The 144179-nt window shown below is 38.0% G+C and overlaps 12 protein-coding genes and 1 long non-coding RNA gene across 23 annotated transcripts in view; 6 read left to right on the top strand and 7 right to left on the bottom strand.

The window, feature by feature from the left end:
- Positions 1-10096, bottom strand: part of LOC131947296 (acyloxyacyl hydrolase) — a 36986-nt gene extending 26890 nt beyond the window's left edge. Inside the window, exons 1-3 of one of the 2 annotated variants that reach the window (XM_059308472.1) lie at positions 9546-10096; positions 8737-8853; positions 341-497 (exon numbers count right to left, since the gene is read on the bottom strand). In XM_059308472.1, the coding sequence (XP_059164455.1) occupies positions 341-497; positions 8737-8833 (254 nt within the window). In that variant the 5' untranslated portion in view covers positions 8834-8853; positions 9546-10096. The remainder of the gene's footprint in view (positions 1-340; positions 498-8736; positions 8854-9545) is intronic. The other variant, XM_059308471.1, reaches the window with a different exon arrangement.
- A 6785-nt stretch (positions 10097-16881) lies between these two features.
- Positions 16882-17820, bottom strand: LOC131947284 (zinc finger protein 441-like). Its single transcript, XM_059308439.1, has one exon. It carries the CDS (start codon positions 17818-17820, stop codon positions 16882-16884), a length of 939 nt encoding a protein of 312 aa, XP_059164422.1.
- Positions 17821-18423: 603 nt separating this feature from the next.
- LOC131947292 (acyloxyacyl hydrolase) lies at positions 18424-39290 on the bottom strand. Its single transcript, XM_059308463.1, has 19 exons — positions 39161-39290; positions 37248-37404; positions 36949-37063; positions 36796-36858; positions 35587-35657; positions 35198-35258; positions 34947-35017; positions 32084-32132; positions 30404-30547; positions 28754-28823; positions 27259-27375; positions 26693-26729; positions 25879-25953; positions 25555-25630; positions 23431-23586; positions 22996-23055; positions 20237-20339; positions 19823-19899; positions 18424-18650 (listed from the first exon to the last, which is right to left on the bottom strand). The coding sequence occupies exons 1-19, from the start codon at positions 39255-39257 to the stop codon at positions 18522-18524; spliced, it is 1728 nt and encodes a 575-aa protein (XP_059164446.1). The 5' UTR covers positions 39258-39290; the 3' UTR covers positions 18424-18521.
- Positions 39291-45397: 6107 nt separating this feature from the next.
- LOC131947283 (ranBP-type and C3HC4-type zinc finger-containing protein 1) lies at positions 45398-62469 on the bottom strand. Its single transcript, XM_059308438.1, has 14 exons — positions 62456-62469; positions 57898-58134; positions 57469-57562; positions 57045-57240; positions 55966-56201; positions 55508-55693; positions 54764-54946; positions 53504-53914; positions 50320-50480; positions 48030-48141; positions 47235-47414; positions 46887-46985; positions 46062-46205; positions 45398-45818 (listed from the first exon to the last, which is right to left on the bottom strand). Coding segments are annotated over exons 1-14 (2322 nt in total). The 5' UTR covers positions 62458-62469; the 3' UTR covers positions 45398-45737.
- Positions 62470-63253: 784 nt separating this feature from the next.
- On the top strand, positions 63254-72251 carry LOC131947264 (lon protease homolog 2, peroxisomal). The gene is made up of 18 exons (XM_059308414.1): positions 63254-63416; positions 65219-65312; positions 65476-65674; positions 66113-66225; positions 66340-66492; positions 66659-66834; positions 66988-67086; positions 67240-67314; positions 67753-67938; positions 68066-68213; positions 68654-68733; positions 68988-69093; positions 69332-69458; positions 69875-70107; positions 70432-70644; positions 70755-70952; positions 71333-71443; positions 71621-72251. Exons 1-18 carry the CDS (start codon positions 63310-63312, stop codon positions 71726-71728), a joined length of 2526 nt encoding a protein of 841 aa, XP_059164397.1. The 5' UTR covers positions 63254-63309; the 3' UTR covers positions 71729-72251.
- Positions 72252-72623: 372 nt separating this feature from the next.
- Positions 72624-76153, bottom strand: LOC131947263 (NF-kappa-B inhibitor-interacting Ras-like protein 1). Of its 5 annotated transcripts, none has more exons than XM_059308410.1 (8): positions 75945-76153; positions 75236-75444; positions 74483-74578; positions 74322-74369; positions 73853-73948; positions 73622-73715; positions 73407-73493; positions 72624-72983 (listed from the first exon to the last, which is right to left on the bottom strand). In XM_059308410.1, exons 2-8 carry the CDS (start codon positions 75332-75334, stop codon positions 72916-72918), a joined length of 588 nt encoding a protein of 195 aa, XP_059164393.1. In that variant the 5' UTR covers positions 75335-75444; positions 75945-76153; the 3' UTR covers positions 72624-72915. The 5 variants fall into 5 exon arrangements, with proteins under 5 accessions (XP_059164393.1, XP_059164394.1, XP_059164391.1 ...); XM_059308411.1 differs by having other exon boundaries at positions 75236-75368; XM_059308408.1 differs by having other exon boundaries at positions 75236-75418; positions 75945-76152.
- Positions 76154-77191: 1038 nt separating this feature from the next.
- On the top strand, positions 77192-86637 carry LOC131947295 (uncharacterized). 4 transcript variants are annotated; one of them, XM_059308467.1, is made up of 8 exons: positions 77192-77404; positions 81559-81642; positions 83699-83771; positions 84048-84188; positions 84446-84644; positions 85315-85445; positions 85680-85803; positions 86014-86637. In XM_059308467.1, the coding sequence occupies exons 2-8, from the start codon at positions 81578-81580 to the stop codon at positions 86097-86099; spliced, it is 819 nt and encodes a 272-aa protein (XP_059164450.1). In that variant the 5' UTR covers positions 77192-77404; positions 81559-81577; the 3' UTR covers positions 86100-86637. The 4 variants fall into 4 exon arrangements, with proteins under 4 accessions (XP_059164450.1, XP_059164449.1, XP_059164452.1 ...); XM_059308466.1 differs by having other exon boundaries at positions 81550-81642; XM_059308469.1 differs by lacking the exon at positions 81559-81642 and having other exon boundaries at positions 77196-77404.
- Positions 86638-86811: 174 nt separating this feature from the next.
- LOC131947279 (AT-rich interactive domain-containing protein 1A) lies at positions 86812-94015 on the bottom strand. 2 transcript variants are annotated; one of them, XM_059308434.1, is made up of 7 exons: positions 93907-94015; positions 91416-91493; positions 91090-91166; positions 90861-90942; positions 90648-90732; positions 89134-89697; positions 86812-88943 (listed from the first exon to the last, which is right to left on the bottom strand). In XM_059308434.1, exons 2-7 carry the CDS (start codon positions 91485-91487, stop codon positions 88141-88143), a joined length of 1683 nt encoding a protein of 560 aa, XP_059164417.1. In that variant the 5' UTR covers positions 91488-91493; positions 93907-94015; the 3' UTR covers positions 86812-88140. The 2 variants fall into 2 exon arrangements, with proteins under 2 accessions (XP_059164417.1, XP_059164418.1); XM_059308435.1 differs by lacking the exon at positions 93907-94015 and adding an exon at positions 93730-93894.
- An 18-nt stretch (positions 94016-94033) lies between these two features.
- LOC131947280 (proteasome subunit alpha type-7) lies at positions 94034-98514 on the top strand. Its single transcript, XM_059308436.1, has 6 exons — positions 94034-94190; positions 96828-96954; positions 97130-97254; positions 97365-97487; positions 97703-97885; positions 98320-98514. Exons 1-6 carry the CDS (start codon positions 94089-94091, stop codon positions 98407-98409), a joined length of 750 nt encoding a protein of 249 aa, XP_059164419.1. The 5' UTR covers positions 94034-94088; the 3' UTR covers positions 98410-98514.
- Positions 98515-102485: 3971 nt separating this feature from the next.
- LOC131947290 (nuclear transport factor 2) lies at positions 102486-106058 on the bottom strand. The gene is made up of 4 exons (XM_059308461.1): positions 105784-106058; positions 103979-104050; positions 103670-103768; positions 102486-103529 (listed from the first exon to the last, which is right to left on the bottom strand). The coding sequence occupies exons 1-4, from the start codon at positions 105883-105885 to the stop codon at positions 103413-103415; spliced, it is 390 nt and encodes a 129-aa protein (XP_059164444.1). The 5' UTR covers positions 105886-106058; the 3' UTR covers positions 102486-103412.
- Positions 106059-106657: 599 nt separating this feature from the next.
- Positions 106658-116120, top strand: LOC131947274 (phosphatidylinositol glycan anchor biosynthesis class U protein). The gene is made up of 12 exons (XM_059308428.1): positions 106658-106807; positions 109114-109178; positions 109315-109383; positions 109889-109951; positions 110693-110796; positions 110916-111016; positions 111161-111258; positions 111403-111560; positions 111660-111803; positions 115062-115186; positions 115566-115708; positions 115928-116120. The coding sequence occupies exons 1-12, from the start codon at positions 106675-106677 to the stop codon at positions 116039-116041; spliced, it is 1317 nt and encodes a 438-aa protein (XP_059164411.1). The 5' UTR covers positions 106658-106674; the 3' UTR covers positions 116042-116120.
- LOC131947275 (uncharacterized) lies at positions 112106-114768 on the top strand. 2 transcript variants are annotated; one of them, XR_009387856.1, is made up of 3 exons: positions 112106-112678; positions 113022-113246; positions 113338-114768. It is a non-coding gene; the product is annotated as an uncharacterized LOC131947275 (long non-coding RNA). The 2 variants fall into 2 exon arrangements; XR_009387857.1 differs by lacking the exon at positions 112106-112678 and adding an exon at positions 112697-112922.
- A 12377-nt stretch (positions 116121-128497) lies between the features above and the next one.
- Positions 128498-133838, top strand: LOC131947278 (uncharacterized). Its single transcript, XM_059308433.1, has 2 exons — positions 128498-128603; positions 131292-133838. Exon 2 carries the CDS (start codon positions 131363-131365, stop codon positions 133331-133333), a length of 1971 nt encoding a protein of 656 aa, XP_059164416.1. The 5' UTR covers positions 128498-128603; positions 131292-131362; the 3' UTR covers positions 133334-133838.
- The last annotated feature ends 10341 nt before the right edge of the window (positions 133839-144179 follow it).

The raw sequence follows: 144179 nt of genomic DNA, 5'->3' as shown, positions 1-144179 counted from the left end.
ACACCCCTCCCCTCACCCCGGCAGTCCTACACCCCTCAACCCTGCAGTCCTCCACCCCTCCCCTCACCACTGTAGTCCTACACCCCCTCGCCTCACCCCTACAGTTCTACACCCCTCCCCTGCAGTCCTACACTCCTCCCCCTGCAGTCCTACACCCCTCCCCTCCCCCTACAGTCCTACACCCCTCCCCCTGCAGCCCTACACTCCTCCCCCTGCAGTCCTACACCCCTCCCCTCCCCCTGCAGCCCTACACTCCTCCCCCTGCAGTCCTACACCCCTCCCCTCACCCCTACAGTCCTACACCCCTCCCCCTGCAGTCCTAGACACCCGCAGTACTTACAGCTGAATCAATGCAGGGCCGAAGGTCTGGAGGGCCGCGTCACATGCAGGTTTGAACTGGACAGGCAGGTAGGAACACAGCTGCTCTAAGGTGTCAATGACCGTCTGGTTCTTGAACTCGGTCAGCTGCTCCACCAGTGCAACGATTACACTGCAGGCTGGGGGAGACAATTACATGACAGGTAGACAGGTGCTACAATCACACAACAGGTAGACAGGTGCTACAATCACATGACAGGTGCTACAATCACATGACAGGTAGACAGGTGCTACAATCACACGACAGGTAGACAGGTGCTACAATCACATGACAGGTAGACAGGTGCTACAATCACACGACAGGTAGACAGGTGCTACAATCACATGACAGGTAGAAAGGTGCTACAATCACACGACAGGTAGACAGGTGCTACAATCACATGATAAGTGATACAATCACATGACAGGTGATACAATAACACGACAGGTAGACAGGTGTACAATCACATGACAGGTGCTACAACCAAATGACAGGTGATACAATCACATGACAGGTAGACAGGTGCTACAATCACATGACAGGTAGACAGGTGCTACAATCACATGACAGGTGCTACAATCACATGACAGGTGCTACAATCACACGACTGGTAGACATGTGCTACAATCACATGACAGGTGCTACAATCACATGACAGGTGCTACAATCACATGACAGGTGCTACAATCACATGACAGGTAGACAGGTGCTACAATCACATGACAGGTGATACAATCACATGACAGGTAGACAGGTGCTACAATCACATGACAGGTGATACAATCACATGACAGGTAGACAGGTGCTACAATCACATGACAGGTAGACAGGTACTACAACCACATGACAGGTAGACAGGTGCTACAATCACATGACAGGTAGACAGGTACTACAATCACATGACATGTAGACAGGTGCTACAATCACATGACAGGTAGACAGGTGCTACAATCACACGTCAGGTAGACAGGTGCTACAATCACATGACAGGTAGACAGGTGCTACAATCACACGACAGGTAGACAGGTGCTACAATCACATGATAAGTTATACAATCACATGACAGGTGATACAATCACACGACAGGTAGACAGGTGCTACAATCACATGACAGGTGCTACAATCACACGACAGGTAGACAGGTGCTACAATCACATGACAGGTGCTACAATCACATGACAGGTGCTACAATCACACGACTGGTAGACAGGTGCTACAATCACATGACAGGTGCTACAATCACATGACAGGTGCTACAATCACACGACTGGTAGACATGTGCTACAATCACATGACAGGTGCTACAATCACATGACAGGTGCTACAATCACATGACAGGTAGACATGTGCTACAATCACATTACAGGTAGACAGGTGCTACAATCACACGACAGGTAGACAGGTGCTACAATCACATGACAGGTAGACAGGTGCTACAATCACATGACAGGTAGACATGTGCTACAATCACACGACAGGTAGACAGGTGCTACAATCACATGACAGGTAGACAGGTGCTACAATCACACGACAGGTAGACAGGTGCTACAATCACATGATAAGTGATACAATCACATGACAGGTGATACAATAACACGACAGGTAGACAGGTGCTACAATCACACGACAGGTAGACAGGTGCTACAATCACATGACAGGTGCTACAATCACATGACAGGTGATACAATAACACGACAGGTAGACAGGTGCTACAATCACACGACAGGTAGACAGGTGCTACAATCACACGACAGGTAGACAGGTGCTGCAATCACACGACAGGTAGACATGTGCTACAATCACATGTCAGGTGCTACAATCACATGACAGGTGATACAATAACACGACAGGTAGACAGGTGCTACAATCACACGACAGATAGACAGGTGCTGCAATCACATGACAGGTAGACAGGTGCTACAATCACACGACAGGTAGACAGGTGCTACAATCACATGACAGGTGATACAATCACATGACAGGTAGACAGGTACTACAATCACATGACATGTAGACAGGTGCTACAATCACATGACAGGTACTACAATCACACGACAGGTAGACAGGTGCTACAATCACATGACAGGTAGACAGGTACTAAAATCACATGACATGTAGACAGGTGCTACAATCACATGACAGGTAGACAGGTGCTACAATCACACGACAGGTAGACAGGTGCTACAATCACATGACAGGTAGACAGGTGCTACAATCACACGACAGGTAGACAGGTGCTACAATCACATGATAAGGGATACAACCACATGACAGGTGATACAATAACACGACAGGTAGACAGGTGCTACAATCACATGACAGGTGCTACAATCACATGAAAGGTGCTACCATCGCACGACAGGTAGACAGGTGCTACAATAACATGACAGGTAGACAGGTGCTACAATCATATGATAAGTGATACAATCACATGACAGGTGATACAATAACACGACAGGTAGACAGGTGCTACAATCACACGACAGGTAGACAGGTGCTAAAATCACATGATAAGTGATACAATCATATGACAGGTGATACAATAACACGACAGGTAGACAGGTGCTACAATAACACGACAGGTAGACAGGTGCTACAATCACACGACAGGTAGACAGGTGTACAATCACATGACAGGTGCTACAATCACATGACAGGTGCTACAATCAAATGACAGGTAGACAGGTGTACAATCACATGACAGGTGCTACAATCACATGACAGGTGCTACAATCACATGACAGGTAGACAGGTGCTACAATCACATGACAGGTGATACAATCACATGACAGGTAGACAGGTACTACAATCACATGACAGGTGATACAATCACATGACAGGTAGACAGGTACTACAATCACATGACAGGTAGACAGGTGCTACAATCACATGACAGGTGATACAATCACATGACATGTAGACAGGTACTACAATCACATGACAGGTGCTACAATCACATGACAGGTAGACAGGTGCTACAATCACATGACAGGTGATACAATCACATGACAGGTAGACAGGTACTACAATCACATGACAGGTAGACAGGTGCTACAATCACATGACAGGTGATACAATCACATAACAGGTAGACAGGTGCTACAATCACATGACAGGTAGACAGGTACTACAATCACATGACAGGTAGACAGGTGCTACAATCACATGACAGGTAGACAGGTACTACAATCACATGACATGTAGACAGGTGCTACAATCACATGACAGGTAGACAGGTGCTACAATCACACGTCAGGTAGACAGGTGCTACAATCACATGACAGGTAGACAGGTGCTACAATCACACGACAGGTAGACAGGTGCTACAATCACATGATAAGTGATACAATCACATGACAGGTGATACAATAACACGACAGGTAGACAGGTGCTACAATCACACGACAGGTAGACAGGTGCTACAATCACATGATAAGTGATACAATCACATGACAGGTGATACAATCACACGACAGGTAGACAGGTGCTACAATCACACGACAGGTAGACAGGTGCTACAATCACATGACAGGTGATACAATAACACGACAGGTAGACAGGTGATACAATAACACGACAGGTAGACAGGTGCTACAATCACACGACAGGTAGACAGGTGTACAATCACATGACAGGTGCTACAATCACATGACAGGTGCTACAATCAAATGACAGGTGATACAATCACATGACAGGTAGACAGGTGCTACAATCACATGACAGGTAGACAGGTGCTACAATCACATGACAGGTGCTACAATCACATGACATATAGACAGGTACTACAATCACATGACAGGTGCTACAATCACATGACAGGTAGACAGGTGCTACAATCACATGACAGGTGATACAATCACATGACAGGTAGACAGGTACTACAATCACATGACAGGTAGACAGGTGCTACAATCACATGACAGGTGATACAATCACATGACATGTAGACAGGTACTACAATCACATGACAGGTGCTACAATCACATGACAGGTAGACAGGTGCTACAATCACATGACAGGTGATACAATCACATGACAGGTAGACAGGTACTACAATCACATGACAGGTAGACAGGTGCTACAATCACATGACAGGTGATACAATCACATGACAGGTAGACAGGTGCTACAATCACATGACAGGTAGACAGGTACTACAATCACATGACAGGTAGACAGGTGCTACAATCACATGACAGGTAGACAGGTACTACAATCACATGACATGTAGACAGGTGCTACAATCACATGACAGGTAGACAGGTGCTACAATCACACGTCAGGTAGACAGGTGCTACAATCACATGACAGGTAGACAGGTGCTACAATCACACGACAGGTAGACAGGTGCTACAATCACATGATAAGTTATACAATCACATGACAGATGATACAATCACACGACAGGTAGACAGGTGCTACAATCACATGACAGATGCTACAATCACATGACAGGTGCTACAATCACATGACAGGTACTACAATCACACGACTGGTAGACAGGTGCTACAATCACATGACAGGTGCTACAATCACATGACAGGTGCTACAATCACACGACTGGTATACAGGTGCTACAATCACATGACAGGTGCTACAATCACATGACAGGTGCTACAATCTCATGACAGGTAGACAGGTGCTACAATCACATGACAGGTAGACAGGTGCTACAATCACACGACAGGTAGACAGGTGCTACAATCACATGACAGGTAGACAGGTGCTACAATCACACGACAGGTAGACAGGTGCTACAATCACATGATAAGTGATACAATCACATGACAGGTGATACAATAGCACGACAGGTAGACAGGTGCTACAATCACACGACAGGTAGACAGGTGCTACAATCACATGACAGGTGCTACAATCACATGACAGGTGATACAATAACACGACAGGTAGACAGGTGCTACAATCACACGACAGGTAGACAGGTGCTACAATCACACGACAGGTAGACAGGTGCTGCAATCACACGACAGGTAGACAGGTGCTACAATCACATGTCAGGTGCTACAATCACATGACATGTAGACAGGTACTACAATCACATGACAGGTGATACAATAACACGACAGGTAGACAGGTGCTACAATCACACGACAGGTAGACAGGTGCTACAATCACATGACAGGTAGACAGGTGCTGCAATCACATGACAGGTAGACAGGTGCTACAATCACACGACAGGTAGACAGGTGCTACAATCACATGACAGGTGCTACAATCACATGACAGGTAGACAGGTGCTACAATCACACGACAGGTAGACAGGTGCTACAATCACATGACAGGTGATACAATCACATGACAGGTGATACAATCACATGACAGGTAGACAGGTGCTACAATCACACGACAGGTAGACAGGTGCTACAATCACATGACAGGTGCTACAATCACATGACAGGTAGACAGGTGCTACAATCACATGACAGGTAGACAGGTGCTACAATCACACGACAGGTAGACAGGTGCTACAATCACACGACAGGTAGACAGGTGCTACAATCACATGACAGGTGATACAATAACACGACAGGTAGACAAGTGCTACAATCACACCACAGTTAGACAGGTGCTACAATCACATAACAGGTAGACAGGTGCTACAATCACACGACAGGTAGACAGGTGCTGCAATCACATGACAGGTAGACAGGTGCTACACTCACATGACAGTTAGACAGGTGCTACAATCACATGACAGGTAGACAGGTGCTACAATCACATGACAGGTGCTACAATCACACGACAGGTAGACAGGTGCTACAATCACACGACAGGTAGACAGGTGCTACAATCACATGACAGGTGCTACAATCACATGACAGGTAGACAGGTGCTACAATCACATGACAGGTGCTACAATCACATGACAGGTGATACAATAACACGACAGGTAGACAGGTGCTACAATCACATGACAGGTAGACAGGTGCTACAATCACACGACAGGTAGACAGGTGTACAATCACACGACAGGTGCTACAATCACATGACAGGTGCTACAATCAAATGACAGGTGATACAATCACATGACAGGTGCTACAATCACACAACAGGTAGACATGTGCTACAATCACACGACAGGTAGACAGGTGTTACAAATACAAAACGGGTGGTAAAATCACACTACAAGCTGTGTTAGAGAGGTGTTATAAACAAAAACTACAGGTAGAAAGGGTGCTACAATAACACTATAAGTAAACAGGCGCTACAATAACACTACAAGTAAACAAGTGCTAAGAAAGATGTTTAAATAAATCGGGAGTAATCTCCACTAAACATTCCTCCCGCCCCCTCTCTCGCTCTCCAGGCATGCGCAACAGCGTGTACCCCCCCCCCCCTTTGGACAAATGTGTCTTTCAAGAAGTCTTCACCCGTCACTAACAGCGGAGTATGGTGCGCCGTTGGTCGTCTCGTACTCTTATATTACAGGGGTCGGCAACCTTTTGACACGAAAGAGCCAAAAGTTACAACTTACAAAATTTCCCAGTTTTTAAAGAGCCACTAACATTATTTTTTTCAATGTTTTGGTATTTGATATATGGATTAGATAAATAAATTTGATTTTTGATTTGAGATAAATAGCGTTAAATATGAACTTATTGTTTCATATAAAAACAAACAAATGTCTCGCACAAAAACTGTTTTAGTTAGATCTGCTATGCTAAAATTAGTAATCACATAATATAATATAACTATAGGACTATCCCAATCCACTTTAGAAGCCAGTAACTTTTTTTTTCTTTCTTTACGGACACCCCTGGTTCAGTAGGTATCTTTCATAGCCAGGCAGGCCTCGGTACGGCAAACTCTAACAGGCTTGGGTATCGGTTTGATTACTGTATCGGTCGCTTCTGTCTTTGGTTCTCACAAGGCTTATCTTTCACCCTACTCGAACCCAGAATCCAGTACCTGGCTCAACTGTATGAAACTAATAACTAAAATACTTAGTCACTCGGGTCAAATTAATGCATACTGACAGGTAGAGGAATGCATTCTCTATAAAATAACATTCCCCATTTAACGATATTCGAAAAAGTCGGCACTTCGACAGTGGCAAAAATGAAATAGTCGCCACGGTGCTATCTAGAGCACAGCTGTGGGGCTGGGCCTGGTGCCCAAGCGGCTGTCCGTATACTTTCTACCTTACCTATTCTCACTAGTCTCTGATGAGTGTTTTAATCCTGTTTGAAGTTGTTTTTCTTTAAGGTATAATATTTTTTTATGAGATTTGAACATGAAATAATATAACTATTAATATGTGTGCATTGAACTTAAGAACCGCACCTTGACATCAAAAGAGCCGCCTGCGGCTCGCGAGCCTCAGGTTGCCGACCCCTGTTATATTACAGCATATACGATGTATAGAGAAAGTCTTGTAATCGTGCAAAAAAAAAATCGAGATTTTTGCAATCTTGTCCGTATGTCTGTGTGTCTGTCTGTCTGTGTGTCTGTGTGTCTGTGTAAACACGATAACTTGAGTACCGTTACAGCTAGGTTGATGAAATTTCATATATATGTATTTTATCAAAATCGTAGATCCGTATAAACTTTTGAGCGATTTCCGATAACCGGAAATGGTACTTTTCCTACTTTGAAATTTTCAAAAGCCTATAACTTGAGTACTATTTCAGATATTTCAGATAGATAAACGAAATTTCACATGTAAGTAAAAGATATAATTCTCTACCTTCTGTTAAATTTTGAGTAATTTCCGTTGACCGGAAGTAGTAATTTACGCTACTTCCGATTTCTCAAAAAACTAATGTAAATTTTTAAAGTACTAATAATATTGCGCACTATTATGCACTTTTTTTATTTAGCGTTCACTTGGTGTGCAATTCTTTTGTCTACGAGATTTTATTCTATTTTTAAAACTTTAAGTATTTAAAATGGATTAAAAATCATATTTATAGCCCGAGTTCCCATCCCCTGTTATTTTATTTCACAAATTATGAATTACTGAAAAGTAGAAAATAAAACAACTAAATAGCGGCGTATGATACGCCACGGGTCGGCTCGTTTAATTAATTTTAATGACTAATTATGCATCCAATTGAAATAAAAAAAAATAGATAGACTTGTATTGTATCGAAGTGGAATGTATCTGGATAGTTTGAACGAAAACGCTGCGTTAGAAGTGGGTCAAATTAAGTTACAAGATTTGCCACAAACCCACAGAGGTTGCGAACTAAATAAAAGCTTGTCAAAAATAAGTTGTAGATTGAAATTAATTAGAGTTAATACAGCACCTCCTTATCAGCAGCAAACGCCTAATATATGAAACAGCACCCAATTATCAACAGCAAACGATTTTAATATCTGCTGATAGATCCCCCCTCTCTCCCTCTAGAACTTACTAGCGCAGTCAGATCCGCCATTTACAGCCTGATGTGTGGCAGGCACGGTTACCAGCAGACACAGGGCAAGTAGAGTTGACCTGAGGATATACGCCATTTTCTAGGGGCACGCTTCAACTGTGGAGATTTAATTAATGGATACAATTAGTGTCCAGTGGATACAATTAGTGTCCAGTGGATACAATTAGTGTCCAGTGGATACAATTAGTGTCCAGTGAATACAATTAGTGTCCAGTGGATACATTAGTGTCCAGTGAATACAATTAGTGTCCAGTGGATACAATTAGTGTCCAGTGGATACAATTAGTGTCCAGTGGATACAATTAGTGTCCAGTGGATACATTAGTGTCCAGTGGATACAATTAGTGTCCAGTGGATACAATTAGTGTCCAGTGGATACATTAGTGTCCAGTGGATACAATTAGTGTCCAGTGAATACAATTAGTGTCCAGTGGATACAATTAGTGTCCAGTGGATACAATTAGTGTCCAGTGAATACAATTAGTGTCCAGTGGATACAATTAGTGTCCAGTGGATACAATTAGTGTCCAGTGGATACATTAGTGTCCAGTGGATACAATTAGTGTCCAGTGAATACAATTAGTGTCCAGTGGATACAATTAGTGTCCAGTGGATACATTAGTGTCCAGTGGATACAATTAGTGTCCAGTGAATACAATTAGTGTCCAGTGGATACAATTAGTGTCCAGTGGATACAATTAGTGTCCAGTGAATACAATTAGTGTCCAGTGGATACATTAGTGTCCAGTGGATACAATCAGTGTCCAGTGGATATGTCATGTCCATACCTTGGTGAGAGCGCCGTGCCTTGACCACTAGCGCCTCCAGTGAGAGAAGTATCAACACTAACCCAACTAACAGAGCTTGTGGTCACACCTCACTGTACCAGCTCTCTACGTTGTGGTCACACCTCACTGTACTAGCACTCTACGTTGTGGTCACACCTCACTGTACCAGCTCTCTACGTTGTGGTCACACCTCACTGTACCAGCTCTCTACGTTGTGGTCACACCTCACTGTACCAGCTCTCTACGTTGTGGTCACACCTCACTGTACCAGCTCTCTACGTTGTGGTCACACCTCACTGTACTAGCTCTCTACGTTGTGGTCACACCTCACTGTACCAGCTCTCTACGTTGTGGTCACACCTCACTGTACCAGCTCTCTACGTTGTGGTCACACCTCACTGTACCAGCTCTCTACGTTGTGGTCACACCTCACTGTACCAGCTCTCTACGTTGTGGTCACACCTCACTGTACCAGCACTATACAATACTGATGTGTAAGACACTGGTTAGATGTGATACAGTTAGCTCAAGGTGTAATTAGATAATTAGTCTGATTCGGATCATGTTCTCTATTAGAAGATAGCAAGTACAGGCGAGATAATGGGATCACAAGGTGGCCTTATATCTCAGATTATACAAATATTTGGATCAAGGCTTTATCTCTTTCAAAACATATATATATATATATATATATATATATATATATATATATATATATATATATATATATATATATATATATATATATATATATATATATATTACTGTCAAAGCCCGAAGTCGGCCAATGTGTCCATTGGCCATTATCACCTTCCGCTGATCAGCCAAAGTGTTCAAAGGATTCTTGACTTCGGCCATTGGCCGGTCAGTCCTCGGACTGGCTAGGGGTGACCAGCCAAAGTCCGAAATAGAAGATCATAAACAGATTTTCGGCGTTTGTATGTCGTTATGATCATGACATTTGGTCTTTATGGATTATTAACTTATTCAATCATACACATACACTTATAAGCATACTCTCACACACTCATGCACACATTTACACACACTCATACACACACACTTAAACACTCAAACACACAGACTCATATCTCACACTCACACCCACACACATATTCATACACATAATCTCATACACATAAACTTATACACACTCTCCCAAACACACACACACTCTCACACAGACTTATAAATAATACTCACACACAATAATTCACACACAGACTAATACACATAAACTTATATGCACACACTCTCAAACACACTCACAAACTCACTCATACACACATACACTTATAATGCACACGCTCATACATACACCCACTGTCACACACACACTTTCACACACACATCCAGACACAAACGCACACACTCATACACACGCTGATTTACACATGCACACATACACATTTGGACCCTATTGTTCATCTTACAAAAGTATCATCAACCATAGCAATGTCTTTGTTTATCTTACAAAAGTATCATCAGCCACAGCAATGTCTTTGTTTATCTTACAAAAGTATCATCAACCATAGCAATGTCTTTGTTTATCTTACAAAAGTATCATCAACCATAGCAATGTCTTTGTTCATCTTACAAAAGTATCATCAGCCACAGCAATGTCTTTGTTCGTCTTACAAAAGTATCATCCACCACAGCAATGTCTTTTGAAGGTTTCATCGTGTTGATCGGCTTCTACCCCAAAATTGTGTTCTTTGATGATTGTCTCCCCTCGGTGTTCTTTAATGATTGTCTCCCCTCGGTGTTCTTTAATGATTGTCTCCCCTCGGTGTTCTTTGATGATTGTCTCCCCTCGGTGTTCTTTGATGATTGTCTCCCCTCGGTGTTCTTTGATGATTGTCTCCTCTTGTCTTCACTGAATCGATCCTCTACAGTAGTAACCCATGTTTTGCTATTTTTGGAAACTAACAAGATTTTTTTTGTCTTTGACGGTGAGTTTAATCCATCAGATGAGTTGTACATTACTCACAATCAAACCGTAGCCAGAATTATTAAAATGCCATTATACTATATCGGATATTGGCCAGGACATCTAGGCCACTGCTCGCATTGGCCGGCATTTGTAATAAATGCGCTACCAATTTTAAAGCGTTTCGGATATTGGCCAGGTCATCCTGGCCAGTGCACGCAATTGCTGGCCAATGTACAAAAATAGCTGTCAGTGTTAAGCTGTTAAACTTTGGCCTAGACAGCCGGACAAAGTGGGCATTGGCCGGACAAAGTGGGCATTGGCCGGACAAAGTGGGCATTGGCCGGACAAAGTGGGCATTGGCCGGCAAATGCGTGCTTTGGCCGCACTTCGGGCTTTAACCATATATATACATATAAATATATACACACAAAGACATATAGGCCTATATATACATATACATGCCTATATATACATATACATGCCTATATATATATATATATATATATATATATATATATATATATATATATATATATATATATATATATATATATATATATGACTGAATAGGCATACGTATATCGATTTTCAGACAACATAACTCAACTAGCTAGTTATAATGTTAATATCAAAATATGTGATGATTTTAACTGACGGGTTGTATTATTTGTAATTGATTTTGTTTTGTTTTTGGGGGTTTAAGTTGCATTTTATTTTAAGTTATTTTGATACTAGAATTTAATTTACTTTTATATTTAAGAACAAATTAAATCTATAATATTAAATAGCCTTAACTTTTTTCTTTTTAAACTAGCGAACCTGTCGCACGTTGATGCGATCTAGACCTTAACAGCCAGTAGACCTTAACAGCCAGTAGACCTTAACAGCCAGTAGACCTTAACAGCCAGTAGACCTTAACAGCCAGTAGACCTTAACAGCCAGTAGACCTTAACAGCCAGTAGACCTTAACAGCCAGTAGACCTTAACAGCCAGTAGACCTTAACAGCCAGTAGACCTTAACAGCCAGTAGACCTTAACAGCCAGTAGACCTTAACAGCCAGTAGACCTTAACAGCCAGTAGACCTTAACAGCCAGTAGACCTTAACAGCCAGTAGACCTTAACAGCCAGTAGACCTTAACAGCCAGTAGACCTTAACAGCCAGTAGACCTTAACAGCCAGTAGACCTTAACAGCCAGTAGACCTTAACAGCCAGTAGACCTTAACAGCCAGTAGACCTTAACAGCCAGTAGACCTTTACAGCCAGTAGACCTTAACAGACAGTAGACCTTTACGGCCAGTCTCCTCTAGCACCAGAGCGAAAGGTTTGTAACAGCCTTTACGCCTTAGACTCCGTGTTTCTCTATTACCGACTATTAATAATACATCGGTCCAGTGCATAAAAAGAAGAAAAATTGTCAACACAAAACAAAAGATAAAAAACAGAATAGCTCACAAAGAATACAGTACAAACACCACAAACACAAACATACAGTACAAACACCACAAACACAAACATACAGTAAAAACACCACAAACACAAAGATACAGTAAAAACACCACAAACACAAACATACAGTAAAAACACCACAAACACAAACATACAGTAAATACAAGACAAACAAAAGCTTCAATTTTATTTCTTTATTGGCTTGTCATCGTCTGCACATAGACAGGAAACAAAAGATGAGCAGGGCCAACTTGGAGCCATCGGAGGGCCTAACAGGGCCATCACGAGCAGATAGACGGGTGTCTGCAGCAGGCGATTACCCTGTCATCACCTGTCAGACTTGCTGCAGCGACAACATCCAACTTGAGGATGGCAGTGCAACTCTTGAGTAAGGTGACTATGGCTTCGGCGAAGACTTTAATTTTTAAAGCCAGTTCCACTTTAACGCACGCAAGATCCGCGTCTCCTATGTTAATGTTTACGAGCAGGCCTACGGCGATATCAACCAGCAATTTTACAATTAGTCCAATTAATTCGCCCCCTGCGAGACCAACACTCAACAGGGTTTTCACGGTAACTGTTACACTGCCCAACAAGGTATCCAATAGTCCTCCACCTGTTAAGCCAGGTATCAATCCCAGAATACGTTTCTCCTCATTTTTCTCAATGGCGACTTCCGTGTCTGCATACACACAGACTACAAGTAGTAGGACGAGGCAGAAGGTGCGCATTTTGTTTTGCTATCTGATGGTAGCAGAGGTAGCCTGAATGGTATCAGTAGCTGGTGGCAGTAGAGGTTGACTGGATGGTAGCAGAGGTAGCCTGACCAGAACGGAGTGGAGATATATAGTCTAGAGGTGTCAGTTAATATCATTTGAGCGTAATCCTCGTCATCCCACCGACTAACACCCGCCTCTTGATGAAACAATGGCCGCTAATCCCATGGTGCACAAATACGTTGTTTCTATGTACTAAACCACTCATGAGTGTATACCCACCCTATCAAGTATGTATACTGAATCTGTCAAGTGTGTACACTGAATCTGTCAAGTGTGTACACTCATTTTGTCAAGTATGTACACTCACATTGTCAAGTGTGTACATTGATCATGTCAAGTGTGTACACTCATTTTGTCAAGTATGTACACTCACATTGTCAAGTGTGTACATCCACCTTGTCAAGTATGTACACTGATTCTGTCAAGTGTGTACACCCACGTTGTCAAGTATGTACACTCACCCTGTCAAGTGTGTACAGTGATCCTGTCAAGTGTGTACACTGATTCTGTCAAGTGTGTACACTCACCTTGTCAAGTATGTACACTGATCCTGTCAAGTGTGTACACTCATTTTGTCAAGTATGTACACTCACATTGTCAAGTGTGTACACTGATCCTGTCAAGTGTGTACACTCATTTTGTCAAGTATGTACACTCACATTGTCAAGTGTGTACATTGATCCTGTCAAGTGTGTATACTAATCCTGTTAAGTGTGTACACTGATTCTGTCAAGTGTGTACACCCACCTTGTCAAGTTTGTACACTGATTATGTCAAGTGTGTACACCCACATTGTCAAGTATGTACACTGATTATGTCAAGTGTGTACAGCAAACCTGTCAAGTATGTACACTCACCCTCTCAAGTGTGTACAGTGATCCTGTCAAGTGTGTACACTGATTCTGTCCACTGTGTACACTGATTCTGTCAAATGTATACATTCACCTTGTCAAGTATGTACACTGAATCTGTCAAGTGTGTATACTCACTTTGTCAAGTGTGTACACTCACCTTGTCAAGTGTGTACACTCATCATGTCAAGTGTGTATACTGATCATGTCAGGTGTTTACACTGATTCTGTGAAGTGTGTATGCTGATTCTGTAAAGTGTGTACAGGCAACCTGTCACACTTGACAAGGTGAGGTACACACTTGACAGGATCAGTGTACACACTTGACAAGATGGGTATACACACTTGACAAGGTGGATGTACACACTTGACAATGTGAGTGTACATACTTGACAAAATGAGTGTACACACTTGACAGGATCAGTGTACACACTTGACAATGTGAGTGTACATACTTGACAAAATGAGTGTACACACTTGACAGGATCAGTGTACATACTTGACAAGGTGAGTGTACACACTTGACAGAATCAGTGTACACACTTGACAGGATCACTGTACACACTTGACAGGGTGAGTGTACATACTTGACAACGTGGGTGTACACACTTGACAGAATCAGTGTACATACTTGACAAGGTGGATGTACACACTTGACAATGTGAGTGTACATACTTGACAAAATGAGTGTACACACTTGACAGATTCAGTGTACACACTTGACAGATTCAGTATACATACTTGATAGGGTGGGTGTACACTCATGAGTGGTTTAGTACATAGAAACAACGTATTTGTGCACCATGGGATTAGCGGCCATTGTTTCATCAAGAGGCGGGTGTTAGTCGGTGGGATGACGAGGATTACGCTCAAATGATATTAAATGACACCTCTAGACTATATATCTCCACTCCGTTCTGGTCAGGCTACCTCTGCTACCATCCAGTCAACCTCTACTGCCACCAACTACTGATACCATTCAGGCTACCTCTGCTACCATCAGATAGCAAAACAAAATGCGCACCTTCTGCCTCGTCCTGCTACTTGTAGTCTGTGTGTATGCAGACACGGAAGTCGCCATTGAGAAAAATGAGGAGAAACGTATTCTGGGATTGATACCTGGCTTAACAGGTGGAGGACTATTGGATACCTTGTTGGGCAGTGTAACAGTTACCGTGAAAACCCTGTTGAGTGTTGGTCTCGCAGGGGGCGAATTAATTGGACTAATTGTAAAATTGCTGGTTGATATCGCCGTAGGCCTGCTGGTAAACATTAACATAGTAGGCGCGAATCTTGCGTGCGTTAAAGTGGAACTGGCTGTAAAACTTGAAGTCATCGCCAAAGCCATAGTCAACTTAATCAAGAGTTGCACTGCCCTCCTCCAGTTGGATGTTGTCGCTGCAGCAAGTCTGACAGGTGATGACAGGGTAATCGCCTGCTGCAGACACCCGTCTATCTGCTCGTGATGGCCCTGTTAGGCCCTCCGATGGCTCCAAGTTGGCCCTGCTCATCTTTTGTTTCCTGTCTACGTGCAGACGATGACGAGCCAATAAAGAAATAAAATTGAAGCTTTTGTTTGTCTTGTATTTACTGTATGTTTGTGTTTGTGGTGTTTTTACTGTATCTTTGTGTTTGTGGTGTTTTTACTGTATGTTTGTGTTTGTGGTGTTTTTACTGTATGTTTGTGTTTGTGGTGTTTTTACTGTATGTTTGTGTTTGTGGTGTTTTTACTGTATGTTTGTGTTTGTGGTGTTTTTACTGTATGTTTGTGTTTGTAGGAGGCGTGATAACTTAAAAATTACGAACAAACAAAAATAATTTAGAATAAATCAAATCCGTGGATTATAAATAATCAAATAATGCAGACAAATGCATGGTGAATCGTGAAACATTTGGAGCAAAACATTTGGAGCTAAACATTTGGAGCTAAACATTTGGAGCTAAACATTTGGAGCTAAACATTTCAAATATCTGAGCCCAACATCATGGATGAAATTCTATGCTCAAATTGTCCTGCCATTATATCAGACGATTCGAAGTAAAAGCTGTTTGTCATAGAGACTTGTATGACAGTTGACGTGACATGTCGTGTGTGACATTTGACGTGACATGTCGTGTCTGACAGTTGACGTGACACATGTCTTGTCTGACGGTTGACGTGACACATGTCTTGTCTGACGGTTGACGTGACACATGTCTTGTCTGACGGTTGACGTGACACATGTCTTGTGTGACGGTTGACGTGACACACGACATGTGTCACGTCAACTGCCAGACACGACATGTGTCACGTCAACTGTCAGACACGACATGTCACGTCAACTGTCAGACACGACATGTCTGTTTGGGATTGTCTGAGAGTTTGGACTGAAGTTTACACTGTTTGGGATTGTCTGAGAGTTTGGACTGAAGTTTACACTGTTTGGGATTGTCTGAGAGTTTGGACTGAAGTTTACACTGTTTGGGATTGTCTGAGAGTTTGGACTGAAGTTTACACAGTTTGGGATTGTCTGAGAGTTTGGACTGAAGTTTACACTGTTTGGGATTGTCTGAGAGTTTGGACTGAAGTTTACACAGTTTGGGATTGTCTGAGAGTTTGGACTGAAGTTTACACTGTTTGGGATTGTCTGAGAGTTTGGACTGAAGTTTACACAGTTTGGGATTGTCTGAGAGTTTGGACTGAAGTTTACACTGTTTGGGATTGTCTGAGAGTTTGGACTGAAGTTTACACTGTTTGGGATTGTCTGAGAGTTTGGACTGAAGTTTACACAGTTTGGGATTGTCTGAGAGTTTGGACTGAAGTTTACACTGTTTGGGATTGTCTGAGAGTTTGGACTGAAGTTTACACAGTTTGGGATTGTCTGAGAGTTTGGACTGAAGTTTACACTGTTTGGGATTGTCTGAGAGTTTGGACTGAAGTTTACACAGTTTGGGATTGTCTGAGAGTTTGGACTGAAGTTTACACTGTTTGGGATTGTCTGAGAGTTTGGACTGAAGTTTACACAGTTTGGGATTGTCTGAGAGTTTGGACTGATGATTACACTGTTTGGGATTGTCTGAGAGTTTGGACTGAAGTTTACACAGTTTGGGATTGTCTGAGAGTTTGGACTGAAGTTTACACTGTCTGGGATTGTCTGAGAGTTTGGACTGATGTTTACACAGTTTGGGATTGTCTGAGAGTTTGGACTGAAGTTTACACTGTCTGGGATTGTCTGAGAGTTTGGACTGATTGCTGCTCTCGTGCACAATTAAAACATTTCTCATTTCATAAAATTATTTTTCTTTACAAAAAAAAAATGGCAGTTTATTATAATGTAAAATGTTTTATTTTACAAACAAAAAATAAATGAGATATCTTTTCAAAAACGTGGTTTCTCTAAAATTAGGGGGCGGGAGAGAAAAGGGCGGTATCCACACCCTCCCCCAAATTTTAAAATGGTAGAATGCATGAATCAAAGACACACATCTGATCTGCGGTGTTAAATGAAGGTTGAAAGACTTTCATTGTGCTCATGTCCACTGCTCATGTCCACTGCTCATTGTCCACTCCTCATGTCCACTGCTCATGTCCACTGCTCATGTCCACTCCTCATGTCCACTGCTCATGTCCACTGCTCATGTCCACTGCTCATGTCCACTCCTCATGTCCACTGCTCATGTCCACTGCTCATGTCCACTGCTCATGTCCACTGCTCATGTCCACTGCTCATGTCCACTGCTCATGTCCACTGCTCATGTCCACTGCTCATGTCCACTCCTCATGTCCACTGCTCATGTCCACTGCTCATGTCCACTGCTCATGTCCACTGCTCATGTCCACTGCTAATGTCCACTGCTCATGTCCACTGCTCATGTCCACTGCTCATGTCCACTGCTCATGTCCACTGCTCATGTCCACTCCTCATGTCCACGGCTAATGTCCACTGCTCATGTCCACTCCTCATGTCCACGGCTAATGTCCACTGCTAATGTCCACCTTGCTGACCAAACAACTGGACTATCCTATCGTTGTGTGGGTTGACTGGCCCCAGTGCCTGTGGGAAACTGGCCAGCGTCTGGTTCCAGATGTGCTCAGCACTGAAGGCCTGGAAGTCCTGGTGAGTACACGCTACATTTAGCTCAACTCTCTAGCTCAATTTAGCTCAGTTATCTAGGTCAATTTAGCTCAGCTATCTAGGTCAATTTAGCTCAGCTCTCTAGGTCAATTTAGCTCAGTTATCTAGCTCAATTTAACTCATCTCTCTAGGTCAATTTAGCTCAGCTCTCTAGGCCAATTTAGCTCAGTTATCTAGGTCAATTTAGCTAAATTATCTAGGTTTAGATCAACTAGCTAGATGAATTTAATTAATTAATAAGCTTAAATATCAATTAGAATTAAGTTCAGTTAACAAGTAATTTTAGTTCAAGGATCTAAATAAATTAAGCTCAACTATCTAGGTAAATATATTTAAAAGAAAATGTTCTAAACTGTTTAGTAAATTAAACTCAATAATCTTGACTAATTGTACTAAACTATTTAGGTGAATCACTATCTAACCACCAAGGACTAACCACCTGTATCTAACCACCTGTATCTAACCACCTGTATTTAACCATCTGTATCTAACCACCTGTGACTAAGCACCTGTATCTAACCACCTGTATCTAACCACCTGTATCTAACCACCTGTATTTAACCACCTGTGACTAACCACCTGTAACTAACCATCTGTATCTAACCACCTGTGACTAACCACCTGTATCTAACCACCTGTGACTAACCACCTTTATCTAACCACCTTTGTCTAACCATCTGTATATAACCACCTGTATATAACCACCTGTATCTAACCACCTTTATCTAACCACCTTTATCTAACCACATGTGGCTAACCACCTTTGTCTAACCACCTGTATCTAACCACCTGTATCTAACCACCTGTATCTAACCACCTGTGACTAACCACCTGTATCTAACCACGTGTGACTAACCATCTTTGTCTAACCACCTGTATCTAACCACCTGTGACTAACCACCTGTATCTAACCACGTGTGACTAACCATCTTTGTCTAACCACCTGTATCTAACCACCTGTATCTAACCAACTGTGACTAACCACCTGTATCTAACCACCTGTGACTAACCACCTGTATCTAACCACCTGTGAGTAACCACCTGTATCTAACCACGTGTGACTAACCATCTTTGTCTAACCACCTGTATCTAACCACCTGTGACTAACCACCTGTATCTAACCACCTGTAAAAGTATCACAACTGACGTACCTGGCTAGTGTGAAAAGAGTCAATGGCGTCCATCATTTCCCACGCTTCTCTCCCACTGTCCAGCCACTTTTTCAACACTACACATGTGGTAATAGGAATATAACAGCAGAAGTTAGATACACGAGAACTAGCGAATATAACAGGAGAAGTTATATACATGAGAACTAGCGAACATAACAGGAGAACTAACGAATATAACAAGAGAAGTTAGATAAACGAGAACTAGCGAGTATTTGAAAAACATATGCTAGTTGTGATAGTTACTAGACATGTTTACAGTTACAAGACAGCTATTACTATATATATGGGACAGCTTTAAAATGTCAGTGACAGTTACAACACAGACGTGAAACTAAAAATCAGGTGTGGCAGCTAAAAGTCAGTTGTGACAACTAAAAGTCAGTTGTGACTTACCTTCGTGATGATTGAACTCCAGGAAATGCATCTGAAAGTTGGGGTAGCGTCCCTTGTGGACCTGCACTATTTTTTGGAGAACAGCGGTGAGTTGTTCGGCTCTCTGTGGGGGATATTTTATCGTCAACACACGCTTTGTTAGGAGGGAGTGGTTGTAGTGGTATTTTATCTTCAACACAAGCTTTGTTAGGAGGGAGTGGTTGAAGTGGTATTTTATCTTCAACACAAGCTTTGTTAGGAGGGAGTGGTTGTAGTGGTATTTTATGGTCAACACAAGCTTTGTTAGCGGGGAGTGGTTGTAGTGGTATTTTATGGTCAACACAAGCTTTGTTAGCGGGGAGTGGTTGTAGTGGTATTTTATCGTCAACACAAGCTTTGTTAGGAGGGAGTGGTTGTAGTGGTATTTTATGGTCAACACAAGCTTTGTTAGCGGGGAGTGGTTGTAGTGGTATTTTATGGTCAACACAAGCTTTGTTAGCGGGGAGTGGTTGTAGTGGTATTTTATCTTCAACACAAGCTTTGTTAGCGGGGAGTGGTTGTAGTGGTATTTTATCGTCAACACAAGCTTTGTTAGCGGGGAGTGGTTGTAGTGGTATTTTATCTTCAACACAAGCTTTGTTAGCGGGGAGTGGTTGTAGTGGTATTTTATCTTCAACACAAGCTTTGTTAGGAGGGTGTGGTTGTAGTGGTATTTTATGGTCAACACAAGCTTTGTTAGGAGGGTGTGGTTGTAGTGGTATTTTATCTTCAACACAAGCTTTGTTAGTGGGGAGTGGTTGTAGTGGTTTTTTATCGTCAACACAAGCTTTGTTAGCGGGGAGTGGTTGTAGTGGTATTTTATGGTCAACACAAGCTTTGTTAGGAGGGTGTGGTTGTAGTGGTATTTTATCTTCAACACAAGCTTTGTTAGTGGGGAGTGGTTGTAGTGGTATTTTATCGTCAACACAAGCTTTGTTAGCGGGGAGTGGTTGTAGTGGTATTTTATCGTCAACACAAGCTTTGATAGGAGGGAGTGGTGGTAGTGGTATTTTATCTTCAACACAAGCTTTGTTAGGAGGTAGTGGTTGTAGTGGTATTTTATCGTCAACACAAGCTTTGTTAGGAGGGTGTGGTTGTAGTGGTATTTTATCGTCAACACAAGCTTTGATAGGAGGGTGTGGTTGTAGTGGTATTTTATCGTCAACACAAGCTTTGATAGGAGGGAGTGGTTGTAGTGGTATTTTATCTTCAACACCAGCTTTGTTAGGAGGGAGTGGTTGTAGTGGTATTTTATCTTCAACACCAGCTTTGTTAGCGGGGAGTGGTTGTAGTGGTATTTTATCTTCAACACAAGCTTTGTTAGCGGGGAGTGGTTGTAGTGGTATTTTATCTTCAACACCAGCTTTGTTAGCGGGGAGTGGTTGTAGTGGTATTTTATGGTCAACACAAGCTTTGTTAGCGGGGAGTGGTTGTAGTGGTATTTTATCTTCAACACAAGCTTTGTTAGCGGGGAGTGGTTGTAGTGGTATTTTATCGTCAACACAAGCTTTGTTAGCGGGGAGTGGTTGTAGTGGTATTTTATCTTCAACACAAGCTTTGTTAGCGGGGAGTGGTTGTAGTGGTATTTTATCTTCAACACAAGCTTTGTTAGGAGGGTGTGGTTGTAGTGGTATTTTATGGTCAACACAAGCTTTGTTAGGAGGGTGTGGTTGTAGTGGTATTTTATCTTCAACACAAGCTTTGTTAGTGGGGAGTGGTTGTAGTGGTTTTTTATCGTCAACACAAGCTTTGTTAGCGGGGAGTGGTTGTAGTGGTATTTTATGGTCAACACAAGCTTTGTTAGGAGGGTGTGGTTGTAGTGGTATTTTATCTTCAACACAAGCTTTGTTAGTGGGGAGTGGTTGTAGTGGTATTTTATCGTCAACACAAGCTTTGTTAGCGGGGAGTGGTTGTAGTGGTATTTTATCGTCAACACAAGCTTTGATAGGAGGGAGTGGTGGTAGTGGTATTTTATCTTCAACACAAGCTTTGTTAGGAGGTAGTGGTTGTAGTGGTATTTTATCGTCAACACAAGCTTTGTTAGTGGGGAGTGGTTGTAGTGGTATTTTATCGTCAACACAAGCTTTGATAGGAGGTAGTGGTTGTAGTGGTATTTTATCTTCAACACCAGCTTTGTTAGGAGGGAGTGGTTGTAGTGGTATTTTATCTTCAACACCAGCTTTGTTAGCGGGGAGTGGTTGTAGTGGTATTTTATCTTCAACACAAGCTTTGTTAGCGGGGAGTGGTTGTAGTGGTATTTTATCTTCAACACCAGCTTTGTTAGCGGGGAGTGGTTGTAGTGGTATTTTATCTTCAACACCAGCTTTGTTAGCGGGGAGTGGTTGTAGTGGTATTTTATCTTCAACACAAGCTTTGTTAGCGGGGAGTGGTTGTAGTGGTATTTTATCTTCAACACCAGCTTTGTTTACCACACACCAGTGTCCCACACACCACAGTGCCCCACACACACGAGTGTCCCACACATCACAGTGTCCCACACACCATAGTGTCCCACACACCATTGTCCCACACACCATTGTCCCACACACCAGTGTCCCACACACCAGTGTCCCACACACCACAGTGTCCCACCCATAAGTGTCCCACACACCAGTGTCCCACACACCACAGTGTCCCACACACCAGTGTCCCACACACCACTCTGCCCCACACACCACAGTGTCCCACACACAAGAGTGTCCCACACAATGACCCACACATCAACTTGTCCGGCCACTGACCTTGCTCGTCATATCCCGTATCGTTTTGTTGGCGTTCAACCACCCGACACACAATGTCATCTGAGAAACAGAAACAGCCGTTAATGGACAAAACGAATAGTTGGAGTCATGGACAAAACGAATAGTTGGAGTCATGGACAAAACGAATAGTTGGAGTCATGGACAAAACGAATAGTTGGAGTCATGGACAAAACGAATAGTTGGAGTCATGGACAAAACGAATAGTTGGAGTCATGGACAAAACGAATAGTTGGAGTCATGGACAAAACGAATAGTTGGAGTCATGGACAAAACGAATAGTTGGAGTCATGGACAAAACGAATAGTTGGAGTCATGGACAAAACGAATAGTTGGAGTCATGGACAAAACGAATAGTTGGAGTCATCGACTAAAAGAATAGTTGGAGTCATGGACAAAACGAATGGTTTGAACTACCTGTAAACATTCGTAATACTGGTATAGATCCCCGTATGTGAACGTGCCCCAGTATGTTGTCGCCGGATGTACTCTGGTCGCCATGATGTCGTAGATGACGCCCCCGTCCAATAGGCTCACCAGTATCACGTGACTGTTGTTTGGGAGAGTCTGCCCCTGAGAGTACACATGACTGGTTGTATGTCCATAGGATTTAATGTTTTAGTAACTTTTATTTTTAATTAACAAAATTTGTCTTGAAACTGGAATTACCATCTACATCACAAGAGTTGTTGCACCTAATGCAGGTGTGTGACAAGAGTTGTTGCACCTAATGCAGGTGTGTGACAAGAGTTGTTGCACTTGATGCAGGTGTGTGACAAGAGTTGTTGCACTTGATGCAGGTGTGTGACAAGAGTTGTTGCACTTGATGCAGGTGTGTGACAAGAGTTGTTGCACCTGATGCAGGTGTCTGACAAGAGTTGTTGCACCTGAGACAGGTGTGTGGGTGGGTGACAAGAGTTGTTGCACCTGAGACAGGTTGTGACAAGAGTTGTTGCACCTGAGGCAGGTGTGTGACAAGAGTTGTTGCACCTGAGACAGTTGTGTGACAAGACTTGTTGCACCTAATGCAGGTGGGTGACAAGAGTTGTTGCACCTGATGCAGGTGTGTGACAAGAGTTGTTGCACCTGAGACAGTTGTGTGACAAGAGTTGTTGCACCTGATGCAGGTGTATGACAAGAGTTGTTGCACCTGAGACAGTTGTGTGACAAGAGTTGTTGCACCTGAGGCAGGTGTGTGACAAGAATTGTTGCACCTGAGACAGGTGTGTGGGTGTGTGACAAGAGTTGTTGCACCTGAGACAGTTGTGTGACAAGACTTGTTGCACCTAATGCAGGTGGGTGACAAGAGTTGTTGCACCTGATGCAGGTGTGTGACAAGAGTTGTTGCACCTGAGACAGTTGTGTGACAAGAGTTGTTGCACCTGATGCAGGTGGGTGACAAGAGTTGTTGCACCTGAGGCAGGTGTGTGACAAGAGTTGTTGCACCTGAGGCAAGTGTGTGACAAGAGTTGTTGCACCTGAGACAGGTGTGTGGGTGTGTGACAAGAGTTGTTGCACCTGAGGCAGGTGTGTGACAAGAGTTGTTGCACCTGAGACAGATGTGTGACAAGAGTTGTTGCACCTGATGCAGGTGTGTGACAAGAGTTGTTGCACCTGAGACAGGTGTGTGGGTGTGTGACAAGAGTTGTTGCACCTGAGGCAGGTGTGTGACAAGAGTTGTTGCACCTGAGACAGGTGTGTGACAAGAGTTGTTGCACCTGATGCAGGTGTGTGACAAGAGTTGTTGCACCTGAGACAGGTGTGTGGGTGTGTGACAAGAGTTGTTGCACCTGAGACAGGTGTGTGACAAGAGTTGTTGCACCTGAGGCAGGTGTGTGACAAGAGTTGTTGCACCTGAGGCAGGTGTGTGGGTGTGTGACAAGAGTTGTTGCACCTGAGGCAGGTGTGTGACAAGAGTTGTTGCACCTGAGACAGATGTGTGACAAGAGTTGTTGCACCTGATGCAGGTGTGTGACAAGAGTTGTTGCACCTGAGACAGGTGTGTGGGTGTGTGACAAGAGTTGTTGCACCTGAGACAGGTGTGTGGGTGTGTGACAAGAGTTGTTGCACCTGAGACAGGTTGTGACAAGAGTTGTTGCACCTGAGACAGGTTGTGACAAGAGTTGTTGCACCTGAGGCAGGTGTGTGACAAGAGTTGTTGCACCTGAGGCAAGTGTGTGACAAGAGTTGTTGCACCTGAGACAGGTGTGTGGGTGTGTGACAAGAGTTGTTGCACCTGAGGCAGGTGTGTGACAAGAGTTGTTGCACCTGAGACAGGTGTGTGGGTGTGTGACAAGAGTTGTTGCACCTGAGGCAGGTGTGTGACAAGAGTTGTTGCACCTGAGGCAGGTGTGTGACAAGAGTTGTTGCACCTGAGACAGTTGTGTGACAAGAGTTGTTGCACCTGAGGCAGATGTGTGACAAGAGTTGCTGCACCTGATGCAGGTGTGTGACAAGAGTTGTTGCACCTGAGACAGTTGTGTGACAAGAGTTGCTGCACCTGAGGCAGGTTGTGGCAAGAGTTGTTGCACCTGAACTTACCAGGAGATCTAGTGTCGCCATTGTGTTGTTGTACATCTCTTCTGGTGACGTCATATCATCCACAGAATTCCAACGGCTGAGGACAATATCGTTATCGTGGTTAAGTTCCAAATTGTCATGGCCAGTAATGTCATGTTCTAAACTGTCATGGCCAGTAATGTCAAGTTTAAATTGTCGTGTCAAGTAACGTCATCTCTAAAATGCCCCAATAGTGTCAAGTTTTGTGAGCTTCGAATGTAAACGTAAAATAAACAAATTTACGCATGCGCACTAAAGTGACATCTAAATGTCACCGTGACATCTATTCAGCTGTTTCTCTTATACCTGGTACAGACGTCGTTTCCAGCCAAGGCAAAATAGACAAGCAAAGGCTGGTCCTTTCCTGCATGTCTAGACAGCCTGTAGGACATAACGTCAGGTTAATAGTGGACATAATGGACAACATAAGGACATAATGGACAACATACAGGACATAATGGACAAACTACAGGACATAATGGACAACCTACAGGACATAATGGACAACCTACAGGACATAATGGACAACCTACAGGACATAATGGACAACCTACAGGATATAATGGGCAACCTACAGGACAAAATGGACAACCTACAGGACATAATGGACAACCTAGAGGACATAATGGACAACCTACAGGACAGAATGGACAACCTAAAGAACATAATGGACAGCCTACAGGACATAATGGACAACCTACAGGACATAATGGACAACGTACAGGACAAAATGGACAACCTACAAGACATAATGGACAACCTACAGGACATAATGGACAACCTACAGGACATAATGGATAACATAAGGACATAATGGACAACCTATAGGACATAATTCACAACCTAAAGAACATAATGGACAACATACAGGACATAATGGACAACCTACAGGACATAATGGGCAACCTACAGGACATAATGGACAACCTACAGGACATAATGGATAACATAAGGACATAATGGACAACCTATAGGACATAATGGACAACCTACAGGACATAATGGACAACCTACAGGACATAATGGACAACCTACAGGACATAATGGACAACCTACAGGACATAATGGGCAACCTAGAGGTAAGACAGTGAATGAGTGAGAGACGTTAGGTGACACTCACGTTTTCGCAGCTTTCATGACTTTCCATGAGCTGACACCTGAGGAAGACAGGTGAGTCAAGATTACATGACGTCATACTACATACAGTAAACTTAGATACGACGTCATGATACATGGGACGTGTAGTTATATGACGTCATGATAATATGATATCTAGTTGTATGACGTTATAGTACATGCATTACTTTGAGGGAAATGGTAACTGTGAATGTGAGTGAGATGCTAGTTGCTGTGTGATAACTCACCATTAGCTGCTGTGTGATAACTCACCATTAGCTGCTGTGTGATAACTCACCATTAGCTGCTGTGTGATAACTCACCATTAGCTGCTGTGTGATAACTCACCATTAGCTGCTGTGTGATAACTCACCATTAGCTGCTGTGTGATAACTCACCATTAGCTGCTGTGTGATAACTCACCATTAGCTGCTGTGTGATAACTCACCAGCTGCTGTATGATAACTCACCATTAGCTGCTGTGTGATAACTCACCATTAGCTGCTGTGTGATAACTCACCATTGGCTGCTGTGTGATAACTCACCATTGGCTGCTGTGTGATAACTCACCATTTGCTGCCAAGTTCTGGTAGTCTCTGTGATTACAACGGTTCCTTTCTCTTAGCCTCTTGTAGATAGAATCTACTGCACCTGTAATTGCCTCGGGCCAGAGGTTCTCCCCATAACCTAGCAATACAGAAAGCTGTATGTAAAATAAGCGACAGGTATTTGACTCTATGTAAACCTGTAGAGTTGTGTTGGTATTTAAACCTGTAGAGTTGTGTTGGTATTTAAACCTGTAGAGTTGTGTTGGTATTTAAACCTGTAGAGTTGTGTTGCTATGTAAACCTGTAGAGTTTTGTTGCTATGTAAACCTGTAGAGTTGTGTTGCTATGGAAACCTGTAGAGTTGTGTTGGTATTTAAACCTGTAGAGTTGTGTTGGTATTTAAACCTGTAGAGTTGTGTTGGTATTTAAACCTGTAGAGTTGTGTTGGTATTTAAACCTGTAGAGTTGTGTTGGTATTTAAACCTGTAGAGTTGTGTTGGTATTTAAACCTGTAGAGTTGTGTTGGTATTTGACTCTATGTAAACCTGTAGAGTTGTGTTGCTATGGAAACCTGTAGAGTTGTGTTGCTATGTAAACCTGTAGAGTTGTGTTGCTATGTAAACCTGTAGAGTTGTGTTGCTATGTAAACCTGTAGAGTTGTGTTGCTCTGGAAACCTGTAGAGTTGTGTTGCTATGGAAACCTGTAGAGTTGTGTTGCTATGTAAACCTGTAGAGTTGTGTTGCTATGGAAACCTGTAGAGTTGTGTTGGTATTTAAACCTGTAGAGTTGTGTTGCTATGTAAACCTGTAGAGTTGTGTTTCTATGTAAACCTGTAGAGTTGTGTTGCTATGGAAACCTGTAGAGTTGTGTTGCTATGTAAACCTGTAGAGTTGTGTTGCTATGTAAACCTGTAGAGTTGTGTTGGTATTTAAACCTGTAGAGTTGTGTTGGTATTTAAACCTGTAGAGTTGTGTTGGTATTTAAACCTGTAGAGTTGTGTTGGTATTTAAACCTGTAGAGTTGTGTTGGTATTTAAACCTGTAGAGTTGTGTTGGTATTTAAACCTGTAGAGTTGTGTTGCTATGGAAACCTGTAGAGTTGTGTTGCTATGTAAACCTGTAGAGTTGTGTTGCTATGTAAACCTGTAGAGTTGTGTTGCTATGTAAACCTGCAGAGTTGTGTTGCTATGGAAACCTGTAGAGTTGTGTTGCTATGTAAACCTGTAGAGTTGTGTTGCTATGGAAACCTGTAGAGTTGTGTTGCTATGGAAACCTGTAGAGTTGTGTTGCTATGTAAACCTGTAGAGTTGTGTTGGTATGTAAACCTGTAGAGTTGTGTTGGTATTTAAACCTGTAGAGTTGTGTTGCTATGTAAACCTGTAGAGTTGTGTTGCTATGTAAACCTGTAGGGTTGTGTTGGTATGGAAACCTGTAGAGTTGTGTTGCTATGTAAACCTGTAGGGTTGTGTTGGTATGGAAACCTGTAGAGTTGTGTTGCTATGGAAATGTGTAGATACCTGTCATTGTGGACATGGACGGCCAATCAAATTCATTTTCCAAAATCGTCAGCAAGTTTTTAAATGAATCCTGAAAAAACCCAACCATAATAAGGGCAACATGGCAAACTTTAACTGGGCGATATTACGTGGGTTATAAAATGGACTAGACAAAATTTTAATTAGGTGACATTTCGTGAGTTATATTTGATGTAAGTGGCTACTTGCTTATTTTAACCATGCATTCAGAAGAGTCTCTGATGCATGCACATATTGTCCTTTAAGCACCTAACTTAGATGCGCGCAAATAAATATATAAGGCTTACTGGATAAGCAAGTGGTCAAGCGATTGCTACTGTAATGAATATTTCTATCTCCCTTTTGTTTCTAAATCGTTTCGTTAATTTTTAACGACTCATTTAACATCTAATTGATTAAAAATAAATATCACATGTAAGAAAAGCGCATCTGGATAATTTGAACGAAATTGCTATGGTGTGTGAACCACAGCTCACCGTTAGGGTGGTCGTGTGGTGTGTGAACCACAGCTCATCAGACTGTTAGAGTGGTCGCGTCTTCTGTTATTAAGTATGGTAATCTATCGAGTGACTTAATTTTTTTATCCCCCTTAATTTCATACCCGTTTATTTAATTTTTAATCATTAATTAAGTATCTAATTAAATTAAAAAACTTGATTGTCATGGAAGTGGGACGTATCTGGAAAGTTAGAACGAAATCGCTGCATTAGAAGTGGGTCAAAATTGAGTTACAAGATTTGCCACAAACCCACAAACTAACAGATGTTGCGAACTACTTAAAAACTAGTAAATAGCTACCTTAGAAATGATTGTAGCATCAAACCACTAAAATCTTGTAAAAAAACTGCCTTAGAAATGAGTGTAGCATCAAACCACTAAAAACTTGTAAAAAACTACCTTAGAAATGAGTGTAGCATCAAACCACTAAAAACTTGTAAAAAGCTACCTTAGAAATGAGTGTAGCATCAAACCACTAAAAACTTGTAAAAAGCTACCTTAGAAATGAGTGTAGCATCAAACCACTAAAAACTTGTAAATAGCTACCTTAGAAATGAGTGTAGCATCAAACCACTAAAAACTGGTAAATAGCTACCTTAGAAATGAGTGTAGCATCAAACCACTAAAAGCTTGTAAAAAACTACCTTAGAAATGAGTGTAGCATCAAACCACTAAAAGCTTGTAAAAAACTACCTTAGAAATGAGAGTAGCATCAAACCACTAAAATCTTGTAAAAAACTACCTTAGAAATGAGTGTAGCATCAAACCACTAAAAGCTTGTAAAAAGCTACCTTAGAAATGAGTGTAGCATCAAACCACCAAAAGCTTGTAAAAAACTACCTTAGAAATGAGTGTAGCATCAAACCACTGAAAGCTTGTAAAAAACTACCTTAGAAATGAGAGTAGCATCAAACCACTAAAATCTTGTAAAAAACTACCTTAGAAATGAGTGTAGCATCAAACCACTAAAAGCTTGTAAAAAACTACCTTAGAAATGAGTGTAGCATCAAACCACTAAAAGCTTGTAAAAAACTACCTTAGAAATGAGTGTAGCATCAAACCACTGAAAGCTTGTAAAAAGCTACCTTAGAAATGAGTGTAGCATCAAACCACTAAAAGCTTGTAAAAAGCTACCTTAGAAATGAGTGTAGCATCAAACCACTGTCTGGGCAAGTGGAAGTGGGCGCTGATAGAATCCCCAAGAACGACAACTCCCCTGGGCTGAGATGAGCCACACAGTTCGTCTTCGTAGTTTTGTTGGGTCAGGTTGTTCACTCCCTTTATTGGTGGGAGCAAAGTTCAAATAATGTCAGGTGACATTCAGATAAGTCAGCTAGCACCATACAAGTGTCATACATAAGTCAGCTAGCACCATACAAGTGTCATACATAAGTCAGCTAGCACCATACAAGTGTCATACATAAGTCAGCTAGCACCATACAAGTGTCATACATAAGTCAGCTAGCACCATACAAGTGTCATACATAAGTCAGCTAGCACCATACAAGTGTCATACATAAGTCAGCTACCTCCTTAAAAGTGTCATACATAAGTCAGCTAGCACCATACAAGTGTCATACATAAGTCAGCTAGCACCATACAAGTGTCATACATAAGTCAGCTAGCACCATACAAGTGTCACACATAAGTCAGCTAGCACCATACAAGTGTCATACATAAGTCAGCTAGCACCATACAAGTGTCATACATAAGTCAGCTAGCACCATACAAGTGTCATACATAAGTCAGCTACCTCCTTAAAAGTGTCATACATAAGTCAGCTAGCACCATACAAGTGTCATACATAAGTCAGCTAGCACCATACAAGTGTCATACATAAGTCAGCTAGCACCATACAAGTGTCATACATAAGTCAGCTAGCACCATACAAGTGTCATACATAAGTCAGCTAGCACCATACAAGTGTCATACATAAGTCAGCTACCACCTTACAAGTGTCATACATAAGTCAGCTAGCACCTTACAAGTGTCATACATAAGTCAGCTAGCACCATACAAGTGTCACACATAAGTCAGCTAGCACCATACAAGTGTCATACATAAGTCAGCTAGCACCATACAAGTGTCACACATAAGTCAGCTAGCACCATACAAGTGTCATACATAAGTCAGCTAGCACCATACAAGTGTCATACATAAGTCAGCTAGCACCATACAAGTGTCATACATAAGTCAGCTAGCACCATACAAGTGTCATACATAAGTCAGCTAGCACCATACAAGTGTCATACATAAGTCAGCTAGCACCATACAAGTGTCACACATAAGTCAGCTAGCACCATACAAGTGTCATACATAAGTCAGCTAGCACAAGTGTCATACATAAGTCAGCTACCACCATACAAGTGTCATACATAAGTCAGCTAGCACCATACAAGTGTCATACATAAGTCAGCTAGCACCATACAATTGTCATACATTTGGCTGTATTCATTACCCTTTTAGAACCTTATAGTCCACGGGGAAGGTGAAGTAGAGTTCAACTGTTTCTGTGACCTCGGCGTATGTAGGGATAGTGTGGTCAGCACAATGCCCAGCCGCCTTTACTTTCCCAAATGTGAATCAGGTACCCGTCAGAGCCGGGTGGACACAGGACGTACACAGGACTCGAACCTTTCGTGTTAAACAGTCATACGCTCTACTATTTCACCACACCACCCCCTTTTTTACATGTCTGTTCAAGCTTAAAGAATTATCTACTGGTGCTTTTAGATGCCTGCTCTAAGTCAAATTTAGAAGTCAAATTTCTAAGTCTAATTTCTATGTAGAATTTCTAAGTCAAACTTGACTTACGAAAATTCCATTGCAATTCGAGTCAACTTCCCTGTCACCGTTCTGTGGACTGGGAACATGAAGAATAGATCAAGACAAAATAGATCAAGACAAAATAGATCAAGACAAAATAGATCAAGACAAAATAGATCAAGACAAAATAGATCAAGACAAAATAGATCAAGACAAAATAGATCAAGACAAAATAGATCAAGACAAAACATTTCTTAGTGTGTGTTAATATATAGGACACCAGACATTGAGCCACACCAGACATTGAGCCTACTGCAGCAAACATTGAGCCTACTGCAGCAGACATTGAGCCTACTGCAGCAGACATTGAGCCTACTGCAGCAGACATTGAGCCTACTGCAGCAGACTTGACTTAACGATTCAGTCATGTGAAACCAGATCTGAGCTTCACTCAGTCGTGACGTCATACACCCGGAAGTTGATCGGAAATTTGAGCTTTGGTGAAGTCAACCGGATCACGACATGACATGGTGCGTTACACAATATTCTTTACTGGGTGTCTTTTTTTTTACAATAGATTACTGTAGTGATAACAATGATTGGCTTACTTAAATGGTCCAAGGACTGGCTAACTTAGATGGCCCCAGAACTGGCTAACTTACATGACCCCAGGACTGGCTAACTTAGATGGCCCCAGGACTGGCTAACTTAGATGGCCCCAGGACTGGCTAACTTAGATGGCCCCAGGACTGGCTAACTTAGATGACCCCAGGACTGGCTAACTTAGATGGCCCCAGGACTGGCTAACTTAGATGGCTCCAGGACTGGCTAACTTAGATGGCTCCAGGACTGGCTAACTTAGATGGCTCCAGGACTGGCTAACTTAGATGGCTCCAGGACTGGCTAACTTAGATGGCCCCTGGAGTGGCTAACTTACATGGTCCCAGGACAACTTACATGGCCCCAGAACTGGCTAACTTAGATGGCCACAGAACTGGCTAACTTAGATGGCCACAGGACTGGCTAACTTAGATGGCCCCAGGATTGGCTAACTTACATGGCCCCAGAACTGGCTAACTTAGATGGCCCCAGAACTGGCTAACTTAGATGGCCACAGGACTGGCTAACTTAGATGGCCCCAGGATTGGCTAACTTACATGGCCCCAGAACTGGCTAACTTAGATGGCCCCAGGACTGGCTAACTTAGATGGCTCCAGGACTGGCTAACTTAGATGGCCCCAGGACTGGCTAACTTAGATGGCTCCAGGACTGGCTAACTTAGATGGCTCCAGGACTGGCTAACTTAGATGGCCCCAGGACTGGCTAACTTACATGGCCCCAGGACTGGCTAACTTCGATGGCCCCAGAACTGGCTAACTTACATGGCCACAGGACTGGCTAACTTAGATGGCCCCTGGACTGGCTAACTTACATGGCCCCTGGAGTGGCTAACTTAGATGGCCACAGGACTGGCTAACTTACATGGTCCCTGGACTGGCTAACTTACATGGTCCCTGGACTGGCTAACTTATGGCCCCAGGACAACTTACATGGCCCCAGAACTGGCTAACTTACATGGCCCCTGGAGTGGCTAACTTAGATGGCCACAGGACTGGCTAACTTAGATGGCCCCAGGACTGGCTAACTTAGATGGCCCCAGGACTGGCTAACTTAGATGGCCCCAGGACTGGCTAACTTAGATGGCCCCAGGACTGGCTAACTTAGATGGCCCCAGGACTGGCTAACTTAGATGGCCCCAGAACTGGCTAACTTAGATGGCCCCAGGACTGGCTAACTTAGATGGCTCCAGGACTGGCTAACTTAGATGGCCCCAGGACTGGCTAACTTAGATGGCTCCAGGACTGGCTAACTTAGATGGCTCCAGGACTGGCTAACTTAGATGGCCCCAGGACTGGCTAACTTACATGGCCCCAGGACTGGCTAACTTCGATGGCCCCAGAACTGGCTAACTTACATGGCCACAGGACTGGCTAACTTAGATGGCCCCTGGACTGGCTAACTTACATGGCCCCTGGAGTGGCTAACTTAGATGGCCACAGGACTGGCTAACTTACATGGTCCCTGGACTGGCTAACTTACATGGTCCCTGGACTGGCTAACTTATGGCCCCAGGACAACTTACATGGCCCCAGAACTGGCTAACTTACATGGCCCCTGGAGTGGCTAACTTAGATGGCCACAGGACTGGCTAACTTAGATGGCCCCAGGACTGGCTAACTTAGATGGCCCCAGGACTGGCTAACTTAGATGGCCCCAGGACTGGCTAACTTAGATGGCTCCAGGACTGGCTAACTTAGATGGCTCCAGGACTGGCTAACTTAGATGGCCACAGGACTGGCTAACTTAGATGGCCCCAGGACTGGCTAACTTAGATGGCCCCAGGACTGGCTAACTTAGATGGCCCCAGGACTGGCTAACTTAGATGGCCCCAGGACTGGCTAACTTAGATGGCTCCAGGACTGGCTAACTTAGATGGCACCTGGAGTGGCTAACTTAGATGGCCCCAGGACTGGCTAACTTACATGGTCCCTGGACTGGCTAACTTATGGCCCCAGGACAACTTACATGGCCCCAGAACTGGCTAACTTACATGGCCCCTGGAGTGGCTAACTTAGATGGCCACAGGACTGGCTAACTTAGATGGCCCCAGGACTGGCTAACTTAGATGGCCCCAGGACTGGCTAACTTAGATGGCCCCAGGACTGGCTAACTTAGATGGCCCCAGGACTGGCTAACTTAGATGGCCACAGGACTGGCTAACTTAGATGGCCACAGGACTGGCTAACTTAGATGGCCCCATGAATGGCTAACTTACATGGCCCCTGGAGTGGCTAACTTAGATGGCCCCAGGACTGGCTAACTTAGATGGCCCCAGGACTGGATAACTTACATGGCCCCAGGGTGAATGTCCGGTGCCTGGTCTGAGCAGTCCTTGCCTCTCCAGGCTGTGCCTCTCATTCCCTGCACAGAGATCAAGTTTTAACACTGGTGTTTGGTGGGATTAATGGTGGTTCTAGTGGTGTGGGGTGTACTGGTGGTGTGGGATGTAGTGGTGGTGTTGATTGGGTTAGTAATAAATAAAAAGGTCTAAATGTAAGGTAAAAATATTTTACTAATATAGGATTCAAGGAAAATGCTTACAAACATGGTGCTAAATCCGTCTTGGTCATCGTCCTTGACCGGCTCATGCTGGTCAGAAAACCTAGAACAGGGAAAATGTCATGGGTGTCTAGTGTCATAAATTTTAAGTGTCACACATTCTAAGTGTCATACATTCTGTCATACATTCTAAGTGTCATACATTCTAAGTGTCATACATTCCAAGTGTCATACATTTTAAGTTTCATACTTTCTAAGTGTCATACATTCTAATTGTCATACATTCTAAGTGTCATACATTCTAAGTGTCACACATTCTAGTAGCTTCATAAAAACCTAACGTCACACATACTTAATTCAAACGTTGACCCCCCCCCCCCCCCCACTGGAATTAACAACGACCTTGAATCAGGTGACCTTGACCCACTGACCTGTGTATCCAGTAACACAGTTCTCTGACACCTGGGATCTGGCAGAAGGTCAACACGTTCAGGTGACTCAACTGGAGATCAACACACAACAGTAGGATAATGTTAACACATTGGGATTCTAGCAACACACTAGGATAATGTTAACACATTGGGATTCTAGCAACACACTAGGATAATGTTAACACATTGGGATTCTAGCAACACACTAGGATAATGTTAACATATTGGGATTCTAGCAACACACTAGGATATGTTAACATATTGGGATTCTAGCAACACACTAGGATAATGTTAACATATTGGGATTCTAGCAACACACTAGGATAATGTTAATATATTAGGATTCTAGCAACACACTAGGATAATGTTAACACATTGGGATTCTAGCAACACACTAGGATAATGTTAACATATTGGGATTCTAGCAACACACTAGGATATGTTAACATATTGGGATTCTAGCAACACACTAGGATAATGTTAACATATTGGGATTCTAGCAACACACTAGGATAATGTTAATATATTAGGATTCTAGCAACACACTAGGATAATGTTAACATATTGGGATTCTAGCAACACACTAGGATAATGTTAATATATTAGGATTCTAGCAACACACTAGGATAATGTTAACACATTGGGATTCTAGCAACACACTAGGATAATGTTAACATATTGGGATTCTAGCAACACACTAGGATATGTTAACATATTGGGATTCTAGCAACACACTAGGATAATGTTAACATATTGGGATTCTAGCAACACACTAGGATAATGTTAATATATTAGGATTCTAGCAACACACTAGGATAATGTTAACACATTGGGATTCTAGCAACACACTAGGATAATGTTAACACATTGGGATTCTAGCAACACACTAGGATAATGTTAACATATTGGGATTCTAGCAACACACTAGGATAATGTTAACACATTGGGATTCTAGCAACACACTAGGATAATGTTAACATATTGGGATTCTAGCAACACACTAGGATAATGTTAACACAATGGGATTCTAGCTATACACTAGGATAATGTTAACATTTTGGGATTCTAGCAACACACTAGGATAATGTTAACATAATGGGATTCTAGCAACACACTAGGATAATGTTAACATATTGGGATTCTAGCAACACACTAGGATAATGTTAACACAATGGGATTCTAGCTATACACACGTATCACGTGACTTACCTGGCCAATTGCTGGGGAGAGAGAAAGTCTTGCTGCCAGAACTTTTGCTTTAAAGTCAGGATCCTGTAATAAAAGATTCCAGTAATAGGACTCGCTTCAGTCATTTATTGCATGCCATCAGCTCAACTCTGCTGCACCAACAACCTGCCTTACCTTAACACCAGACGACCCAGGGGGCGCCGGCCCTCGACACACGGGCTGTCCTGGCTCCGTGTAGCAGATCTTGAGGGCGTGGCAGATCACATTTGGATCCTCCCTAGCAATTAATCTGTCCGGAGAATAAAAACGCCAGGAGTTAACGTCCTTGTTTTAAAAGAACCGAAAAGTTAACACAGCTGAATTGTGTTCCCATTTTGTTTCCCACCCAACACCCACTACTCACAACTTAATGAACACCCCCCCCCACTACTCACAGCTTTATGACCACCCCCGCCCCCCCCCCCACTACTCACAGCTTTATGACCGCCGGTCCCAGCGCCTTGATTGCTGTGTGACACATTGGCTGGACATCCACGGGGAGGTAAGAGCAGAACTGATCCAACGTCTCTATAACTGATGTCTGCCTTATCTCAGTCAACTGCTCCAGTAGAGCCACTATGTAGGTACACACTAGTGAAGAGAATCGTCTGGTTACCCAACACACTTATCCCAGACATTATCCCAACACACTCACCTCAGACATTATCCCAACACACTTATCCCAGACATTATCCCAACACTCTCACCTCAGACATTATCCCAACACACTTATCCCAGACACTATCCCAACACACTCACCTCTGACATTATCCCAACACACTTATCCCAGACACTATCCCAACACACTTATCCCAGACATTATCCCAACACACTCACCTCAGACATTATCCCAACACACTTATCCCAGACACTATCCCAACACACTTATCCCAGACATTATCCCAACACACTCACCTCAGACATTATCCCAACACACTTATCCCAGACACTATCCCAACACACTCACCTCAGACATTATCCCAACACACTTATCCCAGACACTATCCCAACACACTCACCTGAGACATTATCCCAACACACTTATCCCAGACACTATCCCAACACACTCACCTGAGACATTATCCCAACACACTTATCCCAGACATTATCACAACATCCTCACCTCAGACATTATCCCAACACACTTATCCCAGACACTATCCCAACACACTTATCCCAGACATTATCCCAACACACTTATCCCAGACATTATCCCAACACACTCACCTCAGATATTATCCCAACACACTTATCCCAGACACTATCCCAACACACTCACCTCAGACATTATCCCAACACACTTATCCCAGACATTATCACAACATCCTCACCTCAGACATTATCCCAACACACTTATCCCAGACATTATCCCAACACACTTATCCCATACATTATCCCAACATCCTCACCTCAGACATTATCCCAACACACTTATCCCAGACACTATCCCAACACACTTATCCCAGACATTATCCTTACACACTCACCTCAGACATTATCCCAACACACTTATCCCAGACACTATCCCAACACCCTCATCTCAGACATTATCCCAACACACTTATCCCAGACACTATCCCAACACACTTATCCCAGACATTATCCCAACACACTTATCCCAGACATTATCCCAACACACTCACCTCAGATATTATCCCAACACACTTATCCCAGACACTATCCCAACACACTCACCTCAGACACTATCCCAACACACTTATCCCAGACACTTTCCCAACACACTTATCCCAGACATTATCCCAACACACTTATCCCAGACATTATCCCAACACACTCACCTCAGATATTATCCCAACACACTTATCCCAGACATTATCCCAACACACTCACCTCAGATATTATCCCAACACACTTATCCCAGACATTATCCCAACATCCTCACCTCAGACATTATCCCAACACACTTATCCCAGAAACTATCCCAACACACTTATCCCAGACATTATCCCAACACACTCATCTCAGACATTATCCCAAACATTATCCTAACTTGTCTCAGACTTTATACCAAAACCCTCATCCCAGACATTATCCCAACTTGTCTCAGACGTTATCCCAACTTATCTCATACATTATCCCAACGCCCTCATCTCAGACATTATCCTAACTTGTCTCAGACATTATCCTAACTTATCTCAGACATTATCCCAACACCCTAATTTCAGACATTATCCCAACACACTCACCTCAGACATTATCCCCACTTGTCTCAGAAATTATCCCAACTTATCTCAGACATTATCCCAACACACATCAAAGGGACACAACTCATGTACTAAGGTGTGCTACTCTTCATCAAGATTTAAATAAAGTAACTCTAAATTACCTAAGCAATTGTTTCCTCCGTTAGCTCCCTGTTTAGAGTCTGGTATTGCGGCAAACAGCAACAGTGCAGGTAAGACCCAGCCAGCAATACTTTTCATTGCTCCAAATTGTGGTAGTAGTTCCGAGTTGAAAATCTCCTGAAAAATGGTTCCGTAGAAAAATGTCCCTTGTGAAAAAGTTCCCGGTAAAAATGTCCCTCGTAAAACAAATGTCCTTGGAAAAAATGTCCTTGTAAAAATGTCCCATGTGAAATTAGAAAAATATTCATCCCGACGAGATCTTGAACTATCTAGATCAAACAAAAATGGACTCTAGGGCTATGATTGGGTGAGGGTTGGGGGGGGGGGTCTAGGACATTACCCCATGCTGCTTTGGGGGGAGGGGGTTGAGTCTAGGACATTACCCCATGCTCCGTTGGGGGGAGGGGGTTGAGTCTAGGACATTACCCCATGCTGCTTTGGGGGATGGGGGTGTCTAGGACTGCCCCATGCTTCGTTGGGGGGAGGGGGTTGAGTCTAGGACATTACCCCATGCTCCGTTGGGGGGAGGGGGTTGAGTCTAGGACATTACCCCATGCTGCTTTGGGGGATGGGGGTGTCTAGGACTGCCCCATGCTTCGTTGGGGGGAGGGGGTTGAGTCTAGGACATTACCCCATGCTCCGTTGGGGGGGGGGGGGGGGGGTTGGGGGTCTAGCACATTACCCCATGCTCCGTTGGGGGGGGGGGGGTGGGGTCTAGGACATTACCCCATGCTCCGTTTGGGGGGGGGGGGGCTAGGACATCACCCCATGCTCCGTTGGGGGGAGGGGGGGTCTAGGACATTACCCCATTCTCCGTTTGGGGGGGGCTAGGACATCACCCCATGCTCCGTTGGGGGGGGGGGGTGGGGTCTAGGACATTACCCCATGCTCCGTTGGGGGGGGTGGGGTCTAGGACATTACCCCATGCTCCGTTGGGGGGGGGGGGTGGGGTCTAGGACATTACCCCATGCTCCGTTGGGGGGGGGGGTTGGGTCTAGGACATTACCCCATGCTCCGTTGGGGGGGGGGTTGGGTCTAGGACATTACCCCATGCTCCGTTGGGGGGGAGGGGGGGTCTAGGACATTACCCCATGCTCCGTTGGGGGGAGGGGGGGTCTAGCACATTACCCCATGCTCCGTTGAGGGGGGGGGTCTAGGACATTACCCCATGCTCCGTTTGGGGGGGGGGGAATCTAGGACATCACCCCATGCTCCGTTGGAGAAGGGGAGAGTAACAACCACAGACGGCCTTATGTCACCTAATAATTTTTTTGTAGATCTCCGACCTTTCATTAAAAGAGTATAGAGTTATTGTTTGACTGCTGAATTTAAGATATTTTTGTATTTCACGTGACATTCTGGGAGAGAATAGTTTAACACGCACATTGTGACGTCACAAGGTTCGGTGACATATATATATGTGTGTGTGTGTCAATGTACGAGAGTGACAGACACTGACATATATTCTACTAGCTGACATTTTAAAAATGTAACATAGGTTGAACAAAATACTTTAAAAAAATTATGTCTTTAAGTCAGACTGTGTTTCAAATAAAACACATGGGTAAATATCGATATTTCGATGTCGCCTGTGTTTACTGAAGTTTCACAAAGATTAAAGAGAAGACGGCAGGATTAACGAGACTAAACAACACATCTAAACAAAACAACTTACGTCGTTGGTGTCTCTATGTGAACTGTGTTCAGTGGCGTGTTGCTTGTCCCCGCATACACTGAGACAGTTAATCCACCCGAGTAACGTCAACTGTTGTGGTTGTGGGTATTCCCGATTATTCTTATTTATACACAATAAAAATGGGACAAGTATTTATTGTAATATACATTTTTATTTAATAGCCTGTGTGTGGTAGGCGGAGGGGAGGGGGAGGTATGGTATGGGTGAGTGTGGCTCATTTTTAAAATACTTGTAAACTATCTATTTACTTATCTCTAAAGCTTTTTTTTTATGTTTCAATTTTTAATCCAGGAAGTAAAAAAAAAATCCGGGTAGTTCCCCGAATAAAACTTTTTATCACAGTTATTTCCCCATACCTTCCTTGAGGCCTTCACAATATGCTGAACTAGGTCTAGATCTAGCTAGCAGATACCATCTCATACAAGCAGATACCATCTCATACAAGCAGATACCATCTCATACAAGCAGATACCATCTCATACAAGCAGATACCATCTCATACAAGCAGATACCATCTCATACAAGCAGATACCATCTCATACAAGCAGATACCATCTCATACAAGCAGATACCATCTCATACAAGCAGATACCATCTCATACAAACAGATACCATCTCATACAAGCAGATACCATCTCATACAAGCAGATACCATCTCATACAAGCAGATACCATCTCATACAAGCAGATACTATCTCATACAAGCAGATACCATCTCATACAAGCAGATACCATCTCATACAAGCAGATACAATCTCATACAAGCAGATACCATATCATACAAGCAGATACCATCTCATACAAGCAGATACCATATCATACAAGCAGATACCATCTGATACAGGTAGATACCATCTCTGGCAAGAAGTGACTAGTCACCAGGGTCTTCTGGTTGGAAACTCGAAAATAAGTCACACTACTAGAGAGAGGGGTGGGTTGTGGGCGGATGACGTCAGACGAGGGGAGGGTACGAGGCAGTTAAAAAAACGATCATATTACACGTAAAAAAAAAATTGAAAAATTACACCCGCAGTTATAGCGCATTTTTAAAAAGACATTTTAAAAATGTGATAGAAATATGTCAATATGGCGATTGTTGAGTCGAACTTAATAGATTTCAAATAAATGCTGTAACAAAAACAACTAAAATGTGAGCTAAGAGAGGATGACGTCGTATGATGGAGGTGATGGGGGTGATGGGGTGATGGGGTGATGGGGGTGATGGGGTGATGGGGGTGATGGGGTGATGTGGATGATGAAGCTGAAAAGTCCAATAAAAAGTGACTCGTATAAAGTTTCTTTCAGGCATCTCAAGTGACCATCCCCGACCAGGGTAACAAATGTCTGAAAGAAACACAGGACTCAAGTATGTTGGACAATTATGATGTCTGCCAACTCTTGAAAGACGGCGTAACTACAAACATCGGTCAGTGTGACGTCTTAGAATGTGGATACTTTGTTGAGGTCAAAGTCCACCGAAAATAAAACCTTCCTGGTCGGGTGGAATCGTAAACATCATGTAGGCTACAGATTTACAACACGCCTGGTGTTGACTTAAAAATATCTGTGGACTGGGGGGGGGGGGGGGGGGGGGGGAATCAAACACTTGAGTGGCAGAATACAAAAATCGTCTACTGAAATGTTATCACGTGATTTATACGTAACTTCCCTGGGAAATGCCAGACCAGCGTATCATTATCAACTGTCTACAATTAACTGATGTTTGTTGTTCTAATAATGCAGTGATTTTTACAGTTCTAGACGCCTGACCGAAAAAAACAACAACAATTATTTCCTTTGTTAATCATTCAGAACATTTTGTCATTGACTGTAGCTGAATAAATCTCGTGCTAAAACATGTAAACACCATTATATTATGGTACAACAAGTTAACACCACTAGATTACGGTACAAGTAACCAAGATTCGATATTTTTATGAACTTGATTTACATTGTTACCTTTCCCTGGCTACTTCACAGTTTGTATTCTCGTTGTTTCGCGAGTTTTCAGATTAATGTTAAATATTTACTTGATATTTTTAGCTCAGAAATTCTAATTAATTGATACTTTCATGTTAGCCATAGCAAATGTAATTTTTGTTTAAATGTTGTACCATAATCTAATGGTGTTTTCATGTTGTGAAAAATATCTGTATCTTTTTACTTGAGTTGCCTCAGCCTCAAAAAAAGATTTGTTGGATTAACGAAAAAAAATAACTAGATCTAGATCTAGATCTACATGTAAACAAAGTTACTTTAATTAAAATTAAGGTGCATTACCGAGTTGACGAGAATCCTTCCATCTCATTATTGTTGACATGAATTTTAAAAAGTGTTTTTGTTTTTTAATTTTGCTTAGTTACCGAAAAAACTAAAAACATTTAAAATTTAAAACATTAGACATGATTAGATTAATCTACAACCAGTCTTCTAGTCTTTACTCTTTCTTTACTACCTTTACAATTCGGTGAATATTGTCAGTATTATTAGTCTCCTCTCTCCACAGGAAAAAACGTAGATCTAGAATAATCTAGATCTATCAATAATATTGTATTATATTAATGTATTCAGTCTCCTCCATCATTACTGAGACTCCACCTTCCTTTTGTGAGACGGAGTGGTCTAGCGGTAGAGAGCTGGGCTGCTAACCCGTAAATCTCGAGTTCGAATCCGGTTCAATGCAGTAGAACGTCCCTCAGGCCACCCAACTCTGATGGGTACCTAACTCTCGTTAGGGAAAGTAAAGGCGGCTGGGCATAGTGCAGACCACACTATCTCTTCATATGCCGAGGTCACAGAAACAAGTGAACTCTACTTCACTTGCCCCATAGACAGGTTTGAAAGGGAAACTTTTAGCTTCCTTTTAAAAGCGCCTCAATTGCCCCAGAATCTCTGGATTAGTAACACACAGCCTCTTGTTTTGTGTCAAATAACCCATTGGCCATTGGAAATGTTTCTCAAGCTCTTATAACGATTTAACATAGTCCACCATCGAACTAGTCTGCATCTAGATCTAGTGTGATCTACCTTGGTATGTGTTCAAACAATTCTTCTACTGGATGTATAGGTATAGCCTAGAGTGGCCTAGACTATAGATCTCTTAAACTTAAGAGAAACAAATTAACTATGCAATGTGTAAATAGTTTCATTTTTGTTTATTAGATCATGAAATTAACAAATTTTAATATATATTTTAAATTATTGAAAATGTACATCAAAGATGAAAGCAAGGAAGTCAGGGGGTAAAGAAAATGGTAATTTAACAAATCAAGTAAGACACCAATTTGTACTACAATTATACACAATTACACTCTTCTGTACAATTTAAATACATTTATTTGGCTTTCTGTATTAAGAAATCTGAAGGTTTTCAAGTAAGAAAAATATACTTTGCAGGCAAAAATTATTTATTAATTATACAATGATATATGGAAGCTTGAAGTGAATATTCTATTGTATTTCTAAATTTTTGCAGGCCATTTTTTAAAAATAAAGCAAGAGTGATCTCCACTAAACTTTCTCTTCTTATATTGCAATAAGGCATGAGATGACCTGTACTAATTTGATATTTCCTCCATCTAACTTAAATGGTACTCATGTTATAGGTTTTAACTAGCTGGAAGTAGTCTTAGTACCACTTTTGTTTACTGGAAATCACTCAGAAGTTGAGAGACAACGACAAATTTGATATAGTTCTTACATATGAAATTGAAATGGTACTCAAGTTATCGAGTTTACAAACACACAAACAGACGGACAGGATTGCAAAATTAAGTTTTTTTAGCTCCAGAAGGTTGTAAAAATTCAAAATTTGTCAAAATCTGGATTTAGATTTTTTAAACAATTATTATTCATCCTTTATGTTCCAATATATATTTTATATTCGGTATGCAATAACATAGGGGTGTAAAATGGCAAAAACTGGCAACGTTTCATCAAATTTTTTGTGTATTGTTACAATACTCCTCTGTACTCAGTGTAGGACAAAGTAAAAAGAAAACGTTTAAACTGAAGATTTCCAGGGAAAGACAAAAATTTGATATGAGGATGACAAGTTTCAGAGGAAGGTCGTATCCAAGTTCAGGGCCATGGCAAGGTCACAAAGTGAGAACAAGCCAAAAAAAAAGGTTGGTGTGTTCAAATGTGACAAAAATCTTCATGAAGCAGGAAAAGTCAAAAGTAAATAAACAACCATCTGGATAAATTCATAAATTCTGGATAAATGGAGGACATTGGTACAGTTGGTAGCGGCAGTCTTTCCCTATTGGGGGGGGGGGGGGGGGGATAGGGGAAAGCTGGTACTTTAGTGCTTAACTCTATAACACATAAACAACATTTGTGTAGACAGAGAACTGGCAGTTTGGAAGTGTCAATAATGTTTTGTGACAACATTGGTGTCAAGTCACAGTATTAGGTGTCAGTGTCATAACTAGGGTCACTGTCCTTATTTCATTGCATATATCAGGAAACTACTGAATTGAAGAATAGAAAAATATCCTACATTACATATATTTGAATTATCTTAAATATTGATTATCCTACTAATGGCTGCTCAATGGCTCCACAAGAATAAACACCACTGTGTCATGGATGTTAGCTGGACAAAAATAGGATCAAAACACTGTGTAGTCAGCTGATGAACTGACCAGATGGATGAAATTACACTAACAATCAACTTCTTTCAAGGCCTGGAGACTGCTAGAAAAATGCTGCCTGCTAGGCGAGTTTTTTTCTCAATGACAGTTAAATGCAGGCAACATTTTTCTCTGACATTAAATGCAGGTGACATTTCTTTCTCAGTGACAGTTAAATGCAGGTGATATTTTTTCTCAGTGACAGTTAAATGCAGGTGACATTTTTTCTCAGTGACAGTTAATGCACAATGGGTGACATTTTTTACCATTGATTCGACACATGCAGCCACCACTTGTGTCTCCTTCACCCTGGTGAAATAAAAAACAGGAAAGATTAAAATTAAAACTAAAAGTAAAAACTAGCATAAGAATACAAGAAACTAAAAAGTAAAAACTAGAAACATGAAAAATTAAAGGATAAAATTCAAAGTAAAAACTGAATAAAGTAAAAACAAAAGCGAAAAAAATTGAAAGCTTAAAAAATTAAATTTTGATTCTTGTTTAAACATGTACCAGCTGCATATTTAATCTTATTTTGTAATGAATACTAACAAGAGGGCCCCATCGTGGTCCTTTGGTGACCCAACATATTTCAGTTTTACAGATTGAACACTTGATCCAGTCACAGCCCCCTTTCTTCTGCACAATAATTAAACACTGGGGGCAATGCATGGCCTCCCCATCTTCCACCATTTTCTGGCGATTTAAAAAAATGGAATGTCAAATTTTAAACATTTTTAAAAAACAAAACATTATTATGGATAATTATTATTATAGATATTTAATATTAACAGATAAACATTTGTGTCTTGTTGAACATAGAAAAACTTGTAAGATCAAAGTGGAACAGCCTTCTAAAACTGCTTTGTGGAGAGCCTAACTTTGTTCAGCCCAGCACATAGCATGCTGGTCCTGTTGTCAATACAAGCAGTTCACACTGAGGTTATAGTGAACATTTGATTTAAAGTGACCCTAAGTACAACATTTGATTTAAAGTGACCCAAAGTAAAACATTTGATTTAAAGTGACCCAAAGTAAAACATTTGATTCAAAGTGACCCTAAGCACAACATTTTACTTAAAGTGACCCTAAGTACAACATTTGATTTAAAGTGACCCTAAGCACAACATTTGATTTAAAGTGACCCTAAGTAAAACAGTTGATTTAAATTTAAAGTGACCCTAAGCACAACATTTGATTTAAAGTGATCTAAGTAAAACATTTGATTTAAAGTGACCCTAAGCACAACATTTGATTTAAAGTGACCCTAAGCACAACATTTGATTTAAAGTGACCCTAAGTACATTTGATTTAAAGTGACCCTAAGTACATTTGATTTAAAGTGACCCTAAGCACAACATTGTTTTAAAATCTCACCTCCAACATGCGTTGCGTCTGCTTGGCTTCTATATCATTGCGAGAGCGGGATTTCAACCCATCCTGGTACTGCTTGCAATTTTGGTTCTCATGAATTGCCTGCAGATAATTCAAATAATTAACCTATTTAAACTTTTTTTTAAAGGATAGAACACCATAATTTAAATTAAATAAATGCTTAATATTAATCAACAGAATGATATGCTAGATTATTTTATCCTTAAAAAAATGACAGCAATTATATAACTCTAAGCAAAGACATATCTCCAAGACATTAAGTTTTACTGCGCCCAATTAGGTGGTTTATATAGTGCAGAAATTAGTGTATACTCAGGTGATGTGACCTACCTTGCAGGTGAGGCAATTTTCCTTGTTACAGACCAGACACTTGAAGAAGTTGACCAGGTCCTCATAGACGCACCAGCCTGGGCAGTCTGTGGTCTTACAGTGGTAAGCGTTTGGTGTCTGAGACTCTGCTTGGTCCAGGCCACGCTTCAGGAACTTCAGGTACAGGTCTTGTGGCACCAACTGGAACAACAGTTTTAGGACTAAAATTTATGGTCCAACAGAAGGAGTTTTAGGGCTAAAATTTATGGTCCAACAGAAGAAGTTTTGGGTTAAAATTTATGGTCCAACAGAAGAAGTTTTAGGGTTAAAATGTATGGTCCAACAGAAGGAGTTTTAGGGCTAAAATGTATGGTCCAAGAGAAGGAGTTTTAATGATTAAAATTTATGGTCCAATAAAAAGCATTTTTAAAATGTATAGAATTCTGGGACAAAAATGTAAGGTCTGATAGGGAGGATAAATGTTTAGTCCAATAGAAGGGATGCTAGGGCAAAAATATTTGATGAGCTACAATTTCACTGATAGACAAGATCAATCAAAAAGTACAGAAATATCACTTGTGAAAAATAAAATCAACCCCGTCCCCAACTGGTACCCAGCCCCCACTGTTGCCCAGCCCCCCAGTGTTACCCAGCCCCCCCCCCCCAATTGTACCTCGCCCCCCAATGGTACCTCGCCCCCCACTGTTGCCCCCCCCCCCAATGGTATCCAGCCCCCCCCCAATACTACCCAGCCCCCACTGTTGCCCCACCCCCCAATGGCACCCAGCCCCCCCCCCCTGTCACCCTGCTACTCACAGCTTTGATCTCCCTCTCCTGTAGCACAGACTCACACGAGTAGATGGCATCTTGGAAAGGACATCTGACCACAGCATCCTCACAGTGCCGCACAGCTTCAGTCAGACATTCCCTGTGGAGGGTCTCAAGGTTATCAGCCTAGATCACATGACCCTCATGCTATCATATGACCCTCATGGCCATCACATGACCCTCATGGCCATCACATGACCCTTATGGCCATCACATGACACTCATGGCCATCACATGACCCTCATGGCCATCACATGACCCTCATGGCCATCACATGACCCTCATGGCCATCCCATGACCCTCATGGCCATCACATGACACTCATGGCCATCACATGACCCTCATGGCCATCACATGACCCTCATCACATGATCCTCATGGCCATCACATGACCCTTATGGCCATCACATGACCCTCATCACATGACCCTCATGGCCATCACATGACCCTCATGGCCATCCCATGACCCTCATGGCCATCCCATGACCCTCATGGCCATCCCATGACCCTCATGGCCATCACATGACACTCATGGCCATCACATGACACTCATGGCCATCACATGACCCTTATGGCCATCACATGACCCTCATGGCCATCACATGACACTCATGGCCATCACATGGCCATCCCATGACCCTCATCACATGACCCTCATCACATGACCCTTATGGCCATCACATGACCCTTATGGCCATCACATGACCCTCATGGCCATCACATGACACTCATGGCCATCACATGGCCATCCCATGACCCTCATCACATGACCCTCATCACATGACCCTTATGGCCATCCCATGACCCTTATGGCCATCACATGACCCTTATGGCCATCACATGACCCTCATCACATGACCCTCATGGCCATCACATGACCCTCATGGCCATCACATGACCCTCATGGCCATCACATGACCCTCATGGCCATCCCATGACCCTCATGGCCATCACATGACACTCATGGCCATCACATGACACTCATGGCCATCACATGACCCTTATGGCCATCACATGACCCTCATGGCCATCACATGACACTCATGGCCATCACATGGCCATCCCATGACCCTCATCACATGACCCTCATCACATGACCCTTATGGCCATCACATGACCCTCATGGCCATCACATGACACTCATGGCCATCACATGACCCTCATGGCCATCACATGACACTCATGGCCATCACATGGCCATCCCATGACCCTCATCACATGACCCTCATCACATGACCCTTATGGCCATCCCATGACCCTCATGGCCATCACATGACCCTCATCACATGACCCTCATGGCCATCACATGACCCTCATGGCCATCACATGACCCTCATCACATGACCCTCATGGCCATCACATGACCCTCATGGCCATCACATGACCCTCATGGCCATCCCATGACCCTCATGGCCATCACATGACCCTCATCACATGACCCTCATGGCCATCACATGACCCTCATGGCCATCACATGACCCTCATCACATGACCCTCATGGCCATCACATGACCCTCATGGCCATCACATGACCCTCATGGCCATCACATGACCCTCATCACATGACCCTCATGGCCATCACATGACCCTCATCACATGACCCTCATGGCCATCACATGACCCTCATGGCCATCACATGACCCTCATGGCCATCACATGACCCTTATGGCCATCACATGACCCTCACGGCCATCACATGAGCCTCATGGCCATCACATGACCCTCATCACATGACCCTCGTGGCCATCCCTTGACCCTCATGGCCATCACATGACCCTTATGGCCATCACATGACCCTCATCACATGACCCTCATGGCCATCACATGACCCTCATGGCCATCACATGACCCTCATGGCCATCACATGACCCTCATCACATGACCCTCATGGCCATCACATGACCCTCATCACATGACCCTCATGGCCATCACATGACCCTCATGGCCATCACATGACCCTCATGGCCATCACATGACCCTTATGGCCATCACATGACCCTCACGGCCATCACATGAGCCTCATGGCCATCACATGACCCTCATCACATGACCCTCGTGGCCATCCCTTGACCCTCATGGCCATCACATGACCCTCATGGCCATCACATGACCCTCATGGCCATCATATTACCCAGATAACTTATTTCAGTAAAGATTTGCCTAAGTCATTCTCTGGGTCATCAACTTTTGACAATGACTCAACAAATTTTGTGCTGAGAATCATCTGCTAAATTTAAGTGCAAATGAGATAAAAAGTTTGAGCGCAGATAGAACTCACCTGCAAAAGGTGTGCAGACAATCCCGCAGCATGATACCTTCACCTGCAGTGATCTCCTCAAAACATATCGGGCAGGTGAAGTCATCAAGGTTAGAGACAAGGTCAAGGTTATTCACTTCTTTTAACCTCAGGAAGTTCAACCGCACTGTTTCCTCTTCTGCCTGAGAACAAAAAGTGGTGGTCAGCATGAAGATCTTCATGACATGAGAAGTGGTGGTCAGTTGGTCAGCATGTGACATGAGAAGTGGTGGTCAGTTGGTCAGCATGAAGATTTTTATTATTTGAGAAGTAAGGGTCAGTGGGTCAGCATGAAGATCTTTAACATGAGAAGTGGTGGTCAGTTGGTTAGCATGAAGATCTTTATGACATGAGAACTGGTGGTCAGCATGAAGATCTTTATGACATGAGAAGAGGTGGTCAGTTAGTTAGCATGAAGATCTTTATGACATGAGAAGTGGTGGTCAGTTAGTTAGCATGAAGATCTTTATGACATGAGAACTGGTGGTCAGCATGAAGATCTTTATGACATGAGAAGAGGTGGTCAGTTAGTTAGCATGAAGACCTTTATGACATGAGAACTGGTGGTCAGCATGAAGATCTTTAACATGAGAAGTGGTGGTCAGTTAGTTAGCATGAAGATCTTTATGACATGAGAAGTGGTGGTCAGCATGAAGATCTTTATGACATGAGAAGTGGTGGTCAGTTGGTTAGCATGAAGATCTTTATGACATGAGAACTGGTGGTCAGCATGAAGATCTTTATGACATGAGAAGAGGTGGTCAGTTAGTTAGCATGAAGATCTTTATGACATGAGAAGTGGTGGTCAGTTAGTTAGCATGAAGATCTTTATGACATGAGAACTGGTGGTCAGCATGAAGATCTTTATGACATGAGAAGAGGTGGTCAGTTAGTTAGCATGAAGACCTTTATGACATGAGAACTGGTGGTCAGCATGAAGATCTTTAACATGAGAAGTGGTGGTCAGTTAGTTAGCATGAAGATCTTTATGACATGAGAAGTGGTGGTCAGCATGAAGATCTTTATGACATGAGAAGTGGTGGTCAGTTAGTTAGCATGAAGATCTTTATGACATGAGAACTGGTGGTCAGCATGAAGATCTTTAACATGAGAAGTGGTGGTCAGTTAGTTAGCATGAAGATCTTTATGACATGAGAAGTGGTGGTCAGCATGAAGATCTTTATGACATGAGAAGTGGTGGTCAGTTAGTTAGCATGAAGATCTTTATGACATGAGAAGTGGTGGTCAGCATGAAGATCTTTATGACATGAGAAGTGGTGGTCAGTTGGTCAGAATGTAACCTTACTACCACCAAGTAATGCAGATCTTGGTGTATAAAATAAATTGTAAATCATTTCAATGGTTATAATTACACCTTTAAAAAAAATTTAAATGTAAGATTTTATGTTTTATTGTTTTTATTCATCGGAATTCCTTTGCGCCATATATTCCTGATCATATAAAAATAAAAACAAATTTGAAATATGAAGCCAGCAAGTTTAATGCTTAAACAGGTTGTTTTTAAATGTGAATTTACAATTGTTTTACAAATACTTTCAGTTCATTTTGACAATTTTTCATACAATACAAATTTTTCACACATGTGACAAACGGACAATTTAAAATGGTAGACGAGTAAATAGATCAAAATGCAAGTAAATCTGTAGATAATGTTAAACACAGGGAGATGAACACACAACTCCTATCACAAGGACATAATCTAAGGATTTAAGGCACACAGACAAAAACTGCAGGAAACTGGTTCACATACTTAAGCGAGTAAAGCTTTTGTTAAACAAAGCCAATTAGTTTTATCTTCTAATTTCAGTGCATTTAAAAGCTAGTTATTATAAAGATTTTTATATCTGTTTTATTTTCCACTTTTTAGTCATTTGTTTAAAAAGAGGTAGAGACTACCCAGGATCCCGTGAAAAATATTTGTGTCAAAACCTGACCAGTAGCTTGAGATCTCTCAAATTTTGTTATCTGACCCTACTCGGTACGTTGTCCGCAAATCAGGAAAGAAATCAGCCAACCGCCTCGACGTACCTTTAGCTATTGCTAGTATTTTATTTTCGCATCTCCCCTTTTATTTTTTAATATAGTAATTTTAAAATGAAACTGACCATTTAATTACATCAAAAATTAGATATTCTTGTACTGTCATCAAAAAAGAAGGTATCTAAATAGTTTGAACAAAATCACTGAATTAGAAGTAGGTCGAAGTTCTAAGATTTTCCACAAAGCCACAAATGGATGTTGTGAACTAAGCACAAGGTTGTAAAAAAGATATGAATTGTTTTGCGGCATAGATACTGAAAAAAATGGAGTGAAAAACAAATCCAGTGAAAAATGAAAATTTTTCCGGGCTTAATGAGTTAATGAAATGGCAATTAACCAATAACTTGAACCGACTGAAGGGGTTGGCGTGGTCGAGTCGGTAAAGCTCATGGTTGTGAAACAGAAAAGTCTCAAGTTCAAACCCTCGGGTAGATGAGGCTCGTTAGCTGGGGACAGCCACTCTTCAAGGAGAGACAACTCCAAAATCAAACAACTGCTGCCTTGTAGTTTGTTCTTGGTTGGACAAAGGCTATGGAAGCAAATCCAAAAAGTAAAGCAGGCTGAGATCGGAGTCAATGGCCTCAATGGCGCATAAACAGTTGACACGTATACTTAATTGTGTTGGAGGCGTGATTGAGTCGGCAAAAGCTGATGGTTGTTAAATTCGAAAAAGTCTCGAGTTCAAACCCTCTGACAGATCCTCTCCAACACTAAAAATTAAGAACAAACAAGAAGAAAGAAGAACTGACAGACAGAAGTTTTACACTAGGAGGATAAATAAATATCACAAAAATGTACATTAAATCAATGTAAAATAATTAAGTAAATCAACAGTGACTAAAGAAATCAAATTTCATTTGCATTCAATTTTTCAATAGATATATTCATAAATACTTCATAAAATAAACTGTCAACAATCATTTCACATTTCCTGAAGTAACATTTTTCCAATATTTTAAAAATAAACCGTGACATAAGAAATTACATTCACCTTTCCAAAAGAAATATTCACCATGCATCAGAGTATACAACAGGATGGTACATTAAAAGCTAAAGCTAAAGGCATCATGAGGTCCAGCTTCAGGTGAATGACCTTTGTCTAGACATTAGAGTTTTCCTCATCTGAAGCCGTTTCTTCAGAATTTTCACTGGACACCCTCGCTTGAGGTGGAGAAGGAAATCTTGGAAAATGGGATTCTCTTTTAGGTGGAGTGTACACAACAGAGGAGGGAAAATAGTTGGACAGTGCCGACATAAGTCCCATCCCAACCCTGCTGGCGCTGGGCCTAGCCTGCTCTGGTGGAATTCCACCAACTTCTCGGATATTGTTCCAGTCAGCTCCTCCGGGAACAACCACAAGCTGTGTGGGCAATATCTCGTTGTTCTCCTCATCAGGGTTCATTAGGTTGTAAGATTGCAAGGCCCGATTCAGTTCCTGCTGGTCTCGTTCCATGGCTGACTGGCTGCCTCTTTGACCCCGGGTCTGGGGTTGTTGGCTAGACCCAGCTGTTGTCTCCTGTAACACATACAGAATAGTGTGAGAGATCCTTCCCAGAATTCAACTTTCCAATCAACATCCCAGAATTCAACTTTCCAATCAACATCCCAGAATTCAACTTTCCAATCAACATCCCTGAATTCAACTTTCCAATCAACATCCCTGAATTCAACTTTCCAACCAACATTATTTTTTGCTGAACAGGGGTCTAGCAGCAATCTAACTTAACCATTCCATAACATCCTAACCCTAACATGTACTGTGGCATTTTTCCAAGAACTACCACATCGCATGAAAATCATAGAACTATGTACTTAACATTACAACAGTACAGCATATTGTTAATGAAGTTTCCTCAAAATTTACACAGTATAGCAGCAGAACCAATTTTAAACAAAGTTTACAAGTTGTACACAAATAATTGTCTATAAATCATAAGCTAAATAGTTACAGTCAATCATCACCCACACATTTTGATTCCTGATTAAAGAAATTCTGAATGACTTCTGGTTGATCAAAACTAGGTTGGACTACAAGCATATCAAAACCAAAGCAAGTGGCTGAGACATAACATAAGCTAATACTTTCTTGTTTCAGTGATGGTAAAACTCTCAAGATATCAAAACCTTATCAAGGGTAACGGGAGAGGGTATGTTAAAGTAATGAAACGAACCAGTTTAGCATGGTCTGACTACTGGAGACCAGATCAGGGAGTGGGAAATAAGGTAGTTGGGGTGTGGGTCATTGGGATGCGGGTCATTGGTGTGTGGGTCATGGAGAATGATCATTGGGGTATGGGTAATGGGGAGTGGACAAGAGTAATAAAAAGATCCCCATGACTGGAGCAGGTAAAAAAGTAAAACTCACCTCACGGGTCATTTGTTCTGATCTGCGGGCAGCTTCAAACATGAGCTGTTCCTCACTGGTCATCTGGTACCCTGCCGGCACCCTGTAGGTGGCAGGGCGTGGCGCAGCACAGGCCTCACAGCCAGGCCGCAGTGGGAGGTTAATCAGTGTACAAGTTTCACACTGCCAACCAGCTGATGAAAACTGAGACAAAAATAAACAGCTCTATTTTTTTTTTAAATCACAGCATAAAGAAACAAGTCAATTTCTTTTCATTTCTTCATGAGGCTATGTCAAATTTTTAACAACACAACATACTTCAAAGAAATGTCCTTTAAGCTATTAAAGAACATGAAAGTTGAATCAGTTGTGCTGCAATGTATAATAAAAAAGTAAACCACTGATGAACAAGACTCTATTTTGCCTTCATTCATTGCCTTTATCCCCCACTATGTCAATCTAATTGTTTCAATAGATCAAGATTTTAATCATTTCAAATTTTCTGGAAATTTAGTGCTCATCTAACAACATTACTGAGATAAGTAAATTTAACACAAAGCCATCTTTTGCATGATAATTTTTTTCATATCAACATATCTATTTTACTTATTTATATTGTCCCTATATATATAAACATAGTATTATAATATACTATAATCATCATTAGTAGTTAATCTCTAAATAAGAATCTGAAGAGTTATCTAAAAAAATTCCAAATGTAAAAAACTCTGGTCAAATGAACTGTACACTTGATGTAGCACAAACCTCATTTTTCCCACTCTCCACTGGTGGTGTCCTGGGTGGTGTTGTGGAAGGTGTCCGTGACCTTTGACCTCCTCTTCTCTCAGGGCCAGCCTCGCTTGGTGCCACAATTTCAGCGCCAACAGATTTGGGTCTGCCCCTGTCAGTTTGTTGTGGGACTGGTGAGGAGTTGGCTAAGTAGTCTGGGATCTACAACATTAAAAACATATTTAACAACGTATACACCTGGGGTTATATACACCTGTTGCTAATGTATACACCTGGAGCTAACATATACACCTGGAGCTAACATATACACCTGATGAAGTGTGAGCTAACATATACACCTGGGGCTAACATACACCTGGAGCTAACATATACACCTGGAGCTAACATATACACCTGGAGCTAACATATACACCTGGAGCTAACGTATACACCTGGAGCTAACATGTCCACCTGATGAAGGAAGGTGAACCAACCTGTACAAAAGATGGGGATCCACTGCTAAGAGATTTTTTGGATCCTTGTCTCCCAAGCATAGAAGTGAGATCTTCCCCTGGGCCCTGAGCTAAATATTGACTGACTGGAGAATGACTTGAGAGCCTTGACTGCAGCTCAGCTTGGGGCCACAAACCATGTTCACCTAAAGTCAAGTATTCATCAAGTTTGTTTGTAACAAAAATAAGAAAAATCTCCCTTATATTACTAGCCTGTACTCATTACACATGAATTATAGGCCTATATATATTTAATGTTATACTTGTTTGAGAAAAATAATGTATAAATACCTATTAGGAAATTACAACCAAATTATATACATTTTTAATCAACACAACATCACATGAAATGCACACACTGATTAAGAGACTTCAATTATTCTGTTAAAAACCTAGCTGTTCAATGGTATTTATGTTGTTTTTTTTAAAGTAATTTTTATTAGTTTTGACTGAGAAAATTGTATAAATTTCTCCATGTATGACTTGATAGATCTATAGATCAACCATAAACACTTTTCCAGTTGTCTTTAAATAAAATTTAGTGTATACATTTTAAACATCCAACATATTATTTTCAACAAAAGTCTGTATCTTTAAGTTCTTTATATATTGCTGAACAAACTGATCTCATAGCCTCGGAAAATATGTTGTGGACAGAGAGAGAAAGAGAGAGAGAGAGAGAGGGAGAGAAGTGCGCACATGGATGATGCACATAACAAAACTGTAATGGTTTAAAAACATAATACAAGAAACAGCAGGAGTCACATGTCTAACACAAATGGGTTCTTGTACAGACATTTGTAGGATCTTACAGTGTTGTACTGAGGTTTTTTTCTGCCAGTATCAATGTCAGGGTCATACAGACAGACATTTGTAGGATCCTACAGTGTTGTACTGTCACTGTCAGGGTAGCATTAGTACAATATGGCCTGGATAAGACCTACAAGTAGGGATATATGGGGTGTACTGCTCTCTCCCAGTCACATGATCTACAAGATGGAGAGCCTCTCTGGTTGTTGTGTTTCAGGTTGTCTGTTGTCATAAAATAAAATAAAAATTTTAAAACTCACTCATGGCTTGCTGAAAAGGCTCATCTTTCCTGATGAGACCAACTGACCTAGCTGTGACCAGGTATAAATAGATGGTGTGTCCAGGTCCTTTAACCCCACATTGTCCGAGCTTATCTTTGTCTTGGAAGATTTTTTTACCTATGATCCATCTTTGCACCTCTATAGGGAAGTTAAACTTCAGAAATACCTACAACACAACAACAATTTATGGTAGAACTTCAGAAATACCTACAACACAACAATTTAGGGTACATCCAAATGACAAAGCTATTGATAAGTTAGATAGCTCAAATACTCTCTATGTGATTCAAACTTTCTAGGTCTAAGAAATATAACTGGGGGAGCAGGTTTGCAGAAAGAAATGTGAAAGCAAATCTAGAACAGAAGACTCTCTAACCAAATAAGACCAACCCACCTTCTTCTTTAAATCCTCAATTGTGTCACAGGCTTTGACCATTAAATTAATGTAGCATCCATCTGAAACTCTGTCCTCTATATGGACCCTCACACTGGAGAGCATTACATGAACATTTTTAATATTTCAACTTCAGGAAAATACTCTTTATGATTATGTGTTTAAGTTTTTTACATTAGAACGCAATTAAGACAGTTACGTTTGTTGCCTATATCTGATGATGAATTACTTCAGCACATTTCCTGGTATAGCATAGTAGTAAACTAGCCTTCAAAATAAAAACTTAACCACAAATAGTTTATACCTAATAAATAACTTCTTGAAATAGATAAAACAAAATAAAAGAATGTTGTAAAAGAACTTTAGTTGTAAAGTGACTAAGTAGAGAAAGTAAATACATATAATTATTGAGAGCTCTATTTTTATCACCTGAATTCTTTTTCTTTACATCTCTGCTCAGAGTCTTCCTTATTTAAATGAATGTCTAATTTCAATTTGAGTTCAGTTAACTCCTGCACAATCTCCTTGGCTAGTGGTTCATCACCTGCCTGTATGGCAGCTGACAGTTTGGCCAGACGTGCATCAATAGAACTTTGTTCTTTCTGGGGGTAATTGATGGTGGTCATCTTCGTCCAGTTAATCTCATGTTTACACACTATAGCCTCCCTGTCAAACATATGAAAAAATTATAGTTACAACTATCCTTATATATAAAAGCCCATGTGCACACTTCTCTCTCAATTTTCTCCAAACCAAACCTAATAAAATTACTTAAAAAACCAACATAAATACCAATGAACAGCCAGGTTTTTTAAATAAATCATTTAAGTCTCTTAATCAGTGTGTGCATATGATTCGGTTTTAATTTTTCTAATAGGTATTGGTTGCCTATGTTATTTTAAATGTGTTGGATTTTTAGCTATTTAGTTATTTCTTTGCTTTGTCACTAATATCGTTCAACGTGTAGTAAAGCACATTGCGTTTTTACCAATTACAATTTTATAAATTATTTTCTCAAACAAATATAAAATATGAGCCGACCCGTGGCGTATCACACGCCACTATTTGGTTTTATTTTCTACTTTCAGTAATTCATAATTTGTGAATTCGACAGTACCAATGCTGTCACTGAAAATATTTGCTTTAAAACATCAAAATCCTCTTTTCCCCCAACCCCCCCCCCCCCCCCCCACGTGAAAGCAGCCTCCTCTTAGTTACCTCCCCTAAGTTTAAAATAGTTTCAAACTAAATTATCTGCCCCTAATAGGCGTCACTAAACCTGGCTCTACGATTGTAAACATTTAGCGTGAACCACAGCTCACCAGACCATGTGGGGGTGGGGGTGGTTGCGATATGCCTAGAGAGGAAGAGAGGGGACTGCTAGGCGCGCTTACAGCTTGGTGTTTTCTAACGTCTCCAAGAAGAGAATTATATATATAGGCGCGCTTACAGCTTGGTGTTTTCTATCGTCTCCAAGAAGAGAATTATATATATAGATATAGGCCTATAATTCATGTGTAACTGGTGCCGATGCCTAGTACACTATAATACACAGTATTGTATACATAAATTTTACTTCCGCATCAAAGTTCATGTAAATCATCGGCACAGTGGTCTAATTTTGACAGAAAAAAATTTCCTCCGCTGAGAATATTACCCTGGGCCTATTACTGTAGGCCTACTAGAACTGCTTGGTCTTCTCCACACAAAAAACTTTTTCTGGTGCGCTGGAAGACACGCCTGATTCAAGTTAGTAAACGACTATAGTAACCCATCATATCTACAGCCAGTCACTCTTTAAAACCATAGCGCTCACAGGAAAGCCCGGGTCGCCAAATCGCACCCTGCAGTGGCAATCTCCCAGGTGCATTCTCAAAAACTTCCCAAAGTTTCATGCAGATCGGATGAAAGTTGTAGCAAAACATTAAAGACAAACCAACAAATATATATAATCTATATATATAATTCTCTTCTGGGAGCCGCTAGAAAACAAGCTGCAAACGCGCCTAGAAAACAAGCTGTAATCGCGCTCCCTACCTCCCCACCCCTACATGGTTTTAGTGAGCTGTGTTCACTCTAAATGTTTACAAGCAGAGCCAACGATTTTAAACGTAGGGGGGGGAGGGGGGGTTTATGGTCCTTAACGAGCTACTTTTAGTGTTTTAAAGAAATATTTTCAGTGGCAGCGTTGGTACTGTCGAATTCACAAATTTTGAATTACTGAAAAGTAGAAAAAACAACAACTAAATAGCGGCGTATGTTATGCCGCGGGCCGGCTCGTTATATATATAGGCCTAGATAATATATGGTCAATATTGATATTACATTTTTTATCAGGGCTAGTATTCAATATAATAGCCTACTGTTTAGTAGAATGATTGTTGTCTAATTGCAAAAGTAGAAGTGATTTCTACCCTAACATAACAATAGTCAGACCATAACGCCTATTTAAAAAAATGTTAATGAGGGATCACTGGCCAGCAAAATCTTATTTTAATTTTAGACTACAGTACATTACTACATTACATAGATCTAGGTATGAGAAACTGATTTCAGTAGTAAGGGAGAATCATGTCTTTTCTTGCTTACTAGCTTTAAAACAAGCAAATTTGACGGAAGATTATAGATACCGGTGTCTGATAATGGAATCTTCTTTAAAAAAGGGGTGTTGGGATGTTAGTAGTATTGTAATCTCGACTATTTTATGGTTAGAAATCAGGGTCAGGCGAATGGTAGGATCAGGGTTGGGGTTAGGATTGACATTAGCCAGCCATGTGTGTATTTAGTTAACTACCAGTAACCTAACATCCCTTTTTTAAAGAAGATTCCATTATCGGACACGGGTGTAAACATTCTCCCAAAAATTATATTTAATCAACCAGTTATGCTAAATTCATAAAATTGGTACTGTTGGGTTGCATTTTTTAAGCTCTACAATTAGTCCCATATGCTATTCTTTTTATAATTTGAAGAAATTGGAATATTTATCATAAATTTTATGAGACTAACTAATGGATGACCTGCTCTGCTGTTCTTCACCAAAAAGAAGCAACTTTGGCTGGTAATCTATCGTTTAAGGTACGTAAAATCGCCCGCGGCTATTTATGTACGAAAACGTTACCTCGTTGTCAAGGCTTTAATAGAAGTATATTGTCATACTTTTGTGTCAAATATTATAGATAAATGAATAATAAACCTAAATCAATGGCTAAATATATTGATATAGGCCAGAAATTAACTTTAAACAGCAGTGTCCGAGAGCAAGATTTGCTATATAAACAGCAGCCATTTGTAAAATAGAGTGGCTTCCCCCTGAATCTGGCGCTAAAAGCTTATGAAAATAAAACTTAGACAAGATGGCTGCTATAGTAAATGAGCATGGTTGCATCTGTTGGAAACATCGCTAGTCTTCATTTATTACGGAAAAGTTTTAATTCAATTGTTTAAAAACAGGTACATGAATGAATCAAGGAAACATTTTTGAATTTTTAAAAACATAAATCCTCCTCAAAATGTGAAATAATTATTAAAATTTAAGGAGTCACCTGTTTTTCACATTACAAATCGCGGGCAATTTTACGTACCCAAAACGATAGATTACCCTTTGGCTTTGCCTTTGGTAACCATGACTTTTTTGTTTTCAATTAACAAATACAGTCAAGTTTTCACATGACAGAACTTATATTTTGTTATAACATAGGCCTATTTTTAATTAATTTCTAATAGGCCCTATTTGATTGGAGTTCATTGAAGTGGAGTTAGTCACGGCAGTCAACCCTTGGCCTTTGTAATTTTTGTCATTTTTTTATCCAAAGCACAAGCAGAACGTCTCCTCGGCCTCAATCAAACAGCGGTTTCGTTGCATATTATATAAATAATCTATGTAATATAATTTATAGCCTATAAACCTCAAAATATCATTAAAACAAAAGTCCTCCAAGATCTGATTTATGTAGATCTAGATCTAGATCTAGTAGGACCCTGGTCAATACGGTCCAGCTAGTTGCCAAAAAGATACAGAATGTAGATCTAGTATTGAAAACAAAAAAAATCTTGTTTAACTATTATTTATAATAATATTAATATATTAATACTATAATTATTTTATTTAGAGCAATTGAATAATAAAACTACAATTGAAGTTTAAAAAATATTTTTTTAAAGAATATGGCTCTGGATGGGCCACGTTTTGAGAATGAATTCAGATGATATTACAGGAATGGTTATAACTGGGCGCCTAAAAGAAAAAAGAAAACAGGGAAGACCAAGGTAGACATGGAGATGCACAGCATAAAACAACTGACATTTGCCAAGAGCATAACTATCTTGGAAACTGTTGAGAAAATCGATTGCCAGAGACCAGAAAAGGTGGAAAGAGTTTACTGTTGTTGCGACTCCATGTTTTTTGGCCACAAAAGGGAAAAGATTATCATGAATTTTTTTTTAAAAAGGAGGTTTAAAGCTCGTCCATAAATGACGTTCCACCACAAGGGGGGGGGGGGGGGGGGGGACAAAAGTGTAAATCAAACTTAAATAGTTTTTTTCTTATTTTTACTGTATGAAAACTGGTCAATAAATGTAATATATTGACCTGGATTTGGTCAAATTTGCTGTGATAAATAGTGTTTTGCATTTTCCCCAGCTAAACCACCCTTCCATTGCAAAGGAAAACATCTAAATTTATATTTTCATAAAAATCACCCTACCTTGGATTTTAGTAAAATATTGATTTATAATATATTTTAAAAAAAACTAAAAATGTGCCTATTTTCCTAAAATTTTCAATATAATGATGAATAAATTCCAATGCATCATTATATTATAATTTATATTCTAAATTGCAAAAACATGTAGATCTACTGTGCCTAATAGATTTAAAAGTAACCAATGTGTTGTTGTTGTTTTTAATTAAGAAAGTTGAAAAGATTTTGACTTTAAAGAATTCATTTTTTGTAACTGTAATAAAATATTTGATCTATCCGCGTACATAATCTAGACCGTCGCTGCGTTAATATTCTAGGAAAAAACTGTGCTGTTAAGGGGGAGTGGGCTCTGGTATGTTGAAATGATGCTTTGGAGGGGGGGGGGTAAAAGAATCTAAAAAGCTTGACGTCATTTAACAGTCCTAATAGTCTATTATTAAATACTCGTAAATTTTTTAAAAAGCGCACTGTTTCGACTCTTTTATCATACGAATATGGTTACTAAAATAAATAATACTATATTGTTCACAATTTCTAAACATTGTTCGCTAACATCTTTAATTTAGGACCGTGTTTTCATTCCACACTTACCATTATATTTTCATACTGTTCTCGTGTGCATCAACTGAGTATCAAACTTTTTGCTATATTTCTGCATGAAAATGCTTGTCACTTCTTTAGACAGAAATTATTGAATCTAGAACAATTGTGGTTCTTCCTTGAGTTTAGACATTAATACATTAAGTGTAGTGAACGCCTTTGTTAATAAGTTAATAAATAACTGGCTGTTAATTTTTTTTATATATTTTCCCTGAAATATCATTCTGGGAATTTCCACAAAGAGCTTTTTTTATATATAATGGTCAAATTTTAGTAGGCCATATGCCCGCATATAGTATTCGATATATTGGTAAAATATTTAATTCAGTAGAAAACAAACATAAACTTCAAAGAAATATTTTATTACGATACTAAATGGATGTTTTAAAAAACGCGTGTAACTCTAGAATAACTTATATAATATTAAGTTATGATATTTTAAGAAAGCTATTACTATTATAAAATGTATGGAAAATATATGTTCGTTCATTTTGGGTAGTTAGTATGTTAATGAATAAGGTCAAAGTGCGAATTAAAAATGGCATCAACAATAACAATTCCTCGTCGAATCCCTTTGCTTTTAATTACTGACAATGTTCTCTTGCCTGGATCATCAATGCGAATACCAGTGAGAAGTCTGAAAAAGTAAGTAGATCTAGCAGGCAAGTCATTTGAAAATAAATAAAACTGGTTTATGATTATTTACTACATAGATGACCGCTGGTGCACCGGACTGTAGTTGTAGTACCACAAAAAAATTCTTGGGGGACTGCCGGCACAACAAAGGCCTGTAACAGTGTAAGTGTAAAGGCCAAAGGGTTAAAACTTAAATGATTTCCATAGCTGGATTCACTTCCATAGCCTTTGTCATCGTCTCCCCCCCCCCCCCTCCCCCAATTCCAATATAATGCAGTCAGTTGTTGTTTAATTTTGTGATCTCTCCTCAAATGATTGACTCAGATTGACTATCCCTGGGACAGCTGGGACAGTAAATGAGGTAATCTATCGTTTTGGGTACGTAAAATCGCCCGCGGCTATTAATGTACGAAAACGTTACCTCATTGTCAAGGCTGTAATAGAAGTATATTGTGATATGTTTGTGTCAAATATTATAGATAAATGAATAATAAACCTAAATCAATGGCTAAATATATCAATATAGGCCAGAAATTAACTTTAAACAGCAGTGTCTGCAAGCAAGATTTGCTATATAAACAGCAGCCATTTGTAAAATAGAGTGACTTCCGCCTGAATCTTGCGCTACAAGTCTATAAAAATAAAACTTTAACAAGATGGCTGCTATAGTAAATGAGCATGGTTGCATCTGTTGGAAACATCGCTGGTGTTCATTTATTACGGAAAAGTTTTAATTCAATTGTTTAAAAACAGGTACATAAATGAAACAAGGAAACATTTTTGTATTTTTCAAAACATAAATCCTCCTCAAAATGTGAAATAATTATTAAAATGTAAGGAGTCACCTGTTTTTCACATTGCTAGTCGCGGGTGATTTTACGTACCCAAAACGATAGATTACCGTAAATGATTGACTATCCCTTGGACAGTAGATTGTAGATGGGTTTCTGTTCCCAGCTAAGGAGCCTCGTCTGATCACCCTTCTCAGGACTTATGGAGTTAGCTTTTTTTGCTATGATAAAGAAGATAGTTTGACCCTGGCTTTGCAATTTTTCCATTCTTTTAAAATGAGTTTGGACAGAAAGGAGAAAGCTATTGTCAACTATTGACTATTTTAGATACTTTTTAAACTTTTTTCATTGAAAAATAGTTTATATTTTCTTCAAAATGCCTACCTTTAGGTCTATAGGATTTTACTTTTATTAAAAAACAAACTCAAAAGGCCAGAAACAAAATATCTTACATTTATTCTTTATTCTTTTTATTGTTCTTGAGCAATTAAACTACCCCTTTCTTCCCAGAATCCACCGTCACTTCACAAACTTTTTTCCATGTTACCACTAAACTAGGCTTATTTTATATAACTCTACTTTGCTTATTCAATAAATCACGACTACTTTAAGTTTGAATTGGCTACTTTAAGCCTCAGTTGCAAAATCCTAAGAGTTGTGTACCACAGCCCTCTCCTTAAAGCCAACCCTAGATGAAGTAACTCTGTCAATGGTGTAGAAGTCAACTGTTTATTATCATTATATTACTTATTTGACAGGTGTTAGTTTATACATTACATTCTTTTAGTTAAAAGATATGCAGTTGTTGCAGATGTTTCTATTCCTTATGTCACTTGGCATGTGAAAAACTGCTAGATGTAATCTGGAAATATTTTATATAGGCCTGTGTAGAGACTACATGGGGATAAACAAAATTGTCTTCAATATTTTACTTTGAATAATTTTATCTGAATTAAAAACTAATTATGGCAAATGCATCAATTGAAATAGTAAATAAAGAATATTTTTTTTTACTGACAGTATGAACATGGTCAAAAGTAGATTACTTGGTCGCAACACATTAAGCAGTACAATTATTGGAGTTGTACCTAAGAGCAATGGATCAGATGAAGTGGTATGTAAACAATACTATGAAGCATTGCCAACAGTTCTTATGGGATTCTTCTTTAACTAGTTACTGAAAGGTGTTGTCAATAATTTTTAGGTTAAGGGATGTGGTTAGTGATATGTTTGGTAAAAAGCTTGTAAAAGTAAAGATTTTCTGGTTTGTTCTCAAGGACGAAGACCTCTCCAGTATACATCCAATTGGCACAGCAGCTGTAGTAGTACAGATAACAGGAACCAACTGGCCAAGGCCAGCTTATACTTTGCTTGTCACTGGTCTCTGTAGGTTTCGCTTGGAATCCCTTCTTCAGGAAACTCCTTACCCTGTGGCCAGTGTCAAACAGTTGGATAAGTTATCTGAAGATGACAATGGTACGTTTATAAACTGATTACTATTTGTTTATTTTGGAATTTGCTATGTTTTTCTCTTTTTCATAAAATTATTTAGCATAACGTTCACTTCAAAATGTCCATTCTCTTTTCACTCAGCTCACTCAACAACATGCACTTAGACACAAACATCTACCTTTTTTACTGTGATATTCTTATTCAGTAATGCTATTATGAAATGAGCTGGCCAGATTAGTTCATAGAAACTATGCCAATCAGTAAATGGGCAGACATTTCCTCTTCCCTTACTAATACAGAAAAATCAGCCTGACTGTTCAGCCACTGTTAAATGGCAGTAATTAAATATAATGTAAATAACAATAACAAACCTAAGATATTTACAAGCATTACTGCATGAATTCAGAGTGTTTTAAAAGTGATTCTTTTATTGCTTGGTTGCTGCTCATTTCTTGCCATCAGAAGAGGTCCAGGCCAATGAAGAGTTGGGCTCATTGGCTGAGAACTTTAGGGAACATGCTGCTAAATTAGTTGACATGCTGGACACATCCATTCCTGTTGTGGCTAAATTAAAGGTCAGATAGTTAGCCCTTTCTCATGCAAGTTATTTATAGACATAAGACTTAAATATTGTACATTGTGGAACAATGGCCCAGTTTTTGTGTAATGCTTGGCTTGTGTTTCTCTAGAAAATGTTAGACTCTGTGCCTAGTCAACATCTGCCAGATATTTGCTCGACAATTGTGAAGGCCTCCTTTTCTGAAAAAATACAAGTTCTTGATGCTATTGACTTGGCAGAGAGATTTAAAAAGGCACTGCCATTGTTAATGCGACAAATTGAGGCAAGTTTACTTTCTATCAAAATGAGATCTATAAATAAAAGTGTTGAAATATTTGTATGAGAACAATGAACAGATTTAATTTGATGCCCTATTTATATTGACATGTATATATTAAGTACTGTATATTAAACCTCATACAAAACCTAAGAAAATGTGGGATTTTCAGGGCTTGAAGCTACTAAAAAAGGCTAGGAAAGAGGGTAAAGTTGAAATTGTAACCAGAAAAGAAATCAGTCGCCCACTCAATGTACGTGGAGTTTTCCGGAAACTGGATGCAGATCTGGATGATGAAGACAGGGATGAAGATATTGATGACAACAACGATTTAGAAGCAAAGATAAAGTAAATCATTTTTTTAACATGATGTGATACTAACAGACAGCTAAAGTCCTGTGGTTAAATTTAATACTTAGTTAATGGTTGTTATAAAATAGTAATTAAGTTTCAAGCTTTACTAAAGTAAAACAAAATTAAAATATTTTAAAATTGTCGTAGAGCTGCCAATATGCCAGAGCAAGCTCATAAGTCGGCCATTAAGGAACTGAGGAGATTGAAGAAGATGCCACCACACATGCCAGAGCATGCTATGATCAGGTGACCAAAATATTAATGTATGCATATTGAGATTGTTTTAACAAAGAATGTATAGCGATAATTTGAATTTAAACATTTTTCAATTTCAAAATAAGTTTTCATTTTAACTTCAAGTATATAAAATCTTGTACTAAACAAAATTTTTTTGTTCAGGAATTACCTGGAACTTATGACAGAATTACCTTGGTCAAGAGGAACTAAAGATACATTAGACATAGCTCAGGCCAAGTAAGTTTCAGTTTTATACTTTTTGACATATTTCATTATCCTGGGTCCTTTCTATATTTAAATTTGTTGAGGCTTATTTTTACAAATTGTATAAAATTGTTTAAAGCTACTAAATAGGCTTATTTTTACAAATTGTATAAAATTGTTTAAAGCTACTAAATAGGCTTATTTTTACAAATTGTATAAAATTGTTTAAAGCTACTAAATAGGCTTATTTTTTACAAAATGTATAAAATTGTTTAAAGCTACTAAATTGTAAAGTTAAAAATATCCTATGTCAACAGGTTTGTGGGTTGTAAAACTGTTTACATGGAAGGAAACTTTTAAAAACTCTTTTTAAATCACTTGTTTTGGAATATTTCCTGAGCTTAGACTTTAAATCCTGTATTTTAAAATACCTAGTCTTTGCTGTAAGAACTTTATCCTGCTTGGTTTAAGGAGAGACCTTGATGCTGATCACTATGGATTAGAAAAACTAAAGAAAAGGGTCCTTGAGTATTTAGCTGTCCGTCAACTCAAAAATTCTCTAAAGGGGCCCATTCTGTGTTTTGTGGGACCTCCAGGTGTTGGAAAAACTAGTGTTGGACGATCTCTAGCAAACACAATGGGTCGGGAATTTCATAGGTAATTTTCTTTCCTTTAAATTTCTTGAGTAATTTTTTTCTCCACTATTTACATTTGATTTTTCAACTTAAAAAAACAATCATAGATTATGCTCTCAGATCTGATCAGTATCAACTTATATTTTCAGAATCGCTTTAGGTGGTGTATGTGACCAATCAGACATTCGTGGACATCGGAGGACGTACATTGGGTCAATGCCTGGTAGAATCATTCAAGGCCTGCGTACAGCCAACACAAATAACCCTGTGTTTTTACTTGATGAAATCGATAAATTAGTAAGTCAACAGCTTTGTCAATCCACTAAAGATAGGAAATGTGTTTCGCCTTTCTTCTTTTGTTTTCTGTTTATAAGAAAAGTTTATCAGATTAGAGTTAATGTTAATGCCATGTTTTAACCAGACAAAAAGTTAGATAGATTAGAGTTAATGTTATTGCCATGTTTTAACCAGACAAAAAGTTTATCAGATAGATTAGAGTTAATGTTATTGCCATGTTTTAACCAGACAAAAAGTTTATCAGATAGATTAGAGTTAATGTTATTGCCATGTTTTAACCAGACAAAAAGTTTATCAGATAGATTAGAGTTAATGTTATTGCCATGTTTTAACCAGACAAAAAGTTTATCAGATAGATTAGAGTTAATGTTATTGCCATGTTTTAACCAGACAAAAAGTTAGATAGATTAGAGTTAATGTTATTGCCATGTTTTAACCAGACAAAAAGTCTGCACGGGGATCCTGCTGCTGCTCTGCTGGAAGTTTTGGACCCTGAACAAAATCACAATTTTGTGGATCAGTATCCAGCACTTGTTGTCTTCTCTTGGTTCATGTTATGGTTTTAGTTCACTGAGACATGAACAGCTTCGTGTCTTATTTCTTTCTTTCGGCCAATGCTTTGTGGTCAAAAAATGTGTACATTGTATTTTCTGTCATTCAGTGTTTTATTTGTTTCAATTTCAAAATTTTAAAATTATTTTTTTTTTTGGGATTTGTTTATTTTTTTGTTGTTGTTTATGTGTAAGAGTACCATAAATTCCTTAACATTCCTTGCTATTTGAATGTGCCGTTTGATTTGTCCCAAGTGCTCTTCATAGCAACAGCCAACAATATGGCCAACATTCCACCAGCACTGCTTGATAGGATGGAGGTCATACAGGTGAGAATTGGTTGCTAAGTTACTTAATGGAGGTCATACAGGTGAGAATTTGTTGCTAAGTTACGCAATGGAGGTCATACAGGTGAGAATTGGTTGCTAAGTTACTCAATGTAGGTTATATTGGTAAGATTTTGTTATTAAAAATTAAACACTGTAGGCCATACAATGAGAATTTGTAAAATACACAAAATCAAATATAAACCCTGAAATAATGAGACACATGTTTGTAAATGTGTAGGTACCTGGCTATACCTTGGAAGAAAAAGTACATATTGCCAGAAGGCACTTGTTGCCCAAACAGCTGAAAGAACATGGATTGACTAATGATCAGCTGCAGATTCCTGACGACACTCTAGGAATAATTAGTAAGTTAAGACATTCTAGGAATAATTAGTAAGTTAAGACATTCTAGGAATAGTTAGTAAGTTAAGACACACTAGGAATAATTAGAAAGTTAAGACACTCTAGGAATAATTAGTAAGGGATATAGTTTCAAATAAAAACTTTGACTACAACCATTTCTACATCATAGACCAGAGTTTTCAGTAACCTTTTACATCTGGGGACACATACCTTGTTCATTAATTTAGTTTAAAACTTTGTAAAGAAGATGTTGATTCGGTAGTTCTCAAATGTTACATTCCTGGTCTGTAAGTCCTAAGTTCTCCTAAAACATTTGTAAATGGCTGTGTCATAAATCATGTTGTCAAGTACTAGTGTTTATTAGTCGTTCAAAAATGTATTTGAATCCAAAGCTGAAATGTTTTGCCAATGTGTGCAGTATCCAGCTACACCAGGGAGGCAGGTGTGAGGACATTGGAGCGCAGGATTGCCGCCATCTGTAGAGCTGTGGCTGTCAGAGTGCTAGAGGCTAGGAACAACCAGGGGGTGGAGACTTTGAAAGGTGGGGAGAAGGCCAAAGACAAGGAAGAGCTGAAGGATGTGTCAGCTATTGTACATCCCCCTGAGATTCCCATTGTCATAGATGAGCTGGCTGCTGAGGACATTTTAGGGGTGGGTATTTTCTTTCTCATTCTTAACAGACTTCTTATCTATCTTCATGTTTTATACACCAAAAAATGCTATCAATCTGTAACCCACCAAATGTTTTTCTACTTTTAGCCGGTCATCTTCCACGAAATATTTTTCTACTTTTAGCCGGTCATCTTCCACCAAATGTTTTTCTACTTTTAGCCAGTCATCTTCCACCAAATGTTTTTCTACTTTTAGTCGGTCATCTTCCACCAAATGTTTTTCTACTTTTAGCCAGTCATCTTCCACGAAATGTTTTTCTACTTTTAGCCAGTCATCTTCCACCAAATGTTTTTCTACTTTTAGCCGGTTATCTTCCACCAAGAAATGTCAGAGCGCTTGTCCCAGCCTGGGGTAGCCGTTGGGCTGGCCTGGACGTCTATGGGGGGTGAGATCATGTTTGTTGAGGCCACCAGGATGGCAGGGGAGGGGAAAATCACAATGACGGGACAGTTGGGGGACGTTATGAAGGAATCGGCCTCGCTGGCTCTCAACTGGGTTAGGGCCAATTCTAAAAAGGTTTGTAGATATTTGGTGTTAACAGCTTTAACCTGTTTGAAATGAGATTAAATTTAGAGCTACAAGCATTGGTCAGCTCGTTTGTCAAGGCTTATGTCTTGTGTTGTCAGCTACAGCTGGACAGCAAGAAAGATCTTCTCCAAAACACGGACGTCCACATTCACTTCCCTGCTGGAGCTGTGGGCAAAGATGGGCCCTCGGCTGGCGTAACCATAGCAACTGTGCTTACTTCCCTGTTCAGTGAAAGATGTGTACGCTCTGACACAGCAATGACAGGGGAGATCACTCTCAGAGGATTGGTGCTACCTGTATGTCACTCTTAGAGATATTTCAAATTTTTCTTTCATTGTAGTAAAAAATTACTATAAATATAAACATTATTAAACTTAAATAACTAAGCCATCCTATAATCTGTATGTAAGTACATCCAACATTTGTTTCAACCACATATGATCTTCCTTGTTTTAAATATTGTACAAGTACACATATATTTTGAAATTATGGTAACAGTTCTTATTTGTGCGTTTATCTGGATTTGGATTAATTTAATTCTGCTCATGGAATTTTATCACCTGCACAGAAATAAGTGGTACATGAAATTTTTACTTGAAGGTTGGGGATATTAAAGAGAAATTTGTATCTGTTTGAAGGTCGGGGGAATTAAAGAGAAATTTTAATCTATTTGAAGGTCGGGGGAATTAAAGAGAAGGTTCTGGCAGCCCACAGAGCAGGGATAATGCGAGTCATACTCCCCCACAGGAACAGGAAAGATCTTTATGAGATACCTGACAACATTAAGGTATGTCTCAACTGTTCAATTAAAAATGGAATTAACACAACTTTTGGGGCTATGTGTATGTCATTGTTAGATATGTTTCAAATTTTTCTATGCTGATGTTGCAATGTCTTATTTGTCCTACTGTACAGAGAGATGACTTACATCTTTGTTAACATTGTCTTGTTTGTCCAACTTTAGAGAGAGATGACTTACATCTTTGTTAACACTCTGGAGGATGTGCTAAATGCAGCTTTTGAGGATGGATTTCCTGGCATTGATAAAACAGCTGTGATATCCAAGCTATGAGAGTTGCGCCTAGGCTTCCGTCACACTTAACCAAATTGTCCATATGCCATATCAGAGATATTGAAGTTTACCAGAAACGGTAGTCGCTATAACAGAATGGTAGGCGCCATACCAGAAATTGATTGTAACTTTACTCCATTTCTATTGGTGCTAACCTGAGTAACCCTTACAGCCCTGCGCGTGTTGTTTTCTCCTTTCATTATGGTCAGGGGTATAGAATTCAACATTTCAATTCTGTTCCCATTGCCCAATCATGTGCATTTCTATTGAGTGTGGATAATGTTTACAAACACAAAACAAAGTATTTGAACTTTCACTAATGAGTGGTTATTTTAAAGAGGAAAAATTTTTAATAAAAAAATTGACAGATTTTGAATAGTTTTTTGTGTAGATTGACAGCACATTTTTATCTTGACAACCTGCCCTAGTCATGAGGGCTGAGACAGGTTGATGTAACATTTTAGGAGAAATTTTCATAAAAATCATCACTTTAATTAGATATAGCAATCTCTGATAATTACTTCATCTGTGCTTCAAATCTAGGTGTAAATATTTTAACCTGAATCAGACTGAGCGGCTACATACTGATATGCTCTAAAAGTGCTCTGAGCTGCATTAATTATTAAAATTTTGGTTAACTTATCTTGGCTGTGTGACACATTAATATATGAATTTAATGTTTATTGAGATGTTTTGTTTAAAGAATCATTTACTTTTACTTGATCTATATTATTTAGTAAGCAGATTTATTTGGTTTAGTTTAATTGTTTTTATGTTCTTTAATTAATTTTTCTCATCCTTCTCTAAGGTACAGAAAATATTACTGTCTAATAAATACTTTAAAAGCTAAATTGGAGTTTCTTTTTGTAATTCAACAAATGTCACCAAACTGCAATGAAATTTTATTAAAATTCATTTTATTTAACAAAATATGAACATGAATTTAGATGAACAACATTGAGAGAAGTACTTCATTATTTTATACTGCTCTAGACTATCACAGGTGTGTGAACAGTGATATGTGAACTACACTGTAAAGTGCCTCAAGTTCCAGCGCATGCTTATGCAGCAAGTAATCCACATCGTTGTGACTGCATGCAACTTGAATTTAGTTTGAGATCTTGAAACTGTAGATCTAACTACAAGCGCTATCAGTTGATATGACTTTTGTGCATATTCCCTAAAAATCAGTTTTTATCCAAACTATTGCCGCTTGAAGACTTTGTTTTCCGACCTGGTAAAAAGTTACTTTTTCCTGGGGAATAAAAATAGGTTTACTTAAAATATAGGTATAAAAATTGTGAAATTAAATCATAAGTTACAATACTTCTCCCTCTACAAGTACCTTTCATGCTTGAGATGGCAATTTATAATATATGGTTTCAGTTTTAAGTAATTTATGTTTTTAATTCAGTTAGCCAAATTTCATGTAACAAAGCAATGCATTTTAAAGACAGTAGTCCAAATGGCAGACAGAATTTCATGACTGTGAATATAAAGTGTGCTTGTCATTGTGTGTTCAACATTGTACCGGCCACCTTACAGGTTTTCATCTAAAAGAATCCAGCAACAGTGTAAAAAAACTACACACGATCATTCGTCTGTGCCATCTCTAATAGATTCTATTTAATTAATAAATTATTAAAGTTATAATTAAAGTAAGTTAACCCAATGTTACCTGTGGGCTGGGTTATTTTAGATGTAAGCCAGACAAATGGATCCACCAATGACTTCCTGTTGGTGACTGTTACCTCCCATAGTCTCACTGGTTGGAAAAAAAACAATGTTCAATTAAAGATCACCTTTAAGATAATGGACACTTTTGAATAAGAGATCATGATCACTTTTACAATAAGTAGTAGAGAATAAAATAAAAACAACAAAGGCGCTCACTTTTCTCTTTGACTGACCATGCCATAGCAACATCAAACTGAACTTGCCTCCGGTCATTTAATTCACTTTTGTTTCCAATAACTATTACATGGCCCTAATAATTTAAAAAAATAGTAATAAAATGGTAATAAATAAATAAATTATTAAAACATTTTTCTTTGTAAATTACATTTTAAAATACGAGTTAACTATTAAAATGTCAGATTTGAATTAAAAATAATTCTGCTATACTTCTCTTTTGTCCTTATGCTTGTCAATTTCTTTTTTTATTTTGTCAAGCCGTTTGAAAGAATCAAAATTGGTGACATCATAGACTAAAATGAATCCCTGAAACAAAAAAGCAGCTTGTCATTACATAAAGTAATTCAAAACTCCAAAAGTAACACGTTCTAACCATGATTTTACTGGTACAGACACCCATGACTAACAGATATACTTCTGCAAGAAACCCATGAACATTAACTATATGAATAACCCAGATGCTCCGTCCAAGTCCACTACAAATACTACAATGATAATGTACATAGTAATTAAATTATTGCATACTAAATACTGCTGGTCTTCCACTAAACAAATTTAGAGCTTGTTTAAACAGACACAAACAACATAACAAGTAGATTTACACTTTTAACAACAAGTTTATGAAACAATACTCAAGATAAAAATTGTACGTTAAATTTGAACCATTTGGTAAACTTACGTCTGGAAAATTCAGGTAGTGCTTGGGTAGCTCTGGTTCGACACCATCCTATAAAATATTTTATTTTATAATTTATGCATCCCATTTAACACAAACTCAAATAAATAAACACCACCATTTTTCTCAGTCTCATGGCAAAGATTTTCTAAAGCAAGACTCACTGGCATGCCCAAGTCAAATATCCGAACTTTCTCCTTCACACCTCTGTCTGTTTCTATCACTGCTGTGTAAATATCCTCCATAGTCTGGTGTGTTGGCTAGAAATGTGCAAACAATAAGTTTCAAATTTTGATTAATTAGGCCTACTGTCTAACAATGGACTCTTCTAATATTAATAAGGCCGATGCTAGCCGGAATAAGATATGCATGCGCAACGGAGAGAACTACGACTTGCCATCGCGGCGATGTTTTCGATGGTACTGCGCATGCGTGTGTTTACTACTGCAGAACCCTAAAACCAACCCTAATCCTATCCCTAATCCTAACCCTGATCCTAATCCTATCCCTAATTCTAACCCTAGCCATAAGTCACTGCGCATGAGCAGAGGTATCTTTTGCCAACTAAGTGGAGACGTTGGGGAGAAAAATCTTCTTCCGAGTAGTCACTTCGTATTAATAAACTCATATAAACAGGAGTGTTGTGTTAAATGTTGCTTAAAATCGGAGTCAATGGCGTATAACTATAATTAGTTGACACTTGACACGTATCCTTAATTGTGATGGAGGCGTGGTCGAGTCGGCAACAGCTCATAGTTGATAAATTCAAAAAAGTCTCGAGTTCAAACCCTCTGGCCTCTGGCAGATAAGACTCTATCCCTTCCAACACTAAAAATTAAGAACGAAGAAGTAATTAGTAAGTAATTACTAATTACTGTAAACTGTAAACTTATAAAAAGTAAATAAAAGTCACTTACTGACTCAACAATATGGTTCCCATAAAGCAGTTGCTCTAGTATTGCAGTTTTTCCAACACCAGTGCAACCACAGAGTAAAATTTTATTTGATTTTCCCATCCTTTTTTAAGGGGTGGGCACCGTGGGGGGTATGCTTAGTCTTGGAGGTAATCTATCGTTTTGGGTACGTAAAATCGCCCGCGACTAGTAATGTGAAAAACAGGTGACTCCTTAAATTTTCATAATTATTTCACATTTTGAGGAGGATTTGTGTTTTGAAAAATACAAAAATGTTTCCTTTTTTCATTTATGTACCTGTTTTCAAACAATTGAATTAAAACTTTTCAATAATAAATGAATACTAGCGATGTTTGCAACAGATGCAACTGTGCTCATTTACTATAGTAGCCATCTTGTTTAAGTTCTTTCTTTGTTAACTTATAGCGCGAGATCAGGGGAAGGCAACTCTATTTTACAAATGGCTGCTGTTTATATAGGAAATCCTGCTCGCAAACACTGCTGTTTAAAGTTAATTTCTTGCCTATATTGATATATTTAGCTATTGATTTAGGTTATTTATTCATTTATCTATAATATTTGACACAAAGATATCAAAATATACTTCTATTAAAGCCTTGACAATGAGGTAACTTTTTCGTACATTACTAGCCGCGGGCGATTTTACGTACCCAAAACGATAGATTACCGTCTTGGATAATACTTTACTTACTAGATCTATTATTTTAATTCAATATAAATCATTTTAAAGGCGACATTTTGTTCACATTTGTTCGTGAACTTTAAAAAATTTCGGGTTACTCGACTCTATTTAATAATTAATTAGAATAGATTCTAGGCTTAAATTCATAATAACACCTTTCGGGTCGAGTAAGTTTATTTACGGAAATTCATTTACTTCCGCTTCCTAGAATATAAAAACTAGCCTTAAAAGCTAGATTCTAGTGGCTATTTAAAAATCCGACATAGAAAATCAAGGGCTGGGGAGAGGCACAATTTTTTTTAAATAATTCATTTTATATGTTTTAAACTATATAAACAAATTTAATTTTTAATATAGAATTCTAGATCTATAAATAATAGCCACATAATGTTTTTTTTTATTGCAAACCACGCGAAACAGACATTAAAACTTCGGTGAGAGAGAGAGTGTGTAGCCTATAATATAACTTATAAGCCTTTTTCTTTTTAGGCAGTTGGGGAACAGACCCCCCTCTTCCTTTCCCCCCCCCCCCACCTCCTTAGTATGGTGGCTTTTTTGTTACTCAAAAATTGTAAAATAGAAACCTAACCCATATATTGCTAGATATTTTAAGTTAAATGTTATCGCCGTTTAATACACGATCGTCGCTCCCCTTGTCCACATAACCTGGCTACGCCACAGAGGCACCTAGGTCTAGGGTTGAGCTCATCTAGGTCCATGGTGCTAATCTATGCCCAGGATGAAGCTAATCTAAGTCCATGGTGCTAATCTATGCCCAGGATGGAGCTAATCTAAGTCTAGGCCCAGGATAGGTAGAATCTCAAATTGTACCAGGGCGTCACTAGGTCAGTTGTCACCTGGTGCTGTAACTGATGGTGTCAGCCCCCCCCCCCCCTCTCCAATAATGTTGCATTTTCCATTTGGTATCATTTGGTATATTATTTAGTTTAATTGGATAAAACTTTTTTTTACATTAAATTCTACGATTTTTCGATTTGGTGTCACCCCCAAAATGGTCACTTTAGTGCGGGCTGGAATTCTTGAGTAACTTGAAAAAGAAGTGTAGTGTAAATTGTCCGACGAATGTGTTAATAGTTCACACACAGCACTACGGTGGACTTCTCCTCCACGCCACGGCAGGCTTTCACGGGGAAACAGGGGCAGACCACCCTAGGTACGCCACTGTTTCAACGTGAAACAGAAGTTCTTTTCTCCCCACATTTGCAACTTTCCCAACGGCTATGTGACGGGTACCCAAATTTATGGTAACACTTTCAAAGGTTGTAGCGAAAACTAATCGATAAATGGTATTGGTGGAACGCGTCACCAAGACGACACTCGTAAACAAACGGTTTGATACTGACTATCAACTAAAATATTGCACTAGAGTAACAACTCTAGCGATCATTCATTAACGATTGATTTATTTTTAAAAAGAACCATAATTGAATTGTGAAGCCAACACATTCGTAAGTAGTTCTCAACTAATCTAATTATGTATTTAATTTTTAAAAAGTAAGATTAATGGAACGATCATAGCTTACACGCAACGGTCATTTGTAAACCTGTTTTTCTAATATAATAAACCTTGTACGCCCGCGGTAATTTACTTATTTTTATTGTTGCACGTAGGTTTAATTATTAATTGCTAATGTGTTACGTTCACTGGGAGCTCTTAAGACAAAAATGTAAACCAATAGACCGAGCCTTACAAAGTCTCGATTAGAATCCTGTGAATGATACCAATCAATAAATTGATTACGTTTAGCAGAGTGCCGTTATATATTGTAAGCATAGTATTATGTTTATGCCATTGTGGACCTAAAGATATAATTATAATCAGCTAGATCTATGTCTGTAGTTAAATAAATTCATGAAAAAAAAAATCACAGATATTTAAAAAAAACATTGCACATTAAGGCCAGCCTACTTTATTTTTAAATGAAGAACAAATGAAGTCTGTACTGATCTGACCTGGATCAACATGCATGGCTGGAAGCTAATAATATTGTATTGACAAAAAGTCCGGCCTTTCATACACATTTTACCCTCCACCCCCCCCCCCCCCCCTTTGCTCACACCCTCACATTTCATAACAAAAGTCCGATCCTCTCCAACAGTGTGATGTTATTTTAGTAGGTCGGCCCCAATACGAAATTAGGACAGTTGTAAGCTTCATTGTATCAGATATTGTCAGACAATGTCATTCGCAACAGGTGTGTCAAGCAGTGTCACTGACAACAGGTGTGTCAAATACTGCCACTTACAACAGGTGTGTCAAGCAGTGTCACTGACAACAGTGTGTCAAATATTGTCACTGACAACAGGTGTATCAAATATTGTCACTGACAGCCAAATTGCGTCAGAGCATGTTATAGCCGTGTCTGTCATCACTAGGTGTGGTCATAGATAGGACGACCCAGAGGCGTAGCTAGGGGAGGGTGGGTGTGGCGGCCGCCTGCTTGCCGACAGTATAGGGGCGCCGAACTGGGCAGAAAACAAATTTAAAATCCTCATTGTGAGCTGCATTATGAAATTATACACGGTCGAAATTAAGAAAATCGACTGTTAATTGGCTTTAGGGGCTTATGTTATATTTTTCTACATCAACTGTGTTACACCAACATTAAAAAAAAGTTAAGGGACAGTGTCTCACAAAAAGCACTCCCGAGTCTAGACCTTTCCTAATTGGGATGGGGGCGCTTGTTGCCAATGTGAATTATTATACACATGGGGAGGGGACGGCTAGTTCGCCCCGGGCTCTGGAATGGGTCGCTACGCCTCTGGGGCGACTTGAGTTTTAAGTGGCATTTTCATTTAGTAATCCACAGTTTACACCTTACATCTGACACACTAAATATGTTGATTTTTTAAAAACTAGATGAGCCGCCTATATAAGCAATTACTTTTCCGCCGTAGACAAAGCATGCAAACATAAGTTGTAGCAAAGTTTTAGAAGAACTCTCATCAAGATTTTCTCGGGGCCCGTAACTGTTACACAAAAACAACCGTGAAATTTAAAGCTCTAAGTATCTAGGCCAGTGTTAATATCTAATTTTAGAAGCTACATGAATGCAAACGCCAGTTTTTGCTGTCGTCAACACCGATCAAGTCTAACGGTACAAAAGAATCGATAGAAACTTGTGCCATTCACTTCTTAGCGCTAAACGTCAAGAGATCTGCAACTTGAGCATGGCCCAGAGTGCCAATCACGTCGTAGAGGGACCAGCTCCACTAACATGTGTAAACATAGGCAGGTCAAGTAGCATTCAACATGCTTCAAGGATCTCAACGGCCCCATAGACTAGGTTTTGAATCGCCATTAAACTCGGATCTGCGTTGTAACATCAGAAAAACAGATTATCAACGTAGAGTAGAAAGACGAAAGGTCGTGTAGTTACGAAACGAAATAGCGAAAGAACAAATCGTCCGTTTTTTAGCTTACAGTTGTGACGTCATTCCAAACCGTTGTGACGTTATTTTTATGAAAGAGATATGGGCGGGTTATTCACACAGAGGTGTCTAGATAAAGGAAACCACAGATGTGTCTAGTTAAAGGGAACCATAGAGGTGTCTAGTTAAAGGGAACCACAGGGGTGTCTAGATAAAGGGAACCACTGAGGTGTCTAGTTAAAGGGAACCACATAGGTGTCTAGATAAAGGGAACCACAGAAGTGTCTAGATAAAGGGAACCACAGAGGTGTCTAGTTAAAGGGAACCACAGGGGTGTCTAGATAAAGGGAACCACTGAGGTGTCTAGTTAAAGGGAACCACATAGGTGTCTAGATAAAGGGAACCACAGAAGTGTCTAGTTAAAGGGAACCATAGAGGTGTCTAGATAAAGGGAACCACAGAAGTGTCTAGATAAAGGGAACCACAGAAGTGTCTAGATAAAGGGAACCACTGAGGTGTCTAGTTAAAGGGAACCACATAGGTGTCTAGATAAAGGGAACCACAGAGGTGTCTAGATAAAGGGAACCATAGAGGTGTCTAGATAAAGGGAACCACAGAGGTGTCTAGATAAAGGGAACCACAGAGGTGTCTAGATAAAGGGAACCACAGAGGTGTCTACATAAAGGGAACCATAGAGGTGTCTAGATAAAGGGAACCACAGAGGTGTCTAGATAAAGGAAACCACAGAGGTGTCTAGTTAAAGGGAACCACAGAAGTGTCTAGATAAAGGGAACCACTGAGGTGTCTAGATAAAGGGAACCACAGAGGTGTCTAGATAAAGGGAACCACAGAGGTGTCTAGTTAAAGGGAACCACAGAGGTGTCTAGTTAAAGGGAACCACATAGGTGTCTAGATAAAGGGAACCACAGAGGTGTCTAGATAAAGGGAACCACAGAGGTGTCTACATAAAGGGAACCACAGAGGTGTCTAGATAAAGGGAACCACAGAAGTGTCTAGATAAAGGGAACCACAGAGGTGTCTAGTTAAAGGGAACCACAGAGGTGTCTAGATAAAGGGAACCACATAGGTGTCTAGATAAAGGGAACCATAGAGGTGTCTAGATAAAGGGAACCACAGAAGTGTCTAGATAAAGGGAACCACAGAGGTGTCTAGATAAAGGAAACCATAGAGGTGTCTAGATAAAGGGAACCACAGAGGTGTCTAGATAAAGGGAACCATAGAGGTGTCTAGATAAAGGGAACCACAGAGGTGTCTAGATAAAGGAAACCATAGAGGTGTCTAGATAAAGGGAACCACAGAGGTGTCTAGATAAAGGGAACCATAGAGGTGTCTAGATAAAGGGAACCATAGAGGTGTCTAGATAAAGGGAACCACATAGGTGTCTAGATAAAGGGAACCACAGAGGTGTCTAGATAAAGGGAACCACAGAGGTGTCTAGATAAAGGGAACCACAGAGGTGTCTAGATAAAGGGAACCACAGAAGTGTCTAGATAAAGGGAACCACAGAGGTGTCTAGATAAAGGGAACCACAGAGGTGTCTAGATAAAGGGAACCACAGAGGTGTCTAGATAAAGGGAACCATAGAGGTGTCTAGATAAAGGGAACCACAGAAGTGTCTACATAAAGGGAACCACAGAGGTGTCTACATAAAGGGAACCACAGAGGTGTCTAGTTAAAGGGAACCACAGAGGTGTCTAGATAAAGGGAACCACAGAGGTGTCTAGATAAAGGGAACCACAGAGGTGTCTAGATAAAGGGAACTAGAACACAAAAGAGGCCCAATACTACGAGGGTGCAGTGTACCACTTGGGGAGGGTACGGTGCACAATTTGAGGAGTGCAAGGTGCATCATTAGAGGAGGGTATGTGCTTTAAAAAATTCAATATTCCATTGCGGTTCTTAGCATTTTTGGAAGAACCCCACCAGTTTCATAGTCGCATTCACCGAACCCTTGTAAATAATCATCCGCATTGACAAAATCGGATCGTGAATCATGTCGGGTGTCCCCTGGGGTTCTATAGAACCCAGTTTAAGAACCACTGCTATAGCAGAATAGTCAAATATGGAGAACCCTACAGGTAACGATTATGTGAAGGGGAAGCACATCAATGGATCTCCTTTGCCAACACTTTCTATGAGCAGTTGCATTTCAGATCTAGAGTCCCTTACTCACAAAAAGTTCATTTATTTCTGCTTGCAGTACTTGCAGTACTAAAGAACTAAATAGCATGTCGGCCTGTGTTGCCAATCACAAATGCGGCAAGTCGTCTGGTAAATGTGAGACCCCAAAATGGTAGGTCAAACAGGTTTGATTGCTCGAATATCAAAACCATTCTGTAAAATATCTGTAGTGTTTTTGGTTTATAGATATACAGTGTGATTATAGGAAAATTTGAATTTTTCTATATTATGGCCTGCCCCAAAGTGGAGTATGTACGAGGCAGAGTTTCTTTCAGCGATTTTTCTCCGGGGTAGCGGGTAGCTCTAAATGTGTACCATACACCTTTAGTTAGCTATATATGTGTACAACTTTAGTTAGCTGAAAGAAGTGTGTACAAGTCAGCTTTAGTTAGCTGAAAGAAGTGTGTACAAGTCAGCTTTAGTTAGCCCAAAGTGTGAAAGACCCGCCTTTTGTGCACTGAACAACACTAATGTAAAGCAAATGCGTGACGTAAATTTTCCATAGCAACGTTTGTTATTGAAAAGTAACAATTCGATGTTGTTTCTTTCAACTGCAGACAGACAGCAAAGAACTTTGGTTTCTCAGGTATTGGGGGTAAATAGACCTACTAGTCTAGTAAATGTTTCTGTTTTAGTTTTTGTTATCGTTATGTCAGCCTTCTCTATCAGTTTACAGTTTATAATAGATCTAGATACAGATTCAAATCTAGATCTCAAAAATTTAATTAGACACGAGAAATTAGGCATCTACTTTAGTCTTTATGCCTTTACTCTTACCATAGCTAGACTAGTTGGTGTTACAGTACTGTTACTGGCTGTAACAATCAACACTTACAAGTGGGATGTATATCTGTAGATACCTTTTTATATTGATCTAATACTAGATCTAGATAACTGTTAACTAGTGTTAACCAAAGTCATGACTGAGCACCACTTAATCTGCTCACACCTTTGACTGTGGTCGAGACTGAATATATAAGAAGCTCACATGTAGACAGTAATAGTTATTAGTGTAGTGTTAGTGTTACTTTTCCTTTAGACAACCTGATGGTAGCCATACCGTCCACAACGATAACCACGTGTGTGGGTCAGCTTTACCAATGTATGGGTGAACTTAATCATGTGTGTAGGCCAAATTTACCCAGTGTGTGGGTCAACTTTACCCTGTGTGTGGGTCAACTTTACCCAATGTGTGGGTCAACTTTACCCAGTGTGTAGGCCAAATTTACCCAGTGTGTGGGTCAACTTTACCCCGTGTGTGGGTCAACTTTACCCAGTGTGTGGGTCAACTTTACCCAGTGTGTGGGTCAACTTTACCCTGTGTGTGGGTCAACTTTACCCTGTGTGTGGGTCAACTTTACCCTGTGTGTGTCAACTTTACCCAATGTGTGGGTCAACTTTACCCAGTGTGTGGGTCAACTTTACCCTGTGTGTGGGTCAACTTTACCCAGTGTGTGGGTCAACTTTACCCAGTGTGTGGGTCAACTTTACCCTGTGTGGGTCAACTTTACCTAGTGTGTGGGTCAACTTTACCCAATGTGTGGGTCAACTTTACCCAATGTGTGGGTCAACTTTACCCAATGTGTGGGTCAACTTTACCCTGTGTGTAGGCCAGCTTTATCTAGTGTGTGGGTCAACTTTACTCGTGTGTGGGTCAACTTTACTCAGTGTGTAGGTCAACTTTACCTTGTGTGCGTCAACTATTTAGGATAACCCTGTTTGGGGTCAGCTTTATTTAGGATAATGGGTTCCCCCATAAATGGCATCCATTTTCTCCCATCACCAAACAAAGCCAGATCGCTACCCGATAAAACACCTCCGTACAACTCCCCTTAAGAAGTGTGGTCATCCATTCATATTGCTATGTTAGATGCGTAGTTATCTGCAGATGTTTGGTTATCTATACAGCCTCCTATGATAGATGTGTGGTCATCCATTCATATTGCTATGTCAGATGCGTGGTTATCTGCAGATGTTTGGTTATCTATACAGCCTGCTGTGATAGATGTGTGGTCATCTACTCATATTGCTATGATAGATGTGTATTTATCTATAGAAGTGTGGTTACCTATAGATGTTTTATTATCTATACAGCCTGCAAACACATCCGTTCCGTAGGGAAAAGTGACTCTGATTGGTGATTTTGACTTGATTTACTTTATCCCTAGTTGTAATTCAAAGATGAATCGGAATCAAAACGAGTGTGCCAGGGACGCTAGCCACGCCCTATCTGCTCAGGAGGTATGAAATTTACAGACAGATTTAGTCTATGGGCATAAGTAGCCCACCCTAGTGACAATGTAGCCATAATGTGTCAAGTCATACTTATCCTTTAGCCTTATTATGATAAGATGTAATAATATGTATTTATACTAAAACGGTTGGGGGGGGGGGGTGGCATCAAAACTCCTATTTGTTAGCAGGCTTATTAAACTCGACCCTAAGCTACATTATGCAATTGCTAATTATAATATAATATAAACTTCTTTACTGATCATATGCCTGCAACTATTGCAGTATCCTGCAGCAAATGGACAGGTGATTGTTTTCATGAGATACAAGGCTGAGATGGACAGACGAATTCGAAATGCACTCATCCGTATGTCTGGTCGCATCAAGCAGTATGGACCTGGCCACATTGTGGGAATTGCCAATAAGGTAAGCGCGTCGTTTCAAAACTGTATAGGCCTAAAGTTAAATTACTTAAATTAAAAATCTAGACTTGATCTAGATCTAGAATCTAGATCTAGATCTAGATTACTTAATGGAACAAATCACAATAGGTTTTTCCAGTCTAGTCTAGAGAGAAAATAGTAGGCCTACCTATACTAATCAATCTACAATTATAATTTTAAAGTATATAGATGATAGATATTATTATTTTATTATAGGCTAATCAACCTTTGTTCTGTTAGGTTACTGTTGTCGAATCACCTCCACACAGTGAGTGGCTGCAGCGAGATGATTGGTGCTTTGCTGTGTTTGCCTTCCCCAACGAACGTCTAGCCAATCTTTGGTACGTCAGTGAACCAGAACTGAGACAACACGACTTTCTCCCACCCAGTGATGGTGTGCAGCTCTTCTCAATGGACATAAGATATCTGCCACAGATGGGTAATGCATCTCTTATGTTTTGTTCACTATTATTTACGATCTATCATTTATTCACAGGAACATCCATCTTATTCAAAAAATGTAGGCTAGGGACCCAGAAGTGTCAGTGCAGGGTGAACAAAAATAAATACTTAAATTTAACTGAATTTTTCAAATCATAATAATAATAAATAATATTTTATAATAATTATCATTTTTAGGCTGCTTAAATTAAATATTTAAACTCGTTTTAAATACTTAATCTATAATCTATATTATTAATAAAATAAATAATTCAATATAGATCTAGAATATAAATACATGCATCATTTGTTAAATAATAGTAAAATACAATCCAAAGAAAATCAAGCACCATTTCAAGAGGTGTTTGTTTAAGACATAAGTACTAATTTAGTAATTTTGTAAATTTACAGATCTATTAATAAATTATATTATAATGAGTGATAAAAAATATCAATTCTTGGAAGATGTAATTTCACAAAAAAGTCTGTCTAAAGTCAGTTTGCATGGTGGCCATTGGCTGTTGTAGTTTACTTATTTTGTGGCGTTGAATTTCTTATAAATAATATATGTGTAATAAGTAGGATGATCTTTGGTTACTGATAAAAAGTAATGGTAGTGGAAATAGCCTGTAGTGTTTATATTTGATAATTGCACCTTCTCAATCTAGGCAAGAACACATTCAACTGGATGGAGCTATCAGACATCAAGAGCAAATCTTACCTACAGTCTGAATACATTGACAAAGCTGCCAGGCTTCTGGACTCCAAGTGTGTCAACCACGGGGTTGTCTTTGTCAAGGTAAACAGTCAACACTTTCATGCTTCAAGTGTGTGTAATGTAATCAAAACAAAGTATTGCTGAAATCCTGTGATAGATGTCACTGAAATAGACATAATTTCTTATGTAAGGCTATGTAGTAGATTCATTCTTTTAATATGTGTCACTGAAATGGACATTATTTCTTGTGTAAGTCTGTATTGTAGATTAAATCTTTTGATAAGTGTCACTGAAAAGGATTTGATTCTTATGCAGGACTCTGTTGTAGATGATAAACTGAACAGGATGAAAGACACATGGATTCCATACAAGACAATGACCAACTTTGCCCTCCATATGTATGACAATGAAGATCAGTTTTGGAGTATTTACAACAGTTGTAAGTGATCTAACTAAAATTACCAAGTTTTATTTAGCTTATGTGTGGTACTTCTTTGTTCTTAATTGTAATGTTGAAAGAGGTTTCCTCCAACACAATTAAGAATTACGTGTCAACTGGTTGTTGACTCTGGTTAACTACTTAATGACTTAAAATATTTTTTATAGCATAACGACACCAAAATAAGTCAATTGTGCTAATCTGTTGCAGCGGAGTACAGGCCGCTACGTGAGGCCAGACACCAACTGTGCAACACCACATCTCTACTCTTCACTGTGGACCCTCGTATTGCCTAAATATTTAATAGTGTCAACATTTGTGAAGCTCATTTGACTTACATTACTAGTGAACATGATTACTGAAAGTGGTCCTTGTGTACAACTGTAGTTTACAAATCAATAGCTCTGTTAGCCTGTTGAGACCATCATTGAACTGCACAGCAGACTGTCACTTTATATACTGGTTATATCTTCATCTCAGTTCAAGTAAAAACTACTTGTTCTCTTGGTATGCTCTTCCATTTATATTGTTATAAAGAACTTTGTTAAAGACTGCACCAGATAAAATGATGTTTTGGAATTTATTTTAGAAGAAATTAAAATTAACAGAATCAGCTATTTTTACTTGCTTTCCATGAGACCAAACACTATTGTTAAATTGTATTGGATTACAGTTTTGGACAATGTTATTACTCAACTGTGATAAAATTTGAATTCTCTTTCAATTTGTTTAGAACACACATCTTTAGGTATTACAAAAAACATTTTATATTATTTATTATTATACTAATATAGTTGTGTATACTTTAAAATTAATAAATTTCATTTTTCTACATTATATTGTTTTTTGTTCAGCAGTACTAACTTCTATTTATACTCTGAAAGAATTATGAATTTAACCAAAACTGAATTCCCCTCCCCCCAATTAGCTTGCTACCACATGGTTTTGTGTTATACATAACAGTAAATTTCTAATATTTCCGAAGGAAAGAAGCATGAGGGACACTTTTGTTGACTTTTTTATTTTCTGTAAAACAGCATGCCATTATTTTAAAAATAGTTATCCAGTCTGTGGTTATTTTTTGATCATCATTTGATACATTTGAACACACACTCAACACAGTGCATACATTGCAAGTAATGACATTAACATGAGAATATTTACATTAAAAATTTCAGCTAAAAATACTGACATAAAGAAAAATGAAACAGTACAAGTTAGTCTATAAACCACAGCAATGACATGTTACTCAGCTTGTTAAATAATTTTTGAAAGGTACCTGTTAATGTTTCCATGTTCTGAAGGAGATAAATTGGATAAAAATGTCATTGAAACTTTATACATTTTAAGTACAAAAAATGTGCAAGACTGCCATATCAGGATTTAGGTCAACAGTTGAAACTAAGGACACTACCAAAGGCACACTGGTAGTTTTGACAATCTGCTGGTTAGTACAAAATGTAACAGACATTTCACTTGAAAATATGCAGAGAGCACTACAGCATGTTTTGTCTATCATAATATTCAATTTTAAAATGAAAAAGATTTACACAAACAAATTAGATATAAAAAGTTACAAAATACAATTTTTATGAGCTCCAGTGAGGGGATAACTATGTACATTTACTGACATCAGTCGAAGCTTCAGATAGCCAACATTTTTTTAGCATTGATAAGCATTAGTATTATAATTTTACATTTGTTTGGGAACACAACTTCATACTTAACATAAACAAAAATGTAAATGCTGAGTATTAATATTTCAGATTTTGTAATTTTCAAAAGTACATATTTTAGTCTATGCTAAAATCATTAATACGATTTATTAAAAGTTAGCAACAGCCAAAACCAAAGATATATTGATTTAGTCAAGTAAAATGATATATGAAGGAACTATTAGAAAATAATTTTATAAAGCTTTACAAATAGCTTTTTATATAGGCTGCTTTTTAAAGCATCAGCTCAAAATGCAGTAACATTTTTTAAAAATTAGCCTACATTACATTACTTGGATGTCTCATAGAACTAAAACAAAGGTATAAAAAGAAAAACCTATAGACATATAATGTAAAAGTTTTGGTTAATTTTAGAAGTACAATTTTGACTATACCAATTAGCGCAACAATATAAAGACATCTGCATAAATGTACAAAATACAATGATTCCTTCAAGAACAATTTATTTAACAATCAACATTATTGTAAAATAGAGGGAAAAAATTCAATTTAAAAAAAAAAAGTTTTGGAAAGTGAGAGAATCATTGCACTTCTCCACATGATAAAGGCAATAAGATTGCAGGACAAATAATGTACAAGGGTTTATATCATTAATGACAGATTAATATTGGCCTTGGTTGTAACCCCCATAGCCTCCTTGCATCTGACCTTGGCCCATATTCTGCTGGCTGCCCATTTGAGCTGGATTGGAATTTGCTTGGGGTCCTCCCATCTGATTGGACATGCCACCCTGTGGGCCAGACATGTTGCCCTGGGGTCCTCCCATCTGGTTAGGCATACTTCCCTGACCACCCATACCAGCTTGCATCTGCCCCATTTGACTGGGCATGTTGCCCTGCATACTGTTTGTTCCCATCTGGTTAGACATAGTTTGGGGGATGTTCATCCCTCCTGGTGGGCCCCCCATCTGCCCTTGCATGCCCATCTGATTTGGCATACTTCCCTGCCCTACCATTTGATTGGACATTGTGCCTTGCTGACCAGTCATCTGATTTGGCATGTTCTGGGGCCCACCAATTTGTTTCTGCCCTAAATCGCCCAGTGGACCTGGTGGGTTCTGAGGTCCCCCCATCTGATTAGACATGTTAGCTTGCCCCATAGCACCTGGCATACTTCCTTGTTGTCCCATGGGGGGTGTACCAGGCTGTCCACTCATGCTCCCTTGCTGTTGTCCCATCATCCCAGCTGGGCCCATCATCCCAGGCTGCCTGTATGGAGCATATCCTCTGGGATTGCCTTGATTCTGCTGACCAGGGAGAAACTGGCTTTGTTGTGGAGCCGATGTTGACACGTTAGCTTGGGGTCCTGACTGGGTGTAGGGTGGCTGCTGACCTGATGGGGGAGGCTGCTGTTGCCCACTAAACTGTTGCTGGGGGTAGTTTTGCTGATTATTAAACTGCGGACCTAGATTGAGGAAACAAAAATGTTAAAATTGTGGTAAAGCATCATGTTAAATTTCCTCAAAGCAATTGAACAGTAAGTCAAAGATGAGCAAATTAGATCTTCCACTTATTCAGGAGTATTTTATATTGGAGTTATATTATTAAAACAATGAAAGTTCACATCACCTATTGTGAAACAGTATAACAATTACCTGGCTGAGCTCTGCGGTAACCACCCTGTTGTCCCATAGGTCTGTTGGGCATGATCTGATTAGGAGTTCCTGGCATCATGGTGTTTGTACTCTGACTCATCCCAGACTGGTGTTGTTGCATCATGGGCTGATTCTGAGACATCATGGGCTGGCCTTGTGACATCATGGGCTGACCTTGGGACATCATGGGCTGACCTTGAGACATCATAGGCTGCTGCTGTGACATCATCGGTTGGTTCTGTGACATCATTGGTTGGTTCTGTGACATCATTGGTTGGTTCTGTGTCATCATGGGCTGACCTTGGGAGATGATTGTGTTCTGTCCCATGCCACTCTGTGACATTTGACTGACTCCACCTTGTGCCATCATTGGCTGATGCTGCGACATATTAGGCTGATTTTGTGCCATCATTGGCTGATTCTGTGCCATCATTGGCTGATTTGGGGTCATCATTGGCTGATTCGGTGTCATCATTCCTTGCTGGGGTTGTTGACCCATCATATTCTGTTTCTGGATGCCAAAACTTCCCTGCTGTTGTCCATAGCCTGGGTTACCCATTGGGCCTGGAATCAAAATTTACCAGTAGTCAATGTTCATTTTCATCAACTATATAAAACAATGTACTATGGTGCCAGATGTGAAGAGGGAGTAGGGGCGCAATATTAGTATTTTTACTTTCTCATATATACAAAGTATATAGAAAGTATTGTAATCGTGTACAAAAATCTCTTGAAATTTTAACAATTTTCACCGTATTACACCTCAGTCCTTCATCACATCCGAAGTATAAAGGATTTATCAAAATTAAGAGGTTTTATGCGTAATCCAGTCTGAAAAACTGGGCTTTGTCCGTATGTCTGTGTGTCTGTCTGTCTGTGTGTGTGTCTGTGTGTAAACACGATTACTTGAGTACCGTTACAGCTAGGTTGATGAAATTTCATATATAAGTATTTTATTAAAATCGTAGATCCGTATTAACTTTTGAGCGATTTCCGATAACTGGAAGTGGTACTTTTTCTACTTTGAATTTTTCAAAAGCCTATAACTTGAGTACTATTTCAGATAGATAAATGAAATTCCACATGTAAATATAAGATCTAATTCTCTACCTTCTGTTAAATTTTGAGTAATTTCCGTTGACCGGAAGTAGTAATTTACGCTACATCCGACTTCTCAAAAAACTAATGTAAATTTTTAAAGTACTAATAATATTGCGCACTATTATGCACTTTTTGTTTTATTTGGCGTTCACTTGGTGTGCAATTCTTTTGTCTATGAGATTTTATTCTATTTTTAAAACTTTAAGTATTTAAAATGGATTAAAAATCACGTCTATAGCCCGAGTTCCCATCCCCTGTTGTTTTATATAAGAATTTTCGAGAAAGTTTAGGGGAGATCACTCCCGGTTTATTAAATTTGAAAGGTCAATTATAAATATCTGAAGATTTTTTACGAGACATGAAAGTTTGTGTAAAAACTGTGAGTGCAGTTAGATAAACACAAATGTTCCAACCTCCTGCCATGTGTCCTCCAGGTGGTGGTGGTCTCATTGGATTTCCTTGACCCATTGGCCCACCACTCATTTGATTGCCAGGAGCCTGGAAAACAGTTCAAAACATTCTTATAATAGAGTTTTATGCCGTTTTATTATTTTGTAAAAATATTTAAATATGTGCATTATAAAGCAACTAAATACTCTACATTAAATAAAAAATGAACAACATACAGGAAGCAGAGCATGAACATTGGTACTGGAGTCTGCCAAATTTGCCAAATAAACCAAATTCCGATGAAGAATCTGCTGATACCTATAGGTAAAATAAATTAATTTTAACACCTTTAAATATATTTCTATAATAATAGGTACAGGACATTCACAATTTATTTTTAAAATCATAACAACAAAAAGGAGTACTTTAAAAATACATATCTTGTATCAAACATAAAAAACTTACTGAATACAGTCATTGTTTTTGCCTTTCATTTGATAATCACTAATAGTCTGTATGAGTTGTGTATTTTCATCCAACATCTGCAGTTTTAAAAAATACATAACAAGATATAAAACCAGGGGAACTGAAAAAATATAGTATGGGCGTTGTAAAAATATCTCAATATACATTGTACAGTTGGATCAGGTTTATTTATTTTGGTACAGATTTTAGTTGCAATTAAACTGGGTTTTTTTTATCAACTCTTCTTGCAAAACACAGCTTAAGTCTGATAGTAACTAATTATTACAATCTATTAGAATCAGATTTTAAAAAAAAAAGGTCTTTACCTTCTGAATGGTTGTTTGTGTTGGAGGTGGGTTAGGAGGTTTCTGGTGTGGTGGAACATATGCAGTTGACATTTTCAACTATGGGAATACATATGATAGTACAGTGGTCAATTTAGGTCCATTTTTCTTAATCAGTAGAGATGGTTAGGCAGCATTATTTACAATAAAACAAATATAAAAAACCTTCATAGCAACAAGCTTTAAAATGCATTGAAAATAAGAAAATAAAACTAGTTTGTTTTCTTTCATATTAGCTTTTGGCGCTAAAATATGTAAAAGATATCATGATCGACAGAAGGTTTTACGAAAGAAAACAAATAAGGTATATTTTCTTAATTGCAGTGCATTTAAAAGCTTGTAACACAAAACAATAATATATTTAATAGGTCAGGCCACATACCACACATGCATAATGTTGTGTGTCATGCCTTAATACATTTCAACTAGTAAATTAGATAAACTATCTTCCTTTATTTTCTTAAAGATAATAAAATTAACTAATTGGTTAAGAAATGAAATTACAAATTTCCTGTATAATTTATTTTTACTATTAAAGAAACAGCTGTGTTGTTTCAATACCAACCGCTCCCCTTCTTGAATCAAACGTTACACTTTTGACCCCGACCATGTTAGTATATATTTTTTAAAAATGCGGTGGAGAAGAGGGCGGAGGGCTATATACTCATTGAAACCGAGTGGAAAATAATTCACAGAGGTTTGACCTTGAAAGACGCAGCGGCATGCAGGTATATTTTTCCCCTCGAAAATTCAAGGCACTATGATATTAAGGTCGCACAGTGTCATGTCACAATGTAGACTCAATAAGTAAAAGAGGGACGGCTCGAAATATATACGACCTATGTTTAAGTTTTTATATGCACTGACTGTGACCCCACAAACGGTGGTTTATTTTTTTTTTCTCGCGCAGATTAGAAAACATGAGTGGGCGAGAAGCAGACAACAATGTTTAGAATTTTGAGTATCTAGATATAGATTTTTTCTCCTGCTTACAAGAAAATGAGAGAGGGCAGTCATAGGATGTTTTAATATATATGAAAAAATCAAAACTAGATTTTAAATAAGAACAACACACAGCATTCGTGATATATATCAAATTCTTTAGGCTTAGTTTGTAACTATAAATAGTTTTTTTAAAAATAACCCAAAAACATGAAACAATTTTTTTTCCGCATGTGTCTCACTACTACTACTAGTATTTACCCGTGATTCCGCAGATATTCTATGTCTCGCATTTTCTTCTCACAATTTATTGCCTCTCCTTTTCGCGCCTTGCAATTTCCCAACACCCTGAACTCTGAGTATGTACTATCTAACTCATTGTACAGTGTTGTGTTGAGTGTAGTAGTGCAGTCTACTACTTAGTACTATACTTACTACTAGTTAACTAGACTAGTACTAGTAGGTCTAATGGAGGCGAGCGAGTTGACGAGATTCCTTCTATAATGTTGTTGACATGGAGTAAAAACGTGCTTTTTAGATTTAGACCGTAAAAAAAATAAAAAATAAAAACTTAAGCCTAAAATTAATTTAGAAATTTTATATTTTTAGAATAAATGCTATAAAAGTTGCAAATCCAGAGAACTTGAAAATAATTTGTTGAGTTTAAGGCTACATCTCTATTTATTTTCATCAAGCCTAAGTTTAAACCGGATGTTTCACTTTCGTAAGACAAATATTGATTGGCTGTACAGTAACTTAGTGATCGATAACTATTTGTTTACAAAACTTTGCAGATCAAGTTTTTAAATAACAATGCAAATTTAAAACCCCATGACAGAGTTTTCTATTTTTAGCTTACAATGTGTACAATAAAATCTATGCCGGCCTATCCAATAGCAGGATGCCATTGTTTATGTCGCCATTACACGTGAAAACCAAATTGTTTTTGCTTTTTTTTTTAAATTTTATTTAGTTAGGCCTACCGAAAATATTAAAAACATCAAATACGTCCAATCTTTAGTAAAGTCCAAAAATAACCAGAAAGACAGGATTTTATAACCATATTAATTGTAACTACGCCGTGCAAGATTTTTAAATTAATTTATGCACCTCTCAAATACCTTTGAGACTTTTCTCGCTCGTGTCCATTCTGGATTTAGAATTAGATCTAGGCCCTATAAACTATAAAAATAAAAATCTATCTAGATCTATGTGAATAATTGAATATTCAATATTGTTGTAATGTAAACTCATGACATATACAATATACATAATTACATAAAGTCTAGTAACATACTATTACAGTATTACACACACAATACACTGATACAGTCACACAGTGCTGTGCACTGACCTGAGAAAAACTCAAATAGACTTGACTACACCCCACACTCTTCTACACCCTTTTTTCGGTTTTCCTTTTTTTAATTTTTTAACATTAATAACAAGATGCTATTATTGAGAATCTAGATCTACCCCCAAATAAAATTGTAATTATCAATTTTATATTATCCTAATAAACAACACAGACCTTGTTAGATTTCTCAATGTGTTCTTGGTTCTATATTATTCTAATAATCGGACATTGACTAGCCTAGCCTAGCTGGCTTTTTATAATCGACTCCGTGGTAAGCGGTGATTTTATTTTCTGCGGTACTGCAACGTTTCTGTCTTCAAACTTCCTGTCATTCTTACGGTGCAATTTTCAACAAAATGAGTGATAGATACGATAGAGCAATTACAGTCTTTTCGCCTGATGGCCATTTATTTCAAGTGGAATATGCACAAGAAGCTGTTAAAAAGGGCAGCACTGCGGTAATAATTCATAACAATACATTTTAAATCCTGGCAATAATTATCTCAAATGTATTTTCACCAGTGAAATTTATTTAGTTAGGCCTACTATTAATTTTTTACTTTAGTGACTTTAGTTAGTGATTACTCTGAACTCTTGATTCCAGTGATTAGGCCTACTGATTAGTGTTAGTCCTCAAGTGAAGTCCAGTCTACGTATGAACTATGAACTTATGAACTCTTTGTCTTTAATTGTATTTTAAATTTAATAGTCTAGAATTTAGAATTGACTCTAGAATGGTACATCTAGAAATCTAATTCTAGAATCTAGAAATTTAGATTCTAGACCCTGCCCTAGCTAAGCTAGAGAGTAGGCCATTTGATTCAAAGCTTCCGGGTTTGTTGTTTTCGTGCCATCTCACAGCTCATGCATTTACTAATTACAATGGCGACCAGCTTCGCTTTTACTACACTGTAGAGCAGGGGTCTCCAAACTACGGCCCGCGGGCCGGATGCGGCCCTCGAGGTCCTCTCATCGGGCCCGCGGAGATCTTTTTGTTCGCAGAATAAAATGTTTGTTAGAGGTAGATGAGGAACTTTGCCCAGAAAATGTAAAACAATTTGAATATGTAGCTTTGGGCACAAATACCATTGCCCTCCGTGTTGCTGACATTGATGAAAACATTGTGACAAGTTTCGCAATTTTTCAATTGCAATGGACGAGTCGCTGGACAGTTGTTCCATGTTTTTGGATCAAGTACAGGGCAACAACTTGACCACTTTCAGCTGTGCAAGGTCTTCATGGCTGAAGCAACAGATGTGTTCCCCACATAATTTGCAAGCGAGATCATCAAAGACCTCCAGATGCAGTTTCAGTAGCGGTTTTCTAGCTAGAATTCAAAGGCAGAAGAAGTGAGACTGTTTCAAACCCCAATTGAAGCCATGTAACCAGTTGCCCAGATGAACTGCAGATGGAGGCCATTGAATTGCAAGCAAATGACCTCCCTAGAGACAAGTTCAAAAAATGGCGGTGGGTTTTTGTGTTTGCCCAAGGAGAACAAACTTGGACCTCGAGTGTGTTGTAGGCCACCGACAGTGTTTCTTTCAGAATTTTTTCTCCTGGGGAGGGGGGGGGGGGGGGGGGGGGGGCATTTTAAATGTGTATATATTTCTACATACATTTTATTTATTTATTTGGGGGGGGGGGTAGCGGGGGACTCCACCACCCCAAAGAGATGCATGGAAGAAGCTCTGGCCCCCGAATTGATAATTTATAGTTAATGCGGCCCTCGGACTGAAAAGTTTGGAGACCCCTGCTGTAGAGGGATAAAACTAATGGCTACGAAGCCATCGCTAATTTTAGAAATCTGAACTAGATCTGTTTCTATTTATTTATTATTTAAGTCTGTAATTTAATAATTGTCAGATGTACTTTTGACCTAATTTCTTTGTTTGTCTAGCAAGCTGCGCCTTATTGAAAGTAACTTTATGTTATTCTTATCTTTCAAATCAAATAACTCTAAAATACCGCTTCCATATCAAACCAGACTATGTGAATATTAAACTTGAAAGCATCAATTTTACACACATTACAATTAACTGGTAATAATTTATAGTGTTTCGGAGATGTGTTCGGTGAAAATGATCACCTCTCAATAATGCCATTTTATTATAAAGCGCGGGAAAAAGTGTGCATCGCAAGAATCCAATCATTTGGCTAGATTTATTACTATTTTTTTATGTCATACCTAAAAATAGAATGTTCACCCTTTCTTCATTGATCATTGTTTTTAATAATTTTTTAAAACTGAAAGTATGTAACCTGGTATACTTACCTTTTTTCAATTTTAAAAGCATAGCAAGCTGATAGTGTACAAACACAGTCATAAAACACAGAAATATAAAGTTCCATTTGTGATGTGCCACACCCTGGTCACACACCCTCAAGAAAGCACATGTTTATTAAGCTGTTTATCTCACTTTACAACAGTAATTAAAACAAATTTTCAAATTTGTATTACTTATTTGGGTAAGATTAAGCACAAGAATTTTGAACACATGTAAAAATACATATTAGCTTCTAGGAATGTAAATATGATTTGTATGAATCATATAGAAAAATTTCAACTTGAAGGCCTATATGAATGAGAATTCTGATTTTAAAAACATAACAAACTCAATCAAATCAAAGTCTCCATTACAATGCATCAACTAAAATAACAAGAAGTGAACTGGTTATTGATACTAAGCCTGGAGAGATTGAAAAGAATGTTAACAAAAGCTATGTGCTAACATACTTATTAATACATTTATAAATAGGGCTCACCATTCTGTTTCACTTTTTAACATAATGGTACAGTTGATAAATAGCTTAACTCATACACAGATTTACCTTGCTGATAAACAACCTGAAAATCTGCTATTTATCAGCCCATTTTTACTCTGTTAAACTTAGTGTTTCCAGCTCACAGTGCAGTGATGATGACCTTGGTTAGTAAAATACATGAAATCCCTCTATTAGACCAGACTAAAACAGCTTTATATATTTACTCACAGTAGGCCTATACTTTATAATTTGTGGCCTAAATCAAATATTTTTAAAAATCTTGTAGCTTGGAATTTTTGTTTGTTTGTTTATTGTAACTATTCTGTTTTTAGGTTGGTGTTAGAGGCAAAAATATAGTTGTTCTAGGAGTAGAGAAAAAAGCTGTTGCAAAACTTCAAGAAGACAGAACAGTTAGGAAAATTGCACTCTTAGATGATCACGTTGCTTTAGCATTTGCAGGTATTTATATTCTGTTGTGTTGAATTTTTAGGTTTTCGCAGAATCCACTTTTTTAAAAAACAATATACGTTTAAGATTTACTTTTACTTACTTTAAAAAAAACAATATATGTTTAAGGTTTAAAGTTTTTAAAGGTATACTGAAACCTCAAAACAATTACTTAACATGTTTGCAGGTTTGACAGCTGATGCTCGCATTCTTATAAACAGAGCTAGAATTGAATGTCAAAGCCACAGATTAACAGTTGAAGACCCAGTGACTGTTGAGTACATAACACAGTATGTTGCTCAGTTGAAACAGGTACTGGAGTTATTTCTCTTTGCTCTGTTAGTACATTTTCTTAACTTACTATAAATAAAAAATGAAAGTATGGATTTTATAGAGTTTTAATGAAACTATTTAACTTTCAGCGTTATACACAGAGTAATGGTCGTCGTCCATTTGGGCTTTCAGCTTTGATTATAGGTTTTGATATGGATGGTACTCCTAGATTATACCAGACAGACCCATCTGGTACTTATCACGAATGGAAGGTAATCTATAATAATAGTTTCGCTGTCTGTCTATGTATCACTGTATGTATCTGACAAGAACGCTCTATCAACCTAGCGACCGTTGTATCCTTCCTCAACTGGCCATTTTTCTCGTAATGAATATTTGTAAAACATTTTGTTGAATCTGAACCAAAAGAATGTTGTATGTTAAATGCATGTGCAGAAAATAAGGTGTTTAATATGTTTTTCTACAGGCAAATACAATAGGCCGCAGTGCCAAAACAGTGAGGGAGTTTTTAGAGAAACATTACACTGAGGAGTTACAAGCTAATGATGATGAATGTATCAAACTGACCCTAAAAGCCTTGTTGGAAGTCGTGCAGTCAGGTGGTAAAAATATGGAGGTGGCTGTCATGAGGAGAGGAAAACCATTACAGGTGAGACTTTTTATGACAATTAACTCATAATCTACTTACTTCCAAGCAAAAAAAACCTTGCTCCATTACTAAACTGAAAGACATAACACCTGCCAGATAATATTGATGTGAATAAATTACCAGAGTTTTTTTACATTACTGTGTAAAATTATATATTTAAAAATATTTAACCTCATTAAATTTATTATTGAGTAGCTCTTAGATACAACAAATATTTTTAATCTATTTATTATTAAATAAAATTAAGGAAGATTTTGATAAAAAGGATGTGAGTTTTCATGATGGGAAGAGTTAAAAATGTTATTTGTTTTAGTTTTTCTATTTGTGAATTTAACTCTTATAATTAATATTGTAATTTAATGTAATTTGTAGTTAACATCTTCATTGTTGATAAATACACTGTATATTCTTACTGTATTCCGTATATCACACAGATGATGGAGTCTGATGAGATAGAAAAATACATCACAGAAATAGAGAAAGAGAGGGAAGAAGAGGCAGAGAAGAAAAAGCAAAAGAAATAATTAAATGAACTGATGCTATTTTTTATTTCATTTTTAAACTGATCTGTTTTCATTTTGTTGCCATAAAATTATGAGCAAATACATTGTACATGTCATTTAACAGTGTCACTTTGTGAATGTGTACTTTTTATTGAATGAATAGAATGTTTTTGCAAAAAAAAAAGTCTCTTGTGTCTTTCCTTGTATTCATTTGCAAACCTAATTTATGTGAGTGAAGGTACAAGGACAGTAATTGGGTTATTGATATTGAAGCCAGATACAATCTTTATTCAATGAATTATGAATTATCCAACTGGTCTCAATTTAGCGATAACTTCAAGAGCTCTAGATAACTGAATTTTCTATTTGTCCCCAGCTTTAGTAACCCCCCCCCCCCCCCTTATCTTCATTTGTCATTAATGTACACTTCTATACAAACATTGCTGATTATTTTAATAAAGTAAAAGGTAACCTAGCAACTAAATCAACAAAATATTGAACATAAGGGATGTTATTTCAATCCTACTCCATTGTTAACTTCTTAATTTTTGGTGTTGGAGGGGATCGAGCCATATCTGCCAGTGGGTTTGAACTTGAGACTTTTTCGAATTTATCAACCATTAGCTTTAGCCGACTCGATCACGCCTCCATCACAATTAAGGATACGTGTCATTGAGGCCATTGACTCCGATTTCAGCCTGCTTTTCTTTTTGGATTTACTTCCATAGCCTTTGTCCAACCAAGAACAAACTACAAGGCAGCAGTTGTTTAATTTTGGAGTTGTCTCTCCTAGAAGAGTGGCTGTCCCCAGCTAACGAGCCTCATCTGCCCGAGGGTTTGAACTTGACTTTTCGGTTTAGCAACCATGAGCTTTACCGACTCGATCACAATCAACAATACATAGATCTAGTAAATCTTTACCAAAGCTCTCATTGCTGTAGTTGATCTCTTGCAAACTTTCTTAATTTCTCGCAACTGAACTTTTTAACTTTAGAATTCACACCATGGATGTATTGGATAAGGACGACTTATGGTGTTGCTCGACCCCCTTCTTTTTATTCTTATGTTGCAAAATCCTCTGGTTTGTTTGTTGCAAATCTTGTTACTCAATTTTGACCCACTTCTAATATCTTTGTCTTCTATGACAATGCAAAAATAATTTTAAAATTACTATATTCAAAAATAAAAAGGGGGATAATAATCAATACTGGTTGTCGAGGGTGAATTGATGTTGGGTTGGCTGATTTCTTGCTGAACATTAACAAAACTGTCTTTTAGAGATTGCAAGCTACTAGTCTGGTTTTAACACAATTTTTTAAAAGTTGTAGCCTAATAATTATAAATCTAGTGTTAACCTCATTAAGAAAGAAATACTAAAGATGAAGCAAACTTAAAAACTTGTTTAATCACCTTTTAAATGCACTGAAAATTTTTAAAAAATTTTGGTTGCTAAATTATTATATGTTAGAGATCTCATGAGTGACCAAAGCTTTTATTAAAGAAAGCAAGTTTGTTTCATTATCTTATTTTCAGGGCATTTCAAAGCTTGTTATTATAAATTACAAATGTTTTTTTGCTTTTTTTTTTGTTCACCTCGCTAAATATGTCTATTTTCATTTCTTTAGATTTATGGTCACTTAATACTTAAATTAGTCTAATTATGCAAATTCTATAACAAACTATATTACTAGTGACTATTCATCCATGGGTATATTGGATAGCAAATTACAAGTAAAAAATTCCTTGATTGTAATGATGTTGGCCTATATTCTTGAGTCTTATAACTTATAAAGAAATTGTTCCATTTTAACCATAAGATTATGGTTAATAAGTTAAATATCCTGTGACACTATATTTCATCAAATAAAAAAAAAATGTTTGTTTAATAAAAAACATTTTAATAACATTAACAAGCTTTTATATAATAATGCACTATTACAAGTAGAAAATAAATGATTTTCTTTAAATATATAATAAACTACTATTTAAATAACTAAGAAAAAAAAATTGAGATTTTGCAAATCTCGAGATTTTGCAAATCTCGAGATTTTACACCTCACTGATACGGAAAAACATAATTTTGCAATCTTGTCCGTATGCCTGTATGTGTGTAAACACGATAACTTGAGTACCGTTACAACTAGGTTGATGAAATTTGATATATAAGTATTTTATCAAAATCGTAGATCCCTATCAACTTTTGAGCGATTTCCGATAACCGGTACTTTTTATACTTTGAATGTTTCAAAAGCCTATAACTTAAGTACTATTTCAGATAGATAAATGAAATTTCACATGTAAGTAAAAGATCTAATTCTCTACCTTCTGTCAAATTTTGAGTATTTTCCATTGACCGGAAACACTAGTTTACGCTATTTCCGATTTCTCATAAGCGCATGTAAATTTATAAAGTACTAATATTATTGCGCACTATTATGAACATCTTTATTTGGCGTTCGCTTGGTGCGCAATTCTTTTTTCTATGAGATTCTATTCTATTTTAAAAAGTTTAAGTATTTAAAATGGATTAAAAATCATAACTATATCCTTGAGTTCCCATCCCCTGTTGTTTTATATAAGAATATTCGAGAAAGTTTAGGGGAGATTACTCCCGGTTTATTATTTATTCATTTTTATTAGAGTTGCATGACAAAAACTATTGTGCACCTAATGAACATAATAAAATGTGTGTATAATAGTGCAGAATAGTTGGGTAAAACTGCCTATTAATTTGAGAAAATTTTAAATTAATTAACAAACATTAATTAGGCATTCAATTAAGTAGAATTTAATGTAAGATTGCATTGTCTTCATGTCTTGACCCACATGCCAACAAATCTGTCAGAAGTGCCCAAAATTTTGTTCGAGCATTTTGATTTATGACAACAGAGGAAGCAAGTTAATTAACAGCTTGTGATTGAAGAAATTAATAAAATTATTATACTGCTCTGGATGAGACAATTCCCAAATAATTTGAATAAGTCACACTTCCATTATAGCAATTTCACTTTATATTAGCTTGATTGCTAAACTTTTATGTCATTGAAAACAAACTATCACAGCATGTTAGTAACAATATTTTGTAAATCAACGATTATTCCAGAAAGTTCAGATTCTACTTACACATTTCATTTTTCACAAAAATGTCAGCTAATTCATTACATTTATTATAAACCTCCATCAGTATATTGTACATTATTCAATGTCACCTATTTTTTTTACTGGTGTTGGTAAGTTTGTTTCAAGTTGATCTCTAATGCCAAAACATGAACCATGCTTGTATGACACTATGGCCAATAGATATGAGGTATTTCTGTGACATTGATAGATGTCTATTACATACCAGAGTTAACCCAGGTACTCATTAGAATTTAATGGACTCTGGGAAGTCAGGCAGACTCAATCCTAGTGTAGCTAATTCCGAAATTTCAAGTTTGTAACAATGCAAACTTCTACAATATCCTTTACTGAGAGCATGGCAGTTTTAATATGGGTTTGATACACATATTAATGGGAATTGTCTAAGAGGGAATTACACGCATTTGTGATCACTGGTTACAATTGGCAGTGGAGTGTCATATTTTGTCTTATTCTCAAATTAGCATAACAAGTCCAATAATCAATAAAGAGTTATATTTGAAGGGAAATTTATAACTTTCAATAGTTTGTAGACTCACAATCACAACAACAAATAAAAAACATTTTCATAACTAATATTAGTTGCCTATTTAATTTTTTTTTATTAAACCTCAAGCACAAGAATTTTATTTACTAATGACATAATGTACAACCTTCAATAAACATGGTCATAAAGTGCAAAATGAAAGAATGAGCAATATGCGGGGGGGGATAAAAAAAAATCAACAACTGCAGAACAGATTATGACCAAAATCAACAGGAGGAGGTCACCTATTGAAAAAATGACATTTGGGTTAGGGCTGCGGTAAGTTGCAATACAATTTGAAAACGGTTAGGTTAAATGCTTTTGTATTTGTATGCTAGTTAATAAGAGTGGTTTGGTTACTTTTAGAACAGATAGGTTAATTATAATTTAGATATTTGTCTTTACAGAAATAGACTGGTTACTTTTTATATTAAAACATAGCCCTACACTGATTAAAAATGCTTGATTTAATTCTTGCACTGGTTATATACTGAAACACGACTAATAACCCCAGAAACAGGGGGAAAGGCAACTATTAAAATGTCTAAGTATGCAAAGTAATGTGGCCCATTTCAAAACAATAAAACAGCACAAAAACTAAAGAAGAAATGCATCCAACATAACCATCACAAGTTTTTTAAAACCAAGAAAGATATTTGCTAAGTACAAAAAAAAATTCTTTCCAAAATACTGAAGGACATGCAGTAATTAACAAAGTCTTTTGAACTATGTTAAAAAAAAAAAACTACACTTAACAATGCTAATTATGTTCCTTAATTGCAAAGTAAACAAATACCTTAATTACTGCACCTACTATTAAAACTCACATGGAAAAATTAAGATGTTTTTTAAAAATCAATAATCTGTGCCAATAAATTCAAAGCATTTAAACAGTTTCAAACCATACAAGCCCACACATTACACAGTAACAGTGAGGTTGTAATAAATTATTGAAAAAACTCCCATTCACCCCCCACAACTGTAAAGTCTGTGAAATCAACATTTCTAAGGTAAACAATCAGTTAGGTCATTCTGTTCTGAGTGTTTGTTTTTAACACAGTTGCTAAGAGAGTGTAATACTGCATTAACGAAAGGATCTTGTCTTAACTGTCTTACATTAAACTAGTTTGTGAACTTTAAACATAAACAAAGCTAAAATCTTAACAAGTCACCTAAAAAAAAATTTCTGCCTTTTAGTTTTAACTGACCTACTATTGTTTTGGAGAAATTCCTGCATAACATATCAGAACAAGTATTAAAAAACACATGCAGATAAGTATAAATATGGTAAGACAAATCATTTTACTTAATAAAAAAGGGCTCACTCTTTAGTTCTTAGGAAAATTATCTAAATGTGTCACTACATGTTGTGTATAACCAATCTAAAAATGTCATGAAAGATAAAAAAAGAATTATCTGCAGGCTTAAGGACAAAGGTTTGAGAAAATCCCATCACTTTATCATGCTCTGAATTGTTCTGGGGAAAAAAGCAAAAATAAAAATTAGGTTTAAAAAAAAATAATTGACACAAGTAATAAAAAAAAAACCCATCTTAGAATAAAATAATAAATGCAAATTGTACTGGTATAACAGTTTGTCTCCAAATTGTAAATTTACCTTCAGTTGACCTATGACATTGACCAGAACACCACCATCTATTGTTGGCTGGCAATCAATTGTTGTTATTTGTCTAAACATGTTATCTATTGGGATGTTCTAAAATAATAAAGTAGATAAAGAGGCATTAAATATTTTAAATTACTCACATTTATTTTGCCAATTGCAGTTAATTAAAAATGAATTTTGAATGTTAAAATAGAAATCTAATTAGGTAGGCCTAAGTAAATGAATTAATAATTTAATACAACTAACATTAAAATAGTGTCTTTAGTAGGCCTATCCAAATACACATGAAAATACGCTTACTTTCATCTTTTCTGCTATTGCATTTATACCATGAAATTGCTGTCCTTCAAATGTTAACAAGGCATTGGCAGGCTGTAATGAAAATGAAATAATTTACAAACAGGCTTATGCTAATGCTGTGCAGATTTCAATTAACACAAATATCTGAGATTCCATAATATGTTTTAAAAAGTTAAAAAACAAGCAGAATCTATATCTACATAGGTTCCTACATAAAACTGGGATATGTTTCCAGATCCTATGTAGATTAGACAACTGCATCAGAACATATTCATAAACTCTAAAAATAAAAATTAACACAAAAAAACCAACACTTCAATGGTTTAGCCTAATATTTAGGCTATTTAACATTTTTATTAGGTCTAAAAAATTTAGACTCCCTTTGGTCTCTGTTAAACCATTAGATAAGGATAAGACTAAGCCAAGCTAAGAGCCTATTTTTAACTTTTTCCATTGTATAAAAAATAGCACCTTTTATTTGAGTATAAAACCTTTAGGCCTACTCTACTTAATATTTAATTAACTACTAGATCTAGCACCTATCTAGATCTAGATAAAAAAAAAACATGAACTCTACTTCATCTGCCCAACAGATTGCTTGATCTACAGAGGAATCTTAATGTTTACAGGGGCCTAATAAAATTGAGTTATGTTTGTAAATGAGTTGAAAAAAGCTTTGAATTTGTTTCATTGTTTATTTGTTATTAGATCTTGTAGTATTTAGAATTGAAGCTTTCTTTCTTAATTACACATTGTATTAATTTCAAGCCTTTATGTAATTTCTTTTTAATTCAGTATTAGCCCAAATGTAAGGTATGCTTCAGAATTCAGATATTACCTATGGTTTTGTGGTTTTATATGTTTATAACATTTGTATTTATGTAATGACCTGATGAAGTTATCATGCAAACTGTTTTATTATATTATTTTAATAGGCCTGCAAGTTATAAGTACAAAAAATATTTGGCTTAGATCTAATCACTAGATCTAGGCCTAAGTTTAAGAAAAACTACCAAAAGGGTTTGAAATACTTAAATATAGTACTAAAAATAGCTATGTTTTGAAAAAAAAATACCTTAAAACTGGATACATTCAATTTAAAAGTCATATTAAAAACTCCATGATCTAAGTTTATTTCTAGATCTCTAGTAGGAATATAGATTTTGATGATTTTCCATCAGTATCAATGTACTATCTCAGCTATGTGCGAGGTCAGTACGAGTTAACAGGGGAAAGAAAAAAAATCGGATCTGCCGTACGGGGGTGGGTTTAGTGCGCAAATGCTCCTGACCGATTGCCAAAAGGTACAGAAATTCTAAAGATACATTTTAAAAGATAAATGGACGGCTGAACTGCAGGTATCAAAATATCTGTGGTATAGGCCTAAATAATAAAGCGCATCCGATCGCAATAATTTTTATATCAGCTTGTCGGCCATTCAGCGATCTATCACGTGTAGCAGATGCCAAACAGAGTTACCCGTATGCCGGTATTGCGCGAATGCTATTTTTAGCAACAGTGCCGAGACGCTGTTGAAAAGAAAACAACTAAAAAGTGGTCATTAAAAAGCGGGTCAGGGGAGGTAATTCAACTAGCTTTATGAGATTAGCTAAATCTAGAGACCTAGTCAAGTTCTAGCTAGAGGACTAGGGTAGTCTGTACTCTTGAACCTAGCTAGGTGCTATGCAGTAGATATGTGAGTATTCTTCAGAGTGTTCAGTTACATTCCCAATAGATCCTAGAGTTAGATTTCTAGATCTCTTAGATCTAAACTGGTCTAGATCTAGCTAGATCTTGAAACTTACGTGGTACATAACCGCGACTTGGCTTCGTGTATCTTTGTTATCGAACACAGCATAATATTGTTCAACAAACTGTTTACCAATTGTGTCAAAGTTTGGATTCATAATGTTTGTTTTTACTATATATCCAAGACGAAATGATTTTTTAAAGAAAAAAAACAGTAAATAGATCTAGATTTAATCTAGATAGTGACTAGAGGAAAAGTATTTTTAAAACAACTTTCCAGGCGAGAAATGGTACCGGAAATTCTCTCTCAAGGCCTACCCCTGGTAGGGTTTTTAAAAAATTTGAAGTTGAAAAAATGCCAGATTTTTTTACTGAACTTATTCTAACTGAATTTTTTTTTAAATGGAAAGAAAAAAAAATACTAAAAACCCAAGATATACATATATTTGATAGATCTAGATCTATATGGATAGAGTCAACTAATTTTATTTTCCTGTCTCTAGAGCATTTAACTTTTAAGAATATAATTATAAATGAATAAATTATTAGTATATGTGGCCAAGTATTTACTATTTAGTATTTATATAAAATAGGAATATATATATAGGCCTATATATATATATATATATATATATATATATATATATATATATATATATATATATATATATCATATTTGTAATAAAATGATTAAGATTTACGTCTAGCCTTGAGCCGAAAAACAAAAGTAATTTTAAAGTAAACATTACCGCAAACATGTCTAGAATCTAGATCTAGAATTGATAGGCCAACATTCTTTTTTTTAAAGACATTATTTTCATTTTTTGAACTGATTTAACTAAAAATAATGTTTAATTAATAATAATTATTTTCCTATTTTACCATAGCAATACGTTTGATAATTTTAGACAATCTTGTTTATTTCCCTTCCTCGGGCCTTTTTCAACATGGCTGCTGTTCGTTTATATTTCATAGCGCTTTTCGGCATTACTCTTCGGATAGCCTTAATGCAAACTGGGTTATCTGAATGGTTAAAGACCAGAAATGAAATCTCAACACCCGTTAATTCATGGGAAAGAGGTAGAAAATTAAATTTCATTCATTTTATGGTAAAACCTTAGTTCAGCGTCGTAAAAATTCCAACGAAGCTACTCATACTGCCACTCTCAGCGACTCAGTGGCAGTATCTTCTCATGAGTATCAGTTAATAATTATTTATAATTATTTATTAGGTATCAATCATGTAAAATGGAAGCTAAGATCTAGATTCTAGATACTAGATCTAATTTAGTAGTATCCTTACAAATTTAAAATCATTGGTAAACTAATGTCCGATGGGCTACTTTTAGACAAAATGCTCCACAGTGAAAAGTGAAAACACCTCTTACAATTACATAAATCTTTTTTAAATGCCATGATAATCAAATGAAAAAATGCAGTGGCACAACAACAATGTAACCCCAAGGTGGGCAAACTCCACCGGCCCTCCGGAGTCCTTGGGCACCAGAACTTATAAATTGAATAAATAGAGTATCTGGAGACTCGGGGTTTTTTTTTAAATTTTGTTTCATATTTTTTTAGAAGAAAAAGTACTCTTGATCGTACTGTTTCATCAATCCAAACCTATAATGATAAGGGATTCCATTCTGATTCTTCTTCTACTCCTACATTCAGCTGCGATTTATTTAGGTTGGACTGATGTTTTTCTGCTGTACATTTTCACCAGCTCATCAGCTTCCTTAATGAGCATATAATTTTACCTCCATGCCCTTTTGAAAATGTAACAGGACGAACTGTTGAACAAAAACAGCATCCGCTTCTTTATGGAAAGTCATAGAGACCAACCACATCTAAAGAGATCATATTGCTAGATCCGCTGGTTGTTTGCAGGCAGGATGACTCCTATTTTTTAGTGGCAGTGAACTGATTGTGTTCCTAGAATACCATGACTCCATAGTGTTAAGTGTTAAGATCATGAGAGCAACTCCATCCACATTGTATCTTTTGTGCTGTGACAGCACTGGAAAAGCTGGACAGCGATTTAATGAAGAGCAGGAAATGAAAACTTCTGGAGACAGCTGCTAATACAGTTAGTGAATGTTAGCCTGACTGATGGAGAATTTGTTGGTGGCCAGATCCTTGTACTTGTGGCTACATTGGTGAAGTGTTCGACCCTTGGATGCAGAATATGTTGAATTTATGTGTTAGTCTGACTAAGTTCTTGAGTGAGAAAGTTCAGAATGAGATCATTCTTCTATTACCAAATACACTAAGGTCCTTATTGGTAACTAGAATAATGTGCTCTCCCTTTTAACCTGTGATTGTTATATTAAAATACTGTGGAACAGCATACTGGGAAAACATATAGCCTGTTTACAATATATCAGGTTAATTTAGTTATAAGCAATAAAAAATTCAGGAGGATAAAATGTTTTTTGAATTATTATTTTTAGCATATATCAAAATATTTACTTTGACAAAAATAGAAATGTTATAAAACAAATTACAAATAGGCTTAACTATTTTATATAAAATTATAATATTTTATAACAAATTCTTTTATAAAATGGAATCCAAAACACATAATTCAATATGTGTACGAATCTGTATCAAATAGTGTAGTTATTTTCCCTACTGTTGTTCGCAATATTAAGAATAGAAATTGTAAACATTTATTTTGAAAGGATTAGACAATTCTTTGTTTTGTGTGTGTTGTATGTTGCTGTCTAGTGTCAGTGTTGTTTTTTACTTGTTTTGTGTGATTTTTAAAAAGAAATTTTAATATTATTACATTGCAGCAAAGGATGACTATAAATCAAGAATATATATATATATATATATATATATATATATATATATATATATATATATATATATATATATATATATATATATATATATAAATATGAATAATTGTGTGTGTGGGGCATATGAGGGGTGGTAGGTGCTAGTTGGAGTTTGATGATAGATATATGTTTGTATCTTTCATACGCTTTTTCAAAATACTATAGGTTTTTTTAATACAAGGAATAAAATCACTGTCATTTTGAAATGTTTTGCATGACTTTAAAGCCTCAAGGAGCAAAGGACAGCTGCTGCATGCCGAATAGATCTAAATGAAATTTAGTTTGATAACTTATTTTAGTGTTAAACTTGGGGAAGCACACATGAAGTTCCCACCTACATCCATATAACTTCACTGAATTATAATTTCTGTAAACCTACTGTATAGGGATGTTCGGCTCTAAAATGGCCAATGACACAGCAGCTTCAGTGAAATCTCCCACTGTGTATTTATTTTTATTTGCATTCATTTTCCTTAAAAGTTAGTAAACAAAAACAAAATTTATGTGAATAATAAAGATAAATAATAACATATTTTACAGTTGAAGAGGGATTTGCTTTGCAAAGTCAGTTTATTTCTCCATATTCTGGAGATGTGTTTCATGAGGTAGGTTATATTGTTTTAAAACCAGTCAATTCAATTTTATATTATGCTTTTTAGTTACAGTTAATGATTCTTGATTATTTTATAACTTTTTAGTTCTTATTCTATTTGAATTTTCTTATTACATTTTATTTTTAAGACACCATTAGCCCTGCGTGGTTTCAAACTTGCTCAGCACTTTCCATTTGGCGTCAAAGGATTTTTCATGGTAAACTTAATAGTTCAATTTTTTTTTAACTTGTATCTTATAAATTGTTTTAGTTGTGTTAACCAATTTTTCTTTTTTATTGTAATTTTTTTTAATTCCTCAAATATTTTCTTTCTTTTTTATATATGGGCCTAATTATAATGTACATATATTTTTATTGAGCATCAGCAATGGCAGTTGCACACATTAAACATTCTAGTGCTCATAGGTATTATGACGTAATAAATAATAAATGTGTTTTTTTTTAAATTAATAGTAACAATGAACTGTACTGGGATAAATGTTAAATGTGTTAATTTCTAAGGTTCATTGTATGGTTTTTAAAAATATTGTCTTTTTTGTTAATATTAAACTTCAAGTGAGCTTTAAGTCCTTGTTTTGTTTTTGAAACTTTTTTATGTTCTTTTCAAATATAAATTGAGTTACTTAGCCTGAAATTTATATTTTAGATCAAAAAAATATTTTTTATTTTAAATTTTTATAACTGCTTTCATTGTTTCCACAGATTATTGATATACTGACTATGGTTATTCTTTACAAGATATCATCTGTGTTTGGTCAATACTTGGTAATGTAGCGTAGTTAAATTAAGTTTTAAAATATTGTAAACATTTATTTTGAAAGGATTAGATAATTCTTTGTTTTGTGTGTGTTTCTTTTATGTTGCTGTCTAGTGTCAGTATTGTTTTTTACTTGTTTTGTGTGATTTTTATGTGTTTGGTCAATACTTGGTAATGTAGCGTCATTAAATTAAGTTTTAAAATATTTAAATAGCTAATCTAAGTCACAGAAGTAGGAAGTAATTAAGGTTAAGGTAATACTAATATTTTGTTAAATGTTGGTACTTGAATGGGATGTACAGCCACCAGCATTTCATTGCCTACAAGGTTAATATATTATCTAGATAATTTAATATCAAGTATTGGTACTTGAATGGGATGTACAGCCACCAGCATTTCATTCCCTACAAGGTTAATATATTATCTAGATAATTTAATATCAAGTATTGGTACTTGAATGGGATGTACAGCCACCAGCATTTCATTCCCTACAATATTAATATATTATCTAGATAATTTAATTTTTGTGAAAAGTAAAAATACCCACTAAAAACGTGTACTATCAGGTACTTCAATTTATAGTCTGTTTAAATATGTTCTTGCTAGGACTAAATTAACAGGGTAGGCCCTTCATTACATAACATTCCCCTATCCCCAAACTAACAGTGCAGCACTTACGTTTTGATAGTGTTTAAAATTATTGTTTACATTCCCTGAGTTTATGTTGTGCATCATTTCCATTGCTTCAGCTTTCAGAACAAGATAAAGAAAAAAAATCTTATTCACCCAAATCAAAAACTATTCAGCTAACACAAGAAGATGTGAACATGTTACCTACAATTGTTTTAGCTGTGTGAGTACCACACTTTCTTCATAGTGTTTGTAGTTTACCCATAAGTATAGAGATGTTGTCCATATTTTTCTATTAAGTTCAACATCTTTGTTTTTACTTATGACTTATCGCTATTTCAGATACGTTTTGAACCCATTTAGCATCATGACCACTTTAGCTTTGTCTACCACTGCCATCTCTAATCTGATGGTTCTGCTGGCATTTTATTATCTAATTCAAGGTACAATAACTTCACGGCAAATAAAAAAAATTTTTTTAATCTGTTTACTATAAAATGCTCTAATTAACTACAATCTCCATTTCAAATAATTTTTTAAAATGTATCATATTGATTATCATCTCAATTTTTTAAAACTACCTTTAGGAGAAAAGCTTCAGTGTCTATTCTTCCTAGCTTTTTCAACCTACCAGTCACTCTACCCTCTAGTTTTCATTGTACCAGCATCCCTTCACTTTTACACGGTTGGTAGCAGTTTTCTATACATTTCCTTTATTGTAGCTCATTGATTTTAAATACATATTGATGGCTTGATAAGAGCCCTTTTGATATCAGATTGCCCTAACAGAAATAATCAACTACAATGTTGTATTATTTTTTATTTTTAGCTTTCACAGCCCAAATTCTCTGATTACACTGGTAAGGCGGCAGTTGTAAGTTACTTCAAGACCAGCGGTGTGTTTTCTGTGTTCTTTGCTCTACTGATAGCAATCTCTTATCTCTTGGAAGGATCATGGCAGTTTTTATTGTCTACTTATGGTTTTATGTAAGTTGATTTTATTTCTTTGCATAGTATATATTTGACACCACTAATATATTGCAACTAAATTTAATACAACTTTTTGTTTTCTCAATCTGTATTTAGCCTAACAGTTCCTGATTTAACACCCAATAGTGGTGTGTTCTGGTATTTTTTCACTGAAATGTTTGAACACTTTCGAACATTTTTTGTATGTGTATTCCAACTCAACGCCTTTGTCTATACTGTTCCGCTTGCTGTTCGATTTCCGTAAGTATTTAAATTGTTTTGAATCAGTGGTATATATATATATATAATTCTCTTCTGGGAGACGCTAGAAAACAAGCTGTAAGCGCGCTCCCTACCACCCCCACCCCTACATGGTCTGGTGAGCTGTCGTTCACGCTAAATGTTTACAAGCAGAGCCAGGTTTAGTGATGACTATTAGGGGCAGATAATTTAGTTTGAAACTATTTTAAACGTAGGGTGGAGGGGGGGGTAACTAAGTGGAGTTTACTTTAACGGAGGGGGGGGGGAAGGAAGGGGGGTATCGTCCTTAAGGGGCTACAACACCGTACTCAGCTTGATTTTTTATTTTATTTTTATTTTTTTTTCGATTTTTTTTTATTTTTTATTTCTATACATTAACATCTTATTTACCTAATGCCGTTATCGTTTTAACTGTAAATTGACATTTTCATACATATTTGTGCATTTGAAGAAGGTGTGTGTGCCTGGAAAAATATAAATTTACGGAAAAATGGCCTCCATAAACATGCCTGTCGATTCTTAACTAAGCGACCTAGCATAGCAAGCCGTATATCAGAATGACCGGCTTGCAATTGCTCATTTAAATAACCTAAATACATTGACCTAGTTTTAAATACTAAAATAGAAATCGCGAGGTGAATGCATGATGGAAATAAGAAAAGCTGTATTCCCATTGGTTACCAGGCGAAGCCATGTTGTAAGTTACTAAAATTAGCTCATGTCAAGGCGACATATGACCGAAATGTAAGCGGTTGCCGAGATACCGGCTATTATTTTGCTCAGCGCATGACTTCCTTTACTCGACATCTGCGAACCTGAGTGCTTCTTTTTTATCAAATAAGTGCACATTTTTTGTTTGTTGGCTTCTTTTTACGGTAAGATTTGATTTAATTACTATTTTACTGAAATTATTTTCTAAAATATAGTTATTAATTGTATTTTCATCAATAAACTTGGACTATTATTCCTTATCGATAATGAGTCGTTCTATATCTAGATCTCGAATCTAGATCTATTCTAGATCTAGAACTAGATTTAGATCTAGATTGGAGATTCTAAATCTAAAACCTAGATCAAGATCTAGAAGTAGAATTTAGATTCTAGTCCAGATCTATATAGGTAAATATGAGTCTATAAATACAAACAATAGTTTATAATAGAATAATAGATAGATCTAGAAATAACAATATGCCTTATTATTTTTAAATATTTTTACAGTCAATGCCTGAAGTCTCAAAGCTAGTGCTGCCAAGCTTGCTAGGGTTGATGCACATCACTTGGGACTGCACAGATGCACTAGATGCACCTACAGTACCTGCATCTCAGTGCACATGCATCGGTTGCAGCTACACTACTTCCACCAACCATCGCAAAGAAAATTTAGTGCTTCTGCAGTCTAATCGCCGTAATGCACTGAGTGGATAGATTGGAAGTCTTACGCAGGTATTAGGATTTGTCAAACTTGTTTGAATTCTTGAAATCACTCTGATAGCTAGAATGTATAGATCAGTATATTGTCTCAATCTCATTTCAGCAGCTGAAAAAATCTCCAGACCTACTTCAAGAAGGCAGTTTCAAGTAAGACTGGCAGTACAGGGAACTGAGGTGGAAAGTTGGAGCTCCTTCTAATCATGTCCCTTTGACAGATGAAAGGACACACACCAGGATTGACAGACAGGGAAAACCTCCTGGTGCTTCTGGCAAATGTGTCATGGTACATAATTCAACACCGCTATCTCACAAAGGTTCATCATTCATCTTAGAACATGTTGCCAAAGCTGTCCAAAATGTTTATTAGCAACTGACGACAAATGCCATATTGAGCAGTTGCATGATAGATTCAACCCAAATGAAAGTCTTTCTGCATGCATCTAGGCATATGGCCCCAATCATGGGATTACATGACAGTTAGTAATACTGAAAGATGGCTGTTATTTCACCCATAGCCCAACAGAAACTAGTTCAGGCTGAAGGCAGATCATCATATTTTTCTTCGGCTTTCTAAATAGAGAATGATTAGGCCTACTGTAACTATTTTGTTTTTGTAATGTTAGTAATATGCAAATGTTTTCAGAGTTGTATACTGTACCTCTATGTAGCTATTTTGTAAGCTAATTCAATTTTTTTGTAAATTTTACTTGACCTGTTTTGAAGTTTTTTGTTCAGGGGTACATTTATAAAACCTGATTTACAAGAATAATTACTCCTTAATTTCAGAAACCAAATGATAATAGTAATTTCTGTACATACTAAAACTATTTAATATGCTTTTACTAGGATATTATTTGATTTAAAAGCTTTTATTAATTTTTAAAATATTTTTGATAACTCTTATTTACAATTTATTTTTAGGGGGTGCACCTCATTAAACCTAATTACCAAGACTAATTATTGCTTGATTTGATTGAAACTTTGATTATAGTATCTTGTATACATTGCTTAAACTATATGATAAGCTTTTGATAAGATATAAAGAGTGTTTAACAGTTTTTTTTCATTTTCAAACACGTTTTCCCCTTTTTCTCACAATTTTGTTTTTTTACCAGTTTTAAAACTTAAAAATTATGATCTCAAATACTGTCTATTAGATTTCAATGAAATTTGTACAGTAGAAACACAACATAATTACTGTTAGAGTAATAGAGACTTTTTTAGGTTATCTTGAGTAGTTTTGTTTTTAGAGAATTTCAAAGTTGATTTCATGGTTAATATTTTAATCTAAAAACAAAAAATTTGTAACTTCAACATTTTGTCATATATTCAAAAAGTCTCTCTATTCTCCTGTTAGGAATCCTCTCCTTTATTTAAATTAGAAGTTTTAAGTCAATACATTAAATGGTTATTGAGTTAAACAGATTGAAGCATGATATGTCTAAATCATTTATTTCTGTATTTTTTAATCGGCTAACGCTGAAGACACATTCACATTGGTCTAAAAGTATATAAAATATCTTTATAACTGCAATACATGTGTTTGTTTTCTTAAAAAAAAATTTTTTGTAAATTTTTGTATGTACGGTGTAGTGCCCCCTTAACGAGCTACTTATAGTGTTTTAAAGAAATATTTTCAGTGGCAGCGTTGGTACTGTCGAATTCACAAATTATGAATTACTGAAAAGTAGAAAAAAACAACTAAATAGCGGCGTATGATATGCCGCGGGTCGGCTCGTATTTTATAAGAATTAAAAATTTTTTTTTACTTGTATTTAGTTTTATTAATGTTCAAGTAAAATAGCATGTTTTCTCTTAACTCCCCAGACACAAACCATATTTCCTCATGTATATTCTGTTGTTCTTGACCTCAATTTTCAAGTCCTACCCAAGCTATGCTGATGCTGCTTTGTACTTTAGCTTGCTTCCTCTGTGGAGACATGTCTTTTCATGTAAGTCACTGTCATCTTCCTTACTAATAGACATTTCTTTACTGACCAAAATACTAGTGGTTTTTCAAATTAAAATGAGGTATTTTACCTATAAAACTCTTCTACAGACATTTCAAAACTTTCCACATTACTGTATGCATTACAATGTGAAATAAGTAAATAAAATGAAATCAAAGAGCCATAGTAAAAAAAAAATTCTTCTCTTTTGTTGTTTTGTTTACTGTTTTTAAAATGATTGCAGATTTTTTAATACTTTATTTTAACAAATTGTGATGCAAATGAACAATGAAATGAGATGTGACTTGACTGAACATTTCCACAAATGGCGAGACAGTAGCATGTCTGCTATTTATCATGACAAAAAACTTTTTTTAAACAGATTTGAGGAACTCACTTGTTGTTGGGGGCATGTACATCTGCTGTATTGTTCTATCTCCAATTCTGTACCATCTGTGGATTTTTGCTGGTAGCGCTAATGCTAATTTCTACTTTGCCATCACCCTTACCTACTCTACAGCTCAGGCATGTATTTTTTAACTTAAGACTTTTAAGGGGGGAATTCATCATTAGATATGTTTAAAAAGATCAATAATTATAAAAAGTACATGGTCAGATACAGCTAGCCCTCAGAAATTAATTATCATTCAGTGTAATTTTAGTAATGTTAGACCTACAATTCTTACGGTATAGTGATCTTGAAATTGAATATAATTTTTAAAAATAAAACTTTTTGATCAACAGATATTTTTAGTCTCAGACCTGTTGTATGCTTACTTAAGAAGAGAATACGATCTATACCATGGAACAGAACACAAAAACGCTGATGGAACAAAAGCTGTTATTATTTTAGAATAATTTCATTGGTAATTTATTTTGTACAATGCATTATTTCAATTGTTCATTAAAATAAATTTGATATTTTTACTTACATAAATCTGTTATTGTTTGAAAATCTGTGTGCAGCTTTGCTCATGATTTAGTACATAAATGTACAGACATCTGATTTGAAAAAGTGTTGTATAAAAACTACCACTACAGAAAGAAATAAGCAGACAACTACAAGAAAAACATTGGTTGAAATTCAAAAGGAAGAATTTAAACAAAAATGGTGTCATATAGATTGCTACCCTAAAAAATGTTAAAACTTTTTTTGTGCAAATAACTTTTGTGGTTGGTTCCCAGAAAATGTGCTATAAATTAATTAAAGTAATACACTTTAATTGTGTTATGTCATGGAAAAATGTTATATGCTACTGTGTACATATTGCCATTCGTTGCTTATGTCTACAAATCTTTAATTTAATTTAAAAAATGCCCTTGTGCACTTTTTGTTTGCAGTTTTCCGTTGCATATTTTCTGGTAACCTTAGTGGGTACAGACCTCCACAATTTATGATAGTGATGGGTCAGACAAGCACATTCTATTCATGTGGTCCATAACTGATCGTGTTCACACCGTCTTAAAGCACTTCTAAATATACATCAACCCTATTGACTGAAAAAGTATTCAACTGTGCAGATCAAATATTCATCAACTCTAGGACTGAAAAAGTATTGAACAGTGAAAATAGAAACCATTTGAAAACTGATATACATCCTGGAAGAGTTTGTGAACATTCTCACAAACCCACTTCACAGCATGTCTTACCACTCGGGACAACTTACAAAGGTGCATAGTGGAGTAGGACCAGCGGCGTAGCGAGGTCGGGTGTCACCCGGTGCGGCACTTAATGGTGTCACACCCCAGAGGCGTAGCAACCCTTCCCGGGGACAAACTTTCAAGTTTTCGATTTGCACCCCCCTCAAACTTTTGATTTGCACCCCCTACCTCGAGTTTTTCTCTATATATTTTGCTATTTTTTGCATTGGTGTCACCCCCCCAAAATGGTGTCACCCGGTGCGGTCCGCACCCCCCGCCCCCCCTCGCTACGCCCCTGAGTAGGACAGTGGGTTTTGCGAATGTAGTCACAATTTCTATTCCTTCTTACCATAGACAGGATTGTTAAGACTACAAATTTCTATTATTTCTTACCATAGACAGGATTATAAAGACAACTGTTTACACACTCTTGCTAGAGACGTGGAAATGAAGATCACAATTTTTACACCCTGTGCAAAATAATGTTAATAAAAACCTTTACCAAATGGTGTAACAAATTACCAATGCCAAATGATGCTGTAAAAGGCATCTCAAGCTCCTGCCCCAGACGGTTGTGCCTTATGTTACAACCTAGTCATAAAAACGTTACAAAAGCAATCACAGAAAACTGGTCAGATACCAACGGAAACAAACCTAAACCTTGACATGGACATGATTTTTTTGCTAGCCACGAGCCTGTTACAGTCAGATCCTTACTATGGAACATAAATAGATTAGATGATTTTAAACGCCTATGACGTTCAGATTAGAATCCACCCACCCGCTCCGACTTTGTTATTTTACTGATAGGATAGCGATACATGAATCCGTGGTATTTATTTCTCATAAATGTAGTGATCCAGGCAAGATGTAAAGCAATCAAGTAAAAGTATCTGATCTCTCACGTTGAAGTCGAGAGAATCGTACAAAGAACTAGTCGATTCATTTCTTAACAAACTGGGCAGTGAAATCGTACATTACGCGTTAATACAATTGGTTTCTATTCCAAGTGTTAAACGATTTATCTACTCTCCGTTCCGGTGTGTATCCTTCCCATTTACCTTAGCGAAAAAGCGTTTTCATGCACAAACTTTTTCTTATTTGACTGTTACATAATGCTTTTTATAATGCAAAAAAGTGACGTCACACCATCTGACCCCCCCTCCCCCTCATCACACACCGTCACAAAATTACGCACCCCCTCCCCCCTACGAGTGTGACGTAATTTATGGACGACCCCTCATAATTCAAAACTGCAGCTTAAAATGAGCTTTTAATTTTTTTTTCCTACCCTTATTGGCACCCCCCCCCCCCCCCCAGCTACGCCTCTGGGCGCCGATACGTATCATTTCGCTTTTTCGCACTGTTACTATGCCTTCGTACTATAAATATCATCGGTCGCGGCCTCAAGCTCAATCGCCCGCTTTGAAAAAATCCTATCGCATACCATGTGAGTAGTCCCCCCCCCCCCCTAAATCAGAAGGTTATCCGACGCGTGAGCTGGCCACATACAGTTGTACATTTGAAAAACATTTTTCTGTCTATTATGCATTACTGCATCATTCACCCAATCGCCATGAAAACTTGGGAAGCTGTTGAGTACAGCCCCGCAAAGGTTTCTGTCATATGCCTAACAGTTGTTTACATTTTGGAGTGGGGACGCCCAACGGAAATATGTTATTTAGCGCCCGATAAGCGGATGAGGTTACTACTTGAATCCATCGGTGGCAGTGTCATCCTGAGCGTTTCACATATGATCAGGTTGGCCCCCACAAGCAGTTCACACAACACTAGGAATAGGTCTCGCTACGACACTCGATGACTAAATCTAATCAAGTGTTGCACCAATGTTTCTTCCAGACTTGTGGGGGTGGGGGGGGGGGTGCACTTGATATTTTCGTGGGGGGGGGGGAGGTCAGGCATAAATTTCTATATACATTTCTATTTCGTTCGGGGGGCGGTAGACTGTTTTCGGGTGAGGGGAGGGCTCTGCAGGAAGAAGCAATGTGTCGCGCCCATCACCTGTGCAGTAATGTAACCGGTAGCTCCCAAGAGCCGCGTGACTCTCCTGACATCTGGACCGTCGCCGAGGGACTTACAGCATGCCTTGGCGTGTCTAGTTGGTAGTGTGGACAAACCCGCGCCCTAAGATCCAAGAAATGAACTGCCGACATTGTTAACATTTAATTCAACTTCTGGAAAGGCAAACGTCTAAAAATACACGGTTGGTACCGTTTTGATGAAAGTCTCATAAAAGTCGGCGTCAGTTTGGTGTGTTGGACTAGGAGAGTCCGTGTTTCTCACTTCGAAAACTGAATGGGGCCAACTCGTGTGTTGGTAAACTGAATGGGGCCAGCTCGTGTGTTGGTAAACCGCTGATTTATTCGTGTACCAGATAAAATTGTTTTTTTTTTATAATTTAGATCGACCCTTGTTATATATATTTATATATATAGGGGCCCAAATAAAATTCTGCGGGGGGGGGGGGGGCTTTTTTCTAGTTCCGCCACTGGTGAGTAGGGCCTGTCTTGACCTCTGCTGAACCCTTGGGACTAGGTTAAGAGCCACTGGTCTAAATAGTCTGCTAACCAAATTAATTACCAAAATTTTGGGGACTACAGAAGTGTACAAACCCTCTCCTGGAAAGGTGTAGCCTATAACCCTAGGCCTAGCAACATTTTTTTGTCATACTGTTGTAACGGAGCTTTGCTATTTGATAGTTAGGCATTCAACAAAACACGATAAAAGTTTTTAATAAAAATCAAGGCCAAGAAAAGTCATATACACAGAGTATGATACACATACAATTCCTCTGCCCCCCCCCCCCCCAGGGGCGGATTAAGCTTGGGCGGGGCCCCAGGCTTCAAATTTTTGGGGGCCCCTGATATATATCTATATCTATATCTATATCTATATATATATATATATATATATATATATATATATATATATATATATATATATATATATATATATATATATATATATATATATATATATATATTGTAATGTTTTTACTGCTCTCAAAATATGCTGTTCTATTGTAATATTCTTGCTTCTATCAAATGTAACGTTCTTCTTCTCTTCTATTTCTCACTCTCAGTCACAGTTACAGACGATCAAGAATGAAGAATAAGCCGTCTTCTGTAAATCTTTATTTGACTATCTTTCTTGAGCGGGAATTGTCTGTGTAGCGCGCATCTAACAAGACTATAGCGCCAATACGTGTGCTGCATAAATTACTGGCTAGGGCCGTCGTTTCTCCATCCCATCTAAGGCTAACCCACCGGTTTATATACCCCACCCGCGAGCGTCTCGGATGACACCTTGCTCTTGGCACGAATTCTAACGCTTACCTGTGAAAATTTCCCCCGCTTTTGTGCTAACCGACCCCAAATAACCCTATATAAAAACTTAACGCGATCTCCTAAAATTCTAATAAGCTTATCCTCTGAAACCACAGACAATTCCCTTTACACTGATACAAATTACAATAAACATCAATAAATTGTTCTTCAACAATAATACTTCAAACATGCAAATATTGTAAAAATATCATCAAATACACCTAATTAAAGTAGATTTCCCTAATATCGGCTTACTCCTAACTAACACTAAGATATTCTAATTAAAGATCAAGCTTGGCCTAATAGTTCTTCCAATTTTCATGCTATAATAACAACTATTTATTAAGATATGAATTTTTCTTCTTGCCCTACTAAGCACAATTGACTGATTTCTAACAAATTCACGACATTTGACCCTACCAAAGTTAAGAATTTTGTCCTCAAAATTGATTTAATTTATTAAAGGTTTTGTATATTCAACATCTTAAATCACATCTTCATAAATGTGATACATCATAAACATCCATTATAATTATCAAAATGCAACATAATGATCAAATTAAAAAAACAACAACCAGAAACTGGCTCCATTGTAATATCGATTAAATTTGTAATGTCTACGTTCCTTCTGGTTAGATATGTACATCTTATAATTTCAATGTTCCTGTGGTATGTTCACAGACCAAACCATGAGCATAATTGTAATGGTTCTAAAGCTTCTATATTGGTCCTAGCACAAAGTTAAAGTATCTACTTACATTTTGTTATAATACATTCACATCCAGGAATGTAATGAAAACACCCGATTTTTAAAAATTCACAAGGTATCTTAATAATCCAGATCATTATTTAAGAATTCACACGATATTTAAGTAATTTAGAACACTATTTTAAGAATTCACACGGTATCCTAATAATCCAAAACACTATTTTAAGAATTCACACGGTATCCTAATAATCCAGAACACTAAAGAATTCACACGGTATCCAAATAATCCAGAACCCAGTCTATACTTATCATTTTAACAGGCTCTATTTTTGTTAATCCAACAGTCGACGAGGTCGTTTGATTTCTCGTCGGGGTCTTGTATTTTCCCTTGCGTCGTTGTGTGTAGTAATAGTTAGTTTTGGGCTTGTTTCATCAGCCCCGTGATCATTTCCTCTCTCCGACAGCTGACTCTCTGTGTCTTGACCTTCGTCGCCTGTCTCATCGTCCGTTGAGTAATCCGACAGTGGAGGTGAACCACCATCGGGATGAAGTTTGAGTTGTAAGTCAACGATCCATTTCGTTGGTTCCCGTTGGTGAAATGGCTTTAATTTGTCGTGGTGCACGACTTTTGTCTTTTTGTCCTTGTTCTCTATCTCAAAGAGAAGGTCACTTAGTTTTCTTCTTATGACGTATGGACCTTTCCAGTGTCTGGGAGCAAGCTTCCTACTCACGCCTACTTTCCTCGCCTCCTCCAGACACAACACTACATCTCCAACATTGTAGTTATTGTAGATGATGTTGAGATCGTAGTCTCTTTTGTTTCTCTCACCAGTCGACTTGAGTTGTTGGCGTGCATGCTCGTATGCCTGTCTGAGTTGACGCTCTAGTTGATGGACGTATTCGGATGGCGTGCCTTCCTCCTGTATAGGAGATGGTGTTCCGAATGCCAGATGTGCAGGCGTGTTGCACTCTCTGCCAAACATTAAGTAATTGGGAGAGTAGCCGGTGCTTGGGTGCCTGTGTGATCTGTAGGCTGCCATAATCCATGGTAAATGGGAGCACCATGTTGTTTGGTTGCTATTAATGTACGCAGCTATCATCCGTGTAATTGTTTTGTTCATGTTTTCGACTAGACCATTTGTTTGAGGTCTGTAGCTGCTTGTCTTTTTTTTCTTTATCTCCAACAGGCGACATACTTCATGCAAAAGTGTTGATTCAAAATTAGTTCCCTGGTCTGTTAAGATGTTCCATGGGATACCATATCGAGCCATAAATTCATTGACCACTTTATCTGCTACCGTAGAGGCACTTGTGTCCGGTATGGCATAGCACTCAGCGAATCTCGTAAATTTGCATATAACCACCAAGATGTACCTATTCCCTCGATTTGAGACAGGGAATGGTCCTGCAATGTCCATACAAATTTCTTCCATAGGAGTATTAGAATAGAATGGTAGCAGAGGTGCTTTAGGCTTCTTAGTTGGCGGCTTTCTAATCTGGCATCTCTCACAGCAGTTCACCCAGTTTGTAACTTCATGTTTCATTCTGAACCAAAAAAACTGTTGTTGAACCCTTGATAAGGTGTTTTGAATGCCGAAATGTCCAGCACCCTTGTCATCGTGACACTTTTCTAGAACCTTGGACATTAGGATATGTGGCACTATCACCTTTAGTTCTGTCTTCCGTTCTTTTGTCACCCACTTCCAGCATAATATGCCATCTGCAAGTGTCAGTCTGTTAAAATTCAGCCAGTAATAGCGGAGTTCCCGGCCTTCTGCGGTTAACTCCCTCTGTTCAGGTCTCTGTTCGTTCTGCACCCAGGTAATACACTTCTTCAAAACATTATCATCCTTTTGAGCCTTCTGAATTTCCTGCTGCGAGAACTGTAGACCCTCTCGCCAAGAGAACTGAGTCTGTGGCTGGTCGGTGCTAGAAGTTTTCAAGATAGCTGCAACCGGCGTGACTCGATGTGTCATGTGTGAGTTTAGTGGAACTACGTCATCTAATTTGTAGAAACTGGACCACTGTCGATGGTGACGTGTGCAGAAGGTACAACCTCCACATGGCAGATCTTTTAATTGTTTGTCTTTGTCGTATTGTGAACAGGCTGTTGGTTGAGATCTGGACAGGGCGTCGGCGTTGGCATGGTTTTTCCCTTTTCGATGTTCAATGTCAAAGTTGTACTGGCTCAGTATCTCCAACCATCTAGCAAGTTGGTCACTGGGATCTTTAAATGAAAAGAGCCATCGTAGAGAAGAATGGTCTGTCCTTAGTAAAAACTTTTGACCAAGTAAAAAGTGCTTGAAGTGAGTTGTAAAGGCGACTGCTGCCAACAGTTCCCGTCTAGTCACACAATACTTGCGTTCAGCCTTACTGAGGGACCGGCTTGCATATGCAATAGGTCGTTCGATTTCCTGCTGTAAGTTCTCGTCCCATTGTAGTTGACTTAATACAGCCCCGACACCTGTTCCGCTTGCATCGGTGTCCAGAATAAACATGCCCTCGTCCCTGGGAAACGCCAATATCTCATCTGAAGTTAACTTTTGCTTTAATGTTTCAAAAGCATCTTGACAGTCGGGTGTCCATTCAAAGTTACTGTTTTTCTCCAAGAGTCTGTTTAACGGTGCCGCTATTGATGAATAATTTCGAATCCACTTCCGGTAAAATCCGGTGATGCCAAGAAAAGCTCTAACATCTGTCACACATTGAGGACGATTCCAGTTGACAATACATTCAACCTTGTCTTTGTTTGTTTTGATACCATTTTCTGTCAGGGTGAAACCTAGAAAGTTAACCTCTTTTTGCAGCAGTTCACATTTTTCTGGTTTCAGCTTTAATCCAGCGGAAAACAATCTAGAGAACACTTCGTTGAGGTTGTCGATGCTTTGCTCGAACGAAGTCCCAGGTACCAGAATGTCATCTAAATAAGCGATGACCTTTTTGAACAGAATTCCTTTGAACACCTCTGTTATCAGTCGACAAAAAGTAGCCACACTGTTTGCCAGTCCCATTGGTAGAACTTGGTAGGACCAATGTCCACTGGGAGTGGAAAATGATGCTTTTTCTTTTGAAAATTCATCCAGTTCAACTTGGAAATATGCCTGGTTCAAGTCCAGTGTGCTGTAGAACTTAGTACCTGCCAGTTGGTCGAGACACTCATCAATGCGTGGTAAGGGGAAAGCGTCCTTTTTGGTAATTTTGTTTATAGCTCTGGCGTCGAAACAGATTCGCCATTCACCTGATTTTTTCCTGCAGAACACTGCGGGCAAATTCCACGGGCTGTTTGATGGTCTAATGACATCGGCATCTAACAGTTGCTGGATAAGTTGGTCTTCGTACGGCTGGAAAGCTTTGGGCACTCTTCTTGTTTGAATTTTTATTGGTGGATGGTCTCCAGTGTCTATTTCATGCTTTAAGATACGTGTGCGCCCTAAGTCTGTATTTGTTGCAGAAAAAACTTGATGATGCTGGTACAACAACTTCCTCAATCTTTCAGCCTGGTCGTCGTTTAGGTTTGCAGTTGTCACTGTTCTGCGAAGCAAGTCCTGGAGTTTGACTTGGAGTTCGTTGGAGATTCTAGGCGGTCGCTCTGCTTGTAATCTGGGTGTCGCCGAACAAGCCTGGCTTTGATTCGCTGATGGTTTATTGCTCTGGGGATATGTGTTGTATGAGGTTTTCGATTGGGAACATGGGATTAGTTCAGCATCAAACTGGATGTTAGCGATGTGTGCACCCTTGTTCACCGTCACATCCAGGCTTGTAGGATTCATGATGAGGAACGGGGTTGACATATTTGACTCAACCCTAACACAAGTGTCTGGCAGCTGAAGTCCATAAACCTGGCTGACGTGTGGAGCTTCTTCGATGAGTGCCATTTCATGACTTGTTGTTTCTATTTCTTTTGCACCAACTCGGCCTTGGACCAGGGCATATCCCCCTGCAGGAACTATAGTTCTGGTTGCCACTTGTACTTTATACACCTTCTCTGTGCCTCTGGTCTGTGTTGGAACCCTTCTGCCATTTAGGAATAAGCCATTCTTAGCCGAAAATTGAAAGTCATGTCGCATCAAGAAGTCCATCCCTAGGAAACCATCTTCTTCAATGTCAGCAATGACAGTTCTCCACTTGGTTACAACACATCCTGCTCTCATATCTACTGTACATGTGCCTAGACAGTTTATTTTGTCGCCCCCTGCAGATTGCAGTGTGACCTTCTTGTCCATGGGTTGAAGTTTGTTTCTAATGGCTTGTGGTAACTTGTTGAAGGCTCTTGTGGACATGACAGTGACAGCAGCGCCCGTGTCCACCAAAAACATCATAGAATTATTTGCTACTGTCACCGACACCAATACCGAAAACCCATGAGTAGCACTTCGGATTGAAACCGTTGTCTCTCTGGCCACGCCCATTTCTTTATTGCTTGGCGCGGCCTTTAGAAGTTTAAAGAATTTTCGTCGTTTGAGTTGCCTGCCACACTCTGTTGAACTTCATTGATTCTGGCTGTAGCTTGGGTCGGCCGGGCTTGATAATTGTTTCTATTAGTTGGCCGACGTTGGTTCATTTCTTGAAATCTACTATTTCTTGGGCAATTCCTAGCCAAATGTCTGCCCCCACAAGTGTAGCATCCCGAGTCGCTGGGCCTACGTTGATTACTGACCATCTCTTGTAGTCTTTTCACCTCCTGCTGTAGGCTATCTATCTGGCTCTGCTCCTGAACCGAACACATTTTTGTTTTTGTTGTGCTGTCTCTAGCACTGAGGTATTCGTCCAGAATGTTTCTGGCCTCATCTGTGCTAACTGGGCGCTGGGCGGCAATGATACCTGCGAGGTGAGGATCTTGTAACCCCTTGAGAAAATAGCGCAGTGCAACTGTTGCTTTAGTTGCTTGGTCAGCTGACGGGAAAGCCATGGCCGTCAGCCGTTTCACATCTGACGTGTATTCAGCGGTTGTCTCCCTTGCTGACATCTTTCTATTCTCTAACTGGGTCAGATGTGTAGCGGTGCCCACCCTGGTGTCAAATCTAGCGCTCAGTGCTGCGACAAACGTTCCAAGTGTTGCTCGGTCAACTTGAGTGAGTTCAAGAAATGCAAAGTTGGCCGCACTCCCCTCCAAACAAGCTGGTAGATGCAGTAGCTGTCTATCTTCATTCCAGCTGTTAATGCGAGATATCGCTTGAAACTTGTTCCAAAACACTTGGAATGGCGCTGACCCGTCGTATTGTGGTAACGCCTGGTTCATACTTAATGGTCGCTCATCTTGTCTAGCGATTCTGAGTTCTTTAATCGTTTCTTGCAGGTTTCTTATTTGAGCCTGTAGTTCAATATCTGCCATTTTTCTCCTCTGTACTAACTGGCCTGCTTTCAGTCTCTCTGGTTGCGTGTTAAAGATCGTTTCTTTCGCTGCCACCAAATGTAATGTTTTTACTGCTCTCAAAATATGCTGTTCTATTGTAATATTCTTGCTTCTATCAAATGTAACGTTCTTCTTCTCTTCTATTTCTCACTCTCAGTCACAGTTACAGACGATCAAGAATGAAGAATAAGCCGTCTTCTGTAAATCTTTATTTGACTATCTTTCTTGAGCGGGAATTGTCTGTGTAGCGCGCATCTAACAAGACTATAGCGCCAATACGTGTGCTGCATAAATTACTGGCTAGGGCCGTCGTTTCTCCATCCCATCTAAGGCTAACCCACCGGTTTATATACCCCACCCGCGAGCGTCTCGGATGACACCTTGCTCTTGGCACGAATTCTAACGCTTACCTGTGAAAATTTCCCCCGCTTTTGTGCTAACCGACCCCAAATAACCCTATATAAAAACTTAACGCGATCTCCTAAAATTCTAATAAGCTTATCCTCTGAAACCACAGACAATTCCCTTTACACTGATACAAATTACAATAAACATCAATAAATTGTTCTTCAACAATAATACTTCAAACATGCAAATATTGTAAAAATATCATCAAATACACCTAATTAAAGTAGATTTCCCTAATATCGGCTTACTCCTAACTAACACTAAGATATTCTAATTAAAGATCAAGCTTGGCCTAATAGTTCTTCCAATTTTCATGCTATAATAACAACTATTTATTAAGATATGAATTTTTCTTCTTGCCCTACTAAGCACAATTGACTGATTTCTAACAAATTCACGACAATATATAAAGTGGCGTAGCCAGGATCGTCTCAGGGGGGGGGGTCCAATTTTTACCCGGGGACAAACTTTCGATTTGCACCCCCCCCCTCCCCTCAAACTTTCGATTTGCACCCCCCTCATACTTTTTATATATATACCGAGGTCTATAGGGGGTGTTATGACCCCCCTAACCCCTCTGCCTACGCCACTGTATATATATATATATATATATATATATATATATATATATATATATATATATATATATATATATATATATATATATATATATATATATATATCCTAATCTTCAAACATACTATTTTTTTTTAAATCATTAGGCCTAACGGTTTGTGGCCTATTTTGATTTTTTTTAAATTTAAAATTTCAAGTTTAGATAGGGGGTAGAACGCAGACTGCTGACCAAAATGTTCTGAGCTCTAATCCTAGAACACTAAACACAGATCGGTACCTAGATCAATCTCAAATTTTAAAAATTATAAGGAAGCTAGGCATAAATCTAGAACTGATCAGAATGTCTCATTTGCCGAGAACAACTAAATATGTGAACTCTACCTAATATTCCATATGCTCACCAGGCCCTAATGGGTAACTAAGAAACTAATCTAAGGATTTTTTAATCCAAATAACTAGATCTGGATATCCTGTACCTAAAAGAAAGATAACTAGATCTAGATATCCTGTTCCTTAAAAAATTAATATCCAAAATCTCATTTCTAATGACAATAACGTAAAGTATCTTCCATACATTTCTTAGTAGTGTAGTGGGTAAGCAAAAATGGCCAGGCAGTTTTTCATTGATTGCAAAGGCTGGTCAATAATGTTGCTTGTCTGGAGGCTTGCGAGTGAGACCTAATTCAGCATGTAGACCCTATGCCTAACATTTGTATTATTTTAATGTTTGTTACCACCTCACTACACGATCTGACGCTATCTGACAAAGTTACTTTCAAGTGCTGTGCATTTTTCAAAAGGCGTCAATCATAGAGTCATGTGTCAGAACTCGACCGCTATTTAAACTAAAATGTGTGCTCGAATATTAAAACATTTGCTTTTATAGTAAAAAAAAAAAATCCAATAATTTAGCTTTAAAGGGAAATTTACTATGATTTAAAAAGGAAATTTGGGGGCCCCTAAAAATCGGGGGCCCCTGGCTGCAGCCCTCTCAGCACCCCCCTTAATCCGCCACTGCCCCCCCCCCCCCCCCCCCACCTCCATTACATATGATTGAAAAAATTAAAATCAACACAAAGCTGTAGAATGGTATTAGATCCTAAATGATTAGTAAGAAATAAGACAGCGTGTGTATGGTATAGCTACTAGATCTATATTTTAAAATAGAAAACAACAAGTAACACAGATCTATCATATTGATAACATATTTATTATTGAGAACAGTCAAATTCAAAACATTTCGGGGAGACAATCCATATATTTAAGGAAATGAAAACAGGGTTGATTTGGAAGGTAATATTCTTTTACGAAAAATAAGGATAATCCTAGAGAAGTACTCTTACCACATTTGGCGGCTAAATTTCTTTGTTTAATAATAAATAATAAGTAGGTTTACAATTTTTCTTTATAGAAAATATCTAAAATAATATTGGTAAATAGATTCTAGATCTAGATATAATTAAAATAGTCCAGTAACAACATGATCTAGAATCTAGATCTAGACTCTAGAATAGAATTTCTAGCTAAACAAACTAACCATTACCAACCTTACCACCCGACAAGTACTGAATGAAGAGCAGGTTCAGACGGGGCGGGGTGGGGGTGGGGGGGCTCGGGTCAATGTAGACTATTGTAGACCTCCACATTACTTACATTTAAAATTTAAAAAAATGAAAAACAACTGCATACTATACTGAATGTAAATGGGGGTGGATTGCAGCTGTTTTCTAAAATAAACAAACAACTCTGTAGGCTATTTCACTATTTCAAGTTTATTTTTATATTTTAAGTTTATCTTTACTTTAAACGTTTCAAACGATTGAAACATATGTTTAAAAACAATTAGATCTAGATCTAGACCTCTCTGATAAATAATGCAACAGATATTCATAGTAGTGTAGGCCTTTGTCATCATTTTTTGCCAAAGACGATGTAGATCTACTTTTTTTTAAAGTAATAAACTCAAAATAACCACATTAAATTATAAATTTAAATAACAGTGCATGTTGATTGTGCTTGAGTGGTCAAGCTGTAGGGCTCACTGAAATGGGGGAGAAGTAGTTTGTTATGGAAACATGTGTAGCAGCAGTGTCCGTAGGGTTGAGTAAAAGCAATATGATGTCACGTTTATTAGCTAAAATTTTAACCCAACCCATATAGTCACTAATAGCTAGACAGCCACAAATGACATCAAATAGTTTGGTCTACAGCCCCACTAACAGTTACTCTGTAGACTTAATAAAAAATATTTTATGACTGGCTGCAACCTATGCTGACTACTTTTATGAAAAATAGTGTGTAAAATTGAGAGGAACACAGTGTCCATTCTCGATCACTCTTTCAATAAAGAACAATTTTAAATAGTCTTAGCACATCCACACAGTAAGTTTACACGCTGAAGACCAAAGGTTGTTGTGGAAAAGTATTATTTCTAAAATTAAATTAACTTTTTCCAGACTTTTTTAAAAGCCATTCAAGCATTTACTTTTCTAGACATTTTCCAGACTTAGCACAAATGTTGACCGCGCTATATGCATTGATTAATTTTTTGGTATAGAACGAGAAATAAAAGTAGCCTGTCGCTTGACCTATTTTTTTACCGTCGTCATGGTAAAGATGGCTGCCAAAAACGACGATATTATTATTTTAGAAATGTATACTTAAAATCATTATTTTTGCGTATTATTCAACAATACCAGTCTAGTTTTACCAATTGACGATTAGTGTTTGATGCAAACTTGCCATTTGTAGTGTACATTGTTTTGGTGTAATCGCTGAGAATATCGAGCAGAACATAATAAAAGTAAGAAAAATGTGAATTTGATATTTGATATTGTTCTAAACTTACTGAAAATATATTCTAAACTATAGACAATTATAGCTTGCTTTCTACTAAACTAATGTCATTAATGTTTTAAAAATCATGCAGGGTAAAAACAAAACCTATAAAACATGACTTGATCGAGACAACAGCAAACTAAGCCCGTCCATTTTGCCCGCCGTGTATTTGAATGGGGTTAAATCTAGCAGATCATACATTTCTGCTGAATGGCAGTAAACTGTCAATCATGACACAACAACACTCCTTAAAAAACGAACCCACCGTATCACTGAAAATCAGTCATATCATCGTAGCCATTTAAAAACAAACGCATTTTTCACAAATCATTTTCTAAGCTATTGGTTAGATTTGATAAATAAAATTGGTATCAAATTAAAGGTAAATAAATGTAGTTTTTAATTGTTTAAATAAGTCATCTTGAACAATAATGAAGTTTAAAATCTTAGGCGACACCCTAATAAAAGTAAACACACATAGAGGTCATAAACCCAAGGAGGCTACTACTTACAAATATTATGACGGTTAAGATGGTTAAGGCATCTACAAGTGCAGAAAAGCATCCTATCAAATAGAAAAATAGATGTCTTATACTTTGCATTTTGTGTTTGCTATGGCAAAAAACATTTAAATAAACCTAGCGCTTAACATATAGGGCCTAATTTATGCTAAGTCGTTCCAAATATACTTATTTTTTCAACACTCTCTGGGCTCTACTTGTAATATTTAGGCCAAGTAATATAAATAAAATACTTCACATACTTAGCCCGCAACAAGCAGCACTAGTATGATAAAAAACCAGTAATATAAAATTACAATACCTACTTTAATAAAGAAAAATGTTTTTATTAATTATGTCAATTAAATACTTAAGCCTAGTAACTTTTAAGTAACTAGTAGGCACTATAATTACTGATCAGAGGTACCTCCTGCCACGAGTTTAATAAATGTGTTCTGTAAAATTGCTCTTATAATGTACCATAGCTTAGGCCATTACTTGTTCTTGGATCAGTTGCAATTAGTTTTAAATAGCACTTTTTTTATGTTTACGGGGCGGGGTGTATAGTTTACAAATATTTTTAAATACTGATAATGTGAATTGAGTTCACATATAATAAAGAAATTACATTAGACTCACAATAAAAGAAACTGCATTAAATCATCAAAATGTAAATTTTTTAAAAGTATAATTATGAGCCAATTGTAAATACATTTTTTACTTAATATCTTTTCAGGATCTGTAGCACCCTTGTATCAAATTCAGGATCTATAGCACCCTTGTATCAAATGTGAAGTGTCTATTACCATGAGTGCGGAAGCTATCATTGTGGTTGGGCCACTCCTTTGGAAATGTGTAAACTGTAATTTGCTTATGTCATGGCAGCATAGTGTAGATAGCCACCTCTTAACCAAACACAAAGCAGAGATTAACCCAAATCTTAATCTTGAAATCCCAGAAGAAAATTTCTGTCGCATTGTAGAATGTTCCTGCAACAAAGCTAGGAGAGAGAATGTTGTGGTGGTTGTTGAAGAAAACGGTGCAGAATCAACTCATGAAATCCTGCACTGTCCTGTTGAAGGTGACGTGGCCTACCTGACAGAAGAGCAACAGCAGCAGGTGGTAGCCTGTGTGCAGGAAGGCAACTGTGTCACAGTGGAGGATGGAACATCACATCTGCTATTGAATGTTGTTGACAAGTCTGACGATGCCAACAAAATGACTGAGAACCATCAGGATGAGAATTCCCAGACACTTTGTTTAACTTTTGAGAAAAACAGTGAAGATTTATCTTCCACTCTCTGCTACTTTGTGCAGACAGAAAACTCAGATGACAGTCAAGAAGTGTCTGAAATACTGTGTGAGTTTGCTAGAAATGAGACCAGGGGAATTAAAGGAAATAAAATCTCTTGTACTGAAGGTGAATCAGAGAAGCAGGAAGAGTCAGAAACATTATGTGGTATAGTTTTTGAACCAAATAATGAAACGTATCAAGATGTCTCTAAAAGTGACAATGTGCCTCCAACATTAAAAGTACTATGTAAATTGGCAGTCGAGGAACACCAGAGAAAAATCAACAACACTGGAAATGAGGACTCTGAGAAAGATGATAAAAAATCCACAGACACACCTGAAACCCCCAAAACAAAAGTGCCCAGCCCAGAGGATGATCTGCCGAAAGATTACTCCATAGTGGCCATCCATGGTTTCCAGATCCCTGCACGCTTTGCTGACATGGGGGATGGTATCAAAAGTTTTAACCTCAACAAATTTTTAACCTCACTGCCTGGCTCTACAGCTTCTCAGCAGCTAATCAACCTTGTGAAATCACTCACTGCTTACAACATTGAACTCACTGTTAGAGAAGATGGCGGATTTCTTTTTCATTATAAAAAAGACGGTAATGAAAAGTCTGATGCTAATGAGCAATCCTGTTCCTGTACCATATGCTACAAAGACTTTATATCTGTTGAAAAGTTTATGAGGCATTTATATTTTACAAACCATGGAATGAGCCCCCATATGTGTGGAAACTGCTTGTGTCTTTTCCACAACCCCTTTGCATTGCATATTCATCAACTTGAAACTCACTTCAAGCTAACCAAAAATTTGCCATGTGTTATGTGTGACGTAGTGAGGAAAGATAGTCTGTCAATCATCACTCACATGAACAGTCATCGCAAGAGTATACTGGCATTTAAAGGCATTGAAACTCCTGTTGGGCTTGAGCCCAATGAAAACAACAAAGCTATTCAAAATAAAAAGAAGGTTACTTTCAATGAAGAAAAGAAAACTAAAGAGAAAAAAGTTTCTAAGGTTGAATCTGAAGGTGAGTCAGATGATTCAAGCTCAAATTTAGAAAACAGCAGATCTAATGCATCACCTAAGAAAACTGCAACTTCGGTTTCTGCAATGCAACAAAAGAAGCGGAATCATGGATTTATAAATGTTGCCAAACTGTTTTCCAAAAAGTCACCAAAATCCAAGGAAAACACATTGCCCTATAAAAAATCTGGCAACGAAAAGGCCACGCCTAATCTGGGTAAAAGAAAACTTAATGGTAAGGACAATAATGAGGAGGAACCAAGAGGAAAGGTCCAGAAGAGTTCAGAAAAGAAAAGTAAGAAAGAAAGTCCAAAAAGTGATTCAGACTCTCCTGATGCCAAAACTTTGCTCCACCAAGAAAATGATGAAGATGATTCTGGTAAACGGCGTAGCAGCAGGCAAAATAAAGGAAGAAGTTCTTTTTATAAAGAATTTGCTGTTGACTTCCCCTGATTGAAAATTCTTTTAGTATTATTAAAATTGTAACTGATATAGAGTGAAACCTAAAACTACCAAATGAATTAATGGGCACTTAGGAAGCTTAAATGAGAACATTTCAAACATTTGTTGGAAGTGCCTGTATAGTGAATACTATGTTTATGGATTGTATGTTATTTTTGTGTGTAGATTATTGTTTTAAAATGTTTTTGTTATTATTGCCATCCTCTGTCATACAGTTAATGTCATTCATATAAGATTATAAATTTTGAACATCTGAAAAATGAAAAAAATGTATTAAGATTATAATGACAGGTTTAAAATCTTAATGAGCCTCTATTCCACACCACATAGTTTTCCTTGACTGTACATTCTCTAAAGATAATAGGACCTAGATTATATTTACACCATGTCACTCTTCCAATAATAGTACAGGTGATTTATTTTTACACTTAAAATTTTATCTTGTTCTCTGTTTATTTAATGTGAACATTAGTTGTAAATTAAAAAGTAAATAAACAAAAAGTGATAAAACTTTGTATGTTTACACTCTATTTATTCCCCATTGAGCCTAACATTACACTTAAAAAAAAGACAATGCACCATTTGTATTTGATAGTATTGTGTTATACAACTGACACTTGGGTGTTGTTTGAATTTCAGAGAATAATATCACTGTTACTGGTGGATTCTTGATAGTGCTGAACCAATTTTAAAAAATACAGCCTTCATAGTAAAAAAAAACAGTGGAATCAATGCCGTTAGTTGTAGTAGGTCTAAGTTAAATACTGACAAAAGTTATTCACTTAAGTTAGACCATTAGTTTTAACAAAAACATAGCTTGTGCTACTGTACCTTAATCTGTTTGCTTACACACTCAATTCCACACTGTCCATTAGTCAACATGTGGGTTATTGGTCAAATCTTGCAGCTCAGCTTTAACACATTTCCAATTGAGAATTTCATTCGAATTTCTTAGGTAGTTGCAGATCCACCCACTAAGTAAGACAGTGGCGTATGCATGGAGTGTTAGGTTATACCCCCCCCCCCCCCCATGGACCCAAAAAAAATGCAATTTTACATTCTTAAAATCTATATATATAATTCTCTTCTTGGAGACCCTAGAAAACACCAAGCTGTAAGCGCGCTTCCTACCACCCCCACCCCTACATGTTCTGGTGAACTGTGGTTCACGCTAAATGTTTACAATCGTAGAGCCGGGTTTAGTGACGGCAACTAGGGGCAGATAATGTAGTTTGAAACGATTTTAAACTTAGGGGAGGTAACTAAGAGGAGTTTGCGTTCAGGGGGGGGGGGGGGTAGGGGATATCGTCCTTAACGAACTACTGATAGTGTTTTAAAGCAAATATTTTCAGTGGCAGCATTGGTACTGTCGAATTAACCAATTATGAATTACTTAAAAGTAGAAAATAAAACAACTAAATAGCGGCGTATGATACGCCGCGGGTCAGCTCGTTATATATAATTAATCAATTTCGAAACGGCTATCACTGACTATCACTACAAAAATATCAGCTTGCTTCTAATTATCCAATACACTGGGTCACTTATCAATTCTTTACATAACACCGGAATGGAGAATAGCGTAATGTAGATATGGATCCAGAGTTTCTTCCAGGCATCTCTTTGGGGGGGGGGGGGGGCGAAGCCCCCCGAAAATTTTTTACCGCCCCCCCCCCCCCCGAACGAAATGAAATTTATATAATTTATAAAGAAAATATATACTTTTAACAGTGTCCGCCCCCCCGAAGAAAGTTTACCGCCCCCCCGAAGATTTCAAGTGCCCCCCCGGAGAAAAAAGTCTGGAAGAAACACTGTATGGATCTGCTGCTAAGTTGTTACAAAAACATTTCAATAGATGGTGGTGTTCTCAACAGTGCCACACAATTTGTGGCTAACAAGTTCAAAGAAAAAAATGTTGAGATTACAATTGAAGAAGATTTTGAAGCAACACCAGAGTTTCTTCCAGGCATTTCTTCGGGGGGGGGGGGGGGGGCGAGGCCCCCCGAAATTTTTTTACCGCCCCCCCCCCCCCGAACGAAATGAAATTTATATAATTTATATAGAAAATATATACTGTTAACAGTGTCCGCCCCCCCCCCCGAAGAAAGTCTACCGCCCCCCCCCCCCGAAAATTTCAAGTGCCCCCCCCCCCCCCGGAGAAAAAAGTCTGGAAGAAACACTGAGCAACACTCGCACGCAAACCACACTTGATGTCTGATAGTCGAGAGAAAAACCACGAGGTAGGACATAATGAAGTTGACATAACTGAAACAATGGACACAAAAACTATAAGAAAAGCGATTTGAAAGTCTTGATCCCTTATATGCATATATTGACAGCATTGATTAATACATTAATAAACATAGTTTAGTGATATAAAAGATGCAGTGCACTGGCAATTTGCTTGTTAAATTTGACAAAAGCGACACGATTAAGGGGTCATCCATAAATGACGTCAAGTTTTTTTTTGACGATTTTTACCTCCTCCCTCCACAAAAAGTCAGCCCCCCCCCCCCAAAAAAAAAATGACGTCACACCTCAGACCCCCCCACCCTCCTCAAAATTGCAGCTGAATTTTTCATAAAATACGATATTTTTTCTATCTGAACTCTGTCAACATAGAGTATTTTAATCAATTCCTATTACAATTTATTAAAACAGTGTTCTAAAACGCGAAATAACGGCTAAAATTAGTTTTTAACATTGCTTTTTATAATGGAAAAGTGTGACGTCACACCATCTGAACCCTCCCCCTCCTCCTCATCACACACCCAGTGTTTCTTCCAGACTTTTTTCTCCGGGGGGGGGGGGGGGCACTTGAAATTTTCGGGGGGGGGGGGTGGTAGACTTCCTTCGAGGGGGGGGGGGCGGACACTGTTAAAAGTATATATTTTCTATATAAATTATATAAATTTCATTTCGTTCGGGGGGGGGGGCGGTAAAAAATGTTCGGGGGGGGGTGGGCTTCTTCGCCCCCACCTGAAGAGATGCCTGGAAGAAACTCTGCACACACCGTCGCAAAATTACGAACCCCCACCCTCCCCCCTAAGAAGATAGGGCCTACTAGGCCTAGATCTAGATATCTAGATTCTAGGCTACTTTTAAATAAAAGAGTTCTTAAAATGGCAGCGGTCTAGATCTAGATTTAATCGCAAGGTTTACTAAGGTTACTGACTTACTGAGTCACATCTTGGAGAATATCACTAATGAATTAATAGATCTTGATACAGGCATCTAGATTCTATAGGCCTAATACTAAATTTAATTATGAATATATAATGTTGTGTTAAATCAGGGTTCGTACGCATTCTGGAAAAAGTCCCGGACCCAGTGAGTTTGTTTTCTTTTAATCCCCTCTCTGTACTGTTAAACAGTAGGCCTATTTGAAATCTTAGCACATACTGACATAGGGCTCGGCTAGACAAACCCTAATCTCCTTGTATTGTAACTATGGTCACTTGTATAAACTTAAGAAATAATTTAATGGAAAACAATGCAATTAGATCATTAAAAGATTACTATCTAGATCTAGAATCTATAAGGCAGGAAACAGATTCAACTCTAAAACATCTAGATCTACTTTTAGGGTCGATTTTCGCCAATTTTCAAAGTAACAAATATTGACATATTATATATCAATTTTGTTGCTTAACAATCGAGGAATTCAAAAATATAAAAATTAATAGCACTAGACATTTACATCACGTTCAAAATTTAGATTAACCACACTCACTCAAATGACATTTTTTTTTTACATCTAAATGTAGGGGTGTGGGGAAATTGCGAGACGCGAAAAGCGAAATGGCGAGGCGGGAAAATGCGAGAAGGTAATGCGAGACATACATGCGGAATTAAGGGTAAATAGCGAGACACTTTTTGCGAAAAAAGGTTTTTCCTTTTTTTTCCATCTTTATTTATTTAAATTATTTTTGTTTTGTTTTAAAATAAACAAGCATTTAGCCATACCCTTTAACACGAGTGTTGTATGTTGTTATTTTTTATCTAGATACTAAGAAGATAGATAGATCTATATCTAGATCTATCTATTTAAAAATCCTAACATCGTTGCTGTGCTACTGTCATCGCCCGCTCTTGTTAGCGAGAGGAAAATCCCGTCTCAGTCGGCATTAATTTTAAAATCTAGCCCGCTCATATTTATACAAACGTGAGCTGTGTCATTGTGAATTGGTATAATCTTGTCTGCAGGAGAGATATTTTGCAACATCTATTTATGGATTTTTGTACTTGCAAAAAGTGTAAAAGTATAAACAATTCTAAAAAGTGCAATTTATTTTTTTATTAAGTAATTTTAATTACAAACAAAATTTACAAACAAAATCTTCTGAAACAGTCCTCAAACACACCTCGTGACACCATCTTTCACACATAGTACACCCAACCCAGTTCATTAGACTCCCATTTATACATTTTTCTTTTGCTACTTCTTCCAATCCACATTCACAACATTTCACATTCTCATCACAGTTGACCTCGTTCATCCCACAAACAACACTGGCACCCATGTTCTCATCATCATCATCATCCGCACGCTCAACATCTGTTTTCCGTTTTTTATAATTTGTATTTTTTATCATTTCTGTAATTTTGGCAATGTCTTGCTCATTGTTGTCACCAGCAGTTGAGGTTTTTTCAAACATCGATATTTTCCCAAAATCTTGTCTAATTTCGGTCAAAATAGAGTATTTTAATCAATTCTAAAACGCGAAAAAACGTCTAAAATTCTTTTTCTAACATTGCTTTTTTATAGTGTGACTTCACATCTAACCCCCCCCCCCTCCTTCCCCTCATCACACATCGTCATAAATTACAGACCCCCCCCCCCCCCTTACGAGTGTGACGTCATTTATGGAAGACCCCAAATAACACCACCACCAAAACCAAAAAATTCAGATAAGTTCAACTTGGTTTTAAAAATATTTGAAGTAGGCCCATAGCTTACGATATAGCACGAGCAACTGATAATATCGGTGACGTCACTTTATTCTGTTGTATCCAAATGATGTAGGCATTTCCTTGTGCATTTCCTCGTAGGCGGCGGCTATAATACAAAATTTCTATGCAACAATAGAAAATATGTTTGCGGCGGCAGCGGATCCGGGCACGGTGATCTTCAAAGACGGTAAATCAGGCGGCCTCGGCGTTCCACACAAAAGAAAGAAGTTGATCTATCGTCGGCGGTATTTCCGTCGGTTTCGAACAAGGTGGTATTCTAAGTCGACACAAAAGATGGGGGGAGTTGACAAATCATCAGTATGTCTAACGACGGAAAAATCGGAAGTTTTAACAATGTAAACGAAACGTCTTTGAAGTCTGGACCAAATACCAATGAAAATCGGGTGCGGTAAATTTTTCGCAGAAATCTTCGCATTTCAACACCACCCAGCGTAAGTATCGGCTTGTGGTAAAATGCGAGACAAAAAAGTCACGTGACCGACCGTTTTCGCGCCCTTCTCGCATTTTCCCGCCTCGCCATTTCGCTTTTCGCGTCTCGCAATTTCCCCACACCCTAAATGTAGTAAGGTCTAAAATCCACGAAATTCACAACATTAACAATATAATTACACAGAAATGTCACTTAGGCATAAATTTATTTGTAATTATGTCAAACTTTACAAAATATAGATCTACCAGTTTATAGCTTATTTCTATAATTATTCTTGAAAAAAAAAACGACCGCTATCCCCTTTAAAAAATGTTCAAAATTCTGGCTTTTAAAAACACTCTGGGGAAGAAAAAAATAACAGTTAAATATAGAAGGTCTATATAAAAAATATTATTAGTAAAATATGTCTATATGCCAATTTTTATTATAGTTGCAGCATTTACATGGCTAATTATAATTGTTTAGTACTTTATAAATTAATTTAAAGTTACGACTGTCTGTGGCCTCATTCAAATAGTGTGGTGTCAGTGAACAGGGTGTTAGTTAGGGCCTGATACGATTTCATTAGAATTGGTAATGAACAGAATGTATCATTAGAACTGGCCTATAAAAACAATGTTGATGATAGATGCAGTTGTTTTAATGCTACTTATAATAGATCAAAATGACAAACATAATTAAAACCTAAGAATCTGGAAGCGGTGACCTCATTTTACTGACACGTTTGTCAAATAGTTAGTAAAATCGATCTAGATCTAGAATCTACGTAATTTTGAAAATACGCTAGATCTAGAAGCAAAATCACTTTTAAAAACTAAAGTTAGTGATTAGTTCTGTAATGAAATTGAAATCCACAGCTAATATGTAAGTATCTTTTGATTTAAAAAAAAAAATACGCGTAGTTCTAAGAAAAAAAATTTCTACGGTGTACTCGATCCCTATCCCAAAACGTGCCAGCCATATCGCATGCGTATTCAGCTACTCAGCTGCTTATCAAATTTTCGAATTTTAAATTTATATAATAAAAGTAGGTCACCCTAAAAAAAAGAGTACAATGGCTCCCGTTTTCACGACAGCCGTCACTCGATTCATAATTTACAGAGTTATAAAGTTCTACTTTCTTTTGGCTATAGATTTGAAGAAATTTAAATTTGTTATTTCTCATGTGTTCCAACAATTGTACCTAATTTTAATAAACATTACATTAGTGAGGACTCGGTTCTTTTTAGGATTAGCCCTCGACACTATACAGACTATTGCGAAGAAACAGACTCGCGCGAATGTCGTGCGTAGGCTGGTTCAGTGGCGAAGGTTAGAAGCCAATTTCAGACGGAAAATTTTTACTTTGAAATAATTACATTATCAATTAATTTCGATTTAAAACAAATGGCTTAAAGTCAAAAGTAAACTAAAATTTAAAAACTTTGTTATTCGCAGTGTACTCAAGATTCTCGTGTTTTAAAGATAAGTCTAGTTTTACTACGTGTGCGTGCATGGTGCGAATACCGATTTTCCGCGACAGAAAATCATTAAAAATAAAAAATAAAGTATCTACGGCAAAATAATAATTATATTTTACAGAATTAAATAGATTTAACTTAACTGTTATTTAAATACATGCTTCGGAGTAAAAAAATACAATTTTATATCCGTAAAAAATTAACTGAAATTCCCGCTTTCAGCGACGCCGATGTGTCGTAATTTTCGGCAGTCATTTTGTTCAAATTAAAGTAAAAAACGCATTCAAATATACTTTTTTTTACTTTCATAATTTACAGCAATCATTTCTAATCAAAAGTCCATAAAAAAAATAATAGTTATTTTTACAAAATATTATTTCTTACCTTATTAGTGCAGTACACGTACTTTCCAAGTAGATCCATTCCGTCTAGATTTGCATACTTCGCATCCTTCGCCGCGGCACAAAATGTCATAAAAAACGAATTCCACAAAAATGTTGCTAACGAAGCTTGTAAAAACCTTGCTCTATTTATCAGTATAAACAAAATCCCCGAACGATGTCTGGTTAGAAAGTTTATGAACGGCGAAGACCGAATATGCATTTTGCGGTACCAATCTGTTTCCTGCCATAAGTTTAATGTAGGAAACAAAATACTAAATAAATACTTTGATCAATTTAATCAATTATTTTAATGGGGGGTGGGGGGGGGGGGGTGGAGTGGAGAAGGTAACCTTAGAAAAATTATTTTCTCTCAATTTGGCTAGAGAAAGTTCAATATAAACATTAGCTCAATTGCCCAGAATAAATGTCATTATACTGTAAGTGTAAGTAATTATAATCAGAGTACAAATGTTGCATCATTTTATAAATTAGTTGCTAAAACATCTGTATACAGTCTGGAATTTTTCCAAAAAAGTCTAGAAAATGTCTGGAATTTAATTTTTTAAAGTAGTACGAACCCTGTAAATGGTGTTTTTTAAAATGGTGTTTTATATGATGATAATGAAGATAAAATTTTAAAATAAAATTTTCAAAACTGATTTGCAGGACAGATTTTGTCAAGTGCTAGTTCAAAATGACTTCAACAAGATTGTGCAACTTTAGACTGTTTTATAAAGGGAAGAATTCATGCAGTATGATGTCATCAGTTATCACTTGCAATACAACAGTGAATAGGCTCTTTCACTGGACAAGGCCCCATAAGTCTTTGGTTGCTGGTAGACCTTTCCATCCAGGAATATTGAAATTTAAAACAGTCGCCTACACTTTGAACACTGAATCCCAGAGATCCTATGCACAGCAGGACACAGACAAAGCATTGGGTGAACTTGTGTACACAGGTCGTGTGGGAAGTTTGATGAGGAAACTAAAAATATTCTCCCTGACAACTAGCACTATTGGACTGTGTCTTCAACCTTATTTATTCCTACAGTTACAGGACGTGCCACTAACATTAACAATGCCTGTTTTTACAGTTATAAACATGTTTGTTTTTTTGAACCCCTTTTTAATTCATTTTATAGCAAAGAAATATGTTGTTGAACTTTACTTTAATCAACAGAGTAACATTTTCACAGCAGTCATGTTAACATTTTTTGCCAAGAAAGAAAAGTTTACATTTACAGCTAATGAGGTTGAAGTCCCTGATGTACCTAATATGTTTGCCATGCTATCAGCTAAAGGAAGGCCCCTCTTTGTTAATGATAGTGATTTTACTGACTTAAATGTGTACAAACATCTCATGGGCTTTGATAAACCTCTAGACCTAACTAACATAAAAAAAGAATGAGACAATGTGATTTAGTTTAATGTTTGTTACTGTCAATTTGTATTTTAGACTAGCTTAAAAACCATGATATTGATAATTGGCAGATTCTTGTACATTATGAATATGTTGAAATAAATTCAAGAAGAGATGCTTATTTCTTGTCAAATTTCTTATAAATACAAGACTTTCTTGAAAAATCTGAGACAAATGTAATACAATCAATTATTTCTTCATCTTTGTTCTTAATAATAATTATAAAATCTTTGTTCTTAATAATAATTATAATGTTGGAAGGAATTCCCTACAACATAATTGTTTGGATTTGCTTCCAACCTTTGTCCAACCAAGAACAAACTACAAGGCAGCAGTTGTTTGATTTTGGAGTGGCTGTCCCCAGCTAACAAGCCTCATCTGCCCGAGGGTTCGAACTTGAGACTTTAACCATGAGCTTTACCAACTCGACCATGTCGACCCTTTGTTTCTAATTTTGAGTAATTTCTGGTGACTGGAAGTAATACTTTATGCTATTTCTTATTTCTCAAAAAAAAAAAAAAAACTGATATGAATTTATATCTAACTTGATTCCTCTGTGTATCTTCCGTCACGATCTGAAAATTGTCAACAAAATTTCAAACACTTCTACTAGACCAAGTTATTTTTAACTTTTCACGTAGGTCAAGATTCTCGAAGACAATTTTATTGTAACATAAAATGTTTCTTAATTAGGTGATTAATTAACTCTTTGATAATTATGTTTTTCTTTATAAAGTACTAATGTTCCGCAAGTATTATATACACGTTTGCTGTTCATTTGGTGCGCATTTATTTTTTATGAGATTCTTTTCTATTTAAAAAAAAAATTAGTATTTAAAAATTGATTAAATTAAAAACATGTCTATATCCTGAGTTGCCATCCCCCGTAGTGATATATAAGAATACGAGCCGACCCGTGGCTTTACATATGCCGCTATTTAGTTATTTTATTTTCTACTTTTCAGTAATTCATAATTTGTGAATTCGACAATACCAATGCTGCCACTGAAAATATTTGCTTTAAAACACTATCAGTAAGTCGTTAAGGACGATACTACCCCCCCCCCCCCCTCCTTTCCCCCAACCCCTTGAAAGCAGCCTCCTCTTAGTTACCTCCCCTAAGTTAAATTGTTTCAAACTAAATTATCTTCCCCTAATAGCCTTCACTAAACCTTCACTAAACCCGGCTCTACGATTGTAAACATTTAGCGTGAACCACAGTTCACCAGACAATGTAGGGGTGGGGGTGGTAGGGAGCGCGCTTACATCTTGGTGTTTTCTATCGTCTCCAAGAAGAGAATTATATATATAGAATAGAGAAAGTTTAGGGGAGATCACTCCTGCTTTATTTCATATAACATGCATTCAGGTTTTAAAGACTAAAACTATATGGCATACTCTATAACTAATAGGCCTATCTATAGCATAATTATAAAAAAAATTTAATACCTTCACTTACATATCTGACAATTTTCAAAACATGACACTAGATAATTGTAAAAAATAATTTCTAAGCTGGGTGGACTCAAAGGCATTCTACAGACTTGATTGCAGATTTGAACTTGAGACTTTCGTCTACTATTTGATCATGACATCCCATTATGGGTATGTAGCGAGATAATTTGTAGAACAAATACTTATTGTATTCATATTTTTTTATCTTGATATCCTGTCAATTGAGAGCCTGCAAAGTTCTATTCATTTGTTGGGGTTGCACTATTTATTTTGGTTACATTTGTTTGCCATAAATAAATCTCTTTAGGTATAGGTGTGGCCGATCACATAACCTAAAATATTGGAAAATCTCTCATATCTCCATCTCAGTACTTGCTGCACCATTAGATAAACTTTACAAGGGTAGGCCATTTCTACAATACCTGTATCAAATGTTTCAACATCATATACATACAACATATTCATGATACTAAGCGGTGTAGCTTAGTGGAGTTTGTTTACGCTGATTATTGTGATTGCTCTTGGAAGCTTCCAGCAAAAATAGCTTTAGTCCAGCAACTGTTGCCACACCAGAAAGACCACAAAATTGAATGTCACTAAGCATATAGGGAGTTGGACTATGACGGCACATTTTCCTGTGTTTGGTACAGTCAGAAGGTCGAAGATGTGTTCACATTATAAATCTAGTAAAAAACATACTTAAATATATACTTTT

This window comes from Physella acuta, unplaced genomic scaffold (genome assembly GCF_028476545.2).
Source record: "Physella acuta isolate Inbredline_101_S28 unplaced genomic scaffold, ASM2847654v3 ptg000591l, whole genome shotgun sequence".
Classification (NCBI taxonomy): domain Eukaryota; kingdom Metazoa; phylum Mollusca; class Gastropoda; family Physidae; genus Physella; species Physella acuta.
This window is presented reverse-complemented; position numbering and strand designations above follow the sequence as displayed.

Excerpts from the sequence above, each read along its gene's own strand:
- LOC131947284 (XM_059308439.1), bottom strand. The coding sequence starts at position 17,820 with ATGAGAAATGTTTTAATTGTGCACGAGAGCAGCAATCAGTCCAAACTC.
- LOC131947292 (XM_059308463.1), bottom strand. The coding sequence starts at position 39,257 with ATGAAAAGTATTGCTGGCTGGGTCTTACCTGCACTGTTGCTGTTTGCC. Across the intron at positions 37,064-37,247 it reads GGACCGGCGGTCATAAAGCT|ATTAATTGCTAGGGAGGATC; the intron begins GTGAGTAGTGGG and ends TTCTCCGGACAG. Across the intron at positions 28,824-30,403 it reads ATGCTACACTCATTTCTAAG|GATTCATTTAAAAACTTGCT; the intron begins GTAGCTTTTTAC and ends GGGTTTTTTCAG.
- LOC131947283 (XM_059308438.1), bottom strand. Across the intron at positions 57,241-57,468 it reads TTGAGGATTTAAAGAAGAAG|GTATTTCTGAAGTTTAACTT; the intron begins GTGGGTTGGTCT and ends GTTGTGTTGTAG. Across the intron at positions 55,694-55,965 it reads GATCCCCATCTTTTGTACAG|ATCCCAGACTACTTAGCCAA; the intron begins GTTGGTTCACCT and ends TTAATGTTGTAG.
- LOC131947264 (XM_059308414.1), top strand. The coding sequence starts at position 63,310 with ATGGCATCAACAATAACAATTCCTCGTCGAATCCCTTTGCTTTTAATT. Across the intron at positions 63,417-65,218 it reads CCAGTGAGAAGTCTGAAAAA|TATGAACATGGTCAAAAGTA; the intron begins GTAAGTAGATCT and ends TTTTACTGACAG. Across the intron at positions 67,939-68,065 it reads ATGGGTCGGGAATTTCATAG|AATCGCTTTAGGTGGTGTAT; the intron begins GTAATTTTCTTT and ends TTATATTTTCAG.
- LOC131947263 (XM_059308410.1), bottom strand. The coding sequence starts at position 75,334 with ATGGGAAAATCAAATAAAATTTTACTCTGTGGTTGCACTGGTGTTGGA. Across the intron at positions 73,949-74,321 it reads ACTACCTGAATTTTCCAGAC|GGATTCATTTTAGTCTATGA; the intron begins GTAAGTTTACCA and ends TTTTTGTTTCAG. Across the intron at positions 72,984-73,406 it reads TAAAATAACCCAGCCCACAG|GAAAAAGTAACTTTTTACCA; the intron begins GTAACATTGGGT and ends TTTATTCCCCAG.
- LOC131947295 (XM_059308467.1), top strand. The coding sequence starts at position 81,578 with ATGTCGGCCTGTGTTGCCAATCACAAATGCGGCAAGTCGTCTGGTAAA. Across the intron at positions 83,772-84,047 it reads ACGCCCTATCTGCTCAGGAG|TATCCTGCAGCAAATGGACA; the intron begins GTATGAAATTTA and ends CAACTATTGCAG. Across the intron at positions 85,446-85,679 it reads ACGGGGTTGTCTTTGTCAAG|GACTCTGTTGTAGATGATAA; the intron begins GTAAACAGTCAA and ends ATTCTTATGCAG.
- LOC131947279 (XM_059308434.1), bottom strand. The coding sequence starts at position 91,487 with ATGTCAACTGCATATGTTCCACCACACCAGAAACCTCCTAACCCACCT. Across the intron at positions 90,943-91,089 it reads AAAAACAATGACTGTATTCA|GTATCAGCAGATTCTTCATC; the intron begins GTAAGTTTTTTA and ends TTTTACCTATAG. Across the intron at positions 90,733-90,860 it reads ATGTTCATGCTCTGCTTCCT|GCTCCTGGCAATCAAATGAG; the intron begins GTATGTTGTTCA and ends ACTGTTTTCCAG.
- LOC131947280 (XM_059308436.1), top strand. The coding sequence starts at position 94,089 with ATGAGTGATAGATACGATAGAGCAATTACAGTCTTTTCGCCTGATGGC. Across the intron at positions 94,191-96,827 it reads TTAAAAAGGGCAGCACTGCG|GTTGGTGTTAGAGGCAAAAA; the intron begins GTAATAATTCAT and ends TTCTGTTTTTAG. Across the intron at positions 97,488-97,702 it reads GTACTTATCACGAATGGAAG|GCAAATACAATAGGCCGCAG; the intron begins GTAATCTATAAT and ends GTTTTTCTACAG.
- LOC131947290 (XM_059308461.1), bottom strand. The coding sequence starts at position 105,885 with ATGAATCCAAACTTTGACACAATTGGTAAACAGTTTGTTGAACAATAT. Across the intron at positions 104,051-105,783 it reads AAGTCGCGGTTATGTACCAC|CCTGCCAATGCCTTGTTAAC; the intron begins GTAAGTTTCAAG and ends TTTTCATTACAG. Across the intron at positions 103,769-103,978 it reads CAATAGCAGAAAAGATGAAA|AACATCCCAATAGATAACAT; the intron begins GTAAGCGTATTT and ends TTATTATTTTAG.
- LOC131947274 (XM_059308428.1), top strand. The coding sequence starts at position 106,675 with ATGGCTGCTGTTCGTTTATATTTCATAGCGCTTTTCGGCATTACTCTT. Across the intron at positions 111,259-111,402 it reads CATCCCTTCACTTTTACACG|CTTTCACAGCCCAAATTCTC; the intron begins GTTGGTAGCAGT and ends TTTTATTTTTAG. Across the intron at positions 111,804-115,061 it reads CCGCTTGCTGTTCGATTTCC|ACACAAACCATATTTCCTCA; the intron begins GTAAGTATTTAA and ends TTAACTCCCCAG.
- LOC131947278 (XM_059308433.1), top strand. The coding sequence starts at position 131,363 with ATGAGTGCGGAAGCTATCATTGTGGTTGGGCCACTCCTTTGGAAATGT.